The sequence below is a fragment of the Rhinatrema bivittatum genome, chromosome 3 (assembly GCF_901001135.1).
Source record: "Rhinatrema bivittatum chromosome 3, aRhiBiv1.1, whole genome shotgun sequence".
NCBI lineage: Eukaryota > Metazoa > Chordata > Amphibia > Gymnophiona > Rhinatrematidae > Rhinatrema > Rhinatrema bivittatum.
The window spans coordinates 22,138,772-22,282,950 of NC_042617.1; positions in this window are offsets into that span (position 1 = coordinate 22,138,772).

Consider the following 144,179-nt stretch of genomic DNA (forward strand, 5'->3'; position numbering starts at 1 on the left):
TTTTAGGGGAGGCCAGTACAAGTCTGGGGACACAGTCCTCCATGCAAAGCAGCAGCAAAAATGTCCCAGCAAAGGTGAAGTCTATCTCCCAAGCTGATGCCCCAGCCTTTTCCTCTAGTGAGGTCTCAGGCCAGCATCTCCCACCCATGCATCATCATCAGCAAGCCTCAATGAATAAGATGGGGGTGGTGGTCTGCATCATTGTCCCAGGGCAAGAGGAAGGCAGCTTTGAAGGTGGTGGACCCAGAAAACAACAAGGAAGACAATCTATAAATGCCGTGAAGGTGAACAAAGTGGATTAGATGCCAGATGTCCGATCAGAATACTTTATTCAAATAGAGACAAAGTACTATGAACAAGCCCGACCCTGGCCGAGTTTCGCCCCTTACAATTTGGGGCTGCCTCAGGGGCTGTATGCAATAGGAGCTCATAAAATCTGATTGTAGTGTCACGCAGAATAATTAATCTGGAGATGCATGTTATTGGTGCTCATCTGTACCCAGATCTGCAGTGCTTACAAAGACTCCACTATTGAAATAATGTTGGAAAGTGCTCCAAAAATCAATGCATCTGTATTAAACCGCGTGAAGAATTCTGTCTCCACTCCGATCTGTCTCCACTCCGATCAGCAACAGTGGAGTCTTTGTGAGCGCTGCAGATCTGGGTACAGATGAGCACCAATAACATGCAGGTTGCCCAGCATTTCCTTTTCTACCCACAAACTACCATGCCTAGTGAATCAGTATTCTCAATAGCAGGGGACATCATAAGTCTGCATCATTCATGGCTGGCCAGCAGAGTTGGTGGAAAAGTTGGTCTTCATTAAGATAAACCCCTCTCTGCTGAATTTCACTGAATTTCCATATGTGTGGCAGAAGTACTGAGTGTACAACTACACTGAACCAATGCCCACACTTTTTGCACGCCACGCCTTTTTTTGTTGCTGCCCAGCCTCTCTCTTGGTTGCACTGGAGTGTTTTGACCTCAAAAACATAAAAAAAAGAAAGAAAAACATTCTTCTTTGGATCTTGGCACCATTGTTATTTCTCAGCCTGCTCCTTCCTCCCTTGCTGCTTCTCTTTTGGTTCAGTGCCTTGCTATGTTATTGTGCCACTGTTCTTGCTGGCTAATTCTGCACTCCATGCCTTGGGGTTTTGATGCAAATCTTCTTCCTACCTCTGCACTCTGTATCTTGGGGTGTTGATGCTGTTGTCCTTGTTGACTCACTCAGCACTCTCTCATGGTGTGCTATTGCCGCTTTACTTGCCAACTTGTTCTGTACCTATTCTTTGGGGTTTTAATGTTAGTGCATCTGCTTCTTTGTCTCTTTCTTAGTCCCTAGTGGCTTTTTTTGTCTCCACTCTTACTCCTTTGATCCGTACTGAATGCCTTGACACAGGCATGGTAAAGTTTGTCATTGACCCATTTGAGTTCTGAATACAGACTAAGGAGTATGCATATGCAATGCTCTTCCATAGAGTGATAGAGTCCATCGCCCCCAAACTGGAAGGAATCATGAAACCCCAGAATGGCCTGCTTTGCTGTGCCAAGTTCAAGGACAACTACTTTTAGTCGGCCATGGTGGTGGCAATCCATAACAAGCTGGTGGATCTTGACTTATGCTTTTGACCCTATGTTTCACATGGACCTTACCTGTGAATGTTCTAGCTGTGTTTGTCTTTGTGGCTACATTTGGGGTGTCTAGTACACCACCTGTACCCCCATCCCCCAGTACCAGTTCTATGCAGCCAAAGGCCTGTTGGCTGTCAGCACCTGAGGGCGCAATCGAGGGAAAGGCAGAAGACCATGCCTTCCTTGTTCCAGAACCAGGGGTTATTCATTCTGTGGATTTCCTTGCCATGATCTTGGACTCATCATCTTGGGTTTCCCTCTATCGACAAGAATTGTCACATATTCCTTTTTGCTATACCATTATTATTTATGCTGTCTTTTGGCACTGTTCTTTACCCATGATGCTGCAATAACTTCCTATGACATTTCTCTAATGATTTACTGTACCTGTCTAAAGGAAAGGACTTCCTTCCTGCACCTTTCAAATTATTTGTAAACCGATGTGATATGTAAATCGAACACCGGTATATAAAAACAAACAAATAGATAAAAAATAAATATGCCATTGAAATCCCTGACAAGCCTAACACAAGAGTAAAAAAGTATGAGCAAATTTCTCTCTCAGATGGGACATGTCAAGTGCCAAGAATGTGAGGTGACTGCAGCTGATAAGAAAGTTCCTTTGCTTGCTTCTGCTCAGCTGCCAAAAGAGAATACTAAAGCACAATTCAGAGAAGGAGCAGCTAGGGGATGATCAAAAACTGGAAAAAAAAAAAAAAGATAAATTGCTAAAAATCATTGAGGACTTATATATTTGTTAATAATTTTATTGTACCCCACTTTGATGTGATTAGTGAAATACCGGTAATCAAGTATTATTATTGTATGTTTACTATGTTTTTAATATTTTGATTTTGATTTTTATTCTGTAATATTGCTTTTTATTTATATTTATAAATATAAATTATGAATAATTATTGTTTATTTATTAAAATGTATTCATGGTGGATTACAAAAGTACATTCATAAAAATTACTGAACAGTCCCCATAACATAAATAATGTAGACAATAGACCGTCACTAGATGTAAGACTTCCTTCTAGCTCCCAATGTTGGATTTAAAGGTTACTAATAATAGATAAGTCTTTAAGTCTCTCTTGAAGGATTTCAAAGTAGGGGCAGCCTGTAACTGCTCTGGAATCTCATTCCACGGACAAGAGCCAGCAACTTAAATTTCTTTGTTTTTAGTCTTGCCAATTTTAAGAGTTGGGACTTCCAATAGCTTTTTATTTGCAGACTGCAGATGCCTAGTGGCTTTGTATAGATGAAGTGTTGAGGCTAGCCAAGCAGATGAGTCCTTATGAATAAGGTTATAAATAAGTATTAATACCTTATATTGGGTATGTTAACCAATGAGGCATTGAGAGCACCGGTGTAATATGGTCTTTTGACTTAGCCCCTGTAAGGAGCCTAGCAGCTGCGTTTTGCACAGTTTGAAGTGGGTGGATAATACTTGTGGGCATGCCAAGATATGAGTTACAATAGTCGAGGGAGTTTAGAACAAGTGATTGTAATACTGTTCGAAAGGCTTGAGGTTCCAGCAGTGGTTTAGTAAGAGAAGTTTATAAAATGAACTTTTTTACCGTAGATAAAATATGACTTTTCATGGAGAGGCTGGAATCCATAATCACACCAAGATTCCTAACTGCTTGTCCAGTGGGTTGCTGATGGTCCATTAAAAAAAAAAAGTGAAGGTGACAGGGATCACATAAGTTGGTGTTCTTATCACTGAAAATAGGATAATCTCTCTTTTTGAAATGTTCGGCTGGATTCTATGATGTCCGTGCTGTCTTTATTGTTTTGTGATGTAAATAGTCAAAGCCGAAGCTGCAGTTCACACGCCTCATCTTTTCAAAGAAAAGGCTGAAAAAAAATCTGCCCTTGCCAAGACTGGGCAGACATTCAGCATTGGCTTTGAGAACGTGAGCTTACCTCAGCAGCGTGAGCACTAGGGAGTAGATCTACAGCTTTGGCTTCCATTATTTGGCAAGGCTGCCGTACGGACATCAGCTAAATAGACTGCTTTTTTGAATCATTACTTCAGCCATTGAATAATTCTCTTGGAAAAATCTTATTTGCATAGAAAATGTGAAAAGTTCCTCATATAAAACCTCTTAGGAGATCTTTGGTATTTGATTAAAATTGGTGCAGTTGTGACCTACAAAGGTTTGGTGATTTGCACGCTGTATGACACTGAAGGGTCAATGTGTTAAATTTACTCCTGCTTCTTGGTTTGTGGTGATTACTAGTATATGATCAAGGCTTATTTGGTGCCTCATGCAGATTTTTTAATGTCCACCATTTATGAAAATGGCTCTCCTTTAACTTTAATCTGGACCTGAGTGAAGTGGTTGAAATAAAAACTGTACTCAGTCCCTCCCGACGCAGCTCTAAGCGAAACACGGTCCGTGTCGGGGGACCTGGTGGAAAACTTTTGTATTTCACTTGAGCTTTTGGAGTAGCCGCTTTGAAATATTGAAAAAATAAAACAAGAACCTTATTCATCAACCTATGAAGTGTTGGACTGTCTAAATTTTCTGCTCTCTATTTTGTGTGTGGATAATAGTTGGAGAGCAGCTATCCTCCTATTTTTGTGTTGGATTGCACCATTTATGAAAACCATCTTAAAATCGACTGTATAAATGTTTAAAAAAAAAAAAAAAAAAAAGACATTCCAGTGAATTTCTATTTTCCTAGCAATTAGCCAGATGGATTCAGGACCAATAGATTATGTGCTCCCCTGTTAGCAGATGGAGGAGTCACCCTAGATAGACCCTTGCAGTGACCTCAGCCGTCTCTGAGGCTAAGGTCACTGCAAGGGTCTATCTCTCCGTCTCCTTAGCAGATGTGGACGCTATCCCCACACTAGCACGGTGTTAGCAGGATTGCAGCACTAATCCAAAGGAAGAAGTTTTTTACCTTCACATTTAAAAGAAGATCGAGCCCTGCTCTCCTGCGGTGATACCTAAGGATCCTTCCCCTCCAGTTGAGAATTCTTGAGGTGATTTCTGAGATCCCTCAGAGGTGTGCCTTGGTCCGGCAGCCGGCTCATGGCGTGGACTTAGCTGCTGAAGCAGTTGAAAGGCAGCGGGTGCAGAAACTGAGTGCAACCGTGAAGGCCAAAGCCCTCTCCCCCCACAGCCAGAGACCGTCTCTGTACTCAGCCGGTATGCGCTGAGACCAGGTAAGTAGAGAAGAACTCCTCCGATGCAGAGACGTGGAAGGGCTTTGGTAAGTCTTTCTTCCGGTCTCCTTGCTCGGCGTGCCTTATCGACTTCATTCCTGATCTCCGTTCGGGCGAGGAAAGGGGGTTCCAAGCAGGTTAAGCGGCCCCCGATGGACTCGGCCCCGTTTTTGGCTCAGTGGACTCTCCATGTGGCGATGCACCGCGGCGCCATCTTGTGTGCGGTTTGGTGTGGCACCATTTTCCCCCCTTCGGCCATCGTTACACGCAGTGTGGGTCGGCCTTCTGTCACCTAACGTGCACTTAAGTGCACGCATAACCGTGCGTATAGCCTCGATCATAACAGTAAGCGTAAGTGCATGTACAACCGGCTACTTAGTTCTATGAGCGCCAAAGCGAGTCTTGTGTGTGCTCGAGAAGCATTAACCGGCTAAATGCACAAGCTACAGAGGTTATGGCCCCAGCAGCAAAGAAGCTCAGACGACACTCCCTTTGTGCTGCCTGCCATATTAGGGCTGCACGGTCTGACCTGGAATCCTGCCTGTCTTAGCACTATAAGGAAGCCTGGGGAGGACTGGACTCCCAGAAATGTTCCAAGTCCGGTACATCCCAGTCAGAGAACAGGTCAGCCACAACCTTGTCTGACAGCACCCCAGACCTGAGCAATTCCTGGGCTTATCCTCCCCATGAGAGGACAGTTCAACAGCCCCCTATCCCAGTTCCTCCAGGGCCAAATATGGATCCGGCAGCCTTCTCTTGGTTGGAATTTTTCCAGGGCCTTCAAGCCTTTGTTCAGGCGCAGTCAGCCCCTGTCCCAGACCAGGCAGTACCCCCAACTGGGAAGACCTTACCCTCCCAGTCCTGTCAGCAGGCCTCGGGACATGCCTTGCCTCTCCAAGGGTATCCCTGATAGGGACCCAGACACCACGGACGAAGGCGGGGATTCATTGGAGGACGGGAAATCCCCCCGAGCCTGGAACCATACTGGACCATGCTTCAATTTTTCCACAGAGATGAATTACCGGCCTTAGCCTCCCAGACCCTGAAGACTCTGGGAGTTCGGGCACAGACCCTATGTCTGAGCCAAAGAAGAACCCCATCCTGGTGTCTCTATGGAAGGCCTCTTTCTATTTCCTGATGCTGGAAGCCATCCAGGAGTTGATTGACCTGGAATGGGACACCCCAGAGGCAAGCTTGAAAGGAGGTCGGGCCTTGGAGGCCTTGTACCCTGCGGACCCAGCAGTCAAGGGATGTCTGCGTTTCCCGAAAGTGGACGCCATGGTCTGCACTGTCTCAAAGTGAGCAACTATCCCGGTATGGGAGGAGTGGTCTTGAAGGATGCTCACGATAGGCAGTTGGAATCCATCCTTAAGCCTTTGACGCGACTGCAATGACACTGCATATTGCTTCCTACTGTGCCCTGGTGGCTCGCTCGTGCCTGCTTCTGTCGAGAGAGGCAGATGGCTCAGGGGGCTTGTTAGAGAGGCGATCAAACCCACCGCAGCCTTCCTGGCAGATGGAAGCTCAGATCTGGTGCGTACTTCGGCCACAGGAGTAGCCTCTGTGGTGGTGACCAGAAGGCAGCTATGGTTGCGAAACTGGTCAGTGGATGCAACTTCTAAGGCGAACCTCACAAAGATGCCCTTTAAGGGTTCCCTCCTATTCGGAAGCGAATTGGAAAAGCTAGCCAGAAGTGGGGTGAATTGCCAGTGCCCCGACTACTGGAAGACAAGACAAAGATGCAGCGCACCTCACCCATGAGGTGCCAGGCCAGGGGCTCCCAGCGCTTCCAGCCCTACAGAAACTCGTTATTTCAGTCATCTCTGCCCTTGGGAAGGTCTCAGTCCTGTTGGAACCGACAACCAAAATGAGGAACATGTTTGGGCTCAGGTTTGACCCAAACTCCCCAATGAAGTTGAGCCGACCCATCCACGGGACGAGGAGATAGAGAGCCAACTATCCCTCTTCTATTAGCGGTGGGTCGAGATCACGTTGGACAAATGGGTGCTGGACAATATACAGGAAGGTTATGCTCTGGAATTTCACAGCATCCTTTGGGACTGGTTCATGATGTCACCTTACCACTCCCAGCACAAGAAGCTGGCAGTGGAATCTACACTGATAAGGCTCCTCAGCCTGAGGGCTATAACTCCGGTACCTATACCACAAGTAAATACAGGGCATTATTCCATCTATTTCATTGTGCCCAAGAAAGAGGATTCTTTCTGACCTATCCTGGATCTGAAGAGCGTCAACTGTCACCTGTGGATAGTTCACTTCTGCATGGAAACTCTTCGCTCCATCATAATGGCAGTGCAACCGGGAGAGTTCTTAACCTCCCTGGACCTCTCAGAAGCCTACCTGCATATTCCAATCCGTCAAGACCACCAGCGTTTTCTACGCTTTGCGGTACTGGGCCACCAATATCAGTTCCGGGCATTACCCTTCAGCCTGGCAACTGCTCCCAGAGCATTCTTCAAAATAATGGTAGTTGTGGTGGCAGCACTAAGGAAAGAAGGGATCATGGTGCACCCTTATTTGGACGACTGGCTGAACCGGGCGAAGTCATTGGAAGAAAGCCTCCACGTGACCAAGAGGGTCAGCTCGCTCCTGCAGGAACTCAGTTGGATCATGAACATAGACAAAAGCAGCTTCAAATCCTCCCAGTCATTAGAGTACCTGGGGGTCTGATGCGACACCAAGCAGGTCAAGGTCTTCTTCCCTCTCTCGAGGAGAAGGAAATTGATGGACCAAGTACATCGGCTGATGAACACAATGCGCCCCAAGGTGTGGGACTATCTTCAGGTCCTTGGCCTCATGGCATCAACCCTAAAAATAGTACCATGGGTGAGGGCACACATGCAGCCCCTCCACCACTCCCTACTGTCACACTGGAACCCACTGTCTCAAGACTACTTGATTCACCTTCACCTACCGATGGAGGTATGCGCTCGGCTCTAGTGGGGTCTACAGGAAGCTCACCTAAGCAAGGGGATAAGCTTCTCCCCACTGAGCTGGATCATCCTCATGACGGACACAAGCCTCCAAGGGTTGGGAGCTCATTGTCATGAACTGACAACCCAGGAGTGCTGGACCAAGGAAGAGGCGAACTGGTACATAAACCACCTGGAAGCATGAGTGGTCAGATTAGCATGCCTGCAGTTCAGCCACATGCTCCAGGGGTGAGCAATCTGAGTTATGTTGGAGAATGCAACAAAAGTTGCTTATATCAGCCGCCAAGGAGGAACCAAGAGCCACCAAGTGTCTTTGGAAATAGGGCTCCTTATGAAATGGGCAGAGTCAAACCTGCAAGTGATATCAGCCTCCCACATTGCAGGAGTAGACAATGTCAGGGCAGACTTTCTCAGCAGGGAAAGCCTGGATCTGGGGGGAATTGTTGCTGTTGATCAGAGCCTTCCAAATCCTAGTGGATCGTTGGGGCCTCCCATCTTTTGACCTACTGGCTACATCTCACAATGCGAAGGTTCCCCGGTTCTTCAGTCACAGGCGAGATCAGCACTCCCAAGGGATTGATGCCCTGGTCCAGACCTGGCTGGAGGAGGACTTTACTATATGCCTTCCCCCTGTGGCCCCTACTGGGCAAGATCATCCGCAGAGATCAAGCACCACAGAGGACTTGTCCTTCTGGTGGCCCTGGATTGGCCCAAGTGCCCGTGGTATGCAGACATGCGGAGGCTCCTCATGGAGAGTCCCCTTTGCCTCCCCCCGCACAGGGATCTTCTCCAGCAAGGTCCAATTCTTCATGAAGATCCAACTCGATTCTCTCTTATGGTCTGGCTCTTGAGAGGGCTTGCCTGATGAAGCGTGGAAATTCAGCAGCCATGGTTGCCACGTTGCTCCACGCTCAGAAGTTTTCAACATCCCTGGCATACATACAGATCTGGAGAATATTTGAGGCCTGGTGCGAGAAGCGTGGGGTAGTCCTGTGAATGGCCAAGATCACCATGATCCTGGAATTTTTACAGGACGGCCTGGACAAAGAATTGTCCCTCAACTCCCTGAAGGTCCAGGTGGCTGCCCTCTCCTGCTTCAGGACAGAGATGAACGGAACCAGTCTGTCAGCACATCCGGACTTGGCCCGTTTCCTAAAAGGGGTTAAGTATCTCCGACCACCCTTAAAGTGGCCGGTCCCCCTATGGAACCTCAATCTAGTATTGGACTTCCTGGCAGGGCCTTCCTTCAGACCACTGCGCAGTCTGTCCCTACTCCTATTAACACTAAGACTGTGTTCTTGGTGGCAATATGCTCAGCTCGTCGCATCTCAGAGCTACAGGCACTGTCCTGTTGGGAACCGTCCTTCGGTTTACTCCAGGAACAGTTCAGCTTCATGCTGTCCTTTCCTTCTTACCAAAGGTAGTCTCAGAATTCCACCTGAACCAATCCATCTCCTTACCGTCCCTGGAGAGACACAAGGACATTTCGTATGGTATCTGGAACATTCTGAACCAGTGTGCAAGTCGGATCGTTTGTTTGTTCTTCATGGGGGAAAGAAACAGGGTGAAGCGGCTTCACGACCTACCATAGTTTGCTGGATCAAGGAAGTAATCAAGGCAGCTTACGAAGAGGCAGGGAAGCCTTTACCTCTCCAGGTCAAAGCTCATTCTACCAGGGCCCAGGCAGTATCCTGGGCGGGGAGCTAAGCTGCTGTCTCCTGCTGACATCTGTTGAGCAGCGACGTGGTCCTCCTTACACACGTTCTCCAAGTTCTACCGCCTGGATGTCCAGGCCCGAGAGGACGCAGCCTTTGCGAGGGTGGTGCTAACTGGACCACGGGTAGCCTCCTGCTCTGTTCGGGAGTAGCTTTTGTACATCCCATTGGTCCTAAGTCGATCTGCTACACACTAGGAAATGGAGAAATTACTTACCTGATAATTTTGTTTTCCTTAGTGTAGACAGATGGACTCAGCATCCCGCCCCTGGCTGCCCAGGTGAGGCACCAAGGAATCGACCATGAGGTGAACCTCAATTCCACATGAATACAGGTAAGCCGTATCCATGTCCCTAGTTCAGGGCACCTGTCGTATTACCGAGTTTCGGCGCTTATCTTGGTTGAGTACAGTTACGGTCTCCAGTTTTTTAACCAAGTTTTTTAATCAAGATGTATCCAAATTCTAATCAAGTCCTTCATTAATATGTCCGCAATGGCTTTTCAAAGAGAATACTGAATGGCTGAGGTCACTGCAGGGGTATATCTAGGGTGACATCAACTTTGACACCTGACTCCATCTGCTAATAGGGGAACACATAACCCATTGGTCCTGAGTCCATCTGTCTATATTAAGGAAAATGAAATTATCAGGTAAGCAATTTCTCCAATTTAAACCTTGCAGGTGCAAGGAAAATAATTAAAAAATCCATTCTTGTTCTGTCTAATCTCAAATTCTCTCTTGATACTCTCCATGCCAGTTTGGTCAAAGGTGGTCAATCACAATCCATCGGATGTCATCAGAATTATGGTTATGTTGTACAAAAGGCTCTACAGTTGGAGCTTCCATCTTCTGTTGACGTAAGCAGCTTTTGTGTTCCATTAACCTACTACATAGCATCTGTTTGATTTTACCTATATATTTTTTGCAAGGACAGATAATGAGATAAACAACAATAGTAGATCTCAGCGAGTCATCTTGAAGCCTCCTTTATGCATTTGCTTGCACGTGCTACATCTACAACCAAGGATAATGGCCATAGTTCTTTAAAGATTTTACCACCAACGTAAGTATGGCTAAAACATATTCCTTGAAGTGTTAATTTCAAGAAAAGGCAAAGCAGGATTCTTCTGCAAAGCCATCATATACCTCTAAGACTGCCTAATGCTTTCTCAGGATGGCTCAGATTTGGGATGATACATTGGAGTATTGGGGCATCCATGTTATACATGAGTTGTTCGTGTGTTAGTCAAAAATAGAAGTTCATGGTAAGCAGACAAGGCTCTAGGATATGTGCTTAATGCCTTCATAAGGGAATTCCCTCTGAGGAAAACTATTTGCCATTGCACGTGCTTGTTTTTTAAATTCATCAATATCAGAGCATATTCTTCTGAAATGCAGAAATTGATTTATCAGCAAACCTCTTTTGAGCGCCATGGGGTGAGAACTATCAGAGCGAGAAGGCGAGTGGGATAAAACCAGCACTGGATCTGCCTGTGCCGAAAATCTGGAGCCAGTTGGCAGCCCTCCTGCAGTGTGACAAATTCAGAGAGAAAGCTTTGCTGAGATTTCTCGAAACAGGTCTGGTTTATAGCAGATAATTGCCAGTTTGCAGGCATCGCATATGGGAAGGAGATACTCCCCCCGCTCCCTCTGTTTTTAGAGATGGGGGCTGATGTAGGTTTTCTGAATGGGTCAGAACTTCAGGGTAACAAAGGCATGCACAAATTTGCTCAGTTCAAATCAGGCATATACAAATTCCTTTCACAAATATCCAGCTTGGATGTCATCCCTAAACTGCCTCTCCTGTGCCAAAACCGCTCTCTCCATTACAAAAGAAAACCAGCAGCGAGGTTCAGAGACAAAAATTCATTATGACAACAGGCAACTTCAGTCCAGTCCTGGCAGGGCCCTTTCTAGCAGAGAAGCTCCAGATGGACACGGGAAGGAAGAAGAATGAATGCAGTGCTGCCTGTCTTAAATGGTAAAAAAAAATAAATCTGTATTTTAGCAGATATACTAAAGAAATGCAACGTATATTGACATGTAGGAAATGAACTGCACTGGTGGGGCACTAGGGTTGCCAACTGGCTGCTCATAGGGAATGCAAGAGAAAATCAGTACCACAAATCTCTGCATGCAATGGGGCAAAACCAGAACTAGATCGACCTGGTAATGAAAATCTGGAGCCAGCCGTTCCAGCAACCCTAACGGGCATAGCACGTTCACCTGCTTGTGTGTTAGAATACGATGCAATTTCAGGAATCTTTGAGCCTGGTATTGAAACGACAGCTAGCCAGATGAGTACTACCTCTCTGGCTATCTGGCAGCCGCTGAATATCTAGGTAAGCTCCGCAGCCGCTAAATAGCTGGATAAGTCACTTATCTTTTAGCTGTAGAAAAAGTGGACGGGCAGCGCTACTTAGCCGGAAAAATATCCAGCTAAGTAGCATTTTGTGTACGGATATTCAGTGGCATATCCATGCCTTGTAACTGAGCTGGATAAGTGTTATCCGGCTAAGGGGGTCATTTTTCAAAATTCGGTAAGGCGTTTTCACATGCGTTAAGAGCTTATCGCATGCGAAAAGCCCCGTTAACGCATGCGATGAGCCCTTAACGCATATGAAAATGTGTTTACCGCATGCGATCGCACCATATCGTATGGTGTGATGCAAATTCCAAAAATAGGAGGAGTTAGGGGCGGAGAGTGGGCTGGGTTAGCCCACTCTCCGCCCCTTTGGAGTGAGTTTCCTCACTCCAAAGGCCAGCAAATCTTCACAAGAGACCACTGTTCTGTTCGTAGGTATCACTTAGAATGTCAAAGTGGCCCCTAACCCCCTACACTCTTATCTAATCCCCACCTCGAGTTACTAGGTGGGCCTACCATAGGTATACAAATACCTACCTATGGGCCATGCTATTATGGCCAGGCTCTCTCTCTCTCTCTCTCTCACACACACACACACACACACACACACACACATATATATATATGTGTCTGGGATCATTAAAAATGGTCCCCCAGTGGTTGAATGCAGGAAATACAACAGGTCTGGCACTTATCACAGAATCTGAAATGGTATCGCAATTTGTGCTAACTTAGCTCTTCACATAGGTAATTAGCACAAATTGCAATAAATCCTATATTAGCATAAAACACACCCCTTTTGCTATCGCATGCGGTACTTACCGCATTTTGATAAATCCACCCCTAAGTTACTTAACCGGCTGCCCACTAAATATCTAACCCTTTATGTTTTTGTTTTATTTTTCAAGTAGAGCAGAGCGGATCTGGAAGGGTATTTTGGTTTGTCAATAACAAACTGTGCAATTGGCATTAGGAAATAATTAGTGTTCAGGATATTCTTAGAATTTTAGCTTAATAATTTATTGTTATTTTATTTGATGGTTTGTATTGTTATTTTTAATCTGTTTGGAGGTTTATGATTTGTTTTAGTTTTATATTTTATTATGTGTGTCAGAGGGTAAGCTGCCTAGACCATTGGATTGTGTAGTTTATAAATTTTTAATTTAAATTAAATTAATTAATAATACTTGTTTCTATAGTGCTACTGGCCAGAAGCAGGTCTGTACAATGGTGATAGCGTTCAGGTATGGGAAGTCCCTGCCCCAAAGAGTTTACAGTCTAAGTAGGAACCTGAGGTATGAGAAGATAAAATGACTTGCCCAAGATCACAAGGAGTATTAGTGGGAGAGTGGGATTTGAAGCCTGGTTTTGTTGGTTCCCAAACAGATGCTGCTGTATGAGGGAAAGCAATGGAGATTTTGTTAGTTGAAAGTATGTTAGGTGTGCCTTTAAGATACAATGCATATCTGGAATATGTATGCATTCATCACTATAGCAATTATGAGTCATTAAAATTATGTATTTGGGGATACGGACATCCAAGGCCAAAATACTATTTAGGAGGGGAAGAATTATTGGTGAATAACTGGACAGAGACCTTGGGGTAATCACCTCCACTGGCCTCAAGGAAGGCAGGCAGTGAGATTAGCCTGTAAACTCTATGGAGCAGGGTCTGTGAGTTGTGTGTGTCTGTACAGCACCGTGCACATCCAATAGCATTAGAGAAATTAAAAGCAATGTCCTGGGCTTGGCACGCTGCAGTCTGGCGTTCCTTTGTGGTAACACTCTGGATAGGACACGCTGTCGTATTCCTGTGCTAATGATATGTATGTGTCATGCTGCAGTCTGATATTCCTCCGGCCGGGCTCTGGATCTGGCACACTGCAGCCTGCTATGACGCTCCTGGATGGGACGGGATTACTATGGTGTTAGTAGAGAGCGCGCACAAGCGTAGCAAAGGATTCTTTTTCCTCCTGTTCTCCATCATTGTCTTCCTTGCACTCTCTCCTCCCTGTGCTCAGCATCACATCAGCAGGTGGCCTGCCCTGGGAAACTCGGGCTGAGCTGGAGTTAAGGAGGGGCAGACTGCAGCTAGCTTGGGAACCGCTTCCAGCCAATGGAAACATCTGTTCCAAGCCAGTGAACTTGCTCTCACAACTTATTTGCTTGATAAGGAAAACAGACAACGGTCCCTCCCAGAGAGCCACACTGCAGCTTCCCAGCCCCATTTCTTCAGCGCATCCTGCTTGCTTTAATCTGTTTGACAGCCAGGGCCCTGCTATTGTCTCTCCTGTGACTCCAGGAAACCATTTCATAGGTGATTTAAAATCATGATCCATTAGAAACAGAAATAGTACAGTGCTGGCTCGCGTTCAAGCCACAATAAAATGCGCTCACAGTAATGCAGCTGGAACGTTTTCTAATAAAAGATCATCGGATACGTACTTGAAAGGATTGGTTTGCTCAGGACGTACACGAGGGAGACAGATGGTAAAGCAATATAAAATATATTTACAGTCACTCTGAGGAGCACTATTAGTTATTTATAAATTTCTTGATTATTTTTAACTAGCTCTGCTAAAATAGAAAAAAAAAAAAAAAGCCCTCTACAATATTTATAGGAAGCTGTCAAGAGTAGTATATAGCAGCATCGCCTTGGCTGGAGAGTCCAAATACGTAAAGTGCTATCGTTACTCATTTAGAAACAGGGTAAACTGAGGCGCCAAGCTGCTCACGGGCATTACTTGCCCAAAATCACCCAGAAAGGCAGCGGCACAGCGGGGGATTAGAACCCATGGGGGATTCATTGCAGTCCTTAGTCCAGTTTAACCGCTAGATTTCACCTCTTCCACGTGATCCTGTTTCAACCTCCTGGCACAATTAAACGCAGTAACATGGAGGTCAATATTCAGCGAGCCAGCGAGCAGATAAGTTTATCCGGGAGTACCTGGATTAGTTTTCTGCTGAATATACTCAGATAACCTCGTCTGGCTAACTTCAGGATGGGTATTTTTCCAAAGGTTCCTAACAGTGATCTCCCACTATTCTCCTCCATGAAAACCATGAAAATGCATTGGCCAAACAACGTGAGCGTGTTACACACCAAGGGGAAACTAAATAGCATGAGCATGCTAAACCCGACTCCTCTCGGTTCTCTTTACCCCATGACTCCTCTTGCTGGCTTCCCAGGGGTATGTATACAGGTAAGCCTGGCACATGGGGAAGTGGGAGAGCTGGTACATGCCGGGAGAGGAGGTTGAAGGAGAGCAGAAAACTGACTTGAGTGCATGTTTAGAAACATCCGTCTTCTGTGTCAGTAAGGATCTTCAACGAGTGGTGTGAGAACATGGTTGGGAACAGAAGGCAGCATGCCAGAGGGAGGAGAACCATGGAGGAGTCTGCAGCCCTGACTCAGAAGGGCACCAGCATCTGACCATTACACCCCCCTGTAGTATAGACACTACATTATTCAGTCTGCTACTGTTTCCAAGCTTGCATTTTATTTATTTTAAAATTCTTGCAGCCTGTCCATCTAGACAAACAGCTATAGTAAGCAGGGAATGTTACAGACATGAGCTCTGCACTCAGACCAAAGCAATTGGTCAGCTCACAAAAACCTTTCAGGTGCAGACTACTCTTCAGCCTCAAACCTCTGGAAGCCTATAATAGTTTTTGGCCACATCGAAAAACTTTGTCCTCTGGGAAGTTATGGTTTAGAAATACATTTTCCTTATCTAAAGAAAGGAAGATTTATTTTTGAAATACCCGTGTGTTCTCATGTGTCTCCTGTGTCTTTTTTAAGATAAGCCATACTGGGTCAGACCAAGGGTTCAACACTGAGCCAACGATTTCAATGTATTATCCACTATGATGCCTAGATCTCTTTCCTGGGAGGTAACTTCTAAGATAGAACCTAACATTGTGTAACTACAGCAAGGGTTATTTTTCCCTATATGCAACACTTTGCACTTGTCCACATTAAATTTTATCTGCCATTTGGATGCTCAATCTTCCAGTCTCGCAAGGTGGTCCTGCAATTTATCACAATCCACTTGAGATTTAACTACTCTGCATAATTTTGTGTCATCTGCAAATTTGATCACCTCTCTCATTGTACCCCTTTCCAGATCATTTATAAATATATTAAAAAGCACCAGTCCAAGTACAGATCCCTGAGGCACTCCACTGTTTAACTTTTTACACTGTGAAAACAGACCATGTAATCCTACTCTGTGTTTCCTGTCTTTTAACCAGCTTGCAATCTAGAAAAGGACATTACCTCCTATCCCATGACTTTTTAGTTTTCTTAGTTAAACTCTCATGAGGGACTTTGTTGAATGCCTTCTGAAATTCCAAATACACCATATCTAGTATCTACTGGTTCACCTTTGTCCACATGTTTATTCACCAATTCAAAAAACTGTAGGAGATTTGTGAGGCAAGACTTCCCTTGGGTAAATCCATGCTGGCTGTGCTCCATTAAACCATGTCTATCTAAATGTTTTGTGATTTTATTCTTTATAACAGTTTCCATGATTTTTCCCATCACAGAAGTCAGGATCACCGGTCTATAGTTTCCCGGATCATCCCTGGAGCCCTTTTTAAATATCGATGTTACATTGGCCATCTTCCAATCTCCATTTACAACAGATGATTTTAATGATAGGTTACAAATTAATTGAAATAGGTCTGAAATTTCATTTTTTAGTTATTTCAGAACCCTGGGGTGTATGCCATCCATTCCAGGTGATTTACTACTCTTCAGTTTGACAATCTGGCCTACCACACCTTTCAGGTTCACTGTGATTTGGTTCAGTTCATCTGAATCATCACCCTTGAAAACAGTCTCTAGAACAGGGATCTCCCCAACATCCTCTGCAGTAAACACCAAAGCAAAGAAATCGTTTAATCTTTCCACGATGGCCTTGTCTTCCTTAAGTGCCCTTTTAACCCCTCGATCATCTAACAGTCCAACCGACTTTTCTTAGTATTTCACTGTCTGTCTCAGCATCTTGGCTAGGTGGATGGTAGTATACTCCTATCACTATACTCTTCCTCAACACGCAAGGGTTTTCTACCCATAAAGATTTGATTATGCATTTAGTCTCATGCAGGATCTTTATCCTATTGGACTCTAAGCCATCCCGACATAAAGAACCACCCCGCCACCAAGATGCTCCTGTCATTGCTACATACACAAATTTCTGTTTTTTACCTGCCTTTCTGACTACCTATTTAATACAAACACACGTCTGCTTTTTGCCTGCCTTTCTATCTATTTAATACCAAACACACAAACGTCTGCTTTTTGCCTGCCTTTCTGTCTATTTAATACCAAACACACAAACGTCTATTTTTTGCCTGCCTTTATGATTACCTATTTAATACAGACACACAAACACACTAAATAATATACCCCAGTAGTTTACTTCTCCCCAATACTTTTAAGTTTTAAAACATTTCTCCAAGCAGTATTTACCAATTCTTTTCAGACACCAGTAAGGTGATCCTCTCCTCTCAATGCTTCCACCTTCTCTCCCTTTCCTCCATGTGTATCCTGTTTTTATTAGTCCTGGGTGAAAACCTTTCTTTCACATTGGAGAGGAGGGTGTGGGAGCCCACTTGGCTAGCCACTCTCCCCTGAGGAAAGTCCCCTTTATTGGAGGTCCCCCTGCTTTTGTGACTAGCCAGGAGTGGGACTAGACCTCCACAAAAAAAAGACTGTTCTTGGGACAGAAATGTACTTGCATTCCTGCTCACTGACCCGTGCCACCACAGCAGGAAAAGCAATGATCCCGAGCATCATGCCAAGCCCCTGGATCCTGTCCATGTAGCCAACAGCATGAAACCTCAGGGCCTTGTAAGGTGTGAGCAATGTGGGTGCAGGGCTTGAAGATCCTCTGTGATATGCCGCTCTTTTGGTTGAGAAGACATATTGGTGGTGTGAAGATGTGTACGTGTGTGTGTGATGGTTTTATTACTGAGGTGACGGTTTAAAAAACCAAATAAACCAAAAAGTGTGCGTTAGCTGTGTTTTGTTCTGGCAAAGAGAAGCGCGGACAAATGGAGAAGGGAAAAAAAAACATTACTACACATGAAATGCTGGAAGAGAAGAGTGAAAGAAAGAGAACAGAGAAAGAAAGAATAATAATCAGTACAAACTGGAGTGACGGAAAGCAACGAGTAAACACGGCTACTGATCCTCTGTGGCTAAAGGAGCCATGGCCTTCCCCACTGTGCCTCTGTACTCCTCCCTCCAAGGCAAAGCGTGTTGTATTTCTATAGATCTGACAATAAGCACATGAAAAACGGGAGATGCAAAGTCGTTTGAAAAGTAATATTATGTCACTAGGATGCTCAACTTTCAGTTGCTATTTGATGGGACAGTTTGAAATATTGGTGGGCACAGGACTCATCCTAGCAGCTCCATTCAAATGGGTTGAAGTTGTTTTATTTTGCAGGTTAGCGTGACCACTGGTAAGTTTATTTTAACCAGAATGTGGCGCTCCACCCTACCCTCTATTTTATTACTTTTATCAGTTCGTATAGGCCGCGGCTTCTGTAGCAGCTCTGGGAGCGGGCCTGCAGCCATGAGACAGTCACACAGCTTCTGCTGCCCCCACCCCAGTCTTTGGGTCATGGGCCAAGCAGGAAAACCTGGCAGGAGCTGGGAAGGCAGACAAGTTAATTCTGCTCCCACTGCCTCGGGTACCCACTTAGATTTTAAGCTCATGGGGCAAGGCATTTCTGCCTGTCCGTAATGTTTTGTGACGCACCCTTGCTGAGGAGCACTATGTAAATGCCAAAATATAAGGAAGAAATAGGACAGCCCGGGAGTCTCGCAGATGATCCAAGAGATTTGGGCTCTCTGAATTCTCCAGCCCCAGCATTCTCTGCCCTGGGAAAGAGGCCATGAAATGAGGCTATAGCCAGGGCAAGTTCATTGGTCATTTCTCCTGAACCCATGCAGATTATCGCCGATTCTCCCCTGACTACGAAGATGCCTAAAAATCTCTTCCATAGCAATGCGGCCAGTATTTTCCCCCCAGAATCAACATCATTTTCTGGTCTCGGGTCACCAGGCTCTGTTATAGATCCCTTCCGCTGGGCGGGTAGCACCCGAGCTTCATGGAAGTCCTCTGATGCTCTGCTTACACGGAGGAGACCTCTAGTCCTTTACTGAGCCCCTTAAGCACACTCGGAGCCATCCAATCTTTGATGCAATACAAGTTTTCCTTTTACTCTCTCTTTAGTAAAGCTTCCACTCTTTCCAGCATCCTGTCCTGTGGTAGTTATGAGCTCCGGCATGTCCTGTTAATGACTTTTCCTTTGTGACACAAGCTAAAAATAGTAATGTAATATATCTGCTTTCTCCAGGTTCCCCGTGACTATTCCCCATTTCCTTCTCGCAGGGCGTCCGTCTATAGTTAACCTTAATCCTTAGGCAACCAGAGATAGGGGCCTTAGTGGTAGCAGACGCTTGCGTCTGTTCACATAATAATGGTATAATGTCTACTCACCTTCTTGCAAGATGTATTCCAACGGATTCAACGTTGCTAGCCCTAGGCATGGTGGAGATCCAAATGGCAATGGATCGGTGGAGAAAGCTCTCCTTCAGAAACCTGATTTTACAGGAACAGTAAACCTGTTCATTTTCACCATCCCAGAAGATACTATACTGGTGCTATCTAATTAGTAATCATCTAAGCAGTCGCATCTTAACATTTCAGAACATGCAGTGATAGAGCCAACTTTCTCAATGTCTCAAGAATCACCCTCTGAACGATATCATTCATCTCCATACCCTTCCATGGCATCGTTCTCTGAAATGTCCGCACGGTGCCAACTATGGGGAAAGCCAGAGGTCAACTGGGGTCTACAGCCCTTGGATTTGGGAAATTTGTATTGAATTAGTCACCTTTCCAAGGCCCTGCTCAAAGTGAGCTACACTTCAGGTACAAATAGTTTCCTGCCCCAGGGGGCTTACAATGAGGGTAGAAGTGACTTTCCCAAGGTCACAAGGAGGGTCAGTGGGAGAAATAGGATTTGAACCCTGACTTCCCTGCTACTCGGCGCACTGCTCTAACTTTCCAGTCCTTATCTGCCATCATTCTGTTGAAAGGCCTGAAAATCTTACTCCTCATTGATTCTACAGGATGAGAGCTATGGTTTGGAGGGACTTTATGGACAAGAAATACTGTAAATTAACCGAAACACATTAAAGCATACAAAGGCTGTATTCTCCATCTAAATACACACAGCAAAGACTGAGGCTTCAGGAAATGTCAGGAACGGTGCTTCCATTAGGCAAACTAGGTGGTTGCCTAGAGTGCCAAAATTAAGGAGGCAGCAAAGCACTCCAGCAAGAGGCTCAGAGGGCTGCTGTGCCAGAGCTAAGGAAGGGGAGGCGCTGGCTGCAGCCAGTGCTGCCAGAAGGAGGGAGTGCCGTACTGGAGCTACTGCCAGGAGGCATCTGGGGGGGTGGAAGGGGGAGGGGGGCATGACCCAAGATTCGCCTAGGATTGCTAAATACTCTTGCACTAGCCCTGGGAAATGTTAGGGGAGTTGCTATCTCAAAGTTCACTGTTGAGAGTGTTCCAGTCTCTTCTATTTATAAAGCACTAGAAAGATTTACTTTCCAACTTCTGAGACTTATAAAAAAAAAAAAAACACACACACACACACATCTTAGATGCAGTCATGCCAAATGAATTTGAGATTTAATGAAAAAGAGGTATCGTGTTTTTGAATCAAGCAGCGGTGTGGGAAGCTGGCCGGGGCAGGGAGGGAGCCAGAGAGAAAAAGATCTCATCGATGACGGGCCTCTTCTCCCATGTCTCGGGGCCACCCACCGACACAGCTGGCTCTCGATGCATCTCGGATGTTGAGAGCCCTGCTTTCACCTGTCCCTGAACCAGAAGCTGGGACCTGCACTAGCATCTCGCCACTACAAGGACGGCCGTTCTAACCACTGAGCTCAGGCGTGGCCAGCTCCGGCCCTCGAGAGCCACAAGCAGTCCCATCCACAGTGAACATGCATGAGATAGATTTACATGCACTGCCTCCCTTGTATGCAAATCTGTCTCATGCATGTTCACTGTGCATAGCCTGAAAATGTGGCCCGTTTGAGGCTCTCGAGGACCCGAATTGGACACCCCTGATTTAGTTGCTGTGAAAAAAAAATATTTAAGTCTGCTTTGTGCATATCCCAAGGGGAAGTTTCATACCAAATTAATCTTTGTTTTATGGCCCCCGTTTCCTTGTGACAATCTGCTAAGCTTCTCCAGTTCTAGAGATAAAACAGTGCACCACGGTTGTTATGTTAGTCCACTAAAATACACAGAAATAAGTCATCACAACTGCTATAGGTGACACCTTTTTTTTTTTTTTATTGGACTCAATATATTGGGAACTGGCTTCCAGAACTCTGCCCCCTTCCTCGGGTCACTGCAGAACAAATAGTGGATGATGTTTCTTGAATATGCAAGTAACTCATAGGTCAGATTGCAAAAACACCCATCGATCTACACTACCCACTCACGCTACACTTCTCATCCAGACCCATCAGAGAAGTATACAAGGGCACGCTACACACCCCCCCAGCCAAATTCACACACCTCTCATCCACCAAAGATCGAGCCTTCTCGATAGCAGCACCAACCATCTGGAACAACATGCCCCACAGACCTTAGACAAGAACCTTGCACGCAGACATTCAGAAAGAAACTCAAGACTTGGCTATTTCTACAAGCCTTCCCTGATCTATGACCTCCTCAACTGATACTACTCGCCTTGGCCCGGCAGTCGACACCCCCATCCCTGACATGGCTTCTGACGTTATATTAATCAGTCATAAGTTTTATAAACTAATACTATTTTAGTCAGGAACAATTGATAGTCTACAGCCCTAAGTATAGGAGACTAAGTACACATTTGATAATATTCAGTCCTGAGTACAAGTGATTATTATAGTCCTAAGTATATGATTAGATATTATTTATTTCTGAGACTAGATATTATTTATTTCTATGTTAGCCATGACTTTGCTTTTCCTCCTCCCAGTTCTATTGCCCCTGTTATATTGTAACTTTCATTCACTTTTTTTCTTCGCCTATTGTTCAAGTTGATGTTAATGTTATTGTTATTGCACAGATGTTTATTGTAAACCGATACGATATGATTGGTATCATGAGTGTCGGTATAAAAAAGCCCTAAATAAAAAAAAAAATAAAAAAAAAATAGTGGTATTTATTTTCCAAGTAGGGCCGGTGCTAGGGTTTTTGCCGCCCTGTGCAAATAACTACTGTGCTGCCCAGCTCCCTCCTGCAAGCTGTAGTTTTAAAAACTGACACGGCCCCACCCCCTCACCTTGGTCACGTATGCAGAACACAGAGAGACCCTCACCAAATACAGAAAGAAGAGAAAATAGAAACCTGCTGAGAAGAACTGAACTGGAACCCCCAGCAAGCAGCCGCTACGCGCAGAGCAACAATAGAAAAACAGGAGCATTACCATTCTTCATAAAACGTTATATAGTAAAATCAGGAAATATAAAACATCAATCATAACAGTAAAATCATATTCAGAAAAGGGATAACTATTCCAAACCAGTTAATGACTAAGAATATCCAAAATTTCCCAAATACCAAAGAAATATTTCAAAACATCTGATGAATAAAAAATCCAATAATTAAAAAAATGTGCTATTTGCCCACCATAAATTAAATATTTCAAAAGAGCAGAAACATCAAATAATTAAAACTAATAAGGATTTAAGAATCTCCTGCTCTCCATACCTGGGATCTTTTGATTTCCAGATACCCTGACATCATCGTGGACTGGGGGAGGTAGGGCCGTACAAGCGTTATCTTCCCTCTCACACACACGCACAATAACACATTCATTCTCTCACATATTCTCTCTCTCACATACACAGGCTCCTTCTCAGATTCATTAGATGTGTGTGTGTGTATGTGTGTGTGTGTGCGCGCGCCTTTTAAAGCCTATATGTGACACATAGGCTCTCACAGGCACACAAACATTCACAAACACACGCACAAGCACACAGGCTCTCACAGATGCATTCACAGGTACATATGTTCTTACACAGGCACACACACACACACAGGCTCTCATACAGACACATACAGGCTCTCACACAGACACATATACACATGCTCTCACAGACACACACACGGGCTCTCATTCACATACACATACAAGCTCACACATATACATACAGGGCCTCCTGATGTCATCCAGCCGTGGTGGCATGAGCACCACCACGGCCCACAGGCCTTCCTGCTTGGGGGAGGAGTGGAAGTTGTATGCGGGCACATGCGCACGCAAATAAAAACATGGCCCTATTCTTCAGCCGCCGGTGGGTTGAGTTCCACCAGCGTCCTGCAGTCTCTCTCCTTCTTCAGCAGCTGGCAGGTTAAGGTCTGCCAGTGGCCCTTCAGCCTTTCCTGCTGCCAGCGGCTCGCCATCCCCCCTCCCCCCAGGTGTGCCGCCCCTTGCAAATGCACAGTATGCACACCCGGTCGCACCAGACCTGTTTCCAAGCTGTAAAGATGGGTGAAAGGGAGGGTGAGAAAGCTGAAGGAGACAGAGAATTTGCACCTATAGGAAGACCATGGGCCTGAGTCACTCGGCTTTTCCTTCCCCATAGGCACAGAACAGGAGAAAACCCCCCAGTGCTTCAGGTCTTATGCCTGGTAATGGGTGAAGAAACAAAGACATTATTAGCGACACTGGTTTCCTTCTTCCTTGCCAGAGGCATGAGAAGAGCATGGGAAATGTATGTTCCTTGTCACATGGAGCTCGGTTGAGCCTCCCTGTCACTCCTGTCACGCTGTTACTCTTCCTCCAGCTAGCAGGGTTTAGGCGAATATCTGGGAGGGCCGGGGGCCACGTTGTGAAACGTGCTCCAGGGTTCTTTCCTGAGCCGGGACAAAGGGAGTGAAAGTTAAAACTCTTTCAAGGTCCTAGGCTTCTGTCACAGGTCTTCTGCTAAAGTGTAAATAGTAAAAACAGCAGAAAGATTACAGAGGAGGATTCACAGCAGGTAATACATTGGGACAGTTCACTTAAATATAGGAAAAAAAAAGGTTCCCGTAAATCAGATACAGACACGATATCTGGAGTCAGCCGCTTAAGGTGTGCGTAGGGCTGTCCTAAAGTTTGGTGGCTATGCATAACCGGCTAACCTGAAGATAGCCGGGTGTATTCAGCGGCCATTTTAAAACATGCACACACATTCGCGCATACGTTATAAAACACCCTAGGCGCGCGTACGTGTGCACCTAATTTTAAGCAGCATAAAGTCAGGATTCAGCCTCGTGAAGGATTTTTAAAACAGGCGCAGGTCCACGCCATGACCAGTTCGCCCAGTCTAGAGCTGGGTCCTCCTAATCCCCCCTGGTTCTTTAGCCTGCACTCTCTCCAGTTACCCCAGACCCTTCAAACCCCTCACAGATGCCTGTAACGTTTGACTTATATATATATATTGTTTTATTTACACCTCCTCCATAGCAGAGGTAAAGTTACGCGGCGCAGGACCCGGGCGCGCGAGTACCTGTGCGCACATCTCTTGGCTCCGCCCCACACCCCCCCCCCCTCGCCCCTTTCCCCGCTGACGTGAGTTCGTCGTGCATCGGGGCACCTTACAAAACTCCGGAGGACCCGTGTTTGTGCCACACGAGGGCCTCCCTCCCGATTCTGGCGCGCACGTGCCTTTTAAAAATTCACCCACTTCTGTTTTTTACTTTAAAAGAGGAAGGAGAATGTGACCTTGTCAATGAAAAGGCGGGCATTTCCTATCTGCCCTCCTTTACAGGGAAAAAAGGGTGGGGGTAGGCATATTAATTTCTAAAAAAAAATAAATAAAAATCCCCTTCTATGAAATACGTGTTGGAGATTTTTTGGGCTCGGTTCTGCTGGTGATGGGCGATCCTGGGATACGCGATTGATAGAAAATGAAAAATATGTCTTTTTTTTTCTGTAGATGCAGCATTTCTATAAGCAGGGAATGTGTATTTCTCTATTTCTAAGGCCAGCACTAGAGTGGAGGGGGAAGGGGGAATGGGGAGAGTGCCGAAGTCAGGCGGAGAGATAAAGTGTGCCCACCACCGCTAATCCATAATCAATCTGAGGAAAAGGGGGTGTTCGCCCTTCACCCTCCTCCTCCTCCTCCCAGTCTGACTTTCCCTTTATCCCCGAGGAGCAGGGATCATTTAAGGGGTGAGGGTGTGCCTCCTTTACAGGGAAAAAATGGGGGCTAGACCTGGACCTTTACCACAACGATTTTCGCACGGGACGCTATTTGCCCTAGAGCCGGCCCTGGTCTGTGTTCTGCATGTGTGACCGAGGTGAGGTGGTCTGCCAGCTTGGAATTTCTGTGTGGGGCATCTATAGCAGCCAGGCTTCTTCTGTTTTCCTAATAGGAGGTGTATTGGTGTTTTAGGGCCTGCTGTAATAGTAGCAGTGTTGCCTGTTCGTAGGTAGGGTTTACTATACTGTAATTGTGATTTACATACGGGTTCCAAATGTCTTTTTTGCAGAGTTTCCTCACTGGCACCACAGCAGTGCATGTAAAAATAATAAACATGTTGTTGTGATATTTTTACCTCAGAAGACCATATCTGTCCTAGTTCATGTAAAGTCTGTTATTATAAATGCATTATTTTCAATTGTGAGTGGTGAGGGCTGGGAGGGCTCTAAGGATCACCGAGGGCATCTACTACCCTTGCATTGACCTGGAGAAAGTGCCCCACGCACAGATCCCACTATTCACCCATCTGCCATTTCTCCAGGGGACAAATGCTAGGGAAACGTGGGCCACACCCAAAAAAAAAAATGCTCCACTGTAGAGTGAAAAATTCCCAATAGACTAGAAAAGCAGCCTACCACTTAATCATATGGACATAAGTGACTGTCAGTCATCGTGGGGTTAAGTATCTTCATGGAAAGCTTGATGTTGGTTCTAATGGAATCGTTGGTGATAGTTTGAATTTTCCCCCTCCCCGGAGTTGTCAAAACAAAGAAGATTTTTATCTGCACTAAAAACATTTCAAAAAAATAATGGGCTGCCGTTCACAAAACCTATTCTTAGGTGGATGTTAATGATTATAGGAGTAGTCCGCAGTAACCTGGATGGTACTTGTCTCGGACATGTTGTAAGACTACCACCTCCCACCATTTATTGCACTTTGGACTGACAGTCCCACTTGTCCGTATGATTAAGTGGTAGGGGGCTTTTCTAGTCTAGGGAAAGGTGGGAGGCAGGGCATAAGGTTCCTGGGAGTGGGGTAGAAATATTATCACTGACATTCTGTCTGACGCTCCTCTGGCAACTCTGACCCCCCTCGTTCCTCCACAGCACTTCAAATCACTGGAAGGGCCAGACTCCAAGGGAACACATCCCCCACCCCGCTCCCCTTCTCGATGATTTGACCTGTGCCATGTTTTAGGGGGGGGAGGGGGGTGTGGAGGGAGCACCATCTCATCCCTGGCCTCTCACAACAGATTGCCATGAGCTGCCCCGGGCTGGCAGCATCTTGCTGTCCTCTTATGAGACACGGTCCAGGCCTGCAGCCTTCAGGAAGAAGAAGAGGAGGAGGAGACGGAATAAGCCTTGTTCGGACACCAGATGGAAGTCATTGTGGAAGGATTTCACATGGTGCTTTCTGAGCTGCCCCTGGAGATACTGTCGGTGCAGCATAATAATAGGTAAAGCTACAGAGCAGACCAGATCCTCGTTACGGGCGCTACTTCCCACCTCTGCCTCTTCTCTTCGCCTGACCAGGCTATACTTTCATAGGTTTACCTACCGGCTCCATGCCTTCTGGACAGGCCATGCCAGTCCTGGTTTTCTTCCACTGCACATAATGGATTTGTAGTTCCAGTTTTTGCAAGAAACTCAGGTTCACAAATCCAGATGCGATGGGGTGAAAACCAGCGCTGGCTGAATCTGAGTCTGCCCAGATGACATGACAACAGCTGGTAGCACTAGACTGTGGTCACTTTGTGCCATTGGGGGACAACTGAAATTTCTCTAATTCTCCCAGCTGATTCTTTGATTATTCTTGGGGTGGGGGCGGGCATTTTTACTAGCGCACATTCCTGCAGAGCTATGCGCGTAATTGCAAGCAAGCACAAAAGCCCCTTGCTTTTCAAACAGAAGATACATGTTCAAGTTGACTATGAAAATCGGGTTCCTGTGCATCCATGGAATGTAGAACGGGCTGTCCTGAAGTATTCTGGGGTTATTTTCTCCAGAGCTCCCAACATGAAAAAAACCAAAATAACCCTGAGAGTTCCACGGTAAGGGCTTACTGGCTTTGCACGGCACGGCCCTTTCATTTTCCAAAGCAAAATTCTCACTCTAAAAATTGCCCATTCTAGGGATGTTGAGGTCAACATTCAAAGGGGTTTGTGCAGCCAAGTACATCACATTTTGAATTCCTCATCCTGCTGCGTAGATGGATTTTGGCTGAGTAAATCATTAGCCAGCCAAAACTTAGCCGGATACGAAAAGAGGCCAGCACGGGGGGCCTAGCCAGGCCATTGCTGGCAAAGTGGAGCCTGCACCCGTCCAAGAGGGTACCCCAGAGCCTCTGGGCGCCCCAGCTCAAAAGCAGTGATCTGTACAACGTCATGACCACCAGATCAGGCCGAAGAGCGAAACCCGGAATTAAAGTGGATTGGTGGTGTGGAGACGGACAGCTGGGGGCAGAACAATCCCCGTCCCCTTCAAGGGGGCATAGGAGAATCTGATCACTGCCCCCTAGGATTGTTTTTAGTATGTGAAAGTGTCCGCGGTAGCACGGGAGGAAGGCGTGCAGTGGAGGACAATGCTCGGTCAAAGGCTGTGGTAATAGAGTTGCTAGCAAAGGTCATGGAGGCAGAGCACTCTAGGACAGGATGAAAGGCCTTCACGGCTGCAGTTCAGACTGTGCGGCCGAGTCTCTCTGGGATGGGGCCCTGTCGTACCTAAACAGCCGGCACAACATCACCCATCCCGACAGGAAACAGAAACGGAACTGGAAGGGGAACAGGTAGGGAGGCTGGAAAAGTGTTTTATGTGTTTGGAAAGAGAATGCAGTCGCTGCTGGCTGCAAAGTACCCCAAATCCTGCAGGAAACTGCATAATTTAAAGTGTCAAAGGGGGAAAAAAGTAGGCAAGAAGGGTTATTTTGGATTTTCGTCCCTCCTTGCCAAAAAATAATTTTTTATTGGGGGGGGGTTTAAGAGTATGATTTACTGCACAGTTTAATTATAAAGGAAATGAAATGAAGGGCGTATTTCAGTAAGGAAAACCTGGCCTACAAGATCCTGAAAGCGTCTTTTAAGGGTCGGTCCCATGGGAGGACTTCAGAGATCCCCCCTCCAGAAGTGATGGGGGGGGGGGGGTCCTTAAAAGTGACAGTGCCCGGGGCGGCGTGGTGAGGACAGGAATACTGCAGAGGCAGAGGTGGGGGATGCAGTCCCGGGCAGCCTGACTGGGCCTGGAGGCACCGGCCGAGTCGCTGAAGGGACCGAATCATCCTGCGTGCGCTCCAGATCTGACCACCCGCGTGCGGAGATAATTACCAACAAGTGGCAGGCGGCGTTCTCTGTTGGAGATGTAAGGGCAAGTCATTTCATAAGACGAGGAATTACACATAAGGGGAGCACAGCAAAAGGCGGGGCAGCGGTCAGGCTCTCTGCATCTGGGAAGATGGCTTCCGTTCTGATCCGGGAACCAGCACCATTTTGTAATTGTCTCCAGCTGAAGGAGCAAAAAGAAGGCTCTGGGATTCATTAATAGAAAGTAGGGAAAGGAAAAAGAAAAAAAAAAAAGATCTTCCATCCCTTGACCGAGAGCTGGAACAATGGAAATTAGAATTAGGAAGGAAAGATTTATCTTAGCATCAGCAGAGCTGCCAAGTTACCCAGCTCCAGGAGGGGGATTTCAGGATCACTGACAACCCCATGCCGATGCATTCTGGGTCCTGCAAGCACTGATTTCAATGGCTGGAGTCAGGGACTACAGATCCCACGCTGCAACGGGATGAAAAGTCAAAACCAGGACTGGCCAGAAAGTCCCCCTCCTGGAAATGGATAATGTGACAGCTCTGCAGATGAATTGGGGGGGGAGACAGAAACACAAGCAAACTAACCGAAGAGCTCTGCTATGTCTTTAAAATGATACCAAAGTACCCCACTAGAACAGGGCTTCTCAAACCTGTCCTGGGAACCTCACAGCCAGTCGGGTTTTCAGGATATCCACAATGAATATGCATGAGATACATTTGCATACACTGAGTCTCCACTATGGGTATCCCGAAAACCAAGCCTGGTTGGGATAGGCCGGGCTGCTATTGGTCAGCCCTCCAGTATATGCAAATTTACCTCATGCATATTCATTACGGATATCTTGAAAACCTGACTGGCTGTGGGGAGGGGTCACCAGGACCAGGGCTGTTGCCATGGGTGGGCAAGACTCAGCCATTTGGGGTAACAAGCCAAGGGGGGCACTTGGAAAATGGATGAAGGCAGGAAAAGCCACACCTCGCTGGCCCCCCTTCTGCACAATCCCCCTGCCTCCTGGACCTGCGGGTACATTTCAAGGACTGACCAATAGCAGCCCAGCCTATCCCAAGACGAGGGCAGGAGCCACACAGCCAACTGGGGCTTGGGGAGATGGTTTCACTTGGAAGGGCACTGACGGTATCTCCAGCCCAGAGTGCACCCGCTTCCTCGTAAGGGTCCTTCTGCCATCCTGATTAAAAGACCTGTAACATCAGCTGGTAAAACAAAGCCCCTATGTGCACCGAATTTTGCCAGTACGTCAGCTGTGCGCGCAAGGTAATTTTTAACCCGTAAGCAAACTATTATGACCTATACAGCAGGCAGCGGCATTGTTTTAGTGCTGGAGCCCACTTTAAATGTGCTCTGCCCTCTTTCTTTCCTGCTCCTGTAAAAGACGAGCTGATCCCCTGCAGTGCCTCCTTTATAATAAACCATTCGTTGGCCCCAGTAGCGGAGCGACCCTTGTGTATAGCTGAGGGATTTGACAGCCGGGCCACAGTTACCAGCTCCTGAGAGGTGGTGGCTCTATGTACCCAGCCATGACCTGCGCTGGCATAGTGAAAGGCAAACAAGTCAATTACATGGCCTCCCCCCTCCCACACACACACACACCACAAAGGGCCCCATGGGCCAGACACTGAAAGAGGCTAGGTCCGGTTGTTGCATCTGTGACTGCTCGATGCCCTCACTCCGCCCTCCTTAGCACTGTGGTGACTTCCTCCGGGTCTGATGGACAATTTGCTGCCGCGGCGTCTCCTTGTCGTCTTCCTTCGGCGTCCCTGGAGCAGCACGATGCTGTGGATCTGCCATGTTCCTGATGACGTAGGGTGTGTGCGCTCCCCGAATAATGTACTAGGAAGGGCGAGAACCTCGGGGGGCGTCCCCCCTGAACTGACGTCATCTGCTTCCAATATAAAAGGTCTCAGTATTTGCTAATGAATTGAGTTAGCAAGGATTCGTCCAAGCTACTCTGCCTCCTCAGACTTACCAGGGGTACCCGCTCCTCGGGGGCCTCGCTCTCTTTTCTTTACTTTCAGATTACAGATAGGAACCGGTACTCGCTCCTCGAGGGCCCATGTTCCTGAACACTCTGAAGATTCTCTACTGCCTGGAAGCTATCGCAGATACAGACAATTGTGAGTTATCATCGCTCTCTCAGAGCTTTCCCTGGAACCAGGTACTCGCTCCTCGAGGGCCTAACCCTTTCCAGCTACTGAGCTTCCTTAAGACCTTATGTGAGTTTTGTCATCTAGTTCTGGCTATGAACACAGCATACTCTGTCTACTCACTATTTATAGTTTCTCTACAGCTCAGCAACCCTGGGATCGCTGTTCCAGTACCTGAGGGACTTCAGCCCTGCCGGGCATATCAGCTCACTACTGCCACCTCTGGTGGTTCTACTAACCTGTCTAATAAAAGAACTATCTGTGTCTGTCTCCATATCCAAGCCTAGCCGGTGGTCCCTCTCAGGATATCCTCCTGGGGGCGCAGTCATCTGCCATCGGCCCAAGGATCCACCTATCTACATTCCTCTACAGCCGAGTGTCCTCTCCAAGCACTCCGCTGGTAACAGATGGCTACTCCTTCCCCACCAGGAGTCTTCAGCAGCAGATTCATTACAGTTTGTTACTACTCCCTCTACAGGAGCTGAGCATATCAGTTTACTAACTTCTCCTTCCTCAGGAGTAGATTATAACAGATTGCTAACTCCGTACGGAGATTCATAACAGATTGTTAACTCCTCCTTCTTGAGGTGTCATTCACAACCAGCTTGCTCACTCCTCCCCTTCATAGGAGTTTAACCATCACAGATAGCGAGCTCCTCCCTCCAGAGGAGCTCGCTCATTACAAGATTGCTAACTCCTCCTACCACAGGAGCAGATTCCTAACAGAATGCTAACTCCCTAGCAGATCCTTAACACCGGCAGAGGTCTTCTGAAAATGGAAGCGGCTATTTAATGATTTCCGCTTTGAGCCCTTACTGAAAAGAAAGATTCTAAAAGCACATTTATTTATTTATTTATTTTTAATTTTTATATACCGAAGTTCTTGTAGGGACTACAAATCACTCCGGTTTACATAAAACGAAGAACTGCTCAACAGAGAGCGGAGCTTTACATGGAACCGTATGGAACAGTATAACTGGTTGACAATTTAACATAATACTAAATAAAGTGATAATAGTTTAACTGGAAATAAATAAAGAAATATAATATTTTATATATAAGAAGTATAACTATTTAACGTAGCGAATAAATATAAAAATAAGCAATGCCAAATAAATATATGAAATAAAGTGAATTTTTGAGCTCCAAGATAATTGTCCAGTTGCAGATTCTTAAAAGTAGTATTTGATACAGTGTCCATAATTAAGGGATACCTAGTAATTAGGAAGTCTGTCCGTCACAGTAAGATTAAGCGTCTGGGAAAGCTTGTTGGAAGAGAAAAGTCTTCAGTCTTTTTTTGAATTCTTGATGACTGGGTTCTAGTCTAAGATCTGGGGCAAGCGTGTTCCACTGGTGTGGGCCTGCTGAAGATAGCGCTCGTTTGCTCAATGATGATTTTATTTGCGGAGCATGCAGTGTTCCTCTGTATGCGCTTCTGATTGGTCTGGAGGAAGTGTGCGGTTGGAGTTGAGAGCTTAATGTGATGGGGGCTAGATTGTTTGTCGCTTTGTGGATGATAGTGAGTACCTTATAGAGTATCCTTTGTTTAATGGGGAGCCAATGTAAGCTCCGAAGGATTGGGGTGATATGGTCTTTTTTGTTAGTGCTAGTTAGAATTCTGGCCGCTGAATTCTGAACCATCTGTAGTGGTTTGATAGTGTTGGCGGGTATACCTAGAAGCAGGGAGTTGCTGTAGTCGAGCTTAGAAAGAATGATGGATTGCAGTACTAGCCTGAAGTCGGAGAAGTGAAGGAGGGGTTTAAGTTTTTTGAGGACTTGCAGTTTGTAAAAGCAGTCCTTTGTGGTATTGTTTACGAACTTTTTTAGGTTTAGATGATTATCAAGCCATGCTCCAAGGTCTCTGACGTCAGATGAGAATGAGTTGTTTGTGTTTGGTAGAGAGAGGCTGGAAGAGATTGTGCGTGGATCCTGGGAGACAATGAGCATTTCGGTTTTATTAGCATTTAATACTAAGTTGCTCTCTTTCCTTGCTCTCCTCCCTTCTCTTCCCCATCTTATCTCCTAGCCTGATTAAAATTAACCTCATAGTTTTCTTTCTTTTGTACATATGTATATAATTGCAATTCTTGTATATAATTTTATTGCAAAACTTCCCATATTATTGTTCCCCCCTCTCGTTAATGCCTTGTTATCATGTTTTTTACTGTTCAATGTAAAGCGCCATGCCGTGCGTTTGTTTTTGCGTTACAATGTGAACCGATATGATATCCTGGATGAATGTCGGTATATAAAAATTTTAAATAAATAAATAAATAAAATAAATAAGTTGAGTCTTGAGAGTAGGTTTTTGATGGGCTGTAGGCATTCGTTCCAGTACGTGATGGTTTTTTGAAGGGATTCTGTGATCGGAAGGAGGATTTGTATGTCGTCTGCATAGAGGTAATGGGTAAGCTTAAGGTTTGAGAGTAGATGGCAGAGAGGGAGGAGGTAGATATTGAAGAGGGTGGGTGAAAGTGATGATCCTTGTGGGACTCCTTGCTCTGTCAGGATTGGGTGCGATTCTTTGTTGTTTATCCTTACTTTGTAGAATCTGTTGCTTAAGAAGGAATGGAACCATCTAAGGGCTGTGCCTTTGATCCCTATGTTGGCTAGTTGGTCTATTAGAGTAGAGTGTTTTACCGTATCAAATGCAGCGGAAAGATCCAGAAGAATGAGCAGGTAAGATTGTTTATTCTCCAGATTAACGAGGATTGTGTCAGTGAGAGATAGTAAGAGCGATTCGGTGTTTAGGCGTTTTCGGAATCCATATTGGGCTGGGGATAGAATGTTATGATCTTCGAGATAATCTGACAGTTGCTTGTTGACAATTTTTTCCATCAGTTTGGCGATAAGTGAATAAACATGAATAAAAATTAATAATCATAAAAAGAAAAAAAAAAATTAGAGCAGAGGCTTTGAACCAGCATGTTCGCACAAGCCCTGCATGAGGCCTGTCCCTCGCATACGTAGCCTCTCTTCTGGTATTAGCCAGAAAGGCAGGGCGTCACACTCAGTCTCAGGGCTAAGTGCTCACAGTCCGGGGCGTGGATTCTTTGTCTTACGCCCCCTCACCTCTGATCCAAGGCGACTCCGGCAGCATGCTGTTCCAAGGACCCGGGATAGACATTCCTAGCCGGGACTTCCTGTGGCGCTGACTGATGATGGCACATCCTCCAGGAGTATATAAGGCAGTCTCTTGCAACCAGCCAGCGCCTCAGCAACTGGTCTCCTGGTGCCCTTGTGGCCCAGTACATGCTGTGATCCCTGGCTTGTTCCTGCCTTGTGCCTTGTGCCTTGTGCCTTGTCCCTGGCTCCTCTGTGCTCTGTTCATAGTCCCGGTTCCTTGCCTATCTGCTCTTCTTCCAGTTTCTGCTTGTTCATTTCCTTGCTTGTCTGTTCTGTTTGTCTTGGACTGACTTCCTGGATGCTGACCCTGGCCTGCCTCCAGCCTCTGGCTCGTTACCCGTTCTGCTGTCTGCCGCCTGCCTTGAGCCATGCTTGCCTGGACTCTTCTCAACCTGCGGGGAACGGGGCTGGTATGGGTGAAGCCCCAGTCAGTCCCGCCAGAGATGGGGTGTGCTCATCCCTCAGCACTAAGGGTCCACTTCTTCAGCAGGCGTTATACTTTGAATGGAGAGAAGGATAATTTTCCTACTGATTTTAGAAATATACTTGTGTATATTTTGTGCACTAAAAAAAATGACTTCCTCACATAAATCCCTGATTTATGTGCATACGTTTGTGTATTTTAAAACTGGTGATGTCGATTTTACAAGTGTTGCTCGCGCAAAAATGCCCCACATATGCACGTATGTGAGCTGCGTATGAGCAACTCAGATTTTAAAAGCCGTGATTTATGTCCATATATGTGCGTGCAAGCACCCAAAATAAGGGGGGTTTAAAAGGGGCGGGGAATAGGCATTCCAGGGCGGAGCCAACACTTACACGCATAATTCTGTATTTTAAAACCTGAGGCCGTCGCGTGCGGTGGCTTGTTATCCGCGTAACTTTACTGCTGCTCCCGATGAGGAGAAAATCCGTAGATCTCAAGTTTTATGGCTTACAAGACAGGGTGAGGGGACCCAGGTGAACTGGGAGGCGTGCAGGATGAACAAGCAGAGGGGTCTGGAAGACCTCAATATTGATTGAGCAAACTGGATTAACTGGTAAAACTGGGAATGCCCCTCGCATGAGCATGATTTAAAATTCGCTTACATACGCGTGCTAAAGCCGGCAAAGTCCTATAAGTGATACATGAAGTAGGTTTGCGCGAGTAACCTCTTAAAATTAGGAGCATACTTTCACACAGTTGATGTATTTTAAGTCATACGCACGCAAGTGCATGCATGATTTAAAATGGCAGCGTATCTCTGCTCGTGCGCCGATTTGCACGTGTATGGGCGCACATGCGCTCGTTTTAAAATAAATTTGTGTGTGCGTAATTTAAATGAACGTTTTTCAGATTCCTAAACCATTTCATCCAGTCCTTCTCCACATCATTTGAGACCCTCCTAGTTCTTCGGCCTCAACTCCATTTCAACCAGATTTCGAACCCAACCAGTTATTGACAATAGACCCATCCGATATCAATTGGAGTAGATAATTAGATGTCACATTGTTCACGTAAGTTACCCCATGTACTCATGCAAGTCTCTTATAAAACAGCAAGTTGCGCCCTGCTCGGGAACGCCCCTTTTTCACGTGTACATGTGTGTGCAAAAGTAAAAATACGTGCAATTATTTGATGTTTATAAAAGAGTGAGTATGTGAGCACAAGCGATTTCCGTGCATATATGCTCATTTTTATGCATTTTATTCTTTGAAAATGTACCCCTTAGCATGCACTAAAACCTTTAAGCAGGCTAAATCCTTGCTTGAATTAAAGGGAAAAAAGGCTACAGACAACAGTCCAGCAGCAAGATGGGAGGTATCCAGTATTTTGCACTGAGTGCCATAAGTATGATTATTGTCCTGGTGGGAGGAGGATGTATCTCTGCGACTGGTACAAAGAGTTTCTGGTTCTCCAGCTGGAGGCTAGAGTAGCTGACCTGAAAGAACTGAGGCAGACAGAGAGGTACATAGAGAGATCTTCTGGGACATAGTAGAGCAATCCCACTTCCACTCTTGGGGCCTCTCTGCTGCTTTGGAAGAGAAAGGTCACCAGGAGAGAGCATCACCTGTCATCTCCAGGAACCCAGAATGCATCCTCAGGGCTCTGTGCCCAGGAGGACAGAGATAGGACCATCCTTGTTATTGGCGATTCAAACATTTGGAGAATAAATAAGTGGGCATAAAGTCAAGCAGGTTGCAGATTCTACAGGAAATTAACTGCACTCTGGAATACCTATGGATAGAAATTCCCCATGTGACGGGGAGGACTATAGCTACCATTCACTTGACCAGTATAGTGAAACAGGTTATGAAATGTCAACAGAGATTAGACAGGCGGAAACAGAAGAATAATGGGAGATTTCAATTATCCCAGTATTGATTGAGTGAATGTCTCCTCAGGGCATCTCAGGGATGTTCGGTTTCAAGACACCATAAATGACTGCTTCACCGAGCAAATGATCTTAGAACCAATAAGGTGGGGAAGGGGAGGGCTACTTTACATCTACTTCTCACTGAAATACAGAATCTGATGAAAGGGCTAATATTGGTGGGACCACTTGACAATAGGGATTCTAATGCATTCAAATTTGAGATACTCATTGGAGGGAAAATAAAAAAGAAAAGTACTGCAATAACATATAATGTTAAAAAAGGAGTCTATGATAAGATGAGGAAACTAGTTAGAAGAAATAGAAAGAGTGGTACTAGAGTTAAAAGCCTGCATGAGGCAAGGAGACTGTTTAAAAACACCATCTTGGAAGCCCAGATAAAATGTATTTCACAATGTAACCTCTGGGTAGGATATAACCCTGATACTGTCACCAAAAGGCACATGGAATTAAAATACACCCTATCTGCAACCAGTTCTCCATGGATAGCTTTTCACATCTGAGGTCCAGGATTCCCCAGAGCTTCAAAGCCTTTTTGCATTTACCAATGTACACGGCCCTTTTCCCAGTCTCTGTAACCAGCACTGATAATCTCCACAGTCTATAACATTAATGATCACACTGAGAAGCAATGTGGTTTCCAACTTCTTTACTGATACTTGATTAAATTGACTGAAAATTATTTGCAGCACTTAGATGTCAACTCGAATTGATGAACAATAATGACGAAGAAGAAACATTAATAAACTTGTGACCTCACTCTTCTAGTAAAGTCTCTGAATTTATGGAAGCCAATTCCTTAACAATTGATCCCTTTCTCCTTTGCAATTGCTTGGATTGAAGAAAGCATAATCCTTCTTTCAACTTCCAAATTTATATCAATCTTCTCCCCGCTGTGGAAGGGTTAGAATGTAGTCCCGAGTGTCTCTAATCAGAACACAGCAAGTCCCAATTCTCATACCGTTCCTGTGGTCTTCTTAAGTATCTTAGATCTGATACTACTACTATTTGTACAAAGACACACGAAGATCTCTTTCTGAAAGCACCAGTGGGCACCCTCAGTGCAGCACACATGAGTCAATAGAAATCATATTTCTCGAACACCTTCATCTCCTTCCCCCTTGCAATGGACAGGGATTCGTTCTTCTCTGATGCCACACACCAACAGGCCCCAACTCCCGATACGGCTCTGACATTGCCTGAACGCCACCACGTTCCCGACGTGGTTCTGACACTGCCTGAATGCTGCCACGCTCCTGCCCCTCTCTGGGGTCTCCATAGGTGCGCGTGCATGACGCGCAACGTCTCTTAAAAGGCCTATGGTGGGAAAAGCCCTGTGGCACCCTTTGATGATATCAGCAAGCTATGACTATTTAAGGGCTCCTTGGACTGCCTAACACTGCCTCAGTTTCGGGTATCTGCTTAGAGCAGTGCATGTTGCTCCTGCGTTCCTGTGTTCCAGACTTGCCTTGCCCAGCCCAGCTCGTCTCATCCAGTGTCTCCTCTCCTGTCCTCGTCCATCCTTTGGCTTGATCTCCAGGTACTGACTTCTTGCTTTGAACCCTACCACTCTTGCCTGCCGCCTGGCCCTGACCATTGCCTTGGACCTGACTACGCTTGCTTGCCGCCTGTTCCCTGTATCTCCAGTTTGCTGCTGTGTCCTGACCCTGGCGTGTTCCTGGACTCTTGCTCATCCCACTGCTCTAGGGACCCACCTAAAACCTGCCAGCCGCCAGAACCCAGGGGCTCAACACACGGGGGAGGTGGCTGGTATAGGTGAAGCTCCAGTCTGTTCCGCTTCAGGGCACATTTGCCAGCTGTTGCTGTAGGCCTTATAGGTTCACCTACGAGGCTGCGTCGACTATGCTAGAATACCAAGGGCTCACTCCCACGCCACTCATCACACTTATTGGCTAATGTGAGGATTTTATATTTGACTCGCCAAAATACGGGCAGCCAATGCAAAACATTGAGAACTGGGGAGACACGCTCATGGATGGCTATCCCGATAAGAATGTGTCCTGCCAAGGTCTGCACCAACTGCAGTGCTCTCAACACATTGGCTGGAAATCCAAGGAAGAGAGAATTACCATAATCAATAGTAGGAAAAATCAAAGCCTGTAATACTGAGCGAAAATCAACGGAATTCAACAGTTGCTTAATTCTATGCAGCGTTCTTAGCTTCATAAAGGATGATGAAACAACTGCTTTTATATGTGGGCGCATAGAAAGGTCAGAAGCTAAAATGACTCCCAAATTTCTTTCTTGTGATTTTATAGGAAGTAAATGACCCTCAAATAGAAGAAAATCTGCAGAAACTGCTATTAGAGGCTATTTGTAAGAGAGTGCATAAGTGCAATTACAAGCTCACATTCTCTCTATCCATCAGAGACGATGCTGTTCTTACTATGCATGGCTAAAAGTCACATTAAAATTAATCAACATTTCCAGCAGCTGCGCTGTGTGAGCTGGTATTTCAAGAACTGGAAACAGTGAGCAGAGAGCATTTAATGATGAAGTCTTTGCTGGTCTAATAACCCATCCTAGCCATGCAAAGACAAAAGCAAACCCTGACAATCTGATTGTCTCTGAGTCAAACACTGGTCTGGGGCCAAAAGGTCTTCTGTCGGCTCAGTAGGAGAGAGGCTATTTGACATCTATGCTTTTCTGCAAGGGCAAAAGCCATAAACCCTACGGTAAAGATACTGATGACTAACTTTCAATCAAGCCGGTAGCGCTCCTAAGAATCCATTCCTAGCCTCCGACACCGAGTCCTGGTAGAGACTGGATTTATTCCCACCCATCCAGTGAGAGTGGGAGGTTCAATCAGAGAGCTCCTTGTACAGAGAAGATGAAATTAAAACCACCCCCGGCTTTACTGGAGCCAAGGTCTCCGAGATGAATGCCTTGCACATCCCACCCCTGCACTGCCTTGCTGCACAAGGAAGGCAGTGATTCTGCCCCCTCACCAAAATGCCTGCGGCTACACGGCCCTGTTGTTTGATGGCCGCAATATTACCATAATAATAATAATAGTGAAGTGAGAGGAATGCTGGGCAAGTCTTGCAAATTCAGAAGCCGAGCCAAGCCAAGGCTGAGCCGAGTGGTCTGCCTTGGAGCTCTGAGACCGAGTGGGAGTGAGCAGACTGGTGTAGCACTTCCCTGCAGCTTTCTCATGCCTTTCAAGCACTTGGCAGCTGCTTGTGCAGGGTTAAGAGTTTTGTCCCAGAGCAATATCTAAACCGATAGGAATCTTTGCTTCGCCCCGGGGCTCTCCTCAGCTCACCCCTACTGACGGTACGAGAGAGGACTCGGGGTTTAGGCTAGCGACCCAGCCCTTTCTGGTTGCCAGACTCCACACAGTAACACCGGATTGCAGTTCTGGGCTATGCTGTAAGAATGCCGCATCATTTGATTCAGAGGCCCTAACCATAAGGAAGCAAAAAAAAAAAAAAAAATACCACCCCATATAGATCAATCTACAGTGTAATCATGGCACTGCCACTACTATTTTACACTTATATAGTTCACAAGTATGAACCCAAAACAGTTTTACATCACAGATAAAAATACAATCAAAATGTAATAATCAACATTTATTTATTTAATTAATTTATTTAAAAACGTTTATAGACCACTTTTACAATTCAAAGAATTAATAAAAACATAAAATAAAACATAAAATAATCTCCCACTCTCACTGCATGATGGGCCAACCCTGTAATACAAAACTAAAATACATTCATTCCAATTAAACTAACAAAACCCCGTCCTACACCTGCCCGTGTGATATTGAAGTATGATATACCAAACTACCAAAACCCCAGCAAACTTAACACCCTGGCTCCATCCCCGAAGGAGCTCCTATCAGGGAGAGCCCACCTCTGGCGGCAGACCTCTGTTTAACATCTGCAGCAGGTGAAATCATGAAGGGGAGGTGCAGCCACCAGTGAGGCCCGGGTCAAAAAAATGATTCACTGCAGGAATATTTTTCCAAAATTTGCATTGATATTTGCCTTTGGTTCTAACGAGTGATATTTCTGACTGAAATACAGAAAATTGTGAAATTCATCAGTTCCACCACATTCTAGTGTCTTTTTTTTTTTTTTTTAACATTTAAAAATTAAGAGTGGGCTAACCACAGGGGGGCTCAGGCTGTCGTGCTGCCCACTGCAGCACCAGGATCCACTTTTGCCTGCGCTGTCCGCTGTGGTCAGTTGGGCCTGGGGTTTGGGCATGCGGAGGAGGGGGAGGCACGGAGGGGAGATAGCTGCTGTTCAAATGGAGTTTCCTGTCATGGAAGGGGCAGCCCTGAGGCTTCACCCGGGAAGAATTGCCCCCTCCAGCCCTCAGTCATCCAGACACGGTGCCTGCGAAGGAAGAGAGGCCCTTAAAGATTGAAGGGGGCAAAAAGTAAACAAACAGCAGGGGAATTCTGCCATTTTAGACAAATTCTTTATTATTTTCCTAATTTTTAGTCTTGTTCATACTTTGCTCCCCGGATTAATTTCCTTCAGTTTGTAGACACATACAACACGATTTTAAAAGGGCCACGCACATAAATTACTGGGGTTGCGGGTGTGGCCGGGCCTTGCGTGTGCTGTGCACATTTTATAATGGCCCTGGCCACGCAAATAACCCGTTAGGCGCAGAAGTGCCAGGCCCTGCAAAAGGGGGAGGCTGGGGGGCATGGTCTGGGCAGGGAGGGGTGGGGTGCAGGGCCGGGACAGCGCCATTAGCCGCTATCCCGGGGAAGCGCGCACCGGCAGCCGGCCAGGGTGCAAAATCTACTGCTGCTCCAAAGGAGCAGCAAGGTAAAACATTTTTAAAAAAATCTAAGAATTAGGTAGGGGTTAGGGGTCAGGGAGGAGAGGGGAAAAGTTAAGAAGGTTAGATAGGGATATGGGGAAGTTCTCCCCCAGTCCGCTTCTTAATTGGAGCGGACTGGGGGAGAACTGGGGGAGGCCCGATTGCATCACCAGGATTATTTTGCAAAAATCCCCCCCCCCCCCCCGAGTGTGCTGCCCGCACATGTGCGTGGCCATCGGATTTTATAACATGCGCGTGCTGGCGCTTGCATGTTATAAAATCGGCGCATCCATGTGCGCGCACCGGGAACCGCACGTGGGTCTTAAAAACGACTCCATAGAATAGGACGGCAGGTAAGAACAGTAAGGCCCAGCTAGCCTGCCCAATGTACTTCTCTTTGCAATGCCAGAGTCTCCGGCTGATCTCTGACTTTCCCCATCACGTCTCTGCAATTAAAGATTTTCTGTGCTTATCCCGTGCCTTCTCGAATTCGGTTACTGTCTTTGCGTCCACCATCTCCACTGCAAAAAGCCGTTTCATGTACTGCATGTACCACCAGCTCCCAGTCTCTCTTTCAGAACAGACATCCCCCTCTAACCCCCACAGACTCTCCGCGAAAGGGTGCGCAGGGCAATTGATGTAGTCAAGGCCCTGTGCACAAAGATATGAAAGTGTCACTGTGCCGTGCGGCGGTAAAAGAGAGCAAAACCAGAAGTCAGGCAGCAGAATTTAAGCTCCGGTGGCCTCTCCTGTAGGCCTGCACCATTATGGAGGCACCAGCCGACCTGCTGACACCCACTAGCCGGCCGAGCCAATGTTCAGCCCAGCGACGCTCCCATTCTGCGCCTGTCGTGCGGCACAACAGACTCCGAATCGGCTCACGGCTGTACTCCCTGACTGCACTCTCCAGAAACTTCCCAGGACTCTCTGTCTAAACCTGGGCAGAACCACTAGGGGCCTGCTGTGCAACTATGCAGGGGCTTCTGGCACAGGTGTCTCCCGTGCCACATTTGTCCAATTAAAAGGCAGCATGGCCTACGGCTACGGACGGTGTGCTGAGCAATTGGCAAGGTTCAGTTTTGAATGAAAGTAAGTTTGGCCCTTTCTAGTCTGGTCTGCGGATCCCTCTGCTTTCTACAGGCAGGGCAGCAGTAGCGCCAACTACTTCACTATCTAAGACATGGGAGACTGCTCTTATTTTTTTTTTTTCAATTAATTCTTCTTTTACTGGGCACAATTGTATTTATTTTTATAATGTTCAAGCATATATTTTTAAATCGAATCCTTTATTCTCTAGCCAGTTGATGCTATTTGACTATCTTATTGCTTCTAGCTTCGGCATGCATTTATAGACCATGATAATTTCATATGTGCTGCTCACAATCTATTAAATCTTTGGTATCAAGAAAAAGGCTGATTGAATATAATTTAATACCTCTTTCTTGAAACAGTGTTTCTCTCTTATTATTTAATAATACATTCTAGTCCAATACTTAATTATTTACTTATTCTATTAATAATTCATGTATTACTCCTCCCAGGCTATTGCCATCTGTATCTAAAATTAATCCGACTTCTTTCTCTGCAAGCACCCTTCCCATAGATACAGAACGGGAGGGAAGCCTCAGTGAATCAGTCCCGTAGAGACCAGTACTTTGCCTTTGAAAGAAGTGATTCAGACTGGTCTTGCTTGGGCTGTCTGGAGCATAGCGGGGGGTCCTCCCTACTTACCTATAACTGCTCACCCAACAGAAGGGGAAAACCCCCCCATAAATCTCTGAGTGAGGCATATTCCAGAGCCATGCCATAGAATATGGGACACAGAGCACTGACTGATGGCTCGCCCTCCTTCAGTTTAAATATGTTCTTCCTGCTCTGCTGTGGTACCAGTGATAATGCAACTCGAGCTTCCATATCTCCTTCAGAGGCGACGTAACCACCCCTGGAAAGGCACATTAAAACGGGACAGGGCCTGGCACCCGAGTGCCAACCTCTTGGGGGAATTCACATAAAACTGGACTGAAACAGGTGGTGTAATGGATCCAGGCCCGGAGGCAATGGTGGGATTTCATTTTCCCTTGGTTGGACGGAGGACCCCATGATTATAGGTCTATGAACCCCCTTCTGGTCTCCCAGGAGCACCCACGAGAAGATAAAAGTATGGACTCACTCCAGAGGTGTATGTTCAGCCACACAGACGTTTCTTTTCTGGGGTTCCCAGCAGTTAGGTGGTACAATTCAACTTAGAGTACCCGGTTGGGTTTCAGAGGTTCAAAGGTTTCCACAGGCAGGTGATAAGAGCATTACTCTCAAACACAACATTAACTTCTAGGACAGTGCTACACACAATGTCACCAATTCTTCTCTTAGTGCTCCATGCCATCCCTACACAAAATGCCAGTTCTCACGTTCACTTACCGAGTACTTCGGTATCTTCCTTCCCACCCACTGATAATCTCCTCTTCCCACCCTGGAGTCTCTTTGCTTCCCAGGACAGCTCGCAGCCTTGGTAAGGGTTTTACCTGAATTCCCCAAATCCAAACCTCATCCGGACTACCTCCTCTCTAGGTTTTCCACAGCTGGTGAGACCCCGGTCCTCTTCTGGGACCCTGGACAAGTCCCTTACATTATCTCCCCATGAAAGGAAACAGCTCTCTCCACCTTGGGCCTTTTTTCTTCAGGAGAAAATCCCCTACAGAAGCCTCTCCCTTTGGAGAGACATCCCCGGCCACCCAATGTGCAATTGGGTTCCCTCCAACTCCTCCGGCCAGTCCGCAGCTCGGCATTTTATACTGCGGAACACTCTACAGAACCTCTCTCCTCATCCTTCTTGGAGGACACATTTCCCACAGACCACTAAACTCTCTTTTACTTAGTACGCATGCCTTGTGTAATTTTACCATGCACGATGCCATCTGGTGGCTATTAAGAATACCACGCTTTCCGTAGCAGAGATTTAGAGGTAACTGGCAGCTTCTGCTCTCCTACAGTAAGTATGTCCGCACCCCCTTTGTTCCATACATTTAGCATTAGCACCCAAGTAGAGGTTAAGTAATCTCCCCAACACAGAATCCTCTCTGGGGGGGGGGGTTCTTTTAAAGTGACAGAAGACAATGATAAAACAGGAGGTTCACTCCAGGGCTACACACGTGTGTCAAACACACAAGCGTCTTTCATAGATCAGATCACATAGAGTGGGTGTCTTCTACTGGCAGCTCGTTACGGAAAGCCTTTATAACTTCAACTATATCAGCTGTGTGACATGGACATGGGACCTTTAAATTCCCCTGTGCCCTGATTGTCTTGTGATGTGCATCATTCTCTGAACGACTCCAGATGTCTTTTGTGCAGGAACATTTCCTGTAATGGAAATGTTCCGCTTATCAAAACATTTTATTAAATCACAAGGGTGTTCTTGTGAGAAGAATCCCTTACTAACACAGTAGATGTTGGCAGGTAAGGACCATTTGTCCCACCCAATCTGCCCTATTGCCCCTGCTTAAGAATATCTCCCCGCTGCCCTTGACTGCCTATGATGCTCTAGCTTTGGTCATAACCCTTTTTATTGTAAAGCTGACTATGACCTCTGTTTGTTTACTGCTATTCTAATTTATTGTAAATAGCTTTGAGTGAATTTTGTATTCAATAAGGTGGCGAATAAATCCAAATAATAATAATTAAATAAATATATTTGTGTCACTGTTTCTAAGGTACCAAATATCAAAAAGCACCCAAAACAATTTTTGGGGGAATCACACTGTAAAATCCAATTCACATTCAAAAAACCCCCTTTATGAATTATTTTTAATAAGGTATTTGAACGTTTAGTAGCTCACAATCTGTGAATCTTGTCAATAAACCAGCGTTGTTCATGCAGGAGGTCGGCGGATCTAGTGTCTGACCCAAACCAACCTCACTGCTAAAGGCTGAAAAAAAATTTTTTTAAGAGACGGAGGGCAGGTTTCATATATATGAGTTTCAAGCCCCAGCCAGGGTGTACTCAATTCTGTATATATAATCATAAACCAAACCACCACCGTCCAATTTTTTAGAAAACTATGTGCAACCAATTCAAATTAAATCTTCATGTCCCGATGTGATGTTTTTATATTCTTCTTTTAAAAAATATCCAAACACAGTTGACTTGACAAAATATTTTAAAAAAGTCCCGACTTATCTGATGATGATTGAAAGCCCGACGTAGCCACGTTTCTGGTCCGCAAACAGACCTTTCTTCAGGGGATATTATCCTGTGTGCATAGTAGCCGGTGAATCAAAAGTCTTCTGTGGATAATCGATTGTTTCTTCAAACAGACGCCATGAATGTGTTCAGCGGTGTTGAAACGCTGTCAACTAACCTTCTCTGTTTTTAAACCAGGCGCACAAATAAATGAGCTACCAATCACTGCACACGTTGCTGTAGACGTAATGACGTAAATTGATGAATGCATTTCACAAGCCATTAAGATACTATATTGAATTTAAAGCCCAATACAGTACTGCATTCTAAACTTCCGAAATGCAAAAAAACACATCAAAGTATATGAATCTAAATTAATGAGAGCCATTCTAACTCTTCGTTCAAGCCTAGGGGTGCCTGAGTTTTAAGCGTGAAGATCCAAAAAGCTTCGCGCTTATTTAATAACCTTTCACGGTCACCGCCTCTCAAAGATATTGGCACATGATTTATCACAGTCCATTTCAATGTATTGAATGAATGCCCTTGCTGTACGCAATGTGTAACTATAGGAGCTGCCAGAGTGCCTGTATTTAATTTTGACTTGTGTTCATTAAGTCTTATCCGCACTTTACGAGTGGTTCTGCCCACGTAAACACGGGGGCACGGGCAGATGATCGCGTACACCACGTGATCGGAATTACAAGTGGTATCGAATTTGCGATAGATACGATAGCCTGTATTTGGTTCTTGCCACATTTGACCATCAATACTGTTTATACAGTGAAAACACTGTCCACAGCGCTTATGTCCTTCAAATGATGTCTCTGATGATCTGAAACTCTGTGCGTGAACTAACTTATCTTTGATGTTCGTACCCCGAGTGGTGACAATCAATGGTGTGTCCTTAAAGGTATCATGTAGGGCTAATATGTGCCAGTGTCAACGTATTGATGTAGAGATGACATTAGTAGCAACTGAATGTTTAAGTACACAAACCAACTGTGGATCTTGTTTAGAAGGCTTATATTGCAGAAGACTCTGTCTATCTGAATATTTAGCCCGTTTATAGGCTTTTTTAATCGCTGATTGTGGGTACCCTCGCTCCGAAAATCTTTTTCGAAGTAATGATGCTTGTAATTCAAAATCATCACTAGTGGAACAGATACGTTTAGCACGAAAGAACTGGCTAACAGGCAAGCCACATTTAAAGGAGTAGGGGTGGTGGCTGTGAAATTTCAACAAATTGTTTTTATCGGTCGGTTTCCGATACATGGTGGTCCTGAAAGATCCATTTTCCAAAGAGATCAGTACATCAAGGAATGCAATGTGAGATGGTGAACATTGCATCGTAAATTTTAAATAAGCATTTTGCTGATTTAACCAATCAAAAAATAATGTAAGTTGTTGCTGCGTGCCCCGCCATACCATCAGTATATCGTCTATATACCTGACCCATAAAGCTATTTCCTGCCACCACATAGCTTTATAAATGACATTCTCTTCGAATTTCATTACATAGATGTTTGCTGTCGTCGGTGCCAAGGGAGATCCCATGGGAATACCGTGCGTCTGTAAAAAAATGTCGGATTTGAACATAAAGTAATTATGATGCAAAACAATATCTGTCAGTTGTAGTATCACACTTGTGGGTATACGGTGATGGTCTATTCGCTGTGTTAGACATTGTGAAATCATCTCAAACGCTTCAGTTTGAGGTATATTGGTGTATAATGCAGTTATGTCTAATGTGACCAATAAATAATTATGAGATGCATCCAAATGCATCAACTGAAGTTTTTGCAATAAATGTATTGTGTCTTTGATGTAAGAATCTGCTTGCATCATATACGGTTGTAAGATTTTATCGATTAAGATGGCAGGAGCTTCCAACAAAGAGTCATTTAAAGATACTATAGGGCGGATCGGGGGGTTAACCAAGTTTTTATGTATCTTTGGCAAAGAGTATATTACCGGTAACCTAGGATGTTCATTAATCAAAAATTTTTTTTCTTTCTCAGTTAAGCCTATTGCTGAATCGACAATGCTCTGTAAAATAGATGATATTGTTTGAGTGGGATCTACAGGCATTTTTTGATAAAATTTAGTGTCATTTAAATGTTGCAACAATGCATCCTCGTATACTGATCTATCTTGAACCACCACTCCCCCTCCTTTATCTGCAGGTTTTATGATAAGTGATTCACTCTTCTCTAATGTTTGTAAAGCCAATCTGAGAGGAGGTGGTAAATTATTCTTCCAAAAATGTCTTTGGGATTCAAAATTACTTAAATCCTGTAAAACAAGTTGTTCAAATGTTTTTATGTGCGAATCCATGGGACCCGGGGGATGCCACCTTGATTTAGGCCGGACTAATGACATATCTTGATTAGTTCCTGTTTCAACTTGATCAAAGTATAATCGTAAATTCAATTTGCGTATAAAACGCTGTATTGAAATACGTGATTCAAAAGGTGAATGATAAGTGGTGGGTATAAAGGACAGACCATGATCTAATACCGCTAATTGTGTCTCTGTTAACACGGTCGATGATAAATTTACCACTGCTGATTCCTCTTGTATCTTGTCCTGGTATTGGGAACCGTTTGAGGTAATTCGTGGGAAGCATTGTTGTTGTTGCGATGTTTTCCTCTTGAATGCACATTGCTGGCTCCGCGTGAGGATAAAAAATCCTTTTGTGGTTGGTCTCGTTGTCCTGTACTCGAATTCTCCATTTCTTCAGAGCCACTTGAGTTTTCATCAGATGAAAAGTTGAATCTCACACGTCTATGACGGGTCCTATTGCCCATCCAGTTGTAAACATTTTCAAGTTTGTAATCAGTTTGATCTCGCTGAAGTTTGCTAATCTTAGATTCCTTGATGTTGTTTCTAAATTTATCTAATGCTGTTCGATGTTCTTGCAATTGTTCCTCAAATTGACTGGGTTCGATGTCAAGTTTTAATTGATCAATCTGTTGTTGTATGGAGGAAACTAGTTCTCCAGTGAACTTTTTTACTTGACCCACTATGAGCAACATCAGATCTAAAGCACATTTATTCAAGATTGCTATCCAGGTCTGCATGAATGACTTGTCATCCGCAAAAAGAAGCGGTTCTTTTTGCACTCGCAACCCCCTCGGAATCATTTGTTGTTTAATATATTCTGTTAATGTACTGCCATGTAATTCAGCGCGAATGCTTTTCTTATTTAAGCGTATAAATTCATCCCAAGATGTGTTTATTTTCACAGTTTCCGAATCCGACAGCAACGATGGTTGTGATTTTTAGGGATGTGCAGAGCAAAATTTTATGTTCATATTTTTTATGTCCGAAAGGGGGTCCCACTTGCGGCCAATATGGACATAAAAAAAATCCAATGAGTTGGGTATATGTACATATGTGCAAAATAAAAATATAAACCCCCTCACCCTCCTTAATCCCCCCCCCCCCCGACTTACCACAACTCCCTGGTGATCGAGCGAGGACTGAGGACGTCATTTCTGCAATCCTTGGCGAGAAGCATGTGACGTCGGTGGCACGTCGAGTGACGTCGGCGTCACGTGATTCCCGGCTCGTTCGCGCCGGACGGCTCGTTCGGCCCAAAAAGAACTTTTGGCCAGCTTGGGGGGGCCTCCTGACCCCCCCAAGCTGGCCAAAAGTTCTTTTTGGGCCGAACGAGCCGTCCGGCGCGAACTCGCCGGGAATCACGTGACGCCACGTCTGAGTGACGCGGCGCCACGTGATTCCCGGCGAGTTCGCGCCGGACGGCTCGTTCGGCCCAAAAAGAACTTTTGGCCAGCTTGGGGGGGCCTCCTGACCCCCCCAAGCTGGCCAAAAGTTCTTTTTGGGCCGAACGAGCCGTCCGGCGCGAAGGAGCCGGGAATCACGTGACGCCGGCGTCACTCGACGTGCCGCCGACGTCACATGCTTCTCGCCAAGGATTGCAGAAATGGCGTCCTCACTCCTCGCTCCATCACCAGGGAGTTGTGGTAAGTCGGGGGGGGGGGATTAAGGAGGGTGAGGGGGTTTATATTTTTATTTTGGCTCAACAATCGCGATTTCCCACATATCGAACATATCTATGTTCGATATGTGGGAAATCCGATCGTTTATGTCGAATCAATTTTTTAAGTAAAAAAAAAATATGAGTTGCGTTTTACTAATGCGGTCAATCCGAATGCACACCCCTAGTGATTTTACATCAGTCAATTGGGCTTCTGAGAAACTGTAAACATTTTCCATCCTTCCATGTTGAAAGGTGCAATGCAAAATGTAAGATACCAAATATCAAAAAGCACCCAAAACAATTTTTGGGGGAATCACACTGTAAAATCCAATTCACATTCAAAAAACCCCCTTTATGAATTATTTTTAATAAGGTATTTGAACGTTTAATAGCTCACAATCTGTGAATCTTGTCAATAAACCAGCGTTGTTCATGCAGGAGGTCGGCGGATCTAGTGTCTGACCCAAACCAACCTCACTGCTAAAGGCTGAAAAAAAAATTTTTTTAAGAGACGGAGGGCAGGTTTCATATATATGAGTTTCAAGCCCCAGCCAGGGTGTACTCAATTCTGTATATATAATCATAAACCAAACCACCACCGACCAATTTTTTAGAAAACTATGTGCAACCAATTCAAATTAAATCTTCATGTCCCGATGTGATGTTTTTATATTCTTCTTTTAAAAAATATCCAAACACAGTTGACTTGACAAAATATTTTTAAAAAGTCCCGACTTATCTGATGATGATTGAAAGCCCGACGTAGCCACGTTTCTGGTCCGCAAACAGACCTTTCTTCAGGGGATATTATCCTGTGTGCATAGTAGCCGGTGAATCAAAAGTCTTCTGTGGATAATCGATTGTTTCTTCAGACGCCATGAATGCGTTCAGCGGTGTTGAAACGCTGTCAACTAACCTTCTCTGTTTTTAAACCAGGCGCACAAATAAATGAGCTACCAATCACTGCACACGTTGCTGTAGACGTAATGACGTAAATTGATGAATGCATTTCACAAGCCATTAAGATACTATATTGAATTTAAAGCCCAATACAGTACTGCATTCTAAACTTCCGAAATGCAAAAAAACAAAAAAAGCAAATTCGATACCACTTGTAATTCCGATCACGTGGTGTACGCGATCATCTGCCCGTGCCCCCATGTTTACGTGGGCAGAACCACTCGTAAAGTGCGGATAAGACTTAATGAACACAAGTCAAAATTAAATACAGGCACTCTGGCAGCTCCTATAGTTACACATTGCGTACAGCAAGGGCATTCATTCAATACATTGAAATGGACTGTGATAGATCATGTGCCAATATCTTTGAGAGGCGGTGACCGTGAAAGGTTATTAAATAAGCGCGAAGCTTTTTGGATCTTCACGCTTAAAACTCAGGCACCCCTAGGCTTGAACGAAGAGTTAGAATGGCTCTCATTAATTTAGATTCATATACTTTGATGTGTTTTTTTGCATTTCGGAAGTTTAGAATGCAGTACTGTATTGGGCTTTAAATTCAATATAGTATCTTAATGGCTTGTGAAATGCATTCATCAATTTACGTCATTACGTCTACAGCAACGTGTGCAGTGATTGGTAGCTCATTTATTTGTGCGCCTGGTTTAAAAACAGAGAAGGTTAGTTGACAGCGTTTCAACACCGCTGAACACATTCATGGCGTCTGTTTGAAGAAACAATCGATTATCCACAGAAGACTTTTGATTCACCGGCTACTATGCACACAGGATAATATCCCCTGAAGAAAGGTCTGTTTGCGGACCAGAAACGTGGCTACGTCGGGCTTTCAATCATCATCAGATAAGTCGGGGACTTTTTTAAAATATTTTGTCAAGTCAACTGTGTTTGGATATTTTTTAAAAGAAGAATATAAAAACATCACATCGGGACATGAAGATTTAATTTGAATTGGTTGCACATAGTTTTCTAAAAAATTGGACGGTGGTGGTTTGGTTTATGATTATATATACAGAATTGAGTACACCCTGGCTGGGGCTTGAAACTCATATATATGAAACCTGCCCTCCGTCTCTTAAAAAAATTTTTTTTCAGCCTTTAGCAGTGAGGTTGGTTTGGGTCAGACACTAGATCCGCCGACCTCCTGCATGAACAACGCTGGTTTATTGACAAGATTCACAGATTGTGAGCTACTAAACGTTCAAATACCTTATTAAAAATAATTCATAAAGGGGGTTTTTTGAATGTGAATTGGATTTTACTGTTTCTAAGGTGACATCAGAATTTGACTTTTTTTTAGTATGATAGATAAGGATCTGCAGGGAATAAAAATTAATTTTCATTTTTCAGTTCATTTTCAGGAGTTTTATTTCCCCATGAATTTTGGTTTGTGGAAATGTTTGATTCGTGTGGAAAAAAAAAACCTCAAACATAAATACCCTAAAAAAAAAGTTAAAAAAAACAAAACTGGGCCACCAAGCCCCACTACCAATCACTCCCATCCACCCGGACAAAAAACTGGGGCCAGGATCCCCCCAGACCCCACGTACCTGATCAAGTAAGGAACCTCCCAGTGAGGCCTAGGTTCAGGCTGAAGCCTCGGACTTGCATAGGCCAAGGATGCAGTAAGTCAATGCGACCTTGGACTCAGCCTAATCAAGACCAAGGCCTTGGCCTAGGCCTGAGTCCAGGCAAAGGCCCAACTCTGTGGTCCGGTCCAGAAGTCGAGTCCTGACACCAGGGCCTCAACTCGGACCCAGGCCTGATGCAGGGACCCAGACTGGAGGCTGAGTCTCAATGTCAGGGCCTGAGCCCAGGCCCAATGCAGCAGTCCCGTCCGGAGACTGGGTCCCAATGCTGGGGCCTTGGCCCTGTCCCAGGCCTGATGCTGGGGCCAGGCATGGATGCCATGTTGTTCAGCCTGGGCGCAAGCCCTATGCTGGGGCCCAGTCCTGAGACGGGGACCCGATACCAGGGCCTCGGCCTAGGCCAGAACCCAGGCATGACACCGCAACCCAGTCCAGAGACTGAGTCCTGACACCAGGGCCCGGCCCGGAGACCAGGTCCTGCTGCCTGGGCCTAGGCCCGACATTGCAACCTGGTCCAGAGACCAGGTCCCAATCCTGAGGCCTGGGCCCGGCCTGAAAGTCGGCTTCCAATGCATTGGCCCAGGGTCAGGACCAGGCCTCACTGCGCTTCTCTTCCGTCTTCTTTCTTCGTTTCTTGAAGCCAACTAACGCCATCCTCTGGGGTCATGTTGGAGTTAATTAAGAGCTGAAGAAAAAAGATGGAAGAGGAGCACTCCGAGACCTGTGCTTGACCCTGGGTTGAGGGACAGGCATCAGGACCCAGCCTCTTGGTTGGGCCCCAAAGTCTGGCCCTGGCCTAGGCTGAACCTCTGGTGTCAGGACCTGGTCTCTGGACCGAGCTCTGGCATCTGGTCTGGGTCTGGGTCAAGACTCCAGTGTCTGGACCCAGCTGCTGCTCTGGGCTGTGGCATCAGACCTGGGCTCAGGCTCTGGCCTAATCTGAAACTGAAGTAGTGGCCTTGCACTAGGCCAAAGCTGAGGTTGCGGCGAGCTACCATGGCTTTGACCTACCCAAGGTCAGGGCTCAGGTCTCGGAACCTGGCCTTCGTCGAATACCCAATGGATCAGGTAAGTTTCTTTATTTTTTTCCCGGGGGGGTCTTGGCTGAGGCCCTGGTGTTGGCCTGCGCTTTAGCTGAGATCCCAGAGTCGGGATACGGTATCCAGACCAGGCACAGTGTTGGGCGCTTCCCAGGCCCTGGCCTAGGCCAAGGCCCCGGCATCGGCACCCGGTCTCCTGAACAGGTCCCGGCATTGGGCCTGTGACCAGATTGAGGCCCTGGTGTCAGGACCCAGCCTTTCAGCCAGGCTGTGACATTGGGCCTGGGCTCGCACTCCTGCCTAGGCTGAGGTCGAGGCAATGGCCTTGCACTAGGCCAAGGCCGAGGTTGCAGTGACCTAGCGCGGCTTCAGCCTACGCAAGCTGAGGCCCAGGTCTCAGGACTAGGGTGGACAGCTTACCAGTTTTGAACCAGGCAGCCGCCTTTCTTTTTACATATATAAATATATATTCTATATAAATCTAAACTATTTTTGTTTTAGGTTTTATTAACTTCTAAAAGTGTAATTAAACATTGTAGATAGCATTTGTAAATTGATTTATATATTTCTATTTAAAGAAGCAATCCAAAGGAGTTGGAAAAGGGGGATTTTTTTGGTTGCCTTTCTCCTCACACCCCCCCCCCCCCCCCCCCTTTTTCCCTTTCGGTTTTTTGTGATTTTTTTTTTTTCAATGAATTGGTGAAACAGTCCCTATTAACAGAGCCATAGAGACTAAAAGTTGTTTTATATATCTTTATTATATTGTTTGATGTTTTATGAAGAATTATGTTTCTATTTTTCTGTTGTTGGACTGCATACAGAGTCCGGCTTGTTGTGGTTTCCAGTTGAGTTTTTGTCAGCACAATGTCTATTTATACTTCATGGTCTCTTTGTTTTTATTTGGTGAGTGTTGCGACTGTCGCTGCGCGACGCCCTCACTCCGCCCTCTTTACCTCTGTGGCGACTCCCTCCGGGTCTAATGGACGGCTGGCTGCCGCGGCGTCTCCATGCTGTCTCCCTCCGGCATCCCCGGACCGGCTCGACGTTGCAGATCCACCATGTTGCCTGAAGACTTAGGGCGCGCATGCACGCTCTGATTGAAGTACCAGCAAGAGCGAGGCCCCCGAGGAGCGGGTACCTCTGGTAAGTCTGAGGAGGCAGAGTAGCTTGGATAGCCAAAGCGAGTCCTTAGCGAATCTTCATGGCAAATCCCTGCTAACTGAGATGACGTCATCTGCTTCCAATATTTAAAGATCTCTGATATCGCTAACAAACTGAGTTAGCAAGGATTTGCCATGAGGATTCACTAAGAACTCACTTTGGCTATCCAAGCTACTCTGCCTCCAGTACCTGCCGGGCATATCAGCTCACTACTGCCATCTCTGGTGGTTTCAAAAACTTGTTTAATAAAAGAACTAATGTGTGTCTGTCTCCATACTCAAGCCTAGCCGGTGGTCCCTCTCGGGATATCCTCCCGGGGGAGTGGTCATCTGCCACCGGCCCAGGGATTCACCCACTACTATATCAGAATTACAGATTGCTACTCCCCGCTCTACACAGAGCTTTCCTAACAAAATTGCTAGCTCCTCCCTCTTCAGGAGCCCGCAATACAGATTCATTACAGATTGCTAACTCCTATCTGATTGCTCTGCCCATCCGGCATCAGATTCCTAACAGATTGCTAACTCCAGTGGATCTGGCTTCAACTTTGGGATGTTGTAAACTCCATGGATCCGGCACATCTCTCTGCCTTGCAGGCTATACCGGGCCTGGCTCAACACATCTCAGAGCAGCAAGAAACTTTGGAGAAACTTACTGCAGCATTTCATCAGCTACACACACAGTCGTTACAAGGCACAGCTTCTAACCAAGAAGGTCAGTTACAGGAGGTAACTTTAAAGACTGCTGTACCACTGGTGGCTCCTATACGCTTTTCCGGAGAAATCCAGAAGACCCGGGGCTTTCTGAACCAGTGCTGCATGCACTTTACCTTACAGCCAACTTTATTTCCCATGGCTCTTTCGAAGACCACCTACATCCTGTCATACGTGGATGGAAGAGCCCTGTCATGGGCATCTACATTGTGGGAACGCAAAGACCCAATTTTGCAGGACATTGAAGGATTTATGGACTTGTTTAAATCCATCTTTGATGACTCTGCTCGTATTTCTGTTTCTGGTTTTGCTTTGGTGGACTTGAAGCAAGGCAACAGATCACTGGCTGAATTCGCTGGGACCCCAATTGTTTCAAGACTCTCGCGCAGAACTACGCTGGGACCCCAATTGTTTCAAGACACTCTTCTGCAGAGGCCTGGATCCCCGCTTAAAGGACGAGCTGGCCGCTCGCCAGACACCTGATTCGCTGGACGAATTAATAGCCTTGGCCACTCGGATTGATCACCGGCTCCGAGACAAGGCGAAGGAATTCCTGCCTAAGGTGTTACCTGGGTTGAAACAGGCTAGTACTACCACTGCACCTCGGATGGTTCCAGTCACTTCTGCTGCTGATAAAGATGAACCGATGCAACTTGGTCATGGTCATTTGACCTCTAAGGAGAGAAGATTTCGGAAGAAACGCAGCCTGTGCATGTACTGTGGTCAGCCCGGCCATGATGTCTCTACATGCGCCATTCGTCCGGGAAACGGACGGGCCTAAGTCCCGCGGGAGGACTCTTCTTGGGCCATACTGCATTTTCTCCTCCGCCTTCTCTTCCAGTCTCCATGATCTGCGAACCGGCTACGGTTCAGACTCCTGCCCTGATGGCGGCCAGCAAATCTTCACAAGAGACCACTGTTCTGTTCGTACGTCTCATGTTGAATGTGAAAGTGGCCCCCAACCCCCTACACTCATACCTAAACCCCACCTCGAGTTACTAGGTGGGCCTCCCATAGGGATACAAATACCTGTCTAGGGAGGAGGCACTATAGCAAGTCTCTCTCTCTCTCTCTCTCTCTCTCTCCCTCCCTCCCTCCCTCCCTCCCTCCCTCCATTGTGAACTGTGATATACTGGCAATGTAGCCCAAATTGGGCTCATAGTGCAACTTGTGATAAGGTACACCCCTTTTTGGTATCACATGCGATATTGGAAAATGAGGCCCTAAAAGCTGCCCAGCTTGGTCTGTTTTCTATATAGCAGGTGTATTGCTGTCTTAGGGTCTGGTTGCAGTGTTGCTTTTTCATAGGTAGGGCAACACTGTACCACTGTACAATTGTAATAGCAATTCAGTTTACTCATGAATTTCTGAGGGCCATGTCTACACCCAATGCATATCACAATAAGCCTAATACCATATGGGATCCAAGTTGCATGATATGAAATATATTCAGATTTATGTAAAAGAAAGGGAGGGAATAAACACCACCCTTGGTCCTCAAGTGTCCAGTCGTGGACTGTGTAAAAGTTGACAACCCTAGTTGGCCCCCCCACATGAAACGAATTGGCCCTATTCCTTGCATTTTGCGCATTTGTTTTAAATGAATACACATCCCTAATGATAAGTAGTAAGGACACACATCCTAGTTTAGTTCATCCAGCCATTTCAGAGATTACCTTTAGCAAATGTGATATGAACTTTTTAAAATTTATGAATGCATATATTTCTTGATTTTTATTTCCAGTCTATTGCCAAAAAATCACAGATACATTTATCAATTATATTGGCTATTTTGTAAGGCGTGTCTGGTGCTATATATATAGGACACCTTTAAGGATGCCCAGTATCATACGGCGGTGAAGGGAAGTCGCTTTTCCACTCAACGGCACTGCGTTTTTAAATTTTGAAATCATTTTTGACAGACGCTTCAAGTAAGTGCGAGTTTAGACGTGTTATAGTTTTATGTTTGAAGTTACAGGGTTAGTTGAACACGCCTTTGTTTTTTACTGTCTTTGAATAATTTATCTTCACAGGTTTCTTTAGTCCAAATATGTGCCTCGCTTTTCAATAAGTGACAATTTTACTATTTTTATTTTGTTAAGAAGCATCAATGATCCAGTACATACATGTAATATATTTTTGATTGCAGACAGCCAGCGATCACTCTGTAATTCCCTTCAGGAAGCCATCTTTGATGGTGAAACGAAGATCTTTAGTTGGGGTATACTGAATTGTCAATATGACGCTGAGCTGCTACAAGGCACACGTTAAGTATTCTTTTGACATTGGATGATTTATTCTATTTGCTGCAATGAGGCAACTTCCAAATATTTTTTGAACATGTAGATGAACTATTTATGTGTGATGCAGTATCATCCCGTTGTATTTTTTTCATGATTTACCTATATATATTTTTTACATCACCTGTTCTGGATAAATATAGGAAATTGTTTTCACATTTTTTTTCAACATGTTTAAGGGTTTGGGGTTTGTTTGGTTTTTTTTGCCAGAATTGATTACGATCACTTGAGGCCCATTGGCACTGCGTGTGACTGAACTGCAAGATTGCTTGCAACCCTGGCAGTAAGTTATGATCTGGCATTTTCCCCCTACCTTTTATTTTTACTTTCTAAGTTCACATACATTGAATTTGTGGATTTTCGCATGCTGCTTTTGAATATCCTACTGTAAAAAAATTTGGGGACGTAGGTTTTTCTTTATTTTGGATATATATACAGAATTTAACATTTATAAGGCTGATGTCCAATTATGCCTTTTCTATAGGATCATTTTGGGAGGAGTGGCAGTGGGGTGATCATGATAGTTGAGTTTAATTATTAAAATCTGGAGGGGGGCCCTAACATTCTTTTCAAATGGGTGCCCCCTGTTTCAGAGTGGGCTCCCCCTTCCAAGTCCCGGGACTGGTCTCACAGCAGGAGCAGCCGGAGAAATTCAGCTTGGGCCCTCCCGCAGCCATCGCGTTCTTATAGGCTCTGCTGTGCCCCGCCCCCTCCTCCCGCACCAGCTTACTGTCACCATGGAAACCATGTGAGAGGCGGGGAACTGCAGGGCCTGTCAGTGCACCATGGATGCAGGAGGGCCTCACGCTGAACCTCTCCGGTTGTGACTGTGAGCTTGGCACCGTGGCAGCAGGCCCAGATACCCACCTGGCAGTGGCAGTAAATCTGATGCCTAGAAAAAAATAATTTGGTACCAGAGGCAGTTGCCTGTTCCTAAATCCAAGCCTGCTGCTGTCCATGGCCTTGCACCCTTGTTGACTTTGGCAGTATTTACCTCAGTGCCACTTTGTGGACTTCTATTGCCTCCCACTGTCATTTCAGTATTTTCATGAAATAATCAAAGTGTGATTACCTTGGTGCCTGTGATAAGGTGGAATACCACAAATTATTACCGTCTTAGTGATAGATTTACTACTGTGCATTAAACAGCGTCTATCATGCGATAACACCATATTGCAGTGATATTATACAATATTCGCGATATTGTGTAGTTTTTTTTAATTAAATATCAACCATTACAATTAGCTGCTTTCCATGCATTTCCATGCATAAAATTGCCTGACGCATGCAGAGCAGCTTATGCTACTTAATCTCATGCAAATAAAATAATGCAGCAGACTTGGAAAAAAGGCAGCCCCGTTATTGTATTGCATTTCAAGGAGGTAGTAGTTAATTTTTTACAGGGACATCAGGATGCTAATGTGCACCCCAATATGCCCATGAGGCCTCTTAAAGTGTCAGGAGGACCAAAAATAACTGCCGCTCCCATTGTTATAAAATCCACCTGGGGGAGGTCTACTGAGAACCACGCCCACAAAAAAGTTTAAAAAAATAGAAATCAGTGGTGCATGGAAACAAACCACCCCCTTCCCCTTGTGTAAAGTACCCCTACCCCAACCAAATAACCCCCATCAAAGCCCCCGCCCCCCCAGCAGCAGACATTCCCCTCAGATCCTCCCTTCCCAAAATACAAAATAATCCCTAGGGTGTAGTGTGGCTCCCCCCACAACCTTACATCAAAAATAGACGCCGGTGGTCTAGAAGGGGCACTCAGACCCCCACCCCTAGATGTACTGTTGGTGATGATTTGGTGGCCTAGTTCCCCCTGAGCTCTGAGCCTGCTGGATGCCATCTTTTAAAATGGTGTCGAGCAGCCATTGCCCCATCACGTGATTGAACATATCAGACTATGTTAAAGTTGGCTGGATGAGCTTATACAGATACCTTTAGGACTGCTCTGTGGCACAACCAGAGTTAACTGGAGAAGTTATTCACTTTCATTGCCACTGTACTGTGGTTTGTTTTTTTTGTTTTTTGCTAACTGTATTAATTATGTATGTATCATGTAACCCGCATTGCTGGACAAGGGAATAAGGAATATAAGTGAAATAAATAAATATAGACTTAGCTGGGTAACTCATCCGGCTGATTTAATTCCCCATACTGTATGGCTGAAGTTTAGCCAGAAAATGGGTTTATCAGACTAAACATTAGCCAGATACGTGCCCAACGTATTCAAAAGTTGGCATGTAGCCAGAGAACTCAGAAATTATCCAAGTAAAAGCCTTTGAATATGGACCCCTGTGTACTGCTCAATACTCCCTACGATTCATAAAAACATGACGGAAGAAAAAGACCACGAGGTCAGCATTAAAAAAAACCCAACAATCTAAGTTAGACGGATAAGACTTATACAGTTAAACGTATAAGGGATATTCAGCCACATGGTTAGGCCGCTGAATATCCCCAATAAAATCGCTAGTTAGCTGGATAAGTCATATCCAGCTAACTTTAGACCTGCTACTGAGCGGGTTGACTTATCCAGTTAACTTAACTGGGTAAGTATGAATGTCGCTACTTATCCGGTTAAGTTAGCCAGATAAGTAGATTCCCCCAAAATGCCCATTTCCTGCCCACCACTTAGCCAGATAAGTACTTATCCAGATAAGTGGTAGCTGCTAAATGCAGAAGATATTCGGCCACTCCCACTTAGCCGGATAACTCTTTACTTATCCGGCTTAAGTGGTGCTGAATATCGACCTCCATAATGACCAACCTAGTTTGCCTGCCCACACCAACTGCTCGGCTCTCCACTCCCTCAGAAATCCCCTGTGCTTGTCCCGTGCTTTCTTGAATTCAGATACTGTCTTTGTCTTCAGAGCTATAGCCAGGCAATTTGGCACCTGTGGCCAAGTAGAAAAGTACCCCCTCACCCTGTGCACAGAGCTTTAAGACTCTCTTATATGTTTGTTTTATTTAAAGCACAACACATGTATTTATTTAAAACATTTCTAGCTTGCCCATCTATAATTCTAGGCAAGTACCAATTTAATATATATATATATATATATATATATATATATATATATATATATATATATATATCCACTATTAATTAATTATTTATTTATTTATTTATTTATTTAGTATTTTTATATACCAACATTCATCTCAATTGAGATATCACACCGGTTTACATTCAGGTACTGTAGGTATTTCTCTATCCCCAGAGGGCTTACAATCTAAGTTTTTTTTGTACCTTATATTATAAAAATCTATAAAGTAGATACAAGTGTGACTGTGGTCCCAAACAAATGATCCTTAGGTCTGTACGGATGTGATTCTTAATCTCTATCGAAACGATCCCATAACCCTTGTTACATGAGATACAAATAAATAAATAAAACTGAGAAACATGAGGAATAAATGCAAATAAAGTTTAAAAGATACAATAAAGAAAATGAAAATTACTCAAATAAAGTAAAATAAAGGATAATGCACAGTAAGTTACATTACTGCACTGTCCCAGGACTCAAACAGCAACTACCCTACCTAGGAAAAGACAGCAGTGCAATATTACACAAGGCCTGGAACACCGATCCACCACTTATGGGGACAGCTGTACTGCAACAGATACTCGCACAGAAACTAGATATTAGCAGAGTCCCTCACCTTGGTCACACATGCAGAACACAGATAGACCCTCACCAAAGACAAGTAAAGAGACCAGAAAGTATAACTAGAAAAGTGCAGAGAAGAACTGAACTGGACCCCACAACAAGCCAGGCTGTGCAGTGGAGCAATGGAAAAAACAGAATCGCCACCATTCCTCACAAAACATCAAACAATAAAATCAAGAAATAAAATAGCAATCATAATAATAAAGCTATATTCATAGAATATTTCAAAACAGCTGATTAATAGAACCTCCAATAATTAAAAACACATTTTTTAAATATTTCCCAAACAAAATATTTCAAAACAGCAGACACAACAAATAACACCCCATAATTAATACATATATGGATTAAAATAATTCCCCGCCATCCATACCTGGGAACATTTGATTTCTAGGTGCCCCGAGACTGTCATGGAACAGTCGGGGAGACAGCATGCAAACTTTCTCTTCTCTAATGTGCACATATTCATTCTCTCTCACACACACTCCCTCGCTCACACATTCTGTCCCACATGCCTCTCACACACATAACACTCACTCACACATTCTGTCCCACATGCCTCTCTCACACACACATTCTCTGTCAGGCCAGGCTTCTCGTCTCCTGTGACTGGAAACCTTGGAGGTATTTAAATATCTCTGTCATTTTCTCTATCCCACCTTTTCTCTTGGGCAGTGACGGCGAACCTATGACACGCGTATCAAAGGTGACACGTCACGATGTTTTAGGTGACCCACCAGCGTCCACCAACACCCAACAAAATGATAGGGCCTTTCTATTGTGAGTCACTGATTTTTCAGACTTTATGCTGGGTAATTGCCAGGTTCTTGTGGCCTGGTTTGCCCTCTGTTGGAAACAGGATGCTGGGCTTGATGGACCCTTGGATTGACTCAGCATGGCAATTTCTTATGTTCTTATGATAATTGCTGTTTTCATCCTGTTTGATTAATGTGCTGTATGAAATTATTTTTAAATGAGTATGTAAGGAATTGTGTCTGTTTTGTTTGGTGAGGGGGGGGGGGGAGTGTCACACCAGCAGAGTCAAGTTAGGCATTTTCTGAATATTTGACACGCCGAGCCTAAAAGGTTCGCCTTCACAGCTCTAGGGTGTACACATTTAGATCTTCAAGTCTGCTCTCATATCCTTTTATATGAAGACCACTGACCGTTTTAGTAGAAACTCATGGGGCAGCCGTGGCTGAAAGAGAGTCACAAATCACCTTCTATTCCCTGCATCCTATTGGTCTAAATTGGCTATGATGTCACAAATGACATCACATACACAACATTGTATAAACCTCTCACAGCCTATTCTCTGTAAGGTAAGAACATAAGAACATAAGAAAATGCCATACTGGGTCAGACCAAGGGTCCATCAAGCCCAGCATCCTGTTTCCAACAGTGGCCAATCCAGGCCATAAGAACCTGGCAAATACCCAAAAACTAAGTCTATTCCATGTAACCATTGCTAATGGCAGTGGCTATTCTCTAAGTGAACTTAATAGCAGGTAATGGACTTCTCCTCCAAGAACTTATCCAATCCTTTTTTAAACACAGCTATACTAACTGCACGAACCACATTCTCTGGCAACAAATTCCAGAGTTTAATTGTGCGTTGAGTAAAAAAGAACTTTCTCCGATTAGTTTTAAATGTGCCCCATGCTAACTTCATGGAGTGTCCCCTAGTCTTTCTACTATCCGAAAGAGTAAATAACCGATTCACATCTACCCGTTCTAGACCTCTCATGATTTTAAACACCTCTATCTGGTAACTGACAGTACCAGTCCAAACATGGCTGTTCCTAGGGTTTGAAGGACATTTCAGGGGAGCATATTCCCTGCTCCTGACTTAGCAATAACATTTTGGGTTCATATTGGTCGAGTCTTCCTGCTTGCTGTGTGCATGCAACACTGCACAGCACGCTGCAGGAGCTGCCTTCTTTTTAAGCACTAACTGAAAAAGCTGCAATGGGAAATGCCCCGTCTGTTTCAGTTTTGACACAGGGCTGCCAAAAACTCCTTTTTCGGAGGTAAGGGTTGGAAGAATGCTCACGGGACAAACATTACAGTGACGCTCCATCTTTTTGCATTAGAGGAAAATAGCATTCCTTAGACATGCAGTTGAATGAGGTATGTGGCAAGGAATCCACCCAAGCTGTAAGGCAGCTTGACAAGCATGACCCTGTGTGAACCCTTGGGCCTGGTAGTGAGAGACGAAACTACACCATGTGCTGTCAATTCAGTCCAGGAAGGCGGAGGAAGAACCGGCCCATTGTTTGGACAGATGTAGGCTGTACATCATGGTGAAAGGAGCTGAACAAAATCTCTGCACAGCTCTCAGCTGTCCAATAGCGATCTTCGTGAGTACTTCCCAGGCCCTGTTCCTTCTCTAAGGGGCTTTAATTCCAGCTGCTCCCAATTTCGCTCACACTGTTTTGCTAAATGAGAGGCAGGAGGGCATGCTAACGAGGGTCCAGCATTTGGTGGGATGCTAGAAGCTGCTGAGGTTATCTGTCAGGAACAAGAGCTTTTCCATATGGATTTGAATGACTGCTTTTAATTACTTTGAAGAAAGTCATTATCGATCTTTCTTTTCCATCTGGAAAAATTCATTTTTCGCGTGCAGCACATTTTGTTTCTTGTTTGCTTCTGTCCTGGGAAATTACAGAGGCGGGAGGGGTGGGGAAGTGAGGCTGCGGGTGAAGGCGTCATGCTTTCTGGGATCAGTTTAGAAATTGCTGCTCATGTAGATTTACAGGCCTGGAGATTCAGTAAGTCCACGAGTTCCTTTAGTGATCTGGGCTTTTGGTTCACAGCTCCTGGCCTTGGTGTATAAGACTCACTGTGCCTCCTGAGGATGACACCTGTCATTCCCTTCCTGATCTCATTCATCGTCACAGACTGCCGCCTTGTCATCCTGGTCCCTTGAAGAGGCGTCTTGGGCATCCAGGCTCTTTACCAGTGTCAGAAGGATGCAAGCAGCGCTCACGTCATCGCTCCTTTCATGCTCCCGGACGGGATGTGCTTTGGGAGAGTGGCCCAACGCCGTCAGCATTCAGAGTTCCTTTCCGTTGGAGCTAAACTGTCCATTTCCATTAATTCCCCGCCCCCTCCCTCCCGAGATCTCTTGCTTTAGGCTCCATGCTGAAAGGGACAGACGAAACGGTCCTTGTTTTATTTCCAGTGTTATGCACAAACTCGTAGTACGAAACTGGATGCACGTTCCCCTAGATGCAATGGGAGTAAATCGAGAACCTGCTCAACCTGTGCCCATTTCACGCAAAGCTGTATGGTCAGGACACCCTATCTTTGGTTTCCTGTTCCTTGGTTTTCAGTTACCAGTTGCTCCGGATCCACAAATGAAATTAGGAAATGACGGTAGAAAAAAGACCAAACTGGCCCATCCGGTCTTCCCAGTTGCATTTCTTCCACTTTGGGTAGATGAGCCTATAAATTCCATACTCAACCCAACACCAACTCGCCCCAACCACCCCCATATGTCGTAGACCTGAACAGTCAACTCCTTCCCTACCACCACCCTCCATATCAGTCCAAGAATATGATTCCACGTGTTGCAGGTTCTCTATATGTGGAGAAACTGTGGTGGAGACTTTCAGGAATTTTAACGGAGATCTGATTTTTGCCAGTGTCTCAGATACATAACATGGGCATGAAATGTGTTGAAATGTGTTGACAGCTTCACGCAAAGGTACAGAAGAAACATTGCCAAAGCCTCAAAAGCTTGGAAACGTCAGTGGCAGAGCCAGGGCAAGGAATTCTTTTTCTTCCTGCCCTGTTCCTGAAGGAACTAAAAAATGAAATTTCTGATCTATTAATTAAAATTTATAACCTATCATTAAGATCATCTATTGTACCTGAAGACTGGAGGGTGGCCAATGTAACCCCAATATTTAAAAAAGGCTCCAGGGGCGATCCGGGTAACTATAGACCAGTGAGCCTGACTAGTGCTGGGAAAAATAGTGGAAAGTATTCTCAAGATCAAAATCGTAGAGCATATAGAAAGACATGATTTAATGGGACACAGTCAACATGGATTTACCCAAGGGAAGTCTTGCCTAACAAATCTGCTTCATGTTTTTGAAGGAGTTAATAAACATGTGGATAAAGGTGAACCGGTAGATGTAGTGTACTTGGATTTTCAGAAGGCATTTGAAAAAGTCCCTCATGAGAGGCTTCTTCGAAAACTAAAAAGTCATGGGATAGGAGGCGATGTCCTTTCGTGGATTACAAACTGGTTAAAAGACAGGAAACAAAGAGTAGAATTAAATGGTCAATTTTCTCAGTGGAAAAGGGTAAACAGTGGAGTGCCTCAGGGATCTGTACTTGGACCGGAGCTTTTCAGTATATATATATATATATATATATATATAAATGATCTGGAAAGGAATACGACGAGTGAGTTATCAAATTTGCGGATGATACAAAATTATTCAGAGTAGTTAAGTCACAAGCGGATTGTGATACATTACAGGAGGACCTTGCAAGACTGGAAGATTGGGCATCCAAATGTCAGATGAAATTTAATGTTTAGAAGTGCAAGGTGTTGCATATAGGGAAAAATAACCCTTGCTGTAGTTACACAATGCTAGGTTCCATATTAGGAGCTACCACCCAGGAAAAAGATCTAGGCATCATAGTGGATAATACTTTAAAATCGTCGGCTCAGTGTGCTGCAGCAGTCAAAAAAGCAAACAGAATGTTAGGAATTATTAGGAAGGGAATGGTTAATAGAACAGAAAATGTCATAATGCCTCTATATCGCTCCATGGTGAGACCGTACCTTGAATACTGTGTACAATTCTGGTCGCCGCATCTCAAAAAAGATATAGTTGCGAAGAAGAAAGTACAGAGAAGGGCAACCAAAATGATAAGGGGAATGGAACAGCTCCCCTATGAGAAAAGGCTGAAGAGGTTAAGGTTGTTCAGCTTGGAGAAGAGACGGCTGAAGGGGGATATGATAGAGGTCTTTAAGATCATGAGAGGTCTTGAACGAGTAGATGTGACTCGGTTATTTACACTTTCGAATAATAGAAGGACTAGGGGGCATTCCATGAAGTTAGCAAGTAGCACATTTAAGACCAAACGGAGAAAATTCTTTTTCACTCAACGCACAATAAAGCTCTGGAATTTGTTGCCAGAGGATGTGGTTAGTGCAGTTAGTGTAGCTGGGTTCAAAAAAGGTTTGGATAAGTTCTTTGAGGAGAAGTCCATTACCTGCTATTAATCAAGTTTACTTAGGGAATAGCCTACCGCTATTAACTGCATCAGTAGCACGGGTTCCTCTTAATGTTTGGGTAATGGCCAGGTTCCTGTGGCCTGGTTTTGGCCTCTGTTGGAAACAGGATGCCGGGCTCGATGGACCCTCGGTCTGACCCAGCATGGCAAATTTCTTATGTTCTTTCTCACTCGACGCACAATAAAGCTCTGGAATTTGTTGCCAGAGGATGCGGTTAGTGCAGTTAGTGTAGCTGGGTTCAAAAAAGGTTTGGATAAGTTCTTTGAGGAGAAGTCTGTTAATGGCTATTAATCAAGTTTACTTAGGGAATAGCCACTGCTATTAATTGCATCAGTAGCATGGGATCTTCTTAGTGTTTGGGTACTTGCCAGGTTCTTATGGCCTGGATTGGCCTTTGTTGGAAACAGGATGCTGGGCTTGATGGACCCTTGGTCTGACCCAGCATGGCAATTTCTTATGTTCTTAAAGTTAAGATCCATGGCAAAGAAGGCCTGCAAGCTCTGATTCTCCTTTTTATCTTACGTCTTATAACTTCCGGCTTGAGCAGGCTGCGTCAAAGTGGGAAGATCCAACCTCTCTGCATCAGGTAGCTGGAGGGGCTTGAGGGAGTGGGGAGGAGAAAGCTCTTTACCTCCCCCTGCTCACGTGGCCCACCTCATTCCGATGCCTGCTTGGACAAGTTCTCGTCTTCCAATTGGAAAATCCGATTAAAACCCAATTAGTGCCTTTATCCTCCAAACAAATCGCTTTATCCCTTGGGGCTAGAGCCAAACATCTTCCCATGCACTGTAGACAGATGAGTCCCTGCTGGCAGGGCTGTCCTTGGTGAGGGGGGGGGGGGCATTACAGGACCCCACAGCGGTAGAACAAAGCTCCTATCATCACTACTTCTGCTCTCTCTCTTCCTCTTTGTGGCTGTGACCCAGCCGACACTTCCAGGTTTGAAGCTCGCTATCACCCCGCATCAGAAAGGGAGAGGGATGAGCGTGGGTGATACATCTCTCTCTGTCTTCTCCCCCCCCCCCCCCCAACCCCACTTCTGTGGGGGGGGAGCTCAGGCTTGTTTACCTTTGTCAACTCAGCACTGCCTCCTGGAGCCCATTCCCACTAAGTGAGAGAATCGTAAACTCGCTCATGAAGAAGAAAGGCAAATTGCACCTCCTCCTCCGGGAGCCTGGAGAGCCACAGCCCTTGCTGGGTCTCCATTGCTGCTCAGATCGAGGACACCTCTTGTAGTGACTCATGGAATCACCTTTTATAGCGTAGCCTGGGACTAAAATAAATAGTTACAATACTTACTTGTTGAGCTCCCGGTTGCGAGTCCCGCGACCGGGCTCTTACCTTCAACCCACCCCAGCAAACAGCCACGCTCCCTGACACCTTGCCGGCCTGTGCAGACCTCTCTCCGCAGTGGCATCTCCACGAGGGAGATGCCGCCAAGCTCTCCGGCTTGGCCTGCCTACCCAGTACGCACGCGCATGCCAAGAAGCAGCTCTTAAACCTCGGCCGGGCCCCGGTGTGACGTCAGACGCCGGCAGGGTATTTAAACCCAGGCCCTGCTCCAGAGGATCGCCTTGCAATGATGTTCTCTCCAGTGTGAGTTACTAGTTGCAGTTCCGTTCCTGCTCCTGATCCAGCCTCTGTCCCTGCTCCTGCTCCAGTTCCTGATCCATCGGTCTGTCTTCCTGGTTCTGATCTGGCTCGCCTTCTGATCTCGTCTGTCTATCTCCTGCTCTGACCCTCGGACTGCTCCACCGATCTACACCTTCCCCGCCGTGACTTCTGGACTTCGCCTCCGGGAGACTTCGCCTAAGTCCCAGCGGCTCGGGTCCTCACGGGTTCCTCCCGGGGGGACCTCAGGCTTCCAAGGGTGAAGCTTCCGTCTGGTCTCCCGGCATCTTCCGCCTCCCGGCCACTCTTCCTCTGCGGAGATCCTTCTTTCATCCATCATCCTATTTATTTATGTTTAAATTAAATCAGTTTATTAGGTACCCGGCAAGAGTCAAGAGACCCTTGGAAGGTTGCAACCTGGGAGCAACATCACACGGCCAGCCCAGCGTTGTGGCAACAGCCCTAGATGGAGGTTCAAGCGGCAGAGGAAAGGGTGAGCTCGCCCACTTACCGCCCACATTATTAGACACTGACCCTTTAAAGAACTCGAGTCGCTTTGAGAAGCCTCAACACTGAAACGTTGGTAACTGCGTGATAGCTGTATAATATTAACAGAATATCTTAATTGCTTGACTATTGTTTGTTTAGAAAACTGGTAAAATGCCTGAGGGTCCTGATCTGACTTGCACCTAAATCCCACCCTCCCAACCTGTTGGAAAGAGGAAAATACATTTGTTTGGATTATTGCTTGGATCTATTTATTGAACAGACACCAGGATCCATTTAACCTTTTCCTTTCCCTACCTCCAGAAGACACCTTAGCAGGGAGGGGTGACCCATTCTTTAAGTAACCAGTAGAGGGGTAGGACTGTGAGGAAAAGTGGTAAAGGCCTTCCCCAGGGGACCACTTGGAACCTTAACTAAACATCTGGCACTCTGCAGCAGGGCTGTCCGCTGGCACTGGGGGGCTTACAATAGATTTTAAATAAATGAGTCACCATTTAGAGGATGGACCGCTTCACACCCATGGAACCCCTCACTTCTGGAAATGCCCACATTTTGAAACACAATGAGGCCTAGTCAGCCTTACGTACACAACCGGCAACTCCTGTACAACAATTCCCCTTTATGTATGCAGGGACTCCTGCACCCCCAGTGCCTCCCACCCACCCCCATGCACACCCCTTTTAGCATACAATTAATATGTAATCTCCACCTTCATCCCTGCTGCAAACCCAGAAACCCCTCTGAACGTCTACTGTAACTGTTTTGGCACAATCACCTCCTCTCTGCATGGCTAGGACTTGTTTATCCACTCCAAGTCCACCCCTCCTGCCTATCCATCCACTTCTATATGATGTGCAGTACATGGCTGCCCAATAACGTGTTGATTCTTTTTTTGTATTTTGGCTACGATAACTAGTTCTGCAGCCTTTGCTCTTGAATGAGCTCAGCAAGAATGCAGAGAGAAAGTCAAGACTAGCCCTCACACCGTGGTGCTTAGTGGAAACAGTTTCATTAAATGTTGTTGGTTGGGCTCTAGCTCTGAGTTCACACGTTCCTGTTAGCAATTAGCTTGGTCCGCCCGAAGCTGAGCTCTTAAAGGCAAAGTGATGACTTCTTCTCAGACACTTGGGGCTTTGCTGTAAATACCTCCAAACTTTGTAAGAGCCCAGCTTACCACACTGCTGAGTTTCTCTTTTCTATGGCTCCCCATTGGCCTGTTTCCCTGTGCTTTAATGATGTCATTCCCACTGCTGTGGAGAGCCCTCGTGGGCTGGGAACCTGGCAACGTTCACTAGCTCAGTTCTGCTTCAGGGATTTCCCTTTCTTTGTTTATTGAAAGGAAGCCATGGATTGTGCATGAGTCACACACATACACAAATACATTCCAAACAGTGCACACAAGCATAAGAACATAAGAAATGCCATATCGGGTCAGACCAAAGGTCCATCAAGCCCAGCATCCTGTCTCCAACAGTGGCCAACCTGGTAGGATCCCAAAGAATAGGTCTAACCTATCTTGCACATGACCAGGGATAAGCAGTGGCTTTCCCAGTCTACATGGCTGATAGTGGTTTATGGACTTTTCTTCCATGAATTTGTCTAAATCCTTTTTAAACCCAGCTACACTAACAGCTTTCACCACATCCTCTGGCAACAAATTCCACAGTTTAATTATGTGCCAAGTTCCTCTGAATTGTTTTAAATGTGCTACCTATTAGCTTCATGGAATGTCCCCTAGTCCTTGTACTATTGAAAAAGTAAACAACCATAGCCTGTTTATCTGTTCCACCCAACTCAAGATTTTATAGAGCTCTATCATATTTCCTCTTAGCCATCTCTCCTCCAGCTAAAGAGCCCTAACCTATTTAGCCTTTCCTCATAGGGGACTAGTTCCATCCCCTTTATCATTTTGGTTGCCCTTCTCTGCACCTTTTCTAGTTATGCTATTCTTTTTTGAGATAGGCAACCAGAATTACACCCTATATTTAAGGTGCAGTCACATCATGGATCAATAAAGACACTATGATATCTTTCATTTTATTTTTCATTCCTTTCTTAATAATACCCAAGATTCTCTTTGCTTTTCTGACCACTGCCACACCCTGGGCCGAGGATTTTAAAGTAGTGCCCACAATGTTTCCAAAATCCTCTTCCTGGGTGATGATTCCTAACACAGAGCCCAGCAACATGTACCGATAGTTTGGATTATTCTTCTCTATATGCATCAGTTTGCACATTAAATTTCATCTGCCATGTAGCTCTCCAATCCTCCAGTTTTGCAAGATACGCTTGCAATTCCTCACAATCAGCTTGTGATTTTAATAATTTTGTGTCATCTGCAAATTTGATCATCTTACTCATCACTCTCTTTTTCAGAAAATTTATAAACCTGGTATAACCCTACCTAGGGTCACTAAAGATTCTTTGCTAGAAGGTTCCTGCTCTCTAGAGTCATGCAGAGGTCACTAAGCTGTGTGTTGCAGAGCTCTTGCAATATGCAAGCATCCTCTCCATTACGGAGGGGATGGAGGGGGATTTGGTCAATGGCATCTTAGGTTGAGTGATGGATTGAGGTAGATAGGGCTGTGATAGCAGGAGGTTCATTCTCCCAATGGGGATGGATTTTGGTAGAGCCTATTTAAGATGCTTACACAGGCATTTTAGGTTGGAGAGAGTCTGGGGAGTCTTAGGGAGTGTGAAGACTCCTGAGGCATAAGAGGAATTAAAGAGAAGTTGCTTAAATCAAAGAATTGGATAAGGATTCCTTCAAGCCAACCAGAGGGAGGAAACCCTGAGGGAAAAAAGAGTGTAAATCCCTGCTGGGGAAGCTCCAGGAAAAGATTCACTTTGGAACATACTGCCCCAAAAGCCTTGGGGCCTGAATGTTGATCTGTTGGATCTCTCATTCTCAAAGAAACGTATTTGAAGAGTGAAGAGTGCTGATTTTGTTTATTTTGGGACTGCATCCAGTTATCTATCTTCTTGAAGATTTTTACCTAAAGATTAGGTCTGCATGTTTCAAATTTACAATAAACCTCTGTTTTGGGACCAAACTCAGGTGTGGACCTTGGACTTTATTTGAACTTGGTAAGCCTCCCCCCTTGGGCCTCCCAGAGAGTTCTCTGGTCCCCATCTGGCAATCCCTGGAGAACCATGACTCTTCCCGGGGCTATAGCAGGGTAGTTAACCACTTCTGCAGCCTATGAAGGTAGCCATGAAAAAAGCACCAGTCCCAGTACAGATCTCTGGGGCACTCCACTATTCACCTTTCTCCATTGAGAGACGTGACCATTCAGTGCTACTCTCTGTTACCAATCTATAAAAGGATATTGATTCCCAGTCCATGACTCTTTACTTTCCTCTATGAGACTCTCCTGAGGGATTTGTCAAGCGCCGTTTGTAAATACAGATACACCTTGTCAACTAACTCACCCTGGTCTACATATTTATTAACCCATTCAAAAACATCTAAAAGATTTGTAAGACCAGACTTCCCTTTACTAAATCCATGTTGGCTCTACCCCATTAATCTGTATCTATCCAGAAGGCCAGTAATATTGTTCTTCAGAATAGTTTTTACCATTTTGACCAGAAACAACATCAAGCTCATCGGTCTGTATTTTCCTAGATGACCCACAGAACCCATTTTAAAAATGGGCATTATGTTGGTGACCCTCCAGTCCTGATACCGTAGCTGATTTGAATGTGAAGTTAGAGATCACTAATAATAAACCTGCAGCTTCTTTCTGCACTCTGGGCTGTAAACCACCCATTCCTGGTGATTTGTTACTCTTTAATTTGTCAGTTTGCTCTAGTGTATCTTCCCAGTTAAGAACATAAGAATTGCCATACTGGGTCAGACCAAGGGTCCATCCAAGTCACAAACAGCTGGCAAGTACTGGCAGTTTACCATGATTTGCTTTATTTTCTCTAAATGATTACCCCCAAAGAATGTTTCCAGCATAGATAGCTTCCTGATACCTTCCTCACTAACGAATGAAGCAAAGAATTCATTTAGTTTTTCTGCTATGGCCTTGACTTCCCTGAGTGCTCCTTTTACCCCTTTGGTCATCTAGCAGTCGAACCAACTCCCTCAGAGGTTTCTTGCTTCACATATACTTGAAAAATGTTTTTGTTTTGGGATTTTGCCTCTCTGGTCAGCTTCTTTGCAAATTCTCTTTTGGGTTTCCTTGTTAATGCTTTACCAGTGCTTATGTTCTTTCCTAGTTTTTTTTTTTTATTTAGACCCACTTTCCAGTTTTTGAAGATATCCCTTTGGCTTTAATAGCTTCATTCATCTCACCATTTAACTATGCTGGCAGTTGTTTGCTCTTCTTTCTACCTTTTCTAATGAATGGATTACATCTCGTCTGGGCTTCCAAGATGGTGTTGCCTCATGCAAACTTTTAACCTTTGCAACTGCTCCTTTTAATTTTTTTCTAATTACCTCATTATATCATAGTCTCCTTGTTTAAAATTAAATGCTACCATAGTAGTTTTCCTTAGGGTTACCAACTGGCTCTAGATTTTCAGGACAGGCTGATCCAGTCCTGGTTTTACCCTACTGCATGCAGGAACTTGTAGTCTTGCTTTTCTAAGGGATTGCAATTGGGAAGTCAGAACTACAAGTTGTTGCACGCGGGGGTGGACCCGTGTCCTGGGACAGTGAAGGAACGTCTCCTGAAAGGGAACAGGAGGTAACTTCCCCCAGGGGGCGAGCACTGGAGGAGACAGAGGCTGTGAAGAGCTTCACCACTGGAAGCCCGAGGTCCCCCCGGGAGGAACCTGTAGGGACCCAGGCCGCTTGGATGTAGGTAGGCCTCGTAGGATCTCCTGAAAGAATGAAAGTCCGGCGTGCCCACGGATACAGGGGGAGCGCAATCAGGTTCAAAGTTGGAGGCTGGTTGGAACAAGGAGAACCAGAACAGAGTTGGTGATGACAAGGCGAGGAACAGAGCCAGAATCTGGAGACAAGGTCAGGCAGGCAAAGGTCAAGATCCAGAGGTCAGTCTGAGGAATGGTCAGCAAAGCAAGGGTCAGGTACCGGAGGTCAGATGAGGTCAAAGGCAGGCTGAGGTCTTGAAGCAGGCGGCAGGCAGGCAGGTCAGAAGCAAGCTGAGGTCGTAGAGGCAGGCGGCAGGCAGGCAGGCAGGTCAGGAGCAAGCTGAGGTCAGTATCAGTAAGACAGTCCGAGGGTACTACCTGGGTAGACAGACAGACGAACACGGAGACAAGCAGGATGCAGGAACTAGGATGCAGGAACCAAACTGGAACAGAAGGATCCTGGAACAAGCAGGAGCAGGAACAAACGCAGACCCGATTGCCAGGGCAAGGAAGCATAGACAGGAACTTCCTTATATCGAGGGATCAATCAGGGCGCGCCGTGGAGCTAAGACCCACCCTTGGCCCTACATGAGTCCGGGCGGTCCGCGCGCACGTGTAGGAGCATGGCCAACATGGCAGAGGACGCCGAGACTTGGCGTGAGGCCTGATGCACAGTGGAAGGCCCGGCGACCGCCACCACAGGACGCCGGGGCCTGGCAGGGCTGGCAACTACCGCGAGTGAGGTCGTCCTGGGACTCGCTGTGGAACCATGAAGGTGAGTAGGCCCGTGTGTGGGACAGCTGCAAGCGGGGTGTGTAACACAAGTCCCAGCATGCAATGGGGTAAACTCAGGCCTGGATCAATACATCCTGAAAATCTGGAACCAATTGGCAACCCTAGTTTCCTTAATGTCCTCCCTTCAGTGATGATGTTAAATTTGATTTTGCTATGATAACTATTGACAAGAGGCCCCCATCACTGTTATGCACCAGAGCATGAGGCAGCCATGTATAGATATGTGCTTTGTACATTTAAGCAAAGCCTCCTGCACCTCTCATCTGGAGACCAAATTCTTAACTTGGTCAATTTATGGTGGGGGGGGGGGGGGGGGAGGGGGATATAGATGCTTTTATCCTTACTCATGTATTCCAGTTATACAACAATGTTAATCAGTTACTTAATTACATTTAGTATTTTTATTCCACTTTTCCTAGCAGGATAGCCACTTCAAAGCAGATTACATATTGAATGGTTAATCAAATTAATGTATTGTATTATAGGTTACAATTAACCCAGTTATGATTAACATAATGTTCATATAATAGATGACAGTTAAATGGCTAATACAGTATAATACTTGATGTATAGAGAAAGCTTATTCAATTAATTCCATAGTTAAGAATAAAGTGTAGCTGCTTTTGTTAGTTCAGCAATATTTGGGTTGCTTTGCTCCATGTTAAAGCAAATTAGAAGGTGCTAATCTGCTGGGTAAATAACCATAGTTTTTCGTTGGTGTCAGAATTCTACCTGGCCCTTGATTCCTTGCAGGCAGAGGTCAGTTAGTTCCATAGTTCCGGCATTGCTTCTGTGAATTTTTTTTTTAATTCTTTATTTATACATTTTTTTAAAATCAAATATACAAAACAATATATTTGAAAAAGAAAAAAAATAGGTAGTATACATATTATAGCTTTCAATTGGGCAAAATTTTACATCATGAAATAAAAAATAAAAAGTTGTATAATACCAAATTTAGACCCCCAGTTGGAAAGCAGGGGGAAACTAAGCTACCATGGGACATGGCAGAAATGCAAAGAGATTTTACTAAACAAAAAAGATGAAGCAACTAACTTACACTACTTGCACTACTTACAATTCCACATTAGCAGAAGGAGTAGAGATCACAATATTACGTTTAGAATCCAAAACATTCCTCAACTGTAGTGGATCAAAACAGAAAAAAAGGTGAAGAGTCCAAAGTTACCCCACATTTACAAGGACAACGAACAACACAAGTAGTCCCTAAGGTTAGAACTTCAGGCTTCATTGCCAAAAACGTCTTTCTACGTTCCCTCGTAGCTCTTGTTATATCTGGAAACATCCAAATTCTTTGACCTTTAAAAGGAACATCCTTATTATGGAAGTACAGACAAAAAATGTTATTTCAATCTTGCATGAAAACAAAAGTTACCATCAGGGTTGCTGAACTCGTCAAGTTCCCATCTTCAGAGTTCTCCAAAAAATCAGTTAAATTAGTGGGGACAACCAACTGAACATTCTCCCCACCTTCTTTTCCAATGAACTTAAAACAGAGCTCATGAGATTGAAATTGATTTTACAAGTCAGTAATCATAGACACTAAAGATGTAACTGACTTATTAATAGACATCATTACTGTTCACAAATTTCCAGAGTTATAACAGCAGGTTTCGCCAAAGAAACAAAGTCATCTGAGCCCATAAAGTGGGATATCGATGAAACATCAGAAACTTTGGAACTCTCTTCAAAGGATCCACTACTCAAAGAAGATTGCAAAGCCGTTCCTTCTTTATTCAATAGCGCTTCCTGGGACTCCTGCATCACTCCCCCCGAACTCCATAGCCGAACCTGCTCTGGCTGAGTGGGAGGAAGAGAACCAGGGGACACAGCTAAACTGCCCAACAATCCCATAATCTCTGAAGAGGAAACCAGGAAAATGGCGGCACTGTCAGGAAGATGCGGAGTGGAGTGGCGGTCAGGGCTGAGGGGTAACCTCTGCCTCCGACAGGCTGGTGTCCCCAACTCCATCCAAGCTGGTTACAGCCGCTGGTGCAATGGTAAACGGTAAATGGTCTGATGAAGGGTTGCCGATAATTTTTCAGGCTTACCCTTTTTAATGGCTCCTTTATGTTTACCCATTGCTGAAAACAGTTTTCAAGAAATACATTTCAGTTAGAACATAAATGCCACAGGAGCAACTCCAGATCACTACAGCTTGGGAGCGGCCATCTTGGATTGCCCCCTTTAATTTTTTTTTAATTGGAGAGTTTTGAGGGGTGAAGCAGCTAGTGGTTGTTTTTAGCTTGCAAGGCAATGTTTTTGTGGGAGGAATTCTTTTACCTTTTTGGTTAGGTAAGTGGGACCAATGTTACTAAGTGCCCTGAATGAGAGGGTTAGAATCTTGAATTTGATATGTAGGGATTTGGATAGCCATTACAGGGAGTTTGAGTGGGGGAGGCATCTTCTCATTTCTCACTACCTATGACAGTTCTGGCAGCCGCATTAAGGATTATCAGTTGTTTGTTTATTTTTCTTTTAGCAAGTCCTCTGTAGATGGAGTTGCAGTGCTCTAGGTGTGTGATCACTACTGCTTGATTATAGATTAGGGCATAGTTATTTTTGCCATTCAGAGTCCGCTGGAATGCTTTCTTGGTCATTGTTGTGTGGGGACCCTTGGTCTCTCTCTAGCTGGGCCTAGACCCTGCCTGATGAGTAACAGCTAGGAAGGACAAACCATTTCCAGCAGCACCTTCCACTGAGGATGCTTTTGTCCAGAATGGGGAGTCAGAGCCTTAGTAAGTATGGCTAGTTATTGTTAATTTTACCTCAGATAACTAGAACTTGTTTGAAATTTTAGTGATTGTATTATTTAATGTATATTAATTGTATTTTAGAAATTGTTTATTTTGCATAATGTTTTATATTTGGATCTCATGATGTAAACCGATATGAAGTTTTTATGAATACCGGTATAAAAAAAGCGTATAAATAAATAAATAGTTTAATTTGGGATTTGTTGAGAGAGAAGCTGGTTTTTGGTCCTGCACCGTTTGGTTGAGGGACTGCCCAATTCCAGTGCACCCCTTGCCTGGTAGGGGCTATACCTTCCTGAGAGTAGAAAGGACTTTAGTAAGAAGATTTTTGAGGATTTTGTTTGTGTCTGGTTGAATTCTACTCCTGCTGATGAGGCAAGCCCTGTAGCCACAGGGTAGGAGGGAGAAGACCTAGTTATTGCTTTCCATCCAGTGAGAGGACTTCAGTGACTCCTCACCCAGTGGTGAAGTTTAGATTTTTGAGAGTTGTGTTTTAGTGGGGAGGTTCTTGTACTACCCCCTCCTCACTATGTGGCTGGACAGTAAAAGCTCTGCTGGTATCCAGAAAAGAATTTTCCCCCCTAAGAGATCAAATACAGAAAGAGGCCAGAAGAGAAGAGTTTCAAGATGAAATTGGAGACCCCAAATGGATCTCCACCCCGGGAATGCAGGACACAAGCTGGGAACATCTGGGACTCTGTTGGACTGCAGGTACGAGACTTTTGTCGGGATGTAGGGGACTCCCCTCAATAGGTTTCCCTTCCCGGCCGGGACCCCTGCCCCACAGACCAGAAAAGGGGGTGAGCTGCTCCCAGAGAGTAGTGCTAAGGACACCTGCACAAAGTGAAGAAGGGAGAGCCCCCCATGCGTGACCCGGACTGAACACAGATGTGAAGTAAGACAAGTTACCCATCGACTGGACATTTATCTAATTTCTGTAAAACCAAAGTAACGTTTCTTTTGAACACCCACATCATGTCCTGCCTGTTTATACAGCGCTAACATCACTAAAAGGGACAGTAACACACACCTCAGGGAGGATTCCCGTTCACCGCCTGGGCCTAAAAGATTAAACCTTTCCCTCATAGAAAGAATCCATTCCTTGGGACTTGTAAAAATTGGGGAAGTGGCAAAAGGAGGTAGCCCCCAAGAAAAAATCTTTTGTGTGCCCTTGGACTTCCATAAAATCTGAAAACAGTGTTACATTTGTTAGAGAGGACTCTTGTATGATTCCTAGGCTCTTTACTTCCTATTGTAGATGTAAGGTGATATCACCCAGAATGAGAGGGGAGAGGGCGGAGAGATGGCCTTAAAGTCTTGATGAGTTGCTGACCCTAAGCATTTCTGTTTTGTCCCTGTTTTTAAGAAGTTGTCTATTGGTCAAGCAGACTGTTACTTCCTCAAGGCATTTCTCCTAGGCTGTTGATGATTTTTGCCAAGTATCTAATGTTTAATATCCAAAAGATCCTCACCAAGTGAGTATAGTCTATTGCACACACAAAAGTTTCACCCAGTGTCTATTTTTATATTTTATTATAATGGGTAATTTCCTGCATAACCATTCAGCAATTCAAATTTTATCAATATATTTGTCCATAATATTTCAAAAAATTATTAAGGACAACGGGAGATTGTTTCATATGTTTCAAGTCACCACCCAGGTGCCATATTTGTAATGTAATCATTAACAAACCTTCCACCTCCAATTTTTAATCAAACTCGTATATTTTTAAAATTGCTGTACTGAATAACAGGAATTTACCCGTTTCTTTATGTTGATTTATATTTTTATATTTTTTTGTTGCTTAATAAAAAATTCTTTCTGTGGCTAGCACTTTTTCAATTGTTTGCTTATTTGAAGCCGTCAAAGAACCACCGCTGTTACTTAGCTTTAAAGAATGTCTCTTGTACTCCCATTCTTTAAAGCTAAGTAACAGCGGTGGTTCTTTGACGGCTTCAAATAAGCAAACAATTGAAAAAGTGCTAGCCACAGAAAGAATTTTTTATTAAGCAACAAAAAAATATAAAAATATAAATCAACATAAAGAAACGGGTAAATTCCTGTTATTCAGTACAGCAATTTTAAAAATATACGAGTTTGATTAAAAATTGGAGGCGGAAGGTTTGTTAATGATTACATTACAAATATGGCACCTGGGTGGTGACTTGAAACATATGAAACAATCTCCCGTCGTCCTTAATAATTTTTAGAAATATTATGGACAAATATATTGATAAAATTTGAATTGCTGAATGGTTATGCAGAAAATTACCCATTATAATAAAATATAAAAGTCTCTAATGTTGGCATAAGGATTTGGTTGTCATCATCATAAATGTTTACTTTGAGTCCATATCATCTTTGGTAGCTGCAAGGGCATGAGCCATATATTGAGTAGCTGCGCGTATCTTATAAAATCCGGGGTCGGCACGCGCAAGGGGGTGCACATTTGTGCAACTTGCGGGCGCTGAGCCCTGCGCCCGTTCCCTCCGAGGCCGCTCCGAAATTGGAGAGGCCTCGGAGGGAACGTTCCTTCCACCCCTTGCACCTTCCACTCCCTTCTCCTACCTAACCCACCCCACCCCCCCCCCCCCGGCCCTATCTAACCCCCCCCCTACCTTTATTCGAAAAGTTACTACTGCCTCCGGGCAGTAGTAACTTACGCGCATTGGCGCAGCAGGCCCCAACACAGGCCGCTGTGTTGGGGCACTCGGCCACGCCCCTGGACCGCCCACACGCCCTCGAACATGCCCCCGAGCTGACATCACGCCCCCTGGCCACGCCCCCGACAGCCCCTTTTTGCAAGCCCCGGGACTTACGCTCGTCCCGGGGCTTACGCGCGCAGCCGAGCCTATGCAAAATAGGCTTGGTGCACGCAGGGCCATTTTAGAAGGGTTACGCGTACCTTATGGGTGTAACCCTTTTAAAATCCAGCCCGTAGTGTATTTGGATTTTCAGAAGGCGTTTGACAAAGTCCCTCATGAGAGGCTTCTATGAAAACTAAAAAGTCAAGGGATAGGAGGTGATGTCCTTTCATGGATTACAAACTGGTTAAAAGACAGGAAACAGAGAGTGGGATTAAGTGGTCAATTTTCTCAGTGGAAAAGGGTAAACAGTGGAGTGCCTCAGGGATCTGTACTTGGACCAGTGCTTTTCAATATATTTATAAATGATCTGGAAAGGAATACGACAAGTGAGGTTATCAAATTTGCAGATGATGTAAAATTATTCAGAGTAGTTAAATCACAAGCAGATTGTGATAAATTGCAGGAAGACCTTGTGAGACTGGAAAATTGGGCATCCAAATGGCAGATGAAATTTAATGTGGATAAGTGCAAGGTGATTCATATAGGGAAAAATAACCCATGCTATAATTACACGATGTTAGGTTCCATATTAGGAGCTACCACGCAGGAAAAAGATCTAGGCATCACAGTGGATGATACTTTAAAATTGTCGGCTCAGTGTGCTGCAGCAGTCAAAAAAGCAAACAGAATGTTAGGAATTAATAGGAAGGGAATGGTTAATAAAACGGAAAATGTCATAATGCCTTTATATCGCTCCATGGTGAGACCGCACCTTGAATACTGTGTACAATTCTGGTCGCCGCATCTCAAAAAAGATATAGTTGCGATGGAGAAGGTACAGAGAAGGGCAACCAAAATGATAAAGGGGATGGAACAGCTCCCCTATGAGGAAAGGCTGAAGAGACGGCTGAGGGGGAATATGATAGAGGTCTTTAAGATCATGAGAGGTCTTGAACGAGTAGATGTGACTCGGTTATTTACACTTTCGAATAATAGAAGGACTAGGGGGCATTCCATGAAGTTAGCAAGTAGCACATTTAAGTCTAATCGGAGAAAATTATTTTTCACTCAACGCACAATAAAGCTCTGGAATTTGTTGCCAGAGGATGTAGTTAGTGCAGTTAGTGTAGCTGGGTTCAAAAAAGGTTTGGATAAGTTCTTGGAGAAGTCTATTAACAGCTGTTAGTCAAGTTTACTTAGGGAATAGCCACTGCTATTAATTGCATCAGTAGCATGGGATCTTCTTAGTGTTTGGGTAATTGCCAGGTTCTTGTGGCCTGGTTTGGCCTCTGTTGGAAACAGGATGCTGGGCTTGATGGACCTTTGGTCTGACCCAGCATGGCAATTTCTTATGTTCTTATTTTACAGTTCTTTTTTCTGGTTTCTACATTTTTGACCTGGTCCATTCCTGGCAGGCTGAATCCCCTGCTCAGGGTGGTCAGGAGGGACTGGACATCTTTTCCACCTCCATAAGAGAGCTTGCAGCACCCAGTGTGAGAAGAGATCCTGATTCAAGGTTTGGAAGTTTATATTTTCCCATCTTTGGGGAAAGGGATATTTTTTTTCTGCCCCTTCCTTCTCCCTCGCCCTGGAGACGTTTGGTAACTGTTTCCAGCTCAGGCCTTTCCTCCTGGGAGGCCAGCTTCTGTCTTTTGAAGAGGAATCATCAAGGGAGAAACATCAGAAGACCCCCCCCCCCCCAACTGGAGTTTCCACCCCGGGACACAGGACACTGCCAGGTGAAGTTCAGTGTGGACCTCAGGTACTGTGGGAAGAGATCCGATCACTGTTAGGATTCCCCGGCCACCTTAGAATAATCGTCTTTCCTTTCCATGGAGGATGTGCATGTTCCAAGCCCCTGCCTGGAGGGACATTTCCACAGACATAAGAGAGCAATCAAATCCCGTCTCATGTAAATCTGGGAACACGGGAACTATCTGGACATTTTATATTTTGCCTCTAATGATTCTTTTATAAGGAATTACAGTAAACTTTAATTTGAACACCCATCCAGTGAGTCCTGCCTGGTTTTTAAGTGTGCCTGCCCCAAAGAGCTATGGTAACACCCACACATGGGAGAACCCTACTGCCTGGCCCAAGAAGGTTAGCCTTCACCCCCACAGAAAGAACCTACCCCTTGGGGACTCAGGAAAGGGAAATGAGAAGTGTGAAGACAGCGTCAGTTATAAATTATTTTATGGCTCTTCAGGATATGTGTCATCCACCAAGAAAGAGTTACATGTGTATTATGGAGTGGCCCATCTTTATTCATACGTGGGGGAGGGGGGGTGCATTTAAGAGGCGTTCATAGCGGTGTTTCAAGTGAGTTTCTTGTAGGAAAATGATAGCCGCTGCCGAGCTTTGCGCCTCAGATCTAAATAGGTGTCTTTTTTGTGGGCTATTGAGTCCCTTTACATTAAGGGATAGAATTTTAATCATCGTCATTCTGCCCAGTACAGCTTTAGTAAATGCTCTCTGACTCTTTCAATGTCCCACTTCGCCCCTCCTCCATATTGCCCCGACCTTAGTGCTACCACCTTTGGGAGAATTTGGCCTCCTCTGAAAATGAAGCTGCTTACTATCACATACAAAGAATATGCAGAGCTAACAAACATGCTGACCATTAACACCCTTCCCCCTCCCCCCCTCCTTCCCCGGAGCTGTGCCCTCTGCTATTCACCCATAGCAGATCTGCAACTGCAGATGGGGGTGGATTCATTTGCGGAACATGCCCTGACCCTCCCCGAGCCACTCTTGTAATGTATAACCAACCTTACAGTCATTACTTAGAAATCACTAGTAAACATGTAGTTATGCCTGAAGCAATGCTCTTGCACCATTGCTGTTCCCTCTGCGGGACTCCCGGCTTATCAAATCCAGATGTCCTTATGAAAACGTTCATCCCTTCCCATCGTCCTTCTCTTGAGATGAGTCCCCCGAGTTCCGTCGCAGTCTCCGGCTGCCTTTGCACACTCTCTGCTACCTGGGGGTATCCACATTCAATGCTTGGGATGAGTTCTTTTCTGAAGTTGTTAATTTGATGGCGTGACCTGCCTCTTTCAATATGGCTGCTGCTTCTTCCACAGTTTTCGCTTTGGTTGTGGTACCTTGGATTGTCATAGATATGCCAAAAGGGAATAGCCACCGATATCTATTTCCTTCTTTCCTCAATAAAGCTGTAATGTCCCGGAAGTCAATTCGTTGCCTAAGAGTTATTGGTGAAATGTCAGCGAATACCACAATTGCATGCGAGTCCCACATCCAAGTTTGTTGTTTTCTGGCCACCCATAATACCTTCTCCTTCACTGTGAACCGGCTTGTAATTTTCTTGGGACCCAGCGATCTGTGGGCCCTCTCTAGTTCCACCTCAAATGTGCCATCCTCCTCAGAAGCGCCATTTTGTTGGCTCAGCAGAAAACGACATGTCTTCCTGATCTTTGCCCCACAGTCTGAAAACTCTTCAGTTTCAGGTACACCACGGAACCGCAGGTTATTCCTCCTGCTCCGACTTTCCAGATCTTCAATTTTAGCCTGAAGGTCCCCATTATCACTGGAAATTTGAGCATAGCTTTTTTGTAGTGTCTCAATTTTCACTGCTTGCGCATCTAATCTCATGTCGCAATCATCCACTCTCCTTCCAATCTCCGACATCTCCTCTCACATTTCCAATATTGTGGAAAGTAATTCTTGTTTGTTATCTCTCATTTCTTTTCGCAAGGCGCTAAACCAGCGCCTAAATTCGTCCCTGGTTGGTAGTTCAGTAAGGCACGCCGCCGTTCCGCCTATGTCGCAGTCTTCCTCCAGCTCAGTCGCACTGGAGGGCGTAGGTTCACGGTCTCCCGTAGGCCCATCCTCGTTGCTCGTGGCTTTTAAGTATGAGAATTGTTTAAAGTCCGGACCTTTTTTCTTTTGTGCCATCCTGGGTCGCTTACACACCAGAGGACAGTCTGAGTGCGAGGCTACAAAGCTTATTCCTGCGCGATTTCTTAAATTGTGGCTCAGGGGTAGACGGAGTTCGGGATCAAGCATCCATCTTGTTCCGCAGTGCTAGCGACCCCTCTGCATTATTCTTTTTAATTCTGCTTTTCCTAAAGAACGGCAAGGCCAGGCCTTGGCAAAGGAGAAAAACACTAAACCTCAAGGAACCTTGTAAAAAAAGATTGATCCATTACCTTCCACATATTACACTAATAAAAAATATTTAGAGAGCCATCACTCTGGCTGTTGGGTGTATTATAACCACTTAGCAGACCTGCCACTACCACCTCTTTACATAAACCATGTGGCTTACACCAGCGTGTAACTGATCTCTTTTTTTTTTTAAAATACATTTTTAATAAAAATATGTATTTCACTTATCTTCGTTTTATGTGCAGTCGTGAGAAAGATGTTCGCTATATTCCAAGTCCTTATTTAGGTCCAAACTTTTAAATGAAAAATCACTGGTCAACACAAAAGCAAACAAACCAAAGCTAGCGGTATTCCTATCTGGAACTCAGTCCTTCCACCCTATTCACATTCATCAATTGTAAGTAACTAACCAGAGACCTTACTGTGCAGATGCAGCCTCTGTATGTGTGTGTAAGTAATTCTAATACTGAAGTACTTTTTACTCTAACTGCAGAGAAGCATTCCAGGGGGGTGGAGCTGGAACGTATTTATTTTAAAAAGTATGCGCATAAATTATGGCCTCCGAAGAGGAGGTGCAACATTATGCAAGGTTATTTGTGTGTTCACTACACCAATTACCCAAGGATTTGCAAAGCAAATTTATGCATGTCTAAGATCATTTTGAAAATTCTCTATACACGCAAAGGTTACCACTTGATGTTGTTTTAATGTGTCTTACTTTATTGTATATGTGATGTTTGTAAGCCACCTAGAAATCTGATAATTGGCAGAGTATAAATTATTGTAAATAAATACTTATTTATTTTATTTCCATTTATTTATATTCTTCATTTCCATTTTATCAATGCAGATTACAAATGTACAAACAAATTAAAACAACAAATTATAAACGTAAAACATAACATCAATTAAAAACTTCCTCAATAATGTTTTTACCTTTTTTCTAAAACTCAGGTAATCCCTTAGTCCTAGAAGTAGCCAAATGTGCAACAGATAATGAAGGTAGCGTTAACAAACATTGTAAAGCAGAACACAATACACAATTGGGTGCATAACATGTTATAATATTTCTCAGGCAAGATTCATCTGAAAATAAATCAATAAAAACCTTTAAATTCTTTCACAATCCATGTCTCTAATATACAGTAGTGATTTTTGTGACATACCCTCTGATATGGGAAATATTAAACAATATGTTTCATTCCATGTATTAACTGTAAGCACCCATACATCTATTAGGTGATAGTTTCCCTGTGACCAGGACTATCTTTTGATGTCAGATTGTTCTTCTTTATTAGTTTTATTCTATGTGTATGAGTGTTTTAATTGTAACCTATAGATGATAGAGAAGTTAATAAATATGTAACCCCTTTTTGGTCGGTGTTCTGACTACAGAGGTATACGGTGTCCCGAGGCTACAACTCACTCTCTCCTTTTTCCAGTCCTGGGTGCCAGGATCCTTCCAATGGAGGGAGGATAAACCTCCAAGGCCCATTTCTCTTACAAATGTACTCACAGTTGTGATGTGCTGGCTTTAAGGTCACCCTGAACCCTTGAAAAAACACCAAACACACTTGGGTGGTGTTTTAACAAAAATGTACTGCAACCAAAAATATGAAGAAAAGAGGATTTATATTCAGAGAACAACCAGCAAGGTTTGAATTGCACAGGCTGGGTAAACAAATGAGAGTGGGAGTAGCTTGCTTACTACGGCGGTTACTACCCCGAATCATTTAAGCCTGATACTTCACTTGGAATACATATCCAGCACAACTCACTGCTTCAACAGCAGGGGGAATAAGGAAAAGAGGATTTATATTCAGACAACAACCAACAAGGACTTTATTGCACAGGCTGGGTAAACAAATAGTAGTGGGAGTAGCTTGCTTATTGCAGCAGTTACTACCCGTAACCAATTAAGCTGGATACTTTTCTTTGATGCAGCTCCAGCACTGCTCTCTGCATCAATGGCAGGGGGGAAGGAAATTAGAACCAAAATGTTATCAACAAGAACCAAGAGTAACAGATAAGTATGAGAAAAATAAGAGTGAAAGCTTGCTGGGCAGACTGGATGGGCCATTTGGTCTTCTTCTGCCATCATTTCTATGTTCAATGTTTCTATATTCTCCAGAAATCAAAAATCCAAATATACTTTTGTCTCAGTACTTCTCCTCTGAGTGGGTGCCCTTCAGGTGGAAGGCACTAGGAAAAAGACCCAACACTCCCAGTGATAGTAGGTGGGTTCCTAGTAGGGGACTGGGAGCTCCTGTCTCTTCTCTGGTGTTAAACTGGAACTCTGCATTGGAAAGTCCCAAAAATACAGAAAAATTAAAGTCCTTACTCTTGGGCAAGAATGATGACAAAAATTTCTCCCAACAGTACAGGTGCCAAATCTTTTCAAAATGCAACTCCTTCTCTGATGGTAAGACACTGTTGTCCAAGACGGGAGGGAAATCCTCCCATAGGCAGGACCAGGATCCACCCAAAAATAAAGACTTTTCACAAAAATGTAGACTCTCCCAAATTCTTCTCCAGTTCCCAAGACAACCCCTACCAGACTGATCAGGTACTGGACCAGGAAATCTGCCTCTCTGTGGGTCCTAATGGTGGGAGTCACTTCAACACTCTTCTAATTCCTAGAAACCTAACTCAAAGTTCCACAGTGCTCTTCCCATTTTGCCTGCTTTTATACAGACTGGCAGACCAATCCAAGGAGCCTCACTGGAGGTACTTGACAAGGATGGTCTGCCAACTCCTACCTTCTAGCTCAATGACAAGGGCTTAAGGCAGGGACAAAATAGATAGCAGGGACTAGAGGGTCTCTACAAATATTTTTAAATAAATAATAAATAAATAATGGCTGCTTTTTGGAAAGCCAGAGGAATTACTAGGAGAGCACTGAAAGAATATCAAACTTAGAAGGTATAATCTTCTAGAATTCTGCTTTGCTCGTATATCCTACATGAGTCAATACCAACAAGCGGCACTATATCAGGAGAGAGAACATAGAAACTACAGTGTAGCACCCCTACTGGTTGGCCACTAGAGGTCACTACATCCCTGTACAGAACCCACTATCTATGAGCCTTCCATCCCTTCCCAACATGGAGGTTTTGGATTGGACGCCTCATCCTATTTAGAGCAGCCATTTTACTGTTCCTTGGAGATATTTTGGTTTAGATTCAGGGCAGTGAGGATGTAGCTTTTCCATCCTCTGATAAGGCCTCCTTGCCTCATCTAGTTTTGAAGAGGTTCCGGACTGTGCACCCCCTGCCAGAGGGTTGTCCTGTATTTAGTTGCAGTGAGACAGATTTTTGCCTGATTCCCTTTACGGCAAAAGGGTCCTCAACCTAGAGGCCTGAAGACCTGTGAGCCTTTCTACACCCTAGATGGGGGCAAGCAGCAGTGAGATTTTTGATGGCCAAGATGTACTCTGACTTTTTTCAGAAGGGACTCCTGCTTAAATCTTGCACCCTTTGGAGAAGGCTCCACCCGGACACAAAGAATAAGGGCTAAATACCTGTGAGCCTTAATCTACAACCTAGATGGGGCAAGCACCAGTGATGGTAAAACAGCAGCCACCGAGAGATTTTTCAGGAAGCAAGTATTCAGATTTTGTTAAGAACATAAGAAATTGCCATGCTGGGTCAGACCAAGGGTCCATCAAGCCCAGCATCCTGCTTCCAACAGAGGTCAAACCAGGCCACAAGAACCTGGCAATTACCCAAACACTAAGTCGATCCCATGCTACTGATGCAATTAATAGCAGTGGCTATTCCCTAAGTAAACTTGATTAATAGCAAGTTAGTAGGAGGTTTTTTGACTCAACTTCTCCATAGGGTTCCAGGGCTGGCATAGCCAGGTTCCCATGTTCTAAAGACTTTCTCTGCCAAAGAAGTCACCAGTATAAACATTGAGGAGAAGGACTAAGATTCTGGGAGGTCCCACTCGGATCTCCACCCCATGGGACCAGGACAGGCTGGGTAATCGCAAATAAACTGGAATCAGGTAGGATGTTTGCATGGCATGGGGCTCCCTCTAGGATTCCCCTATTTACTGGGCTGTTTGCACAGATAAGGAGACAGTGGCAAGCTCCCTCCCAGGAGCTAGAGAGATGGACACAAGCACCCCAGCAGAGAGACCCTGTAAATAGTTCCGATGTACGGCTTCATTTGTGGAAAGTTTGTGGGGCAGTGATTGACGTTTTGGAAATAATCAGTAAACTTTATTTGAACACCCAATCTGAATCCGACTTGTTTGTTACTGAAAAGAATACATCACCAGAGAGATGCACACACATCAGGAGAAACCCTCCATCACCTGGGCCACAGAAAGATCTCACTCCCTGGGAGGTGCAGAGAGAAGGGTAAGGATGGAGAGAGTAGCCCCGAAGAAGAAATACCTTTATGGTCCTAGGAGAAACAGCAAACCCCCTGGCAAAGGGTTACATACAGTCTTCAATTTATTTGCCAAACAACAACAGTTGGTGCCACAATAACACAAGTTTATCCACATTGTGCTACAAATGTGCCTCAACCTTCCTGATGACTCACCCACAGAGTTCAGAAAATGATTTGACTTCCATGTCCTCTCAACTAAAAGTGTCAACAAAGGACAAGCTTGTGGCAACTGTGGTTATAAGGCTAACAATTGGACTAACAGCCATTCACTGACCGCTCTGCTGCAACCACCACCAGCTCATCAGCCAATGAAGGATGATGAGATCGTAACTGTTTGTCACTATCAGTCTAGTACGGATATCAGCTGACAATTTAAAGGTCAAACAATCTGCAGTCCTCTATTAATTCACAGATTCTTCCAGCTCATGAGGTTGGGTGCCTTTCCTCCAGTGCAGTGAACCATCCAGTTCAGCAATTGAAATGCTCTAGAACTCTGGCTAGTCAATGAGCCACCCAGCCCTACAGGTGAAAAGCTCTACGCCCCCTGCTGGAGGTGAAAGAGACTGCATCTCTCTCGATCCCCCTCAGCAAAACATTCAGCGGACCTTTGCTGTTTAGGAAAACTCTACAGTCCACGCATATTATCCAACCCAAATTCCAGCCACAAGAGGGATTGGTATTGCTAAACAGGGGACATCTGCAAAAAAATATGCTCAAGACACCCTTCCAGCTTTCTCCAAATCGGTTTGTTGTGCACGCACTCCATGACAAAAATGATCCTCACTCACAAGCCAGGGTATGCCGAGTATGGTCTCCGTCACTCAGCTTTAATGCTAATGCCCTTAGTAATTGCATTTCTGTATAAAGTGCTTCCTTCTGGCATTCATAGGGTGTAATAGAGACAGGCAGCATATCGAGGTTTGCCTGAAAGTTCCCAATACAATGGGGACTATTTCTGTATCTTTCTGCCACATTTTCTTGGTGAACACGTAGTTCAGTCTCCTGAGTTTATGACAGCAGGCAGGGATCAGTGCGTGTCTGTGGCAGCCCTCTCTATGACCCGAGCTCTCAATCTTGTGTTCAGTGGCAGGGGTATAGCAGTAATGAAGAGGCATCAGACAGTTTTCATGGCAGGCAGGCAGAGAGAGAAGGCAAAGAGGCAAAGAGAGTTTGTCCTCCCGAGCCTCTTCCTTTTATTGTACATTCATACAAAGGCAGATGATGTGTCATTACATGATTGGCTACTTTCCCATAGCAACAGAAGAGTCATTACACCATTGGCTTTGGCTCAGGGGGTGTGCACGGATCATATCATTGGCTGCTGAAATCTATACCTCCTAACTTTGTCCTGCCTCTGACTAGGGAAAACCCAGCCCCTCCCCCAGGAATTCAGGGCCAACAGGTATCCTTTCCCAGGCAGAGACTTAAGCACAAGTGATGCTTTTATTCAGGCAAATGTCAGGGAGAAGGGAAGTTAAAGTTTAAACCTGATGAAATGGCTTGCTGGCAAGCGCATATTTCCCACATCTCACCCTTTCTGTTTTTGTTTAGGCAGCTCAGTAAAGCTTTAGACCCTTACTGAAATCTGTTATGTCTTGGTATGGGCTGGAAATAGGGGAAGAGGGATTATGGAGAGAAGAAAGCTGATTCGGCGTGGTGTGCCAGCCACCGATGAGCTTCTGAATCTCCATATCACCCAGAGCTGGTGCAGGTGGTGTGCCAACTCTGCAGGGCTCCGGATTCCCTATTAGGCATCTTACAAGACATCTTTGTATTCGGGCTGAGAGCAAGGTTTCAATATGGATATGAGGTTGGGTATGCACTGAATACAGCATCACAGGCAAATAATTAAGACAATTATGGTCATTATAATAGAAATCACCCCTTTGAGACCAGAAATATCAGGGAGCCAGGACCATAGCCAGTCCCATGGAGAAGTTGGTATTCTGTCTGAAAGTGGTGCATCAGCAACCATGGTTTCTATCTGCACTATGGTATGTGTGAGGTTTGGTTTATAGTCTGATATGTACACACAGCAATGAGATCCAATTAATGCACAAACACCACCCTTTAAGGCTAAAATGGTTTGTAAGGTATAGCTGTTCTGTAATGCTACTTCTCTAATCTGAGAGACTTTTGTTGTGAGTAGTTTTAATGCATGGACTGTCTGATTAAATATGGCAGTAGTCCAGTTAGCTAGGACGTGTAAGTCTCTGTAATTCATAGCTGTCCCCATTGGGGGAAACAGGCTTCTAGCTATCTGAGTTTCTGTATACTTTTCTATGGGATTATTTATCGCCTCCCTTTTGTTACAGAGCCTTGCTTTGGGTAAATTTTTGACTGCATAGTATGAGGGGAGGATGTAGCCTAAAGTGCATCTGTCTCTCCATCTTGGGGAAATGTACATATATGCTCTACGCCCACATAACATCCATATGTTTCCTAACAGATTAGTGGACATGTCATTGGTTATCATTTGGGCTATATAACTACAAAGGGTAAATCCTTCATCCCCTCTATACTTTCTGCACTTGCTTGGGTCTCCCACTGCACATCCTGAAATCTGCCAATTGCATACATATGTGGTATAATAATGTAAGTGTTCAGTGATTAATACAAAGGTTCAGTTACAATATGGATATTTCCCACCTGAATTCCCTTCCCATCCCCTGTATCATAGTCCCAACAAAGAGCAGCAGTCTCTTGAATACAGCTACCAATGTGTAGTATGGTATTATTAACTGGAGAGTTAATGAAAACACCTCTCTGTAAAGGATAATTAGTCCATACTGTAAGGTTAAATGGTACAGCATGCATCAGTAGTTCTCCGCAGGCTTGGGTTGGCATGTGTGTGCAGATCCAACAGTCTGTTCGATTCAACAGGTGTGAAAAGTTCTGATTCGAGGATGTACATGTTGTCCTGTCAGAGTCCTTGTTCTGAAATCGCCATAGCTGGAGAAATAAGGCAAAGGAGGAGGATGCAGAACACAATTGTTAATGAGTTGGCATTCAGGCAAGAAAAAGCGGCTAATAAGTTCTCTGGAGTTTTCTCAAGGCCTTGCTGTTGTAAGAGTTGTGCAGATTGGTTGGATAGGGCCTTGATCTGTCCCCAGGTCATGTGGTGCTGCTTTTTTCAAGGAGTCCGGTCTCTGTCCTTCTGAGGGCTGTGGAGGCTCAGGGAGAAGTTGGGGATCGGGTCCTGTAGACCTGGACACCTTTCCACGGCTTGATACACCTGTGGAAGCAAGCAGAGAAACATATCCTCGTCCCTTTGATAAGGGAACGGGACCATACCAGACATTACATATTCTATACAAAACTGATGGCTGTGGGTGACTAACCCTAGTCCCATAATGATTATCCATGGCTGTGTTCTTAAATTTGATATGTTTGGATGATTTAAAGTGATTTAAAACAATACTTTGTTCTTGTTCAGCCAGTCCTTCTTAGGGGGAAGTCCAGGGGCAATTATCCCTCCTTTTTGTTTTTGTTTTCAAGAGCTCTTAAGGGTATGATTTGCTCTCTCCACAATGGCTTGCCCTGTGGTGTTGTAGGGGATGCCAAATAAGTATTTAATATTCAATTATTGACAAAATTCATGTAAAGGAATGGCTGCAGTAAGCAGAGCCATTATTAGTTTTCAGAAAAGAGGGTAAGCCCATTATCAAGAAAGTTTTTATGCAGTGATCAATTTTCATTCAGTAAAATAGCAATAAATGTAAATTAATCATTTAAAGGAAAAGTCATTTGCAGTAAGCTGGATCACAAACAAGTATTTCAGACATTACATTAAACATATGTTACACAAGACTGACATATATTCATTCATCTTGCTAATATTCATTTACACCAAACTGACACATATTCATATTCATTCATAGTCTTCTTGGCATCAAGACAGACAACAGATAACACATAATGAGCTAAAAATCTTATCAAAAAGTTATCAAAAACAAAAGTAGATCAAGGATCAAAAGTCAAAAGGTGTTTAGAAAAATGTTAAAATAAACTGCAAAGTGTCCATCTTCACATCTCCTCATGGCAGTGTCAATCTGGAAAATATTAAAAACTGGCATACAGCAAAAAATTACTAAGATAAGGATTAAAGTGAAATTCTTACTTTTTTAACCTTGAAGAAATCAATTCTATTATTCAATTTAATAAAATCAATTTGGATTTGCAAGAAAAGGCTTGGGAGGGATTGCTTTAGATGTAGCAACCTCTGTCAGTAAAAATTTTAAGGTTCAGAATTCTGTATAAATTTTGTGAAAAAGAAAATAAAACTGAAGTGTCCTTAATACAGAAGGTCTGTAGGCCTGAAAAATAAAAACTATTATACAACAGAATTATTAAAACAATAATATAATATAACTTGTAGAATAACATAGCGCCTCCTAGTGGAGACCCCATCATTACTTTATAGATTGCAACTATAGTTCCAGGTTGCAATCAATAATACTCTGAGCTTACTTTCAATGTGGAATATCAGAATAGAATTTCTTCTTATAATTATTAGAATAGGAAATTAAACACGCTGTTTGCTCAGCTCTGTCTGCTGCATGCTAAAGTTTGAAAGTATTAAAAGATTAAAGACATATAGAAAGTAGAGAGAGAAATTGCAGGACTAAGTCCAGGTTTTTTTCTTTCTTTTCAAAAGTTCTCCCTCCCTCCCCCATGAGTGGCTAGCAAGAGTTACAGAAAAGGGGGGGGAGGAGCAGTGTTTCTCAAAAGAAAAGAACTGCACCCAAGGAATTAATCCTTCAGTCAATAGGAACTTAAAGATAGCTTTGTTTAACAAATCGACCAGAGACAATGGCTTGGCAAGGACTGATTCCCTGCAGACAGACACCATTCCAATCCACTTTTGTCCTGAAAGGTAGAATCACAGTAGCAATTCAAACTATAAACTTAAATCTCAGAGAAATGGAGTCATTTTAAATGTGAGCCAAATTAACTTTGCAAAAGGGAAATTTTCACATGTAATTTATACAGTATATTATTCAAATTTCAGTACAGTTTTTAACATAAGCTCTGCATACACTTTGTGGGGGAAAATACTCTCAAAGTATGCAGATTTTTTGTAACTGAATTAAAATACTAATAGAAACCATTTTTTCCAATTCTGTACTGTTAGTTAATAGAAACCATTTTTTTTTCCAAATCTGTACTGTTTGTAAAGAGAAACCATTTTTTTTTTTTCATAGTGATATTTTCTTTGCTTGTAACGCAGGAGTCTAATTAAATCCTTTTTTTCATAGTGATATTTTCTTTGCTTGTAACGCAGGAGTCTAATTAAATCCTTTTTTTCATATTGATATTTTCTTTGCTTGTAACACAGGAGTGCAGCTGCCTGGCCCAAGGTCTTATATGCTGATTTCTTTGAAGACCTGTGGGCATAGTCACTGCACATGGCACTTGCTGCCACACCCAGCTCTTTAATCCCCTTTGTGGTGGGGGAAGGGGGTTGCAGGCAAGATGGAGGAAGGCTAGTTTTTCTGACCTCAGTGTTTTCTATTTCCTGGGGTCTTTTCTCTGAGGTGGATGCAGAGGAAGCCACAGGAGCATTGTGAGTGTGTGTCCACAGATGTTCTATTTCATTTTCTGTCCCCCTTTGTTCATGGTTCTTTTCTGGGATGGGGAAGGCTTGAAGTCCTTCTAATAATTCTGTTTCTGCAAGGTTTTCTTTCTGCAGTTTCTGCTGAAATTCAATGCTAATCGCCCCACCCAGGCCAGGTGGTGGCTCTATTGTTCTCAAGGGTTGCTTTTCTGAAGAGATGGGGAAGGTGTGAATTGCTTGTGCTTTGGGTGTAGGTATGGGGAGCTGAGGATACAAAGAATTTGCTGTCTCTGAGGAAGACTGAGAAGATGGGGGAAGGGTATGTCTGCCTGCTTCTAAAGGCACATGGTGTTCAATGGCTTCTGTACATTTTTGCCAGATTAATCTTAGCTTTATGGGAGCTCTGGGAGCCGTATGAAGATAATTGCCGATTGAGATCCATTCCTGGGTATTTAGAGTTCCAGACTCCATCGAATACCAAGGGCAACGGCAAACTATTTCACTTATTAATTTTTCTAAGTCCCCCAGGCTGACTTGCGCTATTTTTCTTCTGGTGATGAAATAATGATTATTGATGATTTTCTGCAGCTGCTTGGCATGTAGCCTCTGCTGCATGGATAAATCACTTCCCATTGCTCACGAGTGTGGGGAACAAACTTGCTAAAAAATACTTTTAAAAATTACTAAGAAGTACTTTTTTTAAATATATTACAATAGCAAATCTGTTGAACGGTACGTACCTTTAAGCTATGACCAGCCGAAATAAGCATGGGGTTTATCATCACGTCGCAAGGGTCACCAGATATAGCAGTAATGAAGAGGCATCAGACAGTTTTCATGGCAGGCAGGAAGAGGGAGAAGGCAAAGAGGCAAAGAGAGTTTGTCCTCCTGAGCCTCTTCCTTTTATTGTACATTCATACAAAGGCAGATGATGTGTCATTACATGATTGGCTACTTTCCCATAGCAACAGAAGAGTCATTACACCATTGGCTTTGGCTCAGGGGGTGTGCACGGATCATATCATTGGCTGCTGAAATCTATACCTCCTGACTTTGTCCTGCCTCTGACTAGGGAAAACCCAGCCCCTCCCCCAGGAATTCAGGGCCAACAGGTATCCTTTCCCAGGCAGAGACTTAAGCACAAGTGATGCTTTTATTCAGGCAAATGTCAGGGAGAAGGGAAGTTAAAGTTTAAACCTGATGAAATGGCTTGCTGGCAAGCGCATATTTCCCACAAGGGGTGGCGGGGGAAAGAAGCCTTCATTCTGTAAAAAGACAGAAGGAAAATCCCAGCACCGAAACACCATTAGAAAGTTGGTTTTTGAGGTTAGATCAAATGACTCCTCGGCAGCATGTGAGGAAACCAGGGGCAGATTGTTTGTGAAGGTTTTACCACGCTGTGAGCCACCGAAGGAGTGGTCAGAATCCTCTGGGAGTTTCAAACTGAATTTTCCAAAGAGAAAAACAGAACGAAAGCTGTGAGTGGGTATGAATGTGAATTATGTTCCTTGCTAATGAGAAAGGCCCTGCTGACAGTGGCCATTCGTCTCCCATCACGTCATTACTAAACCCTGCTGGTCCATGTCATGGTTCCATCTTGCCAAGGCCTCTGAACTAGCCCTCCCTGACTCTGGGGAGAGAGTTAAGTACTTCAGAAGCTCTGCAGATGTCTTCTGCCCCTTCTTGTGGTTATTTTGTGTGGTGTGTTTTTTTTTCCCCGGAGTTTCTCTTAGCCAGGAACCTGCTGCATTTCAAGTCATGCCACAACCTTTGTGTAAGTGCAGACAGGTGCGTCCCAAAGAGCGGCGGCACATATGCCAGAGCCAGACCAGGAAGGTTTGGCGTCAGCGGTGTTTGAGGCTGCGTAATCTTTTACCAGGCGCAGTCAGAAGAATAGCTCCACGCCACACAATATGTGGGTCTCTTGAAGTGAGGTTACCTCAGTGTTCAAAGCCCCTTGGAAGGGGGCGGGCAGAAGGGAGTCATAGCCGTTGCTCAATGGTGACATCTACTGGGTGAATATCGGTTTAAACCAATTGCCACTTGTGGAAAAATCCGGGCATTTATGGGTAAAACTTGGTTTAAACTGAAAACGAAGGACCCTAAAGGTATCCCCAAGTTATTGGTCTGAATAAGGTGGTAAAATGGAGCCACTAGTACCTGCCTTGGAGTGAACGAGGATTTGGGTCTGAGTGAGGTGAAGATTGCTGGCTGCCTTGTATTTTTTTTTTTTTTTTAGAAGAGGCTAAGCTACTTAGGGGGGTGGTTGAAGTCTGCCACAGAGAGGAAGGTTTCCCTCTTCCATGAAGCAAACTGTCCAATACAGGTACAAAAGAGCCCAGTAATCAGGGAGGGGTTTGGAACCCATCCACCAGTCACCGGTTAAATGCCTTCTGCCAACCAGATTTCAAACGCTGAGTCCCCACCTCAACAATAACTGATTAGAAAAAAAAAAAAGGCTGGTTAATTGCCACCGTTCTCATTTCAGCCTCCCTGCCCTCTTCCAAAGGCTCCCACAAGCTTCTCCCCCACTCTGAAGTGCCTGCGCTACCTCAGTGCGATGCAATCCGCTTTGAAGCGTCATGAAAGTGGAATGAAAGGGTGAGCGCATTCTTTCTTTCTTAGGAAGCTCCGTTTACAAAACGTATTAGAGCAAGGGTTCTCACCCCAGTGCTGGGGGCACACCCAGCCAGTCGGGTTTTCGGGAAATCCACCGTGAATATGCACGAGAAGAAGAGAGTTGCATCCGACGGAAACAGTGCCTGAGCATCTATCTCAGGCCTTTTCTCTGGGGACAGGCTGAAAACCTGACGGGCTAGGTGCGTGCTGAGGACCCGAGACGTCTCAAGAACAACCAGTGGCGCTCATTCAGTTAGTTAATGCTCACCTTGTGCATGAAGGGTGGCCGAAAAGAGAGAGACAGTGGGTGCAAACCCACTTTGGTAAAGGAATATGTATTAGCTGAATGCATTTATCATGTGTGTGTATGGTGCACCACCCAGGGTATTGCACAATAAATAAGTGAAAACTGTGCTTCAGAGTGGCATGCTCAGTGGAGAAGTTCGAGGAAAAACTGGGGGCACCTGGGTAGACCAGCGTGACTGGTTTCCTTTCTGAGGGCAGCCAGGGAGGTGGGGGCCCTTGAAAGTCAGGTGGGAGATCGCCATTCCAAAAGAAGGGTGTAAGAAGAGAGAAGACACAGAAATAAGAGGAAACCCGATTAGCAAGGGCAGCATAGAAGGGAGTGGGAGGCAGGGAGTGGAGACAACGTGGTGGTGGTGGTATAACGAGGCAGGCAAAGTCTAAGAGACAGCGAGGAGCTGAGCCCGGAACGCATCTAAAGTTAATATTTAGTAGATGTGTATTCACTAGTTACCGGCTGGCACCGTTACATTTTCCCTGCCCCCAAGGAGCTTCGATCATAGGGAGGTCACGTGACTCGCTCACCATCACATAGAAGATGACCGAGAGGAGGAATCTTATCAGGACTGAAACCAGTCTTCTATATTGTCAGCCCATGCAGGAACAGAAGAAGAATACTTTTCTCACTCTTAAATACTGATGAAACAAGATTGCAAAGAATCAACCTTGGCAGAGGTGCCGTTTGCTTCTTGTAACTACCACAATACCATTCAGCCCCATGGCTGTCCTGCTCCACTATTGACACTAATGCCCCCCACCCGTCCCTGTCACTTTCTCTGTCCAGCTCGTTCCTAGGTTCTCTCTAACACCGTCTTGTTGTTGTTCCACCTTTCTCCAGACCAACCCCAGCAGTGTCTGGACCCCAGGCCAGTTTCAGCACTCTACCCCTTATTTACCCCTCCTCTTCCCCTTATCCTCCTGGAGCTCAGCAGTCAGCCCCTTATCCTCCCCGATATCCATCAAGCTGGGGCAAAGCTGTTCCATCTTATGTGGGGCAAATCGGACTCCCAGGTCCATGTGCAGAGCGCATCCTCCCCCCTCTCCGCAGCCAGAGAGCAGGGTGCCTGTGCGTATCATCAGGCAGGCATTGCGGGTCGTTTATCCCTTCTCACCCACCCCCTGCCGTAGGCAGTCTCATTCCCCCCAGCACCCTGATGTGGCAGCATATGGAACATGACCAGGAGATAGCACTGCAGAGTCCGGACGCATGGCAGAGAGAGCAGGGACAGAAGCAAATGCCAGGCTTTCTTCCTAAACCGTGGTGATGCATCATTTTCCCACTCAAATTAGTGTCTCCTCCCCTCTTTTTCAGCCCAATCCATTGCCTAGTTTATCCGCTGATAAAGAGTCACAGACTAGAAGGATGGACACAGCCTCCCCCAGGAGAAAAAAAAAATCATTTCTGTTTCACAGCTGGCTTTCTGGGGAAAGGGATGTACAGCAGTAAATGTTGTTTGCATTATTCTCTGAGCACTTTGCCCTGAAGATGACATGGATTCTTGAACGGAAACTAGGACTACAGAAGCCAGACTGAGCCGAGTTTTGCTGCAGACCCTTTGAGCACCCCCTGGCCGCCAGCCAGCCAGTGCTTCTGCCAACAGCAGGCTTTCAAAAACACAACATCGACGCTGAACCAGCCAACAGAGCACAAGAGGATCGTAAATAAGGCTTCAAGAGCCTGATGTGGTCTGGTCCATAAATAACGTCACCACACTTACCCATTGCTGGGGGAAAAAAGCTTTCAGAATTGATGTCTGTCCCAGTTCTTCAATCAAATGAGCGAGCGGCAGCAGCTCTTGGACAAGGCGATGATGTTCCAGAGCTGACATTTACAGACAGGTGGGCCCAGGATCTGCTTGTTCCTTACAAGCAGTAATATCTCTCTTGGTGCCAGGAATGTAAACTTTTGAATTTAACGAGCACTCGAGGAAGCAAAGTCATCACATTACAATTTCCTTATAATCTGATTTCTAGTGTAATACAGGCAGTAAAGCCATTGGGTAACTTTTTGCAAACATGATCTAAGCATGTCATAAGATCGTTCCTTAGGTGCCATAAAGGTTACTGCTGGATATTCCTCTCCATTCAGCTTTTTGAAGACAGATCAACACATCCCCTATTTTCCTATAAAGCATGAGACTACTAAGCCAAAGTGTCCAAAGATTTTATCCACTTCTGCACCTATGCATGCATTTCAAGTCAATGCCTTTACCTAACTGTTCATTGTTTGTATATTAACCCTGTAGCATTGTTAAATAGGTGCTAACTTGGTTGGAAAGTGTGTAATAAATAAATGATGATGATTATGATGCATGCACCTATGAATTGTTATAACTCACATTAGTCACTCCGCTGGTTGATCGATTTGCCTATAGTAAAAATCCTGCCAAAAGGGTCCAACGTGACTCTCAGACTTTATGCTATGGTGTATTTCTCTTTACATCTCATGAAGACTTAACCATTTCCTGGCACTACCATAATCTAGAAAGAATGAGTATCAGACCGAAACTCTAAAGAAATTAATAGCAATCTGTCATTTGGATGACTTCTCAAGAGTAATATTAGTGATCATACACCGGACTAATCTCAGTAGAATCACAGACAGATAGAGCTTGAATGAACCTCTATTCTTTATCCAGAACGTCCTAATGAATTCAGGCAGGATTCAATGTACATAAACCATCATCCACGGTTTACATTCAGAAAGTTCTTCCTAACGTTTATCCTAAATTTACAAATTAAGTCCAATACCTTTTTTTCCTTTCTTCAGTGGAGATGGAGAACCATACAATCCCTATCTTCGTAACCCTCCTTTATGTCTTTTAAGTCTGTTATCAAATCACCTCTCCATTTTCTCTTTTGCAGGCTAAATAAACCCAACGCCTTCAACCGAGCTTCCCAGGTTATCCTATCAAGTCGTCCAATCATTTATGATGCTTTTCCATAGCTTCTGGGAACCTCAGTAATGCCTGCTCTGCGTGGTACAGAGTTTCCTGCAATCTGGGAGCACATTTTGTAAATGTATATGCAACAAAACCTCACAGATTTTGGCTGTTTTACATTTTATACTAATTTGATGGTGACTGGTTTTAGAAAATCACGAGCATTGTCTACGATTGATTTTGTTGTCTGCATGCTTTTTCTCTCTCTCTCTCTCTCTCTCTCTCATCTTTCTTTATACCCCTGTGATAGGATTTCAGCATCTCTTCACCCAATCCTCATTGTAATACAGTGCTTTCCGAATCTGCCCTAGGTACTCCACAGCCAGTCAGGTTGCCAGGATATCCACAGCGAATATGCATGAGATATACTTGCATATACAGAGTGTCTAATTTATGCAGATTTATATCATGCATAGTCATTCTGGATATTCTGAAAACCCATCTGGCTGTGGGGTTCCCAAGGTAAGTTTGAGATACCCTTCTGTCGCATCTCTTTCCTTTGTTCCTATTTTCTTGTAACTTCTCTACCTTATGGTCCTGTAAGGTACAATGTACTCAAATCTTAAGCATGAGCAAACAGCAGGGGAATTATTTATTGCTAACTTCAGAACGTATCTTTGAGATGTATTTGAGATGTATTTGGTTAGTTGTAAATTGAGTTGTGTTTGTGGGATGAATAGTGTGATTGATTTTCATGTACGTTAGATTGTGTACTACAGATGTGACTAGGTGTAGTAGGGCTATATATTACATAGGTAATCAATGTAAGTGATTCATAGTTGCTAATGTTTACACTGCTGTATGCCAATAGCGACATTGTCTTCTGATCTCCCTATTGTACAGGGCAGGAGTGTGCTGACAGTCGCTCAGGAGCACATGGTTCAGAGAAAGATATCTTCAAAGGATGCTGCTAAACAGGGGCATTAGAGTATCCAGAGGATGTGGAAAAAGCCACAGCTGTTCAGATTCATTTAAAGAAAAAGCAGATTCCAAATTTCCTGATTCAATTGCTAATAATAAGCGGGATCGGATGTGAAAAGGAATAAAAATAATACATTTGCAAATGCCAGAAGTCTAAAGATTGGAGAGAGTTAGAGTATACGGTACTAAGTGAAGATTTAGACATAATATCAGAGACCTGGTGGAAAGAGGATAACCAATGGGACACTGTGATATCAAGGTACCGAATTATGGAAATGGCAGAGCGGAACATGCTGGTAAGTGGGATGGCACTCTATGCTAAGGATGGCATAGAGCCAGGTAAGATACAAGTTCTGCAGGAAACAAACTGCGTTCTGGAATCCCTATGGATGGAAATTCCATGTGTGATAGGGAAGAGCGTTGCTGTGGGGTTTTATTTTTATTATTTTGTATTTATGATTTTATAATGTTTTAACTATCATGTTTGTTTTATTTATTGGGACTATTTTATTGTAACCCACTTAGTAATTGATAAGTGGTATATAAGTCTACTAAATAAATAAATACTGTCCATGTGACCAGGATGGTGAAACAGACCGAAATGACAGACAGGCTAATAAAATTGGAAACACAATAATAATAATGGGAGATTTCAATTACCCCAGTAGTGATTAGGTCAATGTCTCCTCAGGACATGCCATAAATGACTGCTTCATGGAGCAGTGGGTCCTGGAACTGATGAGAGAGAGAACTACTCTAGACTTGGCTCTCAGTGGATTGAAGATCTTGAAAACTCAGATAAAAATGTATTCCACAAAGGTCGAAAGAAGACCAGACATCCGCCAATATGACTAAATGGTGCTGTGAAAGAGGCTATTAAATCCAGAACGGCATCCTTCCACCAATGCTGGAAGAAAATAAGCACTGGCAAATCAGATAGAAAGGATTAACAAGGGAGGGCAAGAAAGAATTAGAGGAATAACTTGCCAAAAAGGCAAAAAACTAATAAGAACTTTCTCAAGTAAATCAAAAACTAGACGGCTGCAAGAGAATCAGTCGGATCATAGGGAGGATGATTTTCAAAGGCATTTCTGCGGGTAAAGCAGAGCTTTAATAATGTCGTTATTAAATTGCCAGCCAGATACACGGGTAAAACTTATGAGCGTATGTTCTGTACATGAGTGAGTTTGCCTGCATGGAGTGGAAGCAGTCCAAGGGCAGAGCTGGAGAGAGGTTTGCAATGGCACGTATACTTTTGGATTTTCAAACATATGCGCATAACATTTCCCAACAAATCTCTGCCTACATTTTAGGACATGTAATTGTATGCAGGTAGCTTTGGTGGGATAATTTTCAAAGTGAACATTAGGGATGTGCAGCCGGAAAGTATACATTGGATTCGGGATACGTATTCGTCGGGGCCCAGATACGTTGCATTCGGTCAAGGGGGGGAAAGCCCGATCCATTAATACGTTGAATTCGGCATTCATTCCCTTTAAATTTAATTAACTACAACCCCCCCCACCCTCCTGACCCCCCCAAGACTTGCCAAAAGTCCCTGGTGGTCCAGCGGGGGTCCTGGAGCGATCTCCTGTATTCGGGCCGTCAGCTGCCAGTATTCAAAATGGCGCCGATAGCCTCTGACCTTACTATGTCGCAGGGGCTACCGGTGCCATTGGTCGGCCCCTGTCACATGGTAGTTCAATGGTGCCATCTTGTGCTTCTACCATGTGACAGGGGCCGACCAATGGCACCGGTAGCCCCTGTGACATAGTCCTGCGCCCGTAACCCCTCACCTTTATATTACGCTTTTGATCGCGCTACCAATTCCCCAATTCTCAGGTCCCCAAAAAAAGCCAGGGAAAAAGCCGCCCTAAATGTCCTCTGTTTTTCAATGTTCCCAGATATCTCTGTTCACCTACTCAGGGTTTCCACCCTGTGTTATCCTGTTATACTCATTCTCCTTGTTATGTCTTTGCTCATCATTGTTAATTTTTGATATTTTTAAATTTCAAACATCGTTCAATGTAACACGTTGTTCTGTATGTAAACCGGAGTGAAGGCAACTCTGCTATACCTCAGTATATAAAAAAAAAAAAAAATGCTAAATAAATAAATAAATAAATAGCAGTAACTCATAACATGATCTGCACACCGCCCCTAACTGTTTCGCAATCTGCAACAGTTCCGCATATCGTATGGGCCTCCTCTTATCTGGCAATGCCATTTGCACCCTTCCCCATCCCCTTAACACCCGCTGTACCATAAATCCCTGACTTGGGTGCCCGTATCCCCTAAGCTTCTGAAAGAATGCAAAACTGGCAAGCTGGCACCACACCAATGCCCTCGAGTATCCCGCCCCTTTTGCCCACAAAATATATTGCACGATGTCCCCTTCCCTAACCGCCCCCCCGTACCACCCCCACCCCCTCAACACTTGAGACACCAGTGCTCTGCCCGTCGCATCTGAGTACAATTCCAAGGCCTCGCTCGATATCTCCTTCTCCTGCATCATGCAAACCCCTTTGAATGACTCCAAGAACGCCTCCCATTTTCCCAATTCTTCCTTCACTGCTTTTGTAACCCTAATAAAATGATGACCTGCTCTTATGCCCACTGTTGTGAAAGACAACCATCGAATAAACGCCTGGCCCATGGGAATAACTCGGCACGCGAAGTTCAACGAACCAATCAAGGATTGCATCTGCTTCAGAGTTACTTTCTTCGAACCGCGCACCAATTTTACCAATTCCTTCAGGTGAACAACTTTGTCCCACGGCAACCGAGACACCATCGCGACCGAATCCAATTCGATGCCTAAAAAGGTAATCCGGGTATACAGCCCCTCCATTTTGTCCCGCACAATGGGCACTCCTAATTCCCTAGCCGCCTCCAAAAAACCCGACAGCTGTTTCTGACACACCCTAGTTCCCTTCGGCCCCACGAACAGGAAATCGTCTAAGTAATGTAACATTTCCTTACATCCTGTATGCAGCATCGTGTCCCATTGCAAAAAGGTGCTAAACTTTTGAAAAACATGCAAGACACTGCACACCCATCGGGAGACAGCGATCCACAAAGTAACCCCCATCAAAGAATAAACCCAACAACGGAAAACTGCAAGGGTGAATCGGGAGGAGCCGAAAAGCAGATTCGATATCCGCCTTGGCTAACAAGGCTCCACAACCTGCCTCTCGTACCAATGCAATGGCCTGATCGAACGAAGCATACGTCACCGAACATTGGTGCCGTGGAATGAAATCATTGACCGAACTACCTTCCGGGTATGATAAGTTCAAAATCAATCTGAACTTCCCTGGCGTTTTCTTTGGAATGACCGCCAACGGAGATAAGTGCATCGAATGGTAAGGTTGCTCCACGAACGGCCCCACCACCCTCCTCAACTGAATTTCCGCATCCAGTTTCTGATGCGTAACCGCTGCCATCCGATAGGCCGACCTGGAATTACGGACTCGCCCCCCCCCCCCCTCCCCTGGACTGACATATGGAATTCGGAACCCTTCCCTAAAACCTGCACTCAAAGATTTGGCTGCTTCGGTATCCGGATAACACCTCAATCTCTTCGTCAACTCAGAGAGTATTATGGGTGAATCCGCTTTATGATACAACACATCATAGCTTACCACTCTTGATAAGGGCCTTATTTTGCCCTTGCCTGTACTTGGTTGCTGGGTGTGGCCCTCCGCAGGATGCACACACGTGCTTGAATTTACATTGCGGAAACAGACAGGTAAGCTTATTAAATCACCAGCATATGTCGGTTCCTCCCCCGGCCGCTCTACCACCTCTCTCGAACTTACTAGCACTCCCTGATCCCCGAAAGGAACTGTTCTAATTACCTACCCCTACTTGCCCCGCTACGTTACTGTTCCCGCTGACTCCTGTCGTACTCCCTCTACCTACACTGGCTCCTTTTATTGTCATCTGTGTCAACCACAGATGGATGTCCTGCGTACCCCAAGACATAAATTTATTGGCCGCCATCTTGTCCCTAAATGTCTCATCATAGTTGAGCCAAGCCCAACCTTCGTAGTTTTTGAAAGCTCCCAATATGCTGTCCGCGTAGGACAACAATGCACCATATTTCATTGGATCAAAATGGCTAACCACGCTTGCCAATCATAAAAAAACCCTCACCCATTTGACTATGTTCTTAGAAATTTTGATGCTACCTTCCCCCCATTTTCCTTTCTTCTTGTTTTTCTTCTTGTGTTTCCTATCCCCTCTCCTGCCTTCGAGTAACCTGAAGATGTTTACGAACTTCCGCTTACGAATCCTTTTGACTACCCGCTTAGGGATTCCCTCCCATAGCTCTGATAGCGAAGCCAACGCAGGATGCCCCATGTCTTGTTTAGGGCCGTCATCCAACGCTGAGGGCTGCCTTCTTCCCTCATCACTGGAACTAGAAGACGTGGAAGAAGAGCTGGACGAACTACTGTTCCTATCTCTCTTCCTCTTCCTATGACCCTCATCCCCGCTCTGACCTTCACCCGTCAATACCTTACCTGTAATGTCTCTCACTGCACTATGCTCTGGCACATCTGCCGAACCGCTTCTCCTTCCATTCTCAGCTCTTCTTTGACCCGCATCCGTATTTGTCCTCGGTTTCTCCAATGCCGTCTGAAAATTCCGGTCCCTTCATGTCTTGACGTCCCTGGGGCCTCGTCGTCCACTGCTGGAGAAAAACAATACCCCTCTCGTCCCTGTGGGACCCCTTGCCCCACCTGCCAGCCGCTTTGACCCGTGCCCAGGACCTCCGCCATCCAGGCCGCTACACAGGGCCATGCAGCACTACCCTGCTCCTCTAACTGGCCCGCAAATACTTCACTCCCCGGGGGTGCTGCCTGCTCCCTCGTCCAACCTCCAACTCCGGGCTGTCTATTATCTCCTTCTGTATCTATGTCCCCTATGCGGAGGCCAAATTTGGCCTGCACATACTGATTTATAATACCAGCTATAATAGCAGCATCCTGACTGCCCAACATACAATCCCCTGCACAGGGCGGCTGGCCCCTTCGCTGAAGGCACGGCTGTACCGCTTTCTGAGCTGAGGCTGCTCTATTGCTCTTTTGGAAATGCCCTGTTCAGAGCTTCCTCCAATGGGTGGCATGCACGCAGTGACTGGCCAGCCCTGCGCCGGCTGCGCTCCCTCTCCTCCCTGTCCTCCCTCGTAGCCCCGCCACTGCTCCTGAATTTCCTGCCCTCGGTGCACCTAGGCCCGCCGGAGCCGCGGGGACGTGCGGCCTGGCCTGCTGGACGTGACCTCCACGAGGCGCCCTTCCCTGGCCCGACAGAGCAGCGTGGTTACCGTCGTCATTGGCCTGAAGGAGCCAGGACCCCCTGGGGAAGGCTCCTCCCTGTACAATTCTCAGCTTTCCTCGTGCAGGGAGATTTCGTCTCCTGACACGCTGAGCCGCTGCCGGGGAGAAAGAGCAGGTACTGCCCACGAACCCGTCCCTATATCCTCGCCCTCCGGCTCGGGACCGCTCTCCCCGAATCGGGCGGGCCAGGGGAAAGGTGTGGGGGGGGGGGACACCGTCTCCGGGGGGTGCCGTTAGGGGGCCGGGGGTGGGTAGAATAAACGGCAGCCCAGCTGGCTTGGAAAATCCACTTACCGGTCCCCTGCGCATGGCGTCGGAGGCCGCTGCTGCTATCCCTGCCTCCCGCTCCTCTCTTCTGCCTGCGGCCGCCCCATGTGACTTCGCAGCCGATTTGGATCGTGCCCTGCGCATCCTCCGATCCGCGGTAACACCACCTCACCCTACTTCTGCCTGACCTGAAGCCAACAATCAGCAACGGAGCAAAGCAGGAAACCTGTCCCCTGCTTCGCTGCTGTTTGCTGACTGCCGTTAACTTAGAGCCTCTGCCCGCCAAAACAGCCCTACACCAATAGCGAGGCAGCAATTTAAAATTGTTGCCATTGCTATCCCCTTTTCTCACTACCCCCCCCCCCCCGCCCCACCATCTCCCTGGCAACCGCTCCCTGACGCTTGCCCCATGTTACCAACGGCAACGCAAAACCAGTTTACGCTGCCTTCTTAAATCCTCTCTTTCTCTCCCCGGGTGGTGACCCCAGTGATGTTTCTTCCTTTACTAATGGTTGGCAGATCTTCAGGACCTCCTTGATCTTACGCAGCCCTTTTAGTGCTCCCTCTGGATCCTCCATGGAAAGGACCCTCCTTGAAACAAGCAGTTCTCTTACCTCTAGCAGGAAGGAAGGGGCAGCCAAAAGCCTTTCTCCTGGATCTTCTAACAAATGTGTTCTTTCCCCAAAAAGAAACAGAAACTAACAGGGGTGTCCCCTCCTCACAGCAGGTCACCCCCACTGCTCTAGGGGTGCCTCTTCCCCTATCCCTGGGCGGCTCACACGCAGGGTTCCCCAATCCACACGTGCAAGACAGGCCCAGGTGGCCATTGAGGCTCCTAATAAAATCTCAAAATTTCCCTAACTTAGACCCAGAGGGAACTCAACCAGCAGATATTGTACTGGAAGAGGGAATCCCTCCCGACCCTGGTCAGAACCAACATCCTGGGTTAGCCCCCCTTTACTGACTGGGCCTGTAAAATAATAAAAATTAACTCCTGATACCTCTGCACTCTGTGTTAACCTCAAGGACTGCCTCCCAAGCTGTAGAAAGGTCGCGGTTATATATTGTTTCAAGTGGGCTGCCCATTCCAGACCCCGCAGAAGCAGGGGCTGTTTTTAAATGGATCCTCCCTTCTCTCTAACCTATTCTCTCTCTCTCTCTCTCTCTTTCTCTAGCTGAACCAGGCACTCAACCAGGTCTTAATGGTGACGTGCTGTAGGGTCCGTCACATTCTTATATTAAAATGGCCCAAAATCACCATATTCTTTCGCTTTCAGTGTTAATTTCAATGTTAATTCAGTGTTAATTTCAGTGTTAATTTCAGTGTTTCGCTTTCAGTGTTAATAACTTTCGCTTTCAGTGTTAATTGATTTACCCCGAGTTCATTGTAAACCGGTACGATAAGACTTGGTTCTTGAGCATCGGTATATCAAAAGAATTTAAATAAATAAATAAATAATATTCTTTAGCCTGAATTTTCAAAGAGGGCTTAGGTGCAAAAGTCCACTTTGAAAATTCCTGGACTGTGCTGGTATGTGCAAGGGCATATTTGCAGGAAGTTTCACTTTGTCATGGAGAACAAGCTCTTGGATGTGGAGTGATTGATTCAACCCAGCAGGCAAACCCACTAGGTTCACTTTGACACATATGGACATGCTCTGGGCGGGACGAAGTCTGGGCTTCACCTATACCAGTCCCATTCCCCACAGGTTGATCCCTTGGGTTCCAGGGGCTGGCAGGACTTAGGTGATGGTCCCATAGGGAGTGATCAGGCAAAGTCAAATGGTAGACCAAGGTCAGGGCAGGCAGCAATCGAGAAGCATCGGAAACCAGGCAGAGGTCAGGACAGATGGAGATCGAGCAGCGTCAAGGTCCAAGCAGAAGTCAGGACAGGTGGAGATCAAGCAGCGTCAAGGTCCAGGCAGAGGTCAGGACAGGTGGAGATCAAGCAGCGTCAAGGTCCAGGCACAGGTCAGGGCAGGTGGAGATCAAGCAACATCAAGGTCCAGGCACAGGTCAGGGCAGGTGGAGATCAAGCAGTGTCAAGGTCCAGGCAGGTGGAGATCAAGCAGTGTCAAGGTCCAGGCAGAGATCGGGGCTGGTGGAGATCAAGCAATGTGGTGAGAATCCAAGGCCGAGGTCAGAACCTGGGGTTGGTCAGAAGATACACAAAATGCAGATGACAAGAACAGTACTGAAGGGAAAGCAAGAGACAAGGCAAGGACTGGAACAAGAGAGGGGACACAGAGAAGGACTGGAATAAAGCAGGACCAGGAGCTGGGACAAGACAAAGCAGGAACCGGAATATGACGAGGTAGGAACTTGGAGCCACACGCACTGCAGGCTAGGCAGAAGGACCTGTTACTGAGGCGCCTGATGGCTGCATAATCGAGGTTTAAATAGGTAGGGGCTGGTGACATCTTCTGATGGCGGCACGGGATTTTTCCCACCGTGGGCTCTTCAACCTTGGGCCTCCCTTAGAAGAGGCACGCACACGTCTAAGGGAGGCCCAAGAGGAGGAGGAGGAAACATGGCGTCCCTGCCACGAAGAGAAGCAGCTGGTGTCCTGGGGGCTGAGTGTGGCCAGTCATGGGCTGTTCCATGACTGGCTGATGTTACACGCGTGCTCCTGAGCAGGTGTACCTTTCTCTTTGAAAATTCAGGTGGCGTGCAGAGTTCTGAAAATGCAATCACTGCACATGCATGCCCTCTTCCACACTTACTCTGCCCACATTTACAATGCTGCAAAACGGCACTCACACTCGTACCCACATGCAGGGGACGGGCTGTTTTTAAAGAGTGTTTTTTACATGGGAACACCCATGTTTACCTGCATAAACATTTTCTGAATTACCATGGCACACTCTTTGTGACATAACCTCTAACACTCATGCAAATGGGGCTCCCAGAGAGCAGGGGAACAGCAATAATAAAAGATTAAATACGTAAATTAACAGTCACGTTGTCTTTTTTTTTTTCCTTTTCAAATCATTTCTGGTGTGTAACGAGGTAATTCAGCACAGTGCGCCGTTTTACTTTTCAAAGGGCAGCACTGACCCAGGCATCTGCAAAAGGGGCGAGGAACTCAGGTGTTGAAGTGAGAGCTTTCGGAAATTGGAGGAGAGGCAAAGAGCAGGTTAAAGTCTGTTTGCAAACAGTAATGATCTAGCGTGGGGGAATGTGCGCGCCGTTTACTGAAAACACACGACCTGGAGATATGCCAGGAAGGGGTGGCAATGCTGGAAATTATGCAACCACACAATGGCCGAGAATCAGTAACACCGTGGGATCACACATTCAGTCACAAATAGTGCTTAAACTCACCCACACAAACGTACAAACACAATCTGCCACCAGAGCGACTCCCGCAGAGACAAAATCTCCCACTCAGGCCCCTCTGTACAGCGCTCTCGCTCATGCCCAGACACACACAATGAACCTCTCACAGCAGGTGTACAGGCCTGCTCCTCCAGGGCTGCAAACAGGTCTGGGCTTTCAGGTAACCGAGCTATGCAAATTAATCTGGTTCTCAGACTTAAATTGTGCAGCTATTGCTGACAAATATTGTGGATATCTTAAAAACCAGACCTGTTTATGGCCCCCCTCTCTTCACAGAATCAGGAGTAGTGCATCTCTACCTTAACAGGATTGGTATATGGCACCTTTCCCCCTCTGAGTCAGTACTAAATCAGTCCCTAGCATGGCAATAGGGTACATTCTTCCCCTGATCTGGTATCTATTTATTTATTTATTTAGACATTTTATATACTGTCGTTCCATAGAAAGATCACAATGGTTTACAAAATTAACATTCATATTGTAAATCAACAAATGATTACATGGCTCCAGCACAGTGTTAAGCAGCACTTCCCCCTTCTGAGTCAGTACCGATCCAATGTCTCAACAATGGGGGTAACAGCACCCTCCCCTCTGATCCAGTCTGAGCCAGGACAGACCCAGTGTCCCAGCATGGTGTCACTGACACTGTTGCGCCCGTCGGCCTGTTCGAACTGCTGCACCTTTACCAGCCCCCACTCGCTTCTCAGGAGACCCCCTGTTGTGTAGGGGCTTTCTCAACCAGTGCTGTATGCACTTCTCGCTACAACCAACTTATTTCCCTACTGTACTAGTCAAGACCACGAATATCCTGTCTCTTTTAGACGGGAAGGCCCTGGCCTGGGCTTCATCCCTATGGGAATGCAATGACCCAATCCTCAGTGACTTGCTAGGTTTTCTTGCTCTCTTCAAGTCAGTATTTGACGATCCGGCTCGCAAGACCGTCGCTGGATCTGCTCTTTTACACCTCCGACAAGGAGTTAAGACACTTCCGGACTATGTTATTGAATTTAAGACCCTGTCTTCAGAGCTTCATTGGGACCTGGGGTGCTTACGTGCAATTTTCCTAGAGGGCCTTCACTCCCGCATCAATTTATTTATTTTATTTATTTAACAGTTTTTCTATACCGACATTAAAATACACATCATATCGGTTTACAGTGTAACAGCAGGTGGAAAGTACATTGAACAGGGAGGGGGGTGTGGACAACTATCAAACAAGACTTAGAGGGGCTCTTAGAGGGGCAAATCACGTGTGGCCAATTCATCCTTGATGAATTGGCCACACGTGATTTGCCTGATACCTTGGACTCACTCATAGACCTTGCAGGCAGAATTGATCATCGCCTGCGTGAACGTTCATCTGAGGTAAAGAGTTCCAAGAAACAACCATCTGGGAGTATGCGCTCATGACCAACACCGGCAACTCAGACTCAGCCTTCCCCTATCACTGAAGAAGATGAGCCCATGCAACTAGGCCGCAGCCATCTTACTGCCAAAGAGAGACGCTACCGTAAGAGATTAGGTCTCTGTATGTATTGCGGACAACCTGGCCATGCGGTTCAATCATGCCCCATCTGTCCGGGAAACATGCAGACCTAGGATCCGCGGGAGGACTCTTCCTTGGTCTTACTACACCATTTATTTATTTATTTAAAAGTTTTTATATACCGCAAATTGGGACAGTAAGCTGACCGTCTAAGCGGTGTACATAAATCACGTATATAATAAAAGACATAGATAATAAAAATGACATTACAATAAAAAATTAATATACATTAGTATACAATACTAAAGATGTTGATAAAAATAGTGTCTTAATGAACTGGGAGAGTACATTAGTTAGTTATCTTATAGGCTAATGTGAAAAGGTAAGTTTTTAGTAGTTTTTTAAATTCTTTTGTGTTTGATGTTAGGTGGATTCCTTCAGGGATGGAGTTCCAAAGAGTCGGGCCTTGGACAAAGAAAGCTTGTTTACGTGTAAGATCCAGATGTGCAATTTTTATTGAGGGTATTTCGAGGATACATTTGCCCATTGAGTGGAGCTGTCGAGATGCTTTGTAGATTCTTAGAAGAGTACAAAGCCATATAGATGTAGGGTTATAAATTAAATTGTGGATTATAGTGAGAATTTTGTAAGTGACTCAATAAGAAATTGGTAACCAGTGAAGATGTTGTAATGTTGGGGTAATATGGTCTCTCCGAGAAATGTTATACAAAAGACAGGCTGTAGAATTTTGAATAAGCTGAAGTGGGTGAGTAGTGGATGTTGGTAAATCTAGGTATAAAGAGTTACAGTAATCTAAACTTGTTAAACTGAGTGCTTGTGTTATGGATCAAAAATCTGTTGGTAACAGTAAAGGTTTGAGTTTTTCAACATTTGAAGTTTGTAAAAAGATTTCTTTACTATTGCTGATATGTTATTGGACATGGATAGTCTAGAATCAATAATTGTGCCTAAATTTTTAGCATAAGGTTTTATTATTATTGTTTGTCCTTCGAAAATGAAGTTCTGCGGAGGTTGATGGATCGAGTCAGGAACTGTAGATAGTTTTAATCTATTATGAGACAACCAGATTTTTATGGCAGATAGGTATATTTGCAAGAGTGAAAATGTCTTTTTCCAGGATTCGGTAAATGGAATGGTGAACTGAATGTCATCGGCATAAAGTTTAAATGACAAATCAAGTCCAGATAGAAGGTGGCATAATGGTAAAAGATAGATATTGAAGAGAATCACGGAAAGTGATGATCCCTGCAGGACACCAGATTTTGTAATATACCATTCGGATTTTGAAGTTCCTAATGTTATTCTCTGTGGATGCTCTGTGATGAAAGACGTAAACCATTGTAATACAGTACCTGTGACACCTATTTGTTTGAGATTTGACAATAGAATATCATGATTTCAGGTATTGAACGCTGCTGAAATGTCGAGTAGTACCATGATGTACTTGTATTTGAATCAAAGCCTCTGAGAATTGTGTCAAATGATGATAGACGTAGGGATTCCGTGCTGTGCCCTTTTCTGAATCCGTGTTGATTGGCATGTAATATGTTATTATCTTGTATGTAGTCAGAAAATTGAGGAAGTACAACGGATTCCATAATTTTAGCCATTGATGGAAGTGTAGCTCTAGGTTGATAATTTGAGACATCTTGTAAATCTTGAGTTTTATTCTTTGGTATTGGTGTAATAGATGTTTTTTTCAAGGATGCAGAAAATGTGCCTTGTGATAGAGAAGCATTCACTATATTGGAAATAGATTGAGCAAGGTGTTCTTTAACATTTCTGAGTAAATGAGGAGGAAGAATCATTCTTGTTAACTGTTAATTGTTCATAGACGACATTTTTATTTTATTTTATTTTATTATTTTATTATTATTTATTATTTATTATTTTTAATTTTAACCGATAGTTATAACAGATACAGTGATGTATTTTGAATCACTTACTTATAATTACTTACTGACAATTTATACTTCCACCTGTTATCTAATGCTTTTTAAATGTTTTTAAGGTTTTTAAGGTTTTTATGTTATTGACAACTTGTTCTATGTAACGCCACAACTGTGATTGTTCTGTTCATTGTAAACCGATATGATTTGATATTTTTATCAAGAATGCCGGTATATAAAAATTCTAAATAAATAATAAATAAATAAATGGCCAGGGCAGGGATTGAAAGGACTGTTGGATGGTTTTGATTTGATAAAATATTTATTATGTCATTATTTATGTTACTGAATTCTGATAATGAGCAGGTAGCTTGTGGTACTGAAGGTTTGGGAATAGGTAATATGGAGAATTCAGATGAGATTCTCTCGATTTTCTTTTCCATAGGTCATTGGTTGCTAAGTGAGATAAGTTATGAGATGTTGTTAGATTTCTTACAATGTTGAATAATATTTTTGGGTTTCCGTTGGCGATTTGAATTTTGGAAGCATAGTATTTTTTCTTTGCCTTTATAATCTCTTTTTTATATTGTTGTAAGTAAGCATAGTATGCTTGTTTATGTGCTGGTATTGGATTTTTCCTCCATCGACGTTCCAGATTGCAGAGCTTGCATTTGTAAGATCTTAATGATTCTGAATACTAAGGTGAAGTAGTTTTCAGAGATTTCTTATATGTTTTTATAGGTGCTAATAAATTTATATTTTGTTCTATTGTTTTATCCCAGTATGATAGCATCACAGTAACATTTATTTTTTATTTATTTAAAGATTTTCTAGACCAACATTCGTTGGGAACATCACATCGGTTTACAGAGAACTAGATATGCAGTAAAGGAGCTTTACAGAGAACTGATGACAATGATACATAATGCAAATTGATAACAATAAAACATAATGCAAACTGAAAATATCATTGTGTGGATTTAGATTTATCGTGGGTATTATTGATTCAATGAAAGTGTCAGGATCAATATGTTTGCGCCTTGATAGTGTATAAGCTTTGTTGGTATAATTAAGAGTAGGATTATTCATTGGGTTATTTACTCCTGATAGTTTTATTAAGAAATGGTCAGACCATGGGACAGGGGAGATTTCGGCAGAGAGATCAAAGGTCGAGGGATTATAGCAGATTTGGTCTAGTATATTGCCCATTTTGTGGGTGGGCTCATTGATTAGTATTACTAGGTTAAGACCAGTTAATGCGTCTACTAGATTCGATGCTGAAGATTATTGAAATGTAGATTAAAATCACCAGTAATTATAGTATTAGATAAATCACATGGTAGAGTTACAATAGTTTCTAGAAATAAGGATAGGTGATTTGAAAGAATACCGGGAGGGCTATACATTAAACATATGTATGAATAGTAGTAGTGATTAGTAGAATTTCTATCAGGGTATTATTATTTGAAATGGTTTTCTTGCAAGGGAATAGTGAGGATTTAATGATAGCTAATAGACCTCCTCCTCTTTGATTTGGCCGGGGTTGTGAAATAGGTATGAACCCTTCGGGACCTAGGTTGTTTAATATGACTGTGTCGTGTTCATATAGCCATGTTTCTGTTAAAAGAGTAATATCTAGGGATATATCTGACATTAGATCATGAATAATGGGAGTTTTTTTCCTGAGTGACTGAGTGTTAATGAGTAAAATAGTAAAGGAGGTGAGTATTTATTTAGAAAGTTTTATTGAGTTATTAGTCATAGGTATGTTGATAAGTTGTTAGTCTCTTACTGTGTGATAGATTGAGGGCAATGTTCCATAATCTTCCATTTCCAGAAACAGTAGGGATATTCATTTTTATTCTTGGAGTACTGGTTTAAGCGCTGAAAGGAAAAGAAAACAAAAATTTATTATAAAAGTTATGATGTAGAATGTGAGTTGTAAGGTGCGCATGAAGGGGTACACAAAGGGGCACACCATCTCCTCCACTGACTCTCCCAGTCTCAATTATTTCTGGGACTCTTGAATTTCTGGGACTCTTGCACTTGTTGATTCCAGTGCACATGGCAATTTTATACTTAAAAGACTGGTGGAACATCTTTGGATTCCCATTGTTCCGACACCTATTCTGCTGCTTCTCTCTTCTATACACGGCGAGCCTCTTCCAGGAGAAGTCTCCTACACTACGCAACCAATATGCTTGCACACAGGTTCTCTTCATACCGAGACCATCTCATTTCTGGTCCTTGACAAAGCCATTCATCCAGTAGTACTTGGTCTTCCCTGGCTGCAAGATCATACACCCCAGTTTGACTGGGACACCCTGGAACTATCACAATGGGGAGCGGCTTGTCATAACCAATGCTTGAAGAAAGTAACACCTATGCCCTGCATGACAACCTCTACTTCTCACCCATGTTTGCCGCCGCAATATTCATCATTTCAAGATGTGTTTTCGAAAAAAGCAGCAGACGTATTACCACCATACCGTTCCTTCAACTGTGCTATTAATTTAAAGCCTGACTCAGAGCCCCCTACAGGAAGGGTATACCCACTTTCTCTCTCAGAGATTGAGGCCATGTCATCCTATATTCAAGAAAATTTGCAAAAAGGATTTTTCCGGCCTTCCAAGTCACCTGCCGGAGCCGGATTCTTTTTTGTTGGTAAGAAGGATGGATCTCTTTGTCCATGTAAGGACTATAGTTGACTTAATGAAATTACTAAAAAGGACCGATACCCTTTATCTCTGATTTCAGAGTTATTTGACAGACTCCAGGGAGCCAGGATTTTCATGAAACTAGACCTAAAGGGGGCATACAACCTGGTCCGTATTCGTCAAGGAGACGAGTGGAAGATGGCCTTTAATACTCGTGATGGCTATTTCGAGTACTTGGTCATGCCTTTTGGCCTGTGTAACGCTCTGGCCGTATTAAAAAATATGATGAATGAGATTCTTCAAGATATGCTTTACCCATGTGTGGTTGTGTATTTAGATGACATACTAATTTTTTCTCAAGATCTACAAAGTCATCAGGTAGATGTTGCCAGAGTCCTGCAAAGACTACGGGATAACCATCTTTACATCTAAGCTTGAAAAGTGTGCCTTCCACCAGGAGTCTGTTCCCTTTTTGGGCTATGTGGTGTCCAGCAAGGGCTTCCAGATGGATCCACAAAAGACCAAAAGTATACAGGACTGGCCTCAACCCACTGGTCTCAAAGCACTCCGTCGTTTTCTCAGTTTCACCAATTATTATTGCACATTCATCCACCACTACTCCATCTTGACTGCACCATGTACTGCCATGACAAAGAAGGGAGCCAACCCATCACAGTGGTCTCCAGAAGCTGTTGCAGATTTTCAAACCCTGAAAGAGGCTCTCCTCAAAAAACCTTGCCTTCGCCACCCGGACCCTCAATGTCCATTTATAGTCGATGTTGATGCCTCCACTGTCAGTGTAGGAGCCGTTCTTAGCCAGAACAGTGATACCAATACGTACACACTTGCTCTTTTTTTTCCCAGCGTTTTTCTCCTGCCGAGAGAAATTATGGCATAGGAGATAAAGAGCTGTTGGCTATCAAGATAGCATTCGAAGAGTGGCACCCATGGCTCGAGGGGACACAACATCAGATAACTGTATACACAGACCACAAAAATTTGGAATATCTGTGTCATGTGCAGCGACTCAATCATAGAGAAGCCTGATGGTCTTTGTTTTTTAATTGGTTTGACTTTCTACTCAAGCCCTGCTGACAAGAATACACTTGCGGACGTTCTCTCATGCTCCTTCACTCCTGAAGATGTTCCGGATGCACTTCACCATATAATCAACCTTGATAAAGTGATTCTGGCTGCTACCCATTCCATTCCAGCTGGGAAGACGGTAGTCCCTCAGACCTTATCAAAGACACTTCTTAAGTGGTCCCATGACTCCCGATTAGCCAGTCACCCTGGGCAAGCCAGTACTCTATCCACCTTAGAAAGATACTACTGGTGGCCTTCAATGAAGGAGGACATACGAGCATACGTAGAATCTTGTGCAACCTGTGCAAGACAGAAGCCTCCGGCCGGCCGCCCTTGGGGCCTTCTCCAGCCTTTACCAGCTCCAGAAGAACCTTGGATGCACATCATGACTGACTTCGTTGTTGACCTGCCAGTGTCCAGCAGAAACTGTAGACCGATTCTCGAAAATGGCGCACTTCGTGGCATTACCCGGACTACCATCTGCCCCAGAATTGGTAAAGCTGTTTATACGGCATATCTTTCACCTGCACGGCATGCCGAAGCATATCCTTTCGGATAGAGGCGTACAGTTCAAGACAAAGTTCTGGAGAGCTCTTTGCAAGAAGTTTGATATTTCTTTAGACCTGACGACAGCATACCATCCACAATCAAATGGTCAAACCGAAAGAACGAACCGTACACTTAAACAGTTCCTCCACTCCTACGTCAACTCCAGACAAAGCGACTGGGCAGAGTTGCTCCCCTGGGCCGAGTTCACCCTGAATTTGCACCCATCTGCCGCTACTGGATCAACACCATTCCAGATAGTGTTTGGCCATCAGCCATTACCTCCACTACCAATATCCTTGTCAGTTCCATCTCCAGCAGCCCAGGCTTCAGCTGAAGAACTCCATCATTTATGAGAACAAACCAAAGGCCTTTTGCAGAAGGCAGGACAACGGGCCAAGAAATGTTATGATGCTCATCACAGAGCAGCACCTCTATTCCAACCAGGAGACAAGGTATGGCTCAGTACCAAGTTCATTCGTCTCAAGCTGTCATCTGTTCAATTTGCTCCATGCTACATTGGTCCTTTCTCCATTCTCTGCCGCCTGGGACCTGTAATTTACAGCTTGCGATTACTCACTTCCATGAAGATACACAATGCCTTCCACATATCTCTCTTGAAGCCACTCATTCTCTCCGAGTTTTCCAAAAAGACTCCGGACCCACAGCCTCTTTCTGCTGAAGAGGACATTACATACCAAGTAGATGAGATTTTGGATGTACGCAAACATGGAAAGCATTGGGAATACCTATTATCCTAGGAAGGATATGGGCCGGAAGAAAACAGCTGGGAACCTGCTAATAACATCCTTGACAAGAATCTAATTCGACAATTTCATTTAACTCATCCAAGGAAGCCGAAACCCCCTGGGAGGGGCCCTAAGAAGGGGGGTACTATTGCTCCCGTCGGTCGCAGATGGCTGTGACCTTTGCTGCTCACCTCTCTTTTCTCTGCACCAGCGATTCTTGGAGCCATGGCGGCCTCAGCCTGAAAATGCCGCCTTCCTCAGCATCCCCGGGACGGCGTGGGCAATCCCGTCTGCCATCTTAAATCGGGGAATACCTAGGGCATTCGAGCATGCGCCAGGCTCTCTCTTATTCACTTCATGGTGGGAACCTTGGGGGAGTCCCCTCCGCATGACGTCACCCGCCAAGTGTATTTATACCATCCAGCCTGTGCTTCCTATGAGTTAGCAAGGACTTCCTTCCTGCTTATTCCACTCCTTTGGAGACGCTTCATTTCACTACTCTGAACTGGTTCCTGAACTCCTGGATTTAGAACACCTTAGGTGCCCGTTCCTCGGGGGCCTTGTTACATTCTGGCTATCCATTCCTCGGATGGCCTTCCTGCCTGGAGAATCCATTCATCCTTGTTTGGGATCCTGCCTGTTCAACCTTGTGAGTGCTACTCTCACTTCTACCATCTTGCTGACGGAACCGCTGGTGTACCCCGTGCCTCGGGCCACTACCATGCTCATCCCAGCTACCTTTCTACAGTATGGAGTGAGTACCATCATCTACAATGCTCTGCTGACCTCCTGCACCTCTCTGAACTACTACTCGCTGATCCTCGGCATACCCCGCACTACGGGCCACTACCATGGATACCCGGAACTGACCTTCACTTGCCCCTGACCACGCTTGGACTGATACCTGGAACTGACCCTTGCTTTGGCTGACCATCCTCGGACAGATACCCTGGCTTTGACCCTTGCGCTCCATTTGGACACTCTTCGCTTCTCCTGTGACCACCAGGTCCACCTGCCTTGACAATGCCCGTGGCCTTCCTCGAGCTAGACCACTAGGCGCTGCCTACTCTGCCTGGAAGACCTTCAGTTCCTGCCTCGTACCCATGGTCTCCGGTACTCTCTGTTCCAGTCTAGCTCGTCTGTTCACCGTCAGCCACACACCTCTGTTCTTCATGGGCACACCTCTCCATCATCTCTCCGGGAGACCCTCAGAGGCCCACCTAAGCCCAGGCAGTCCGGGAATCCAAGGGCTCAACTCATGAAGCCCCTGGCCATTATTGGTGAAATTCCAGCTAGCCTCTGTCTCCATGTGTGCTCCGCCTCCTGGCGGCAGGCACCCTCTGGGTCCCCTCAGAGGGCCATACCAATCTTGCGCCAGGGCAAGGGTCCACCTCCAGCGCAACAGTTGTGAGCAATATGTTTTACCTCATAGGCATCTTTATGCATATTTACAATCTAGGCACTATATCGGCTCATTACAGCGCCATTGTGAATTTTTGTTTCAGCTTGTTTCTTTGGAAGGAGTGATGTGGGTGGTGGGTACTAAAGGAGAAAATTGTTAATAGCCACTGCCATTAGCAATGGTAACATGGAATAGACTTAGTTTTTGGGTACTTGCCAGGTTCTTATGGCCTGGATTGGCCACTGTTGGAAACAGGATGCTGGGCTTGATGGACCCTTGGTCTGACCCAGTATGGCATTTTCTTATGTTCTTATGTTATAAATTACGGCTGCTTACATTTGGACCTATAATATTGGGGGGCTTATCTACTTATTGGAGCAAAGAGTTGGGCTTAGAGGTCCCTACTACAGACTTAATGTTTTACTTTTCTCATTTAAGCAAAGCATCTATTGATGTTCGTGTTCAAGAGCCGCAGTTTAAAATCTGACATCGTTCTTATGTGGATGCAGTGAAAGTGTTTTCAGATGGGTATCTACCAATCTACATATTCTAATAAATGCCGCATAGCCAATGGGGCATTGATTCATAACCCAGTGTTATGCCCAAAAATATCTTATTTTTGGGAAAGTGGTTTGTGGCTCTTGAAAGAATTATTTTATGCAAACCTCCATTTCATGGTAAGGACCTGATATTAGGTAATTGTAGAAAGTCTGTGCAAGTAGCTACATTCATTTCCAAATGCTGTATTAGGCTATATTGGTTTAAACCTACTGTACCTCCCTCCTCGGTGTGGTACTTACAAAGGACACATTGGATGTAATCTGAACGAATCAATGTTCACTATACATCAAGGAAAGGGGCCACGGATTACGTGTCTGCTTGGGCTATATTTTATTTTTTGCTACCTTTAGAAACTAGAAGGAGATTCCAAGACTTGCAATATTCCATATGTTGGTCAGATCATTGATTAGCTTCTTTAGGTATTATCTGTCTGGTTGTGTGAATGTGGGTGAATGGTAGTCGTATGTTGTTTTTGTGGTTGCTATGTTGATAACATTAATGTGACTTTGTTTGCATTATAAGCCACTTTTTCTTATCTTTGTTAATGATGTACTTTATATATCTACTTCCTGTACCTGTTCAAGGTAGATGATTACACAATATGATATCACATAAAAATAAAAATGTAAAAAATGTTGCGGTCTCGGTCGCCACGGTGGCGCCCGAGACCTTACCTTCTTCCAGGGTCCCGGGGAGTTGCCGCGTTCCGCGGCCTCAGGACCCCGGCCGCCGCTTTCCCCAGCCGTTTCGGTCCTCCGCGGGCCTGCAGGGTCTTCGGGCGCCATGCGCCGGCTCCCACGCTGCCGCTGGCGTGCTCTCGCGGCCAGCCCCGCCCCCAGGCGCGCGCGCGCGCGCGGCTGACCTCCCGTTTTAAAGGGACCAGCGCGGGAAAACCCGGCTCCTCCCTTCTTTGACGTCAGACGCTGCAGGGCTATTTAAGCCCTGCAGTTCCTTCTCTTCTTTGCCTTGCAACGAGGTTCACTACTTCCGGTAGTTCTAAGTTGCGTTCTGGATTGCCTGTTACCTGCCTGACTCCGCTCTGCCTGACTCCGCTTGCCTGTTACCTGCCTGACTCTGCTCTGCCTGACTCCGCTTGCCTGTTACCTGCCTGACTCCGCTCTGCCTGACTCCGCTTGCCTGTTACCTGCCTGACTCCGCTCTGCCTGACTCCGCTTGCCTGCTACCTGCCTTGACCACGGTTTGCCTGACTCCGCTTGCCTGCTACCTGCCTTGTCCACGGTTTGCCTGACTCCGCTTGCCTGTTTCCTGCCTTGACCCCGGTTCGTAGTTTTGACCCTGCTTCTTCAGCCTGCCCTGACCTCGGTTCGTGACCCCGACTTCTGCTCGCCCGCTGCCTGCCCAGACTCCGGTCCGGATTCCACTCCTGGGTTTCTTCGGTCTCGCCTAAGTCCCAGCGGTCCGGGTCCCTACGGGCTCCTCCTGGGGGGACCTCGGGCTTCCAGGGCGAAGTCTCCTAAGTCCTAGCAACCCGGGCTCCCACAGCTCCTCTGGAGGAGTCTCGGGTTTCCAGGTGAAGATCCTGTTGCCCAGTGGGAGTTCTGCCTACCGACTGTTCCCTCGGGCCAGTCGGCCCAAGGATCCACATCCGGATTGTCTCCAGCATAACAGTTTGCAAGGCCATGGATTCGGCAGACCTCGCCGGGCTACAGGCCATTCCGGGTTTGGCCCAGCAGTTGGTTCAGCAACAGCAAGTCCTGGATTCCTTGGCTGCTACAGTACAGCGGCTGGCGTCTCGCATGGATACCGAGCCGCCCGTGCCCGTTCCAGTACCGGCACCTGTTCCTGCACCACTGGTAACTCTCCAGTCCCCTACGCAGCTCCCAGCGCCCTCTCGCTATGCCGGGGATGCCAAGGCATGTCGAGGGTTCTTAAATCAATGTTATGTGCGCTTTGCACTACTGCCAAACCAGTTTCCCACGGATGGCACCAAGGTGGCGTACATTTTTGCCCTTCTGGACGGACGGGCCCTGAATTGGGCTTCCCCCATGTGGGAGAATAATGATCCTGCACTGGGGAACTTGAATCGCTTTGTGGAAGAGTTCAAAGCGGCCTTCGATGAGCCAGCACGACAGGCTTCCACTACTTCAGAGTTACTTCAGCTCCGGCAAGGGTCACGGACCTTGGCGGACTACGCTTTGGAGTTTCGCACCCTTGCCCACGAGGTAGGCTGGCAGGATGAGGCCCTCCGGGGGGTGTTCCTGGAGGGCTTAGCCGGTCGTATTAAGGACGAGCTAGCGGCTCGGGACCTGCCGGAGACCCTGAGTTCCCTGATTGACTTAGCAGGTCGAATTGATCGGCGTTTGCAGCAGAGGGCGAAAGAGGGGCGCCCTTTCCGACGTTCGACGTTTGTGACTCCCAGGTCCTCGAATTCAAGTTCGGGGTCGCGAGGACCTACATCTTCACCTGGAACTGTCTCTGACGAGCCCATGCAAGTGGGTCGTTCGTCTTTATCACCCGAGGAAAGGCAGCGACGCCGGGACTTAAGACTGTGCCTGTACTGTGGAGGAAAGGGCCACTACCTTGCCCAGTGTAAAGAACGGGCGGAAAACTCCCGCGCCTAGGTGTAAGGGAGGAGTGTCCCCTAGGCTGCCTTAGTCCTGCTCCCCAATTTACTATACCGGTAACCTTGGAATATCCAGGTGGGTCCTTCCTCACGCAAGCCCTAGTTGACTCCGGGGCTGGAGGCAACTTCATTACTAAAGAGTTGGTGCAACAGTTGAATCTCTCTACGCGATCTAGGACTCCTGCCTTGCGGATAACTTCCATTCAGGGCACTCCTTTATCAGGGTGCATCTCCACCGAGACCGTCCCGTTGATTCTGCAGACGGGCTTATTACACACAGAGGAGATTTCCTTGCTAGTGTTGGAGAGAGCTGTACATCCGGTAGTTCTCGGGTTACCCTGGCTTCAGAAACACTCTCCTGTGATTCGCTGGAAAGATTTTCAGATTATCCAGTGGAGTTCGGAGTGTTTCCAATCTTGTCTCCAAGCGAAAAGATTCCAACGGATTCCGCTGGCCCACACCGTACCGGTATTACCGGCTCCGTATGCTGATTTTCAGGATGTCTTTTCCAAGGAAAAAGCGGAATTGTTACCGCAACACCGACCTTTTGACTGTGCAATAGAGTTGCTTCCAGGTACTACTCCTCCCCGGGGACGAGTTTATCCTTTGTCTCAGCCAGAGACCCGGGCCATGTCCGAATATATCTCCGAGAATCTGGCTAAGGGCTTCATACGCCCTTCCAAGTCTCCCGCCGGAGCAGGTTTCTTTTTTGTTGCCAAGAAGGACGGAGGCTTGCGGCCTTGCATTGATTACCGTGGCCTCAATGCTATCACCAAGAAGAACCGGTACCCGCTTCCCCTCATTCCGGAGTTGTTGGACAGACTCCAAGGAGCCCAAGTCTTCACTAAATTGGACCTCCGCGGCGCATATAATCTGGTTCGAATCCGCCCCGGGGACGAATGGAAGACGGCGTTCAACACCCGGGACGGCCATTATGAATATCTAGTAATGCCGTTTGGACTGTGCAACGCTCCCGCTGTATTCCAGCACTTGATGAATGAGGTTCTGCGAGACTTATTGCATTCCTGTGTGATCGTCTATTTGGACGACGTTCTTATACACTCCCCGGATCTTGCTTCCCATCGGCAACATGTGAGACAAGTACTCCAGATTTTACGAGACCACCATTTGTATGCTAAGTTCGAAAAATGTCTCTTTGAACAAGAGTCATTACCCTTCCTCGGGTTTATAGTGTCTTCTACGGGTTTCCGGATGGACCCCAGCAAGGTATCCGCCATCAGGAAGTGGCCCCGACCCGAGGGGTTAAAAGCATTACAACGCTTTTTGGGGTTTGCTAACTTCTATAGACACTTTATTCCTCAGTACTCTCGCCGGGTGGCACCTTTAACCGCGCTAACTCGGAAAGGGGCAAACACTCGCCTTTGGCCTGAGGGAGCTTGTGAGGCTTTCGAACAATTGAAGAAGGCGTTCCTTCGGGATACCTGTTTACGTCACCCAGATCCAACACGACCATTCTTTGTCGAGGTCGATGCCTCTAACATTGCTGTAGGAGCGGTTCTCTCACAAGTCTCTAACTCCGGACATCTCCTACCCTGCTCCTATTTTTCTAAGAAGTTCTCCTCAGCCGAGTGCAATTACGGTATTGGGGATAAGGAGTTGCTGGCTGTCAAACTTGCGTTGGAGGAATGGAGACAGTGGTTGGAGGGCTCTCTTCATCCGGTTACAATTTATACAGATCACAAGAACCTGGAGTTCCTTAATCAAGCCCAACGTCTTAATCCTCGACAAGCACGATGGTCCCTTTTCTTTAACCGTTTTAATTTCATTCTGAAGTACCGACCCGCCTTGAAGAATGTACGGGCTGACGCGCTCTCCCGTTATGAACTTCAGGAGGAAAAGGAAGACCTCCCACAACACATTATTGATCCCGCTAAAATCCAGTTAGCTAGCACCACAGTCTCCACCCTAGGACGAGTGGTGGTTTCCCACAAAGACCGAAGAAGGGTGTTAGCTTGGGCCCATGACTCACTTTCAGGGGGTCACGCCGGCAGGAAGAGGACGCTCGACCTGCTTAGCCGCTATTACTGGTGGCCTCGAATGCGACAAGATGTCCGAGTATATGTTGACTCATGCCCAGTATGTGCCCGGCAAAAACCGCCTAGTGGTCGGCCCTGGGGCCTCCTGCAGCCGCTGCCTATTCCCGTGGAACCATGGTCCCACATAGCCACGGACTTTGTAGTGGATCTGCCCCCCTCGGAGGGTAATACGGTGATTTGGGTAACGGTAGACCGTTTTTCTAAGATGATTCGCCTGGTACCTTTGCCTAAGCTGCCCTCTGCACCTGAACTCGCACTCCTCTTCACTACACACGTCTTCCGGGTTCACGGTCTACCACAGTGTATCGTATCGGATAGAGGGCCACAGTTCACGGCTCGTTTTTGGCGTGCTCTTTGCAGAAAATTTGGGGTCCAATTAAATTTATCCACGGCCTTTCACCCCCAGACTAATGGTCAGACGGAGCGCACGAACCGCACTCTTAAAACTTTCCTCCGCAGTTTTATCTCCGAAAAAGGGAATAACTGGACTTCTCTCCTGCCTTGGGCAGAGTTCGCCTACAACAACCATACCCATGCTGCCACAGGACAAACCCCTTTCCAGGTTGTGTATGGACGTCACCCAAGGCCTCCTTTGCCGCTTCCTATTTCCATTCCATCGCCTGCTGCCTTAACCACAGCACGTCTAGTGCATCATCTCTGGAAGAGGATTCAACTCAAACTGAACACCGCAGCAAAAAGATCCCAGCAGTATACCAACCGTCACCGACGACCAGCGCCAGTTTTCCTGCCAGGTACCAAAGTGTGGTTAAGCACTCGGAACCTCCAACTACCTAACCGCTCTCGTAAGTTGGCTCCTCGATACTGCGGGCCCTTTCAGGTTGCGGAGCGTATTGGTACCGTTTCCTACAGACTGCGCCTCCCGTCTTCACTTCGCATTCATAACGTGTTTCACGTATCTTTGCTGAAACCGGTGGTACTGTCCCGGTACCATCATCCCTCTACAGATGCTCTATCATCTCCTACGTCTACGGAGACTACGTATCAGGTACGAGAAGTCTTGGACGTTCGCTTCCATGCCCGTCGCTGGGAATATCTGCTGGCATGGGAGGGGTGTGGCTCCGAGGAGGACTCTTGGGAACCAGCTCGGAACATCTTGGACAAATCATTGTTCACTCAATTTCATTTGGACCATCCCGGGAAACCTGGCCCTCGGCGGAGGAGGCGTAAGAAGGGGGGTACTGTTGCGGTCTCGGTCGCCACGGTGGCGCCCGAGACCTTACCTTCTTCCAGGGTCCCGGGGAGTTGCCGCGTTCCGCGGCCTCAGGACCCCGGCCGCCGCTTTCCCCAGCCGTTTCGGTCCTCCGCGGGCCTGCAGGGTCTTCGGGCGCCATGCGCCGGCTCCCACGCTGCCGCTGGCGTGCTCTCGCGGCCAGCCCCGCCCCCAGGCGCGCGCGCGCGCGCGGCTGACCTCCCGTTTTAAAGGGACCAGCGCGGGAAAACCCGGCTCCTCCCTTCTTTGACGTCAGACGCTGCAGGGCTATTTAAGCCCTGCAGTTCCTTCTCTTCTTTGCCTTGCAACGAGGTTCACTACTTCCGGTAGTTCTAAGTTGCGTTCTGGATTGCCTGTTACCTGCCTGACTCCGCTCTGCCTGACTCCGCTTGCCTGCTACCTGCCTTGTCCACGGTTTGCCTGACTCCGCTTGCCTGTTTCCTGCCTTGACCCCGGTTCGTAGTTTTGACCCTGCTTCTTCAGCCTGCCCTGACCTCGGTTCGTGACCCCGACTTCTGCTCGCCCGCTGCCTGCCCAGACTCCGGTCCGGATTCCACTCCTGGGTTTCTTCGGTCTCGCCTAAGTCCCAGCGGTCCGGGTCCCTACGGGCTCCTCCTGGGGGGACCTCGGGCTTCCAGGGCGAAGTCTCCTAAGTCCTAGCAACCCGGGCTCCCACAGCTCCTCTGGAGGAGTCTCGGGTTTCCAGGTGAAGATCCTGTTGCCCAGTGGGAGTTCTGCCTACCGACTGTTCCCTCGGGCCAGTCGGCCCAAGGATCCACATCCGGATTGTCTCCAGCATAACAAAAAACTAAAAAGAATAAGAAGCCAGACGTACAAAGAAAGCAGGTAGTGTTTTACTCTGGCTGATTCTGTGTGGGGTGCTCTGTACACTGTACACGGAAATGATCTAATAAACCAGGCACATGGCTCATTCAGCCTCTCAGGCCACCCAATCCATAAACCTCAGAGAAGAATTTCGTCAACAAGAGGATGAAAAGCCAAGCTTTAAACACCAAGTACAGGGAGATTTTTTCTGCTTGGAAATCTTTTCGGCGTCCCAACACATTGCAATGAATGCCATCTCTGATTCAATAACGTGTCGTCTGTTAGAATGCAGTTTGCCAAAGAGCCAGCATGCTTTATCCCCACTAGAAATGATTTCTGCCTTAAGGACAGCCAAAAAACCTTCATTTTCCCTCTGTATCCCTTCCTGTAAGAACATAAGAACATGCCATACTGGGTCAGACCGAGGGTCCATCAAGCCCAGCATCCTGTTTCCAGCAGAGACCAAACCAGGCCTCAAGAACCTGGCAAGTACCCAAAATATTAAGTAGATCCCACGCTACTGATGCCAGTAATAGCAGTGGCTATTCCCTAACGGGCCAATCTGCAACGCCCTGCGCGTGTAAAAGTCGGGGGTTATGAGTGTGGCCGGGCCGTACGTGCCATGCACATTTTCTAAAAGGCCCAGCTACGTGCGTATACCTCGATATGCATCAAAGTGCCAGGCCTGAACAAAGGGACGGGGTCTGGGTGGGGAGAGATGGGGAGGGGGGCGGACCAGCAACATTAGATGCTGTCCTGGGGAAGCACACGCCGGAAGCCAGCCGAAAAGTGGAGATTACTTCTGCTCCAGAGGAGCAGTAAGTATGAAAAAAAAAAAAAGGTTAGGGATAGTTTAGGGGTCAGGGAGGAGAAGGGAAGATGGAGAAAGAATAGGGTTAGGGTTAAGGACATTCCCTCCCAGTCCACTCCTTAATTGGAGTGGGACTGGGAGGGATCTTGGAAAGGCCTACCTGCATCGCCGCACATATTTTTAAAAAATTCCCCCTATTTTGCGCGTCACAGACACCCACCCACACATGTACGCACGGATGTTAAAATCCGTGCATCCATGTGCAAGTACTGGGAACCGCACGCACATGGACGCGTGTGCGGAGTTTTTAAAACCTACCCCAAGTCAACTTGATTAATAGCAGTTAGTGGACTTTTCCTCTAAGAACTTATCCAAACCTTTTTTAAACCCAGCTACACTAACTGCACTAACCACATCCTCTGGCAACAAATTACAGAGTTTAATTGTGCGTTGAGTGAAAAAGAACTTTCTCCAATTAGTTTTAAATGTGCTACTTGCTAACTTCATGGAGTGCCCTCTAGTCTTTCTATTATCCGAAAGAGTAAATAACCGATTCACATCTACCCGTTCTAGACCTCTCATGATTTTAAACACCTCTATCATATCCCCCCTCAGCTGTCTCTTCTCCAAGCTGAAAAGTCCTAACCTCTTCAGCCTTTCCTCATAGGGGAGCCTTTCCATGCCCTTTATCATTTTGTTAGCCCTTCTCTGTACCTTCTCCATCGCAACTATATCTTTTTTGAGATGTGGTGACCAGAATTGTACACAGTATTCAAGGTGCGGTCTCACCATGGAGCGATACAGAGGCATTATGACATTTTACGTTTTATTAACCATTCCCTTCCTAATAATTCCTAACATCGCTACAGGTACTAACAGATGATATTCAATATACAATAATAATACTTTAAAGTATCATGACCATTCATAATAGGTACTAGTAGCCATTAAAAAAACCTTCATTATCTTCTTCTTAATCATCGATCAAGCTTGATTTCAATTATTTTTTATCTATTTTTTTGCAAATAAAGGGGGTCATTTTTCAAAGCGAATGCACGTGAAAAGGGACTTTTCAAGTGTGATCACTAAAAAGGGGTGGCGTCAAGACCGGGACAGGAGGAGTCGGGGCGGCACCGGGGCGGACACTGCGAAGACAGCGTGGATGGCGAAAAGGTAAGGAGCCTTTTCGCTGCCTATTTCTTGCCCAATAGCACCACCTTTTATGATGACGCTATTGGGTGCGAATGCCGGCAGCGATCCCACCGCAGAGGTGCGATTGCTGCTGGCTATCGCAGGCCCGCCCCCCTGCACCACGAGTTCATGCTGCTGCATTGTCTTAGAAAATCTAGGCCAAAATGACTTAGCTTAGCATTTGTTTCATCATCATCCAACTAGAGTTGCCCCGACATTGTCCATGTTTCATGAAATTGCATCAGGAAGAATGTGGATGAAATGATCAAAATCAGCAAACTTAGAATTATGCAATAGCCATTAGTCTATAAGGAAAAAAAAGAACACTAGATTATAAAAATCCTTAGGCATAACACATAGGATTATTATAGTGCTGTATGGGCTCACTGGGACGGTGTCTCAAAACCCTTTGGCACCATGAAACTGGAAGTAATATGGTTAATAGTGGGATACTTAATAAAAAAAACCAAACAAATCAGAACATTTTTATAAAACCAAAAAAAATGATTAAATTATGGAATACCACTCTATCTCAAGATTCCGCCCTGATAGGAAAACAGTTTTCAAATAAAAAATCCCAAACTGTTCAGGTAGATGTAAATGAGCTTCACAGTCGCCTCCTCCTAGGCTAACGCAGATGGGTTCACCGATTCCCCATTGTAAATCAGTAAATTGATTGCAATTTTTGTGTTTGGTGAGCCTCATTTTGATCAATGGGGGGTTAAAACTGTTCTTTCTGTTTAGTGAGGAAACCACTAAGGTTTGCTTGCTCCAATTACTCCTGGATGATTTGAATACGAGAAGATGTATAACTAGAGTCCAATCTCTCATAATGAGCAGTGTTAGTAAGTTGTTTCTGTACTTCAAATAAATATTGATTATGGTGCATAACCACTACCGTGCCACCGTTGTCAGCTGGTTTGATTATCAAATAGGGATTGGATTTTAAAGACTTCAGTGTACTCATTTCTATAATTGAGAGATTGAAAGTTATGTGACGGCGTTGCTTCTGAACATTTTCTACATCACAGAGTACTAACTCCATGAATGTTTTAATGGGAACGTCAACCAGACCAGGTGGTAACCACTTTGATTTGGGATATACTATTGACAAATGAACATTGAAGGGATAAGGTAGTTTAACAAAAATAACTGAATTTGAAATAAGCAGAAAACAAGAGAGATACCCATGCCAGAAATGATATTCAAAGGTGATGATTCAGTGGAACTGAAACAAATCTCAGTGTACCTGGAAGATGTAACAAGGCAAATAGATAAACTAAAGAGTAGCAAATCACTTGTAGCAGATGGTATACATCCCAGAGTGTTGAAAGAACTGAAAAATGAAATTGCTGATCTGCTGATCTGCCAGGAAAAATAGTGGAAAGTGTTCTAAACATTAAAATCACAGAACATATAGAAAGACATGGTTTAATGGAACAAAGTCAGCATGGCTTTACCCAAGGCAAGTCTTGCTTCACAAATCTGCTTCACTTTTTTGAAGGAGTTAAAAAACATGTGGATAAAGGTGAACTGGTAGATGTAGTGTACTTGGATTTTCAGAAGGCGTTTGGCAAAGTTCCTCATTAGAGGCTTCTAGGAAAAGTAAAAAGTCATGGGATAGGCGGTGATGTCCTTTCATGGATTACAAACTGGCTAAAAGACAGGAAACAGAGAGTAGGATTAAATGGACAATTGGGACCCTTTCTTTTCAATATATTTATAAATGATCTGGAAAGAAATACGACGAGTGAGGTAATCAAATTTACAGAGGATACAAAATTGTTCAGAGTAGTTAAATCACAAGCAGATTGTGATAAATTGCAGGAAGACCTTGTGAGACTGGAAAATTGGGCATCGAAATGGCAGATGAAATTTAATGTGGCTAAGTGCAAACTGATGCATATAATGAAAAATAACCCATGCTATAGTTACACAATGTTAGGTTCCATATTAGGTGCTACTACCCAAGAAAGAGATCTAGGCATCATACTGGATAACACATTGAAATCGTCGGCTCAGTGTGCTGCGGCAGTCAAAAAAGCAAACAGAATGTTAGGAATTATTAGAAAGGGAATGGTGAATAAAACGGAAAATGTCATAATGTCTCTATAAACGGCTCCATGGTGAGACCGCACCTTGAATACTGTGTACAGTTCTGTTCGCCGCATCTCAAAAAAGATATAATTGCAATGGAGAAGGTACAGAGAAGGGCAACCAAAATGATAAAGGGGATGGATCAGCTCCCCTATGAGGAAAGACTAAAGAGGTTAGGGCTGTTCAGCTTGGAGAAGAGATGGCTGAGGGGGGATATGATAGAGGTGTTTAAAATCATGAGAGGTCTAGAACGGGTAGATGTGAATCGGTTATTTACTCTTTCAGATAATAGAAAGACTAGGGGGCACTCCATGAAGTTAGCATGGGGCACATTTAAAACTAATCAGAGAAAGTTCTTTTTCACTCAATGCACAATTAAACTCTGGAATTTGTTGCCAGAGGATGTGGTTAGTGCAGTTAGTATAGCTGTGTTTAAAAAAGGATTGGATAAGTTCTTGGAGTTGAAGTCCATTACCTGCTATTAATTAAGTTGACTTAGATAATAACCACCGCTATTACTAGCAACGGTAACATGGAATAGACTTAGTTTTTGGGTACTTGCCAGGTTCTTATGGCCTGGATTGGCCACTGTTGGAAACAGGATGCTGGGCTTGATGGACCCTTGGTCTGACCCACTATGGCATGTTCTTATGCTATTAGTAATTTGTAAACAATCATTAAAATCGTCTATAGTACCTGAAGACTGGAGGATTGCCAATGTAAAACCAATACTTAAAAAGGGATCAAGGGGTGATCCAGGAAATTACAGACCAGTGAGTCTGACGTCTGTGCCAGACAAAATGGTGGAAACTATCATAAAGAACAAAATTGCTGAACAAAGAAATAGATTTAGTTTAATTGGACAAAGCTAACATGGATTTAGCCAAGAGAAGTCTTGCCTCACCAATCTACTACATTGTTTTGAGGGCATAAATAAACATGTGGCTATAGGTGAGCTAGCTGATATAGTGTTTCTGGATTTCCAAAAAGCATTTGATAAAGTCTCTCATGAGAAACATCTTAGGAAATTAAAAAGTCATCGGATAGGTGGGGTGTCCTATTGTGGATTGAGAGCTGGTTAAAAGATAGAAAACAGAGAATAGGGCTAAAGGATAAATTTTCCTAATGGAGAAAGGTGAATAGTGGAGTGCCCCAGGGATCTGTTCTGGGACCAATGGGAACAAGTGAGGTGATCAAATTTGCCAATGACACAAAATTATTCAAAGTTGTTAAATCACGAGAGGTTTGTGAAAAATTGCAAGAGCACCCTGCAAAACTGGGAGACTGGGCATGTAAATGGCAAATGAAATTTAATCTGTATGGTGCAAAGTGATGCACTTAGGAAAGAGTAACCCAAATTATAGCTACAAAATACAAGGTTTCACATTAGGAGTCACCATTCAGGAAAAGGATCTAGGAGTCATTGTTGCGTTTGGTGGTCCACGGGCTTCTCCTGCAAACAGCTGCACTTACCCCACAGGTCAAGTCACCCGCAATGCTCTCCGATGCTGCCAGGCTGCTTCGCCCTCCAGTGCGGCAGGACGCCACGTCTCAATGTGGCAGGACGTCATCGACAACTCACACAGCAAAACACTGCCGAAACTGCTTGGTCCCATTCGTCCTAGGGCACTTGCGTGCCCAACAGCATCAGTTTTAAAGGGCCCATGGTGGGATAGACCTGGAGGCACCCTTTCATGACATCATTCTTCAGACCTAGAAAAGGCCCCTCCGGACGCTCCTCCAGTGCCTCAGCAACAGGTCCTCCTATTTGTGAGTAGGGCATGATGTCAGCATTCTCTGTCTTCGGTTCCAGCGTTCGTGTCTTATTCTTCAGTTCCAGTGTCTTCATTCTCCAGTTCCTGTGGTCCTTGCCCATCAGTCTCCATGGTCGTCCCTTCAATTCTTCAGGTCTTCAGTGTGCCTTGCCTCCTGTGCAGCTCCTTGCCTTTCTGTTCTGCATCTCCCTACACGGATACCCTGTATTCACCTTGGCCTGACTTCTGGACTTCCTTGATTTCACCTGCTATTGACCACTGCCTGACTCCTGGATAATCTTGAACGCTGCCTGCCACTGACTCCAGCCTGCTTCCGGATTCGTCTGTACTACCCAGCGACCTTTATGGATCTCCCGACCATCGGCAGAGGCCTCTCCTAAGACCTGCTAGCTCCGACACCCAAAGGCTCAACCCAAGGGGAATATGGCCTGGTATAGGTGGTTCCAGTTGAATCTCTGCCTCATCTGACTTCATCTGCCTCCCTGCAGGTTGCGCTAACTCCACCTCTGTCCAAGGGTCCATGATTCTAACAATCATCATTGATAATATGTTGAAATCTTCTACACAATATGCAGCAGCAACCAAGAAAGCAAACAGAATGCTAGGGCTTATTAGGAAAGGAATGGAGAATAAAACAGAGAATATCATAATGCTTCTGTATTGCTCCATAGTGCAACATCATTATTTATTTATCTATTTATTTATTTATTTATTTAACGTTTTTTCTATACCGACATTCGTTGGGAACCATATCGGTTTACAAAGAACGTCAACAACAACGTATAGGCTTTACAGCGTAACAGAATAATAAACAATAAAATGAGGGGGGGGGGGTGTGTGATTACAATGAAAGGAAAAAACTGCGTACAAAAATTAACTAATTAACAAGGTGTATAGGCGTCAGACTATTTACATATTACAAAATATTTACATATTTACATGTTTGCAATGGGTGAGTACTGTGTGCAGTTCTGGTCACCACATCTCAAAAAAGATAAAGCAAAATTATAAAAGATACAGAGAAGGGTAACCAAAATGATAAAGGGGATGGAACTATTCCCCTATGAGGAAAAACTAAAGAGGTTAGTTCTCTTCAACTTGGCTGAGGGGAGATATGATAGAGGTCTATAAAATAATGAGTGTAGTGAAATGAGTACATGTTAATAGGTTGCTTGCTCTTTCAAAGAGCACAAAGACTAGGAAAGACAGAATAAAGTTACTAAGTGATACAGTGAAAACTAATAAGAGAAAATATTTTATTACTCAATGCATAGTTAAGCTTTGGAATTCATTGCCAGAGGATGTAGTGAAAGGTATTAGTATAGCTGTATTTAAAAAACGTTTGGGCAAGCTTCTGGAGATAAAGTCCATAAACCATTATTAAGGTGGACTTGGGGGAAACCACTTTATATCCCTGGGATAAGTAGCATGAAATCTAGCTACTGTTTGGGATCCTGCCAGATACTTGTGACTTGGATTGGCCACTGGGTCTGACCCAGTATGGCAAATCTTATGTACTTAAGTAGATAGGAGAGGCATTCCCCACATCAAAAAGCTACTAAAGGGGGGTTTCTATAAACTTAACATCATAAAAAACTCAAACCCCTCCTCCACACCCACGACTTCCGCACAGTCGTACAGACCACAATGCTCACAAGACTAGACTATTGCAATTCCCTATTACTAGGACTCCCCGCCACCACCATCAAACCCCTCCAAATTCTACAAAACTCCATGGCTAGAATCATAACAGGCACACAAAAAAGGGAACACATCACCCCTATACTAAAAGACCTACATTGGTTACCCATCTCCTTCCGCTCACAATACAAAACCCTCACCATCCTTCACAATTCCCTACACAAACATAATCACACCTGGCTCGACGAAATGCCTCGTTACCGTTCATCCGACCGACCCACAAGAACAACCCATGCAGGTACTCTACACACCCCATCCCTAAAGGCAGCACATTCTACTCACACCAGAGAGAGAGCCTTCTCCGTCGCTGCCCCCACCCTCTGGAACTCCCTCCCCACCCTCCTACGCCAAGAGACATCCCTGCAAATTTTCAAGAAAGGAGTCAAAACATGGCTATTCCGACAGGCCTATCCCGACACAAACCAAATTTAAGTTCTCCCCAGCCCCCCCTGTTCAAAATTTTCCCCACCCCATCCTATGTTTCCCCCGCTTCCCCCCGCACCACCCATGGATACCCTAGAAGAAACATCGGCTTAATTTATTTTTTGATCATGATCGGTTAATGTGTCCTTTTGTAAGAAATAGTATTTTGTTCTAAGGTTACATTGTTATGGTTTTACTTTATTTTATTCTTTGTACATTGTTTTGTTTTATTGTTTTATTGTATCGCCTACCTGAGTTCTCTGTAAACCGGCATGATGTGCTGCACGAATGTCGGTAAATAAAAGTTAATAAATAAATAAATAAAATAAATAAATTTCCGGAGGCGATGCTGGAGAGGAACTAGCACTTAAGCCAGTACTTTTGAAGTATAAAAAATATAGGGTAGATTTTAAAAGCCCTGCGCGCGTAAATCCAGCGTTCGAGGCCGCTTTGATTTCGGAGCGGCCTCGGAGGGAACGGAGGCAAGCTGCACGGCTCGGCGTACTTTTGTTTGCGCCAGTTGCACGAACAAAAATACGCGTGCGCGTACTTTTTAAAAATCTGCCCCTATGGTTTTATACTTTCCTGATACAATTCTTGGTAAAATATAACAAGATTTGCTAGATTGGAGAGACTTGACTTGGCCAGAATCAATTTATTAAAAATGAATGTTCTGCCAAAGTTACTATATTTATTTCAGCACATTCCTGCTGGAGTATTTGTCGATTTGCACAGCTTAATAACTAAATTTATTTGGCAACATAAACAGCCTAGAATAACGTTAAGCTGGTTCTAGCTAAATAAAAAGCAGGGAAGTATGGCTCTGTCTAATTTAAGGATTTATTACTGGGCAGTAAGCTTGGTAAATCTGAAAGCATGTTTTAATAATAATGATGTTTCCTTGCTTTTGCTGGAAAGGAAGCAAACCGGTGTGGTTAATCTGGCCTTGTTGGTTTTCTTGCCATCTGATTTCCCTATTTGTAGATGGGTGAGTAGGGGCAGTTCTATCCTCACGCATACCCTGCAGATCTGGAAGCAGGTTCATAGGTTTTAGGAAGACAGCGTGAAGTTTTATCCACAATTGCTACCATATATGTTGCGACCGCAAGGCCTGTGGGTCCTGATGCAGGCGCGGCCTAAGGCTGGTGTTGAGAACGCGGAAGCATGGTCGCTAGCTCATGGGAGAATGTGAGCCCCTGGACCTTGGCATGACTCAGGGAGGAGCCCCAAGGCACACCGTGGGAGGTGAGAGCATGCAAGCTCGGACGGAGCAGGAACAAGCAGGACTGGAACTAAGGCAAGAAACTTTAGAACAGGAACAAGGCAGGGTCAGCCCTCCGCTGGACCTACACGTACCAGTGTGACCCAGCAATGCAATGCTTGTCATAAGTGTAGCCCTTCGGCCACTCGGTAGCCCTTCTGGACCCGCCACTTGGGAATGACGAGTGTGTGAGGCCAGACGGAGGCTGAGGGCAGGAACAAGACAAGACAGGAACTCAGGAACTTGGAAGGCTCGGACGAAGAGTCAGGATACTCAGAAGACTCAGACAAAGACTCAGGATACTCAGAAGACTTGGACAAGGATTCAGGATACTCAGAAAACTTGGACAAGGATTCAGGTTACTTGGAGGTCTCAGGCAAGGATTTAGGACTCAGACGAAAGTACTGGGTGAGAACTGCATCGCAACGTGCCCTACAAAGCCGCCCATGGTTGGTCGCAGACCACGCTGAGCGCAAAGCAGACTCAAGGCGAAGAAGTGGAACTTGAGACTGGAACATGTCGAAGATTCAGTAGAGGTCTGCACCGGGGCACACCCTACACAGCCGCCTGTGGCTGATTGCGGAAGACGCTGGAGCGGAGCAAGTTCTGGCAGAGTCTTGGGCATGGATGGAAGCAGGCACAAGGAACTCCGAAGACCGGGACAGGATTCAAGACTCAGGATTCTCAGAAGCAAGGCATTAAAAACAGGAGTCTTCCGTAGGCTTGTGCTGCAGACAAGAAGAAGGCCTTGTACCATGAGGCGCCCTACACAGCCCTCCATTGGCTGGTCATGGACCACGACGATGACATGCCAAGAAAGGTGGATGCAAAGAAACTGGGAACTGGATGCAGAGGCGAAGATTAAGACATCAGGACCAGGACATCAGGAACATGGAACATCTGGACCATCAGGACTTTCAGGAACAGAACCACGGAACATCAGGACTTCTAGCCATCAGGACCAAGGAACATCTGGAACATCGGGACATGGAACAGGCGACGAAGGAACTCCGACAAGGAACAAGACCAGGAACATCGAAGACATAGACGAAGAGCCATCTTGGACAAATGAAGGCCACGGAAGACCTTGATCCACCGAGGAGCACAGACAACTGTGGATTCTGGATCTGAAGGCCCTGAGGAACAGGAACTGAGCCCTTTTATAGGGCTGAAGCAGGAAGTGAAGCTGATGAGGACTTTCGGTGGAGCCGTGGGCTTTTCCCACCGCTGGCCCTTTAAATAGAATGAAGAGGCGTGTGCCGGCATCTAAGAAGGGCCCGGGAGCAGGACCAAGGACAGCGACGACCCTGCCACGAAGAACAAAGAAGCAGGCAGGCATCGGGAACAGCCTCCAGGCTGCAGGATGGCGTCGGCAGTGGCCTCCCGAGTGGCACAGGCAGCGAAGAGAATCCCCGGAGGCGGCTGTGGGCCGTGAAGAGGAGAAACGGCGGTGGCTCCCTGCCGCAGAGGTAGAGGCTTCCCAAGCGCGGCAACAGGCCGCGAAGAAAATGCTCCAGAGGCGGCACTATGTCGCGAAGAGAGAATCCCTGCGGGGGCACTTGTGCCGCGCAGAAGAAAGGAACGGTGGCCCTCCTGCCGCATAGAGATGGGTCCCCACAGCAACATGGTCCGGGACGACACTGGTGGCAGTAAGTAAGGGCCTGCTCGCGGGATGGGTTCCGCGAGCAGGATTGTAACAATATATGAGAATTCTAATATTTCGGGATGTACTTTTTAGGGAATGGAGGGTCAAAGGCCTTGCTTTTGTTACTCAGCTTTGGGATGATAATGATTTCCAAATCTTTCAAGATTTCATTGGGCGTAGTTCCACTTTTAAATGCACAGTTACCTGCTCTTTTGTCGACTTCTCAGCAGATGCCTTTTATAGAACATCACTCCTCTTTTTATAGATTAAAGAAATATTAGTATCTGCCATATCTCCTAAAACTGATCCTTGTACCCAGTGGCATTAAATGTCTGTAAAAGGAATGGCGCAACATCAGACAATAATTGTTTTGTTTTTTTTAAATCAATATGAAAACCATCCAGACAAGGACACTTTCCACCTGGAAGCGCCTTAACTATTGTCTGGATTTCATGTAGTGATATGGGAGTGGATAACTCGTCTTTCTAGGTGTCTTGAAGTTTAGGCAGGTCTATCTGGTTTAGAAACTCTCTAATAGTATCTTTACCAACCAGAACAGAATATTTATAGAGATTCGAGAAGTATTGAACAAATAACTTTCAATTTCCAAAGGATCAGAGATGTTTTCACTAGATTATTTCCTAATATTAATAATATTCGACCTACAGGCCTTCTTGTTAACAGCTCTGGCCAAAAATGCCCCAGGTTTAATCACCATGTTCATAAAGTTTTACTCTAGTATGTTTTAGGGTCTTTTCTATCTTAGCCACCTGCATGATTTTAATTCTCTTCCATTCGTTTCCAACAACTTCAAAGTCTAAGCCAAGCAATCCTTATTGTTCTAGTTCTCTAATTGTATCCATTAGATAGTGAGCCTTTTTTCTACACTCTTTCTGACGAGAGCTTGCATAACTAATTAACTTTTCCTTGAGAAACACCTTAAATGTTTCCCATCTAATAGCTGACGCATAATCCAACTCAGGACTATATGTATTAAATGCAGAGAGAGTGCCTTTTTGATCAGGGTTGGGAAATGATTATCACTCAAAAGGGAGGTATTTAAGAACATAAGAACATAAGAAATTGCCATGCTAGGTCAGACCAAGGGTCCATCAAGCCCAGCATCCTGTTTCCAACAGAGGCCAAACCAGGCCACAAGAACCTGGCAATTACCCAAACACTAAGAAGATCCCATGGTACTGATGCAATTAATAGCAGTGGCTATTCCCTAAGTAAACTTGATTAATAGCCGTTAATGGACTTCTCCTCCAAGAACTTATCCAAACCTTTTTTGAACCCAGCTACACTAACTGCACTAACCACATCCTCTGGCAACAAATTCCAGAGCTTTATTGTGCGTTGAGTGAAAAAGCCTTCATGAAAAGATTGTAGGCTTGTTGGTATCAAAAGAATCATGAATTCCAATAGGATGGTGATCAGAAATACAACTAATCATAATACTGCTCTCGTTAATCACAGAGACAAAACTGGGAGTACACAGAAAGTAATCAAGTCTGCTATACATATTTTGCCTTGGGAAATAAAATGTGTAGTCCCTCTCCTTAGGGTGATGATTACCTCTCCTTGTCTATAAGAAGAAAACTGTTAATTAAGACTTTAGTACCTGAAGCAGAAACAGACTCATGTTTAGACAAGGAAGTTTTATCTATTGACAGGTCAGGATAAACATTCCAATCATCATCAGTGCAAAGGCGTTCCAATCCAAAAAGGACAATAAATGTCAGTGAGGGTTTTGAAAAAGTCCCATTTGCTGAAAATGTACCATCCCCGGCTGTCGGAATTTTGATGTAGTTTTTATTCCCTGTCATTGTTTCTATTTGATATTTTATGACAGTTTTAATGCCATTGCTCATTTGTTGGATGCCTTTCTTATGTCTTTTATGAACGTTCTGATGTAAGCTGCCGAGAATCTCAGATTGCACAGCATCTAAGTCTTTTTAATAAATAAATAAATAAAATTAGGGCCATACTCATTAACCAATGTAAAATTAACTGAGTACAAAGAACATTCAGGTAAAACATATCTCCCTTAAGTTTCAGTCAGGGAGCAATGAACAGTTAAGGGTAAATTTTATCAACAAGAATGCAAACTCCCCTGCTCCTAGAATGTGCTCAATCCATCCCCATTCTAACTTTTCATGTTCCAGATTTATAAAATGGGTTTCTTGCAGCAATAAAATCTGAGCTTTTTTCTTGTGCACACAAATTGAAGAATTTCCTTCGTTTTGATGGATGAAATCCCTCTGATATTTAAAGAGATGCAGTTAACTGTCAGACATATGAAAATGCACATTTCTATATCAGAGAATAAATAACATCTTAGTACACAATCTGGCACATAACGTGCCTATACAGACCTCAGAACGCCGCTCGTCCAAAAAGAGATCAACTCTACCATGAGAATGCAAAACCTCTCAAACTGTGCAAGAACGCCACTCCTCTCACTGTCATTCTGATTGGTAGGGCAGTTACCCCTAGTGCCTCTCTTCCCAAACTTAAACCTGAACTTTAACAAACTAACAGGCCGATACAGTAAGGACGCGGTAGAAAAAGTGCGGCAGTGCCGGGCGCCTGCTCGTTTGCCGCGCACACAGTTTGGATCACATACCGCTCGATACAGTATTTAAATGGCATGCAAATGCAAGCCGCGTCCAAAGCGCGTCCATGAAGCGCAATCCATTTTACTGTATAGAGCGCTACACAGCGCCTATACAGTATCCTGGGTGCGCTGGTACCTGTCATTTCAAGTGACATTTCAAATGACATTTGAAATGACAGGCACCAGGAAGTGGATCCCAACTTTAATCAAAAGAAAACCTAAGGCGAGCAAGGCACAGGGCGAAAAGCGACTCGACATGCTATTAAAATATTGTAAATAAAGTGTAACAAAAGTTAACTTACTTTTTCTTACAGTCCTCTCTGCCCTCCTCTGGAGGCGCGCACCGCGGCTCCCCTGCCTCCCGGGGGCAACCGGCGGCGAAAGCGGCTTCCAGCGGCCCCCGCCGGCGAAGATGGATGAACGCACGTCCGTAGTGCATGGGCGCTCAAGGCAGCAAAGGTGCATGAACGGGCGTGCGTGACGTCACGGCGTACGTTCATACGCTTTCGCTGGCTTGAGCGCCCAAATTGACGGGCCCCCAAAGTCAGCGAAAGCGTATGAACGTACGCCGTGACGTCACGCACGCCCGTTCATGCGCCTTTGCTGCCTTGAGCGCCCATGCACTACGGGCGTGCGTTCGTCCATCTTCGCCGGCGGGGGCCGCTGGAAGCCGCTTTCGCCGCCAGCTGCCCCCGGGAGGCAGGGGAGCCGCGGTGCGCACCTCCAGAGGAGGGCAGAGAGGACTGTAAGAAAAAGTAAGTTAACTTTTGTTACACTTTATTTACAATATTTTAATAGCATGTCGAGTCGCTTTTCGCCCTGCGCCTTGCTTCGCAAGGAGGGTAGAGAGGACTGGGGCTGCCCCGGAGACCAGCACCCATGGACGCGGCCAGGGCAGGTGAGCGGGGGCTGGGGGAAAGTTTGCCGCCTACCCCTACCCCTGCCTCTAACGCAGGGGTAGGGGTAGGCGGTAAGTTAGCAGGTTAAAGACGCGGCTAAACTGCAGGTTAAAAAGGCGATAATCGGGGCGCACGTTACTGAATGGGGGGGAATAGCTAATCCGATCGTTTACATCTCATATACATGCCGCGGGCGGAAAGGGTTACCCGTTGATTTAAAGAAGCGGTAAAGATGGGTTAAAAGGGACAGTGAATCGCAGGTTGGACTAACGCGGCCAAATTGTGGGTAGAAAGCGGGTTAGAAACAGGGTAACCGCGGCCGCGCTTTACTGTATCGGCCTGTAAACCGGGCATCCCAACCTCTAACCTGAAACTCTACCCCGCACCCCCACAAATCATACCAACAACCCTAAATCCCTCCCATGGGCTTGCCATCAAGTCCAGAACTTGTTCCCTTTGAAAGCGGACCCTAAGACTTCACACTTCTGCACACAGTTTGAAAGTTACCCCTGTCGTCCTATTACTGTTTACAATTTTCTGGTGCTGCCGCGTGGGGGCCGGAAGCAGTTTCAGTCAGCACCAGGCTGACCGCTGGGTTCCCCTTCCCAGCATGCTGTGCAGCTCTCCAGGCTGGGGCAGGCTGAACTGCTCTTGGCCGGCCTGGAGAGAGTGGGTGGGGGCAGGAGTGGGGCATGTGAGGGATGGGGGGACCCTTCCCCTAGCAGGCTGTACCTCTTCTGCTGGGCTTGGGTGACTCTAGAGCAGTGGGAGGTGCTGGTGGCTCTGGGGATCCTGAGGTGAGGAGTAAACTGGTAGAAGGCGGGTTTCCAGGAAGCAGGATGTAAGGTGGGAGTAAGGGATGATGGTACTTTGCAGAGTGAGGTGTAAGCAGGAGGGTATTTATCATTTCAGCAGATAACAATTTAAATTTCAATTGTTTAAACAGTTACATTTTAATATGAGAAGTACATCCTGCTCGCTCATCCTTTTTTCCCTGCAATTTGGGACAATACTAAATTTGGCCCTTAGCAGGGGACCATTGCTCCTTTAAGTTGTAATAAAAAATCCATTTGATGGGGAAACAAGGTAGTGATCCATGTACGCAAGACAACATGCTGGTGCTGGCTTTCAGTGCACTCAAGGGTCTGGCACCGCTTTACAGAGAAACCCAACTCTTCCCGTACATTTCCTCCTGCCTGCTCTGCGCGTCGCCGCACTCTCGTCTGGTAATTACCGAATAATTACCCACTCTTCACTAGAGAAAGAAGACCCTCCGGAACTCAATGCCTCTCGATATGAGGCTTGCACCTGATCTACTCTCCTTCAGGAAATGGCTAAAGGCTTGGCTGCTAATGAAAGCTACCTCAACCTTTCCCCTGGCACTCTCTGTCCAGCCTATCAGCTACTTATCCCTCCTCCCCAGTCTCCTCTTTATAAACTTCACCCCTCGTTCTCTTTCTTCATTCATCCCCCGTTTTAGATATGGCAATTTGAAATTCTTCATTGTTGAAATGTATGCCTTTACTTTGATATTATCTTGCTGTTTCCTAGGTCTACTGTCCAGGCTGCAGACTTGCTATCACTTTGTGGCTGTGCCCTTTTGGCTCAGTGTAACTGCCCCCTCCCCATCTTGACTACCACCCTGACATTTTTCACCGATTTACATTACTGCCTGTTACTGACCTCCCTATCTGCACTACGCTCTGAACTCAATTGCTGGATGAATGTGAAACAAATAAACGATGACAATGCTCAGATGTGGCGTTCCAGCTATAATTCCACGGGTTTTTGTAAAGGGCTGGTGGCCCTTCTTTCTTTTTGGCAGAGGTAGGATCTTCCAATGATTCCAGGTCATCCAGGACAGGTTGATCCAGTCATGGTTTCACACCAGCGTTTCTGCAGATTTGCCATTCCAGTTTCTCAAATAGATGCAGAGTCGCTGATGCAATGGGGCAAAAACCACCTGGAAGCCCCTGGTAACTAGCCAGAGGCATCTTCTCATTGTCGTATGCACGTAGGCCAGAGGATAGGCAACTCCAGAACTGATGTGCTTGAGGTTTATGTACATGCACTGCCTCTGTTGTATGCAAATGAATCTCATGCACATGCACTGTGTATTTCCTAAAAAAAAAAAAAAATGGGACCTATTAGAGTGGCACTCCAGGACCAGAGTTGCCTATCCCTGATCTTGGCTGCATCTCTTTGATGATTCTGCACAAAACAGATACAGTATATCTGAGGCTTATAGCTTATTGATCTTTCATGTATGTTTTTGACCTTGAATTTTAATGCTTGTTTGACTTGTTTGATTTATGTTTTTAATTAAGTATGAACGTTTTATTTTTGTAAACCGCTTAGACCCACTACCATTGTATAAGCGGTATATAAACGATTTCAAATAAATATGCAAGTGTATAATGAATAATTATTCAAAATGAGAGGGTGGCATTAAAGTGTTCGGATGCCAGCTATTAATCTTATGTCAAGCCAGAAGAGTGCTTTTGAATCAGCATACAGCTTGACAGGGTGCAATTCTGAACCCAATTAAAACATTGATTTTGCACACATAGAGGAGAAATATTTACATTTTGCATTTTCCATGACGCCCTGCTATTACTTTAATAAACATTTATAGTATTTTACATTTTCTTATTTAAAACTTTCAATGAAAAAAATTAAAAAGTATGAGATGAGGCCTGTGGACTACAGATAGTCTTTGTGGTGATACAGAGCTGTAATAAGAGCTGCAAACTGCTGAATATGATACAGTGATTTCTAATGGAAAGAATCTCATTTACATGAATGTTCTTTTTAAAAGATTCTAACTTCAGTGTCCTAACATGGTTCCAACTGCGCACTAGGGATGGCAGAACTCATTTTGTCACATCTGGAACCCTCTAGAACAGGGGTGGCCAACTCTGATCCTCGAGAGCCACAAATAGACCAGATTTTCAGAATGTGCATGAGATAGATTTGCTTACAATGGAGGCAGAGCATGCAAATCTCTCTCATGCATATTAATTATGGATATCCTGAAAACCTGGCCTGTTTGTGGCTCTTGAAGACCGAAGCTGGCCACCCCCTGCTCTAGAACTCTGTTGGTTGAACCTTTACCATACTGAATGTGGTGATGTCCAAATTTTGTTTTCGCCATCTCACCTTTAATCTGCTCTGGGCACTGGGAGACCAGATGGATTAAGGGGGGCATAAGTGACTTGAGGTGAAGAGTTCTAGGAGGGGACTTGATAATACTTTCCAAAGAACCTTACCACATAAGCAAAATTAATACAATAGTTTCTGAATTACCGTAGTTATGACAGCAAATCCCTGGCTTTTAAATATTAGAAACCTTAACATCTTAGTTTCCAAATACACTTTGAAATCCTGCAAAATATTGATTTTCTTCCACCCCTTACCAAGACTAGTTTCTGTTATAATAATAATATGTAGATAAGGCTGGCATTCTCTCTATAATTCCACGTCTGGCTGCATCTCTGTCTTACAGTTCCTTTTAAGGTAATCCGATCACCTTCTCAACAGTAGACGTTAATGATTTGATAGACATTATCAGTGGAATGGTGAACATATATATATGAAAATGGACCCATTCTATGTCAGTCATTGAATTAAAGCTCTGTAGCTGCATGGGTTGGGTTGACTATACAGTTGGCATGGTATTTTGTGTCAAGGCTGCTGAATGTCATCACAATGCTGCACACT